A 144,179-nucleotide genomic window follows, 5' to 3' on the forward strand; every position below is an offset into this window, starting at 1 on the left:
TTCTCCCAACCCAACTCCTTTTCTCGACCTTTCTCAGCACCCCCTCCTATCACTTGGAGTTCCCGATTCCCCTCCTGTACCTGATTCCCCCCTCTTACCTGGTCCCCATTCCCGATATCCGATCCTTCACATCCCTGATACCCCTGCTAGCCCTTCTGCAAGCAGCACCTCCAGCTCCCTGCCGTCGCTGGCTAGCTACTTCCCACCTCCTTCACCTACAAATTCCAGTGGCAGCGAACCCGGTAAGAATTTTATAAAATATACAAGCAAATATAACAAATTCGTATTTCAGTCCGAGAAATTACAATATGAACCATATGGGAATTAAAAAAAAACTTATGCAAATACAAATCCTATATTTCAGAACGAGAAGAATGACCAGATCTATTTACACTCACTGGAGTTCGTTTCTTTTTATACCACATTTAGTATGATAATACAAATTTAGTTAGATACAAAACCACCAACTTCTCTTCCCCTTTTTTTGGAAGTAAGCATTATTAAAACAGTATACACCGAAAGTTTCCCTTTTTTATTATGTTCCTCTCCCTTTCCATACACTGACCGCCTCGATCTTTAACCGTTTAAGATGGTTTGTCCAACCTGTCCCGACTCCAATCAACGACGTAAATTAATACTGATGCCAAGTACATCATTTAGTTGATTATCGTGTGCCCAGCACATGTTGGCAACAGACAGCTTCAACAATTAATGAATAATTCCATAATAATTTTCTAAGTGCATTTTATAAAGATGAGCCGAAATTTATGCAAAAATGGATATACTGATCAGATACATCTGAATCGCCGAGATGTCAGCCGCTAGTCCCCACCCATTGCCTCAGAAAGCAAATTCATCCGTAGTCTAGGCAGGGATAACATGTACTGCTATTTGTGGCGAAGAGTCGTTATAGACAGGCTGGCCGCCATATCTCTATGGGAGGTCGTCACTCATTAAGACTGCATCCCGCTGATGCACCATCCAAAATTTAGTAAAAATTTCCCCACTACACAATCTCCTTAGCGGCTTATTGAAAAGCCGACTGGCGTAAATTGTTTTAATGAAGCAGTTCGTGCAAGGGGTATTTTTATCATATGTAACATTGATTGCAACCAACGGTCCGTATGTTTTGATCTTAATCTCTGCCAACGGCTGGACGGCCTTGACTTCCTCCCATAAATGAGGAGATACGAACCCTAAATGTAAAACAGCCGACGCCCCATCATGATTATAAACTTCGGCTAAGACCTCTGCAGACAGCCTAGGAGAGGAACATGACGCTAATGATATCTGCCACCGACGTCTACTCATAAACCGCCACCCGTCAGTAAAAAAATACCGCAGTGTCGAGTATACGACCATACCTACAACTGCCCATTCAATTATAGCCTCCCAATCTAACAAGGTTTCCGATGCCTTCCTAATCGCAGACAAGTCAATATCCAACTGTTCGTGAATTATGTCCAAATTCCCTGCCTCTACACTTTTAACCATTGTTAAAGCGGTCCCTGCCGCCGCCCATGCCTTATATCGTTTGCATAAAACCGCCGATACTATTATTGCCACAATTACTAACGAAATCAGAATATAACCACCGATTTTCAAAGAACTATGTGTCCCCCTAATTTCTGACCGTAAATAATCGGACCTACTTGTATACGCTATCTTGTCACGGCTTATAGCCTGCGCCAATTTTTTAAAATCAGCTTCCTTAGCGTTTTCAGCCCGTATCACATTATCCCATTCATGTCCTTCTATATTAAAATCAGGCAGTGTGATACGCGGAATTTTAGAATATAATACCTCTGTTTGCATATTATCAATATCATCCTCTTTACCCAAAAGTAATGCCGCCGGTATGTTAACGGGATATAATCGAGTTATTCTATCATGACCTTTTTCACAATTTTTTAAAGTTGGCGAAAGCGTAAAGTATTTCGAATTCAACCCACAATGACATTGCAAGGTGACAACACAAAAATCACAGACCGGAACCCTAATTGGTGGATCCAGTCCACATTGGGAAATCCAATCATCTCGCTTGTCGTGAATGGATATCAAATATTTATTGGTTGTCAACAGGACCGCCTGAGACAGAGGCGCCACGGAAGTATATGTCAGATCACACTGCCCAATTAGATCCTTAGGATTATCAAAGAAAAGTGCAGACGCGCATGATTTTTGTGTTCGCGTATAGATAATCCATCTGGTAATCCATCTGCACAATTCTGTATATAACGTCCTTGGCAAAGCGAATAAGTGGCTTCATCAATCAACACGTAAGTTTGCAAATTCTTACTAACGCCAAAGAAGCGGGGGAGGTTAATTATTTTTGTATACACCGTAGCGGTTGCATTAACCGGAAGGTGAAAAGATAATATATTATACAAACGAAAATGCGTATTTTTTGCTTGTATTGGGATCTGCATATGAACCACTATATATTCACGAGTCCTGACAGTAAACGTTCGCGCGTGCGAATAATAATAACTCGGGGTTTGATGTGCCAGCTCAAACATGGGGTAAAAATTCTTCAATGTAACGCGAATTTTTGATAAGATTTCCTGGAGACTTGTTACCGGAATTAACTCTACAGGTAGTCTATTTGATAGTAAAACGTTAGTGGAGCGCAACCACGCGGCCATGTGGCTGCTGATAGCCTCAATAACATCCCCATAATTAATGGAATACCGCACTACGTATGATAGTGCATGTACCCTTGCTTGTAAACGAGCCTGATTCATAGTATTATTTACAACGAATTCCGAAAGTTTTGACATATAATCTCTGTTTTGTCGTACTAGAGACTTGACTAACTTAAATCTAGAATCTGTTACGTTGGCAAAGCTAGTTAACCGTTCTTGTAACTGGACAATAGCTTTATGATCTAATTTTTGTAATGCATCAAACTTATTCATATGTCTTTCCACTATTTGTAACTGCTCAGTAGTGGCGACCCCAAAAATCAAACTGGCGACATCTCCGATGAATGATAGTGGTGTTCGTTTCATACGGCCTTCTCTTCTTGTACTCGGAATTTCAACAGGTAATAATGATTCAATCATACGCCTGGAACTGTTAAATTTTTGATCAGCTCGGATTTTACGCAAACGCATTAGGCGAAACATTTTCTCTATTTGTCGGCATTCGGCATTGGGCATTCCACACGTCATATTAGGAATTGTCATCGAAAACCGGGAAACATCTACTAAAGGAATCATAACACTATGTTCCCATTTTGTTGCTGCTACATTTATCTCGTCAACTGGCTGGAACACTACTCCAGCCCCCATCCGTAGCTCTGCATCCCATGCAGCCATTGGTCCTATCCACGACCAAATCATAACGATATGAACTATACTCCGAACCATGGTTCCTAAAACAACATTTTAAATCATAACTTCTTGATTTCCTAACAATTTCTTAAAACACAGCAACTTTATACTCATACTCATTTCTCCTATTATCCTTAATTAATTTCGCAACAACTGTACTATTTACATGAACTAATGTTTTAACCTTTCGATTATCATCCGTTCTCAATCTGTAATTAACTTCTCCTATTTTTTCAATAATTTCATATGGGCCCAGCCAAAATGAATGTAATTTCTTTGATGCCCCAGTAGGCAAATGTGGGTAATAAAGAAAAACCTTACTCCCCACTTCAAACTGAATATCTTTAGCATTTTTATCGTACTGCTGCTTCATTTTTATTTTGCTCAGTTCCCGATTCTTACGAACTATGTCATGTACTATATCCATCTTCTTAATTAAGTGTTGAAAATAGGCCACATGAGACCCATATTCATTTTTTGGAGCTGATATGGCTAGTTCCATGGGCAATTTAGGCATCCGCCCAAAAACAATTTCAAAAGGCGTGAATGACGTCGAATTGATATTATTTGAGGAATTCATTGCGAATACCGCAGATTGCAGATATAAGTCCCACTTTCCCGGGCTTTGTCCATCTAATAACTTAGCTATTGATTTGTTTAATTGTCTATGTTGTACTTCTAAAGCACCATTCGCCTGTGGATGATATGAGGACGTAGTTTTTGTTCTACCCCCCAAGAGGATGGCCGTTCGTTGAAAGACTTTTGAGATAAAGTTTGACCCATTGTCGGTAAGTATAGTAGAAAACATCCCATATCTCAAAATGATACCATCCACCAACCTTTCGGCGACCTCTTCTGCCGATGCCGTCTTAAGCGGAAATGCCTCCATATATGATGAAAAAGTTTCAATACATGTCAACACATATTTATGCCCCTTGTCAGACACCGGAAAGGGACCCACCATATCCATAGCAAATTTATGGAAAATTGGCTCCATCTTTTTTAACCACAACAGTGCTTTATGATCTGTGACCACCGTAAAAGGATTTCCATACAGGTATACTTTATAATACTTAATGGCTGAAATGAGTGCCAGACACTCCCGCTCACTAGCGGAATATGCTTGTTCTTGTTTTGTTAGTGCTCGTCCACCGTATGCAATTACGTGTTCTTGACCATCGTCTCCTTTCTGTACAAGACAATATCCCATCGCAAAATTTGATGCGTCGCAGTGAACCTTGAACTTGCGTTCCAGAGAAGGATATGCTAACACGGGTGCTGTTATAAGTGCCTGTTTCAAGTCATCAAACGCTTTCTGACAATCGTCAGACCATAGAAATGGTATACCCTTTCTCGTCAATAGTGTCAATGGTCGTGCCCGCCCCGAAAAGTTCTTAATGAATTTTCTATAGAAATTAGCAGCCCCTAGGAAAGACCGAACTTGAGTTTGATTTGTAGGCACAGGGCAGTTTCGAATCACATTTACTTTCTCGGGATTAGTTCTAATGCCATCCCCGTCTAAATAGAAACACAAAAACTTACAGTTTGGTCGAGCAATAAAACATTTGCTGGGTTTAAGTGTCAACCCCGCCACCCGTAATCTTTCAAAAAGTTGGCGTAAATGTTGTAAGTGATCCTCCCAACACGTAGAAAATACTAAAAGGTCATCTAAATAAACCAAAACAGAGTGTCCTTATGAATGTAAGAGGCGAGCCATAATGGATTGAAAAATACTAGGGGCCGATGCTATGCCCATGGGTAATCTAGTAAATTGGTAATGACCAGTAGGCGTTACGAACGCCGTTTTGTGACGAGACTCTTGTGAAATCGGGATCTGAAAATAACCACTTCTTAAATCTAGAGAAGAAAATATTTTTGGCCTAGCGGTGCCACACATAGTTAAGGTGTCAAAGATATGAGGTATTGGATGTAACGTTTGCAATTTTAATACCTTATTTAATCGCCTAAAATCAATACACAATCGATATGACCCATCTGGTTTTGGTACCAAAAGTGCGGGAGAACTATAATTTGAATTTGAATCTTCAATAACGCCTTGCTTTTTAAGTTCATCAATCTGCTTATCTAAAATATCCCTCAACGCTAATGGAACCCGATATGGTCGTGACCGAATAGGCACCTCATTTTCAGTCTCAATATTGCATTCAACCCCCTTTGCGGTTCCCAACTCCAATATCCCTTCTGCAAACCTATCTCTGTATTCTTCCAATAATGATTTTAAATCAGCTTTTTGCTGTACCGATATGTCTCCCGTTTCCACACTATCTAATATATCGTTTTGATTTTCAGGTTGAGGCGTGGAAATACCTTCACTATCAATTGTCATATATGACCCGTCTGCGATAGGAGCATCTAAATCGATGAGAGTAACATCTCCTAAAATGGCACCCTTTTTTAACCGTTTTGAATAATTTGATGGATTACAAACTTGCACAGGTAATACCCCACTTTTAATATTAGATATACTAGCCGCACCCATAATACCATATTTATCCCATAATCTAGCTGACTGTTGAACAAAACCTACACCGTCCTTTCTTCCCGTCCCCTTCATTTTTACTTTTATCTGCACCTGTGTACCAGGCGGAATTGTGACCGTATCGTTAGCTACTATACAAATTTGTAATTGTACCTTTGCCCCCTCGTGAAGAGGTATTGAGTGACCGGATGACAGATGTAGGAGCTTTCTCGGAGTGTCAATAACCACACCCTGACTGTTAATGAAATCCATGCCTAGAATACATGGGTGAGCCAATTTCCTTAATATCAGAAATTCTTGCTTAACAACCCTTGATTTCATTTTAAGATTTAATTTAACAATACCGAATATTTCTAATGTACCCCCATCAGCTACCGTAGCATATTTATAACCGTCATATTCTAACGGCGTTACTAATACCGTGGATCTTAATTTTAAAAAGTATTCATATGATATGACACTTCGAGTTGCTCCTGTATCAATCAAAACATCCATCCGTTCATCAAAAATAACACAATTTAAGGATAGCGGGTGCTCAGAGCATAATACTTTTGGTTTTTCTTTCAAAATTTTCTGCTTTGTCAAGTTTTGTTTGTGAGATTTCAATTTTGTCTGTGAGCGCCCACTATCCCCCGTTATCCCCGATCCTACCTCATACAATACTTTGGCATTCTCTGTTTGTATTGCTCTGGACAGCTGCCCTAAGCCATCCTTGCTACAGCCCTAATTAGTCCGCTGTTGTCGATTCGTATTCCGACGGCAATATCTGCTAATATGTCCAGGTAAACCACATTGATAACAAATGATGTTTCTATTTTCCGTTGCAAAGGTAGATTTCGCTGGCCCCCTGCAATTTGTAGCCATATGTCCAATTATGTTACACCTGTAACATCGACCTCTAAACGTAGGGTAGCGAAATCTATTGTTTGTAGCTCCATTTCGCGCGTACGTAATCGCTTCAAACGGTCGTTGAATTCGCGTAAGAGCCCGACTTTCCTGTGCCATCGTCTCCTCCTTTCGTTGTTTAATTTCTAGCTGATTTATTCTTGTTTTCAGTTCGTCCCACTCCGCGTTGGCTGTCTCGACTTGATGAACACCAGGGCCATCTATTTTCAACATCTGGACTACGTTACTAGCCATTTTGATGGCTTTGTCCAGATCCTCTGGCATTTGCGTCCAAACGATTTTGCGAATGTCCGCGGAGAGACCGTCAATAAACGTACTCAACGTCACATGCGCGGGTAATTCCAATTCATTCGCTCTCCGTTTAACATCGTCTGCGAAACTGTCTACTGTTTGGCCTGAAACCATGCGCATGTGTTTCAGCTGGTGAGTTTTTAGCATTTTTCGATCCGGGTTATTATATCGCTGATTAAACGCTTGTAATAAATTATTCCACACGCGTTTTTTATCTTTATCGACACCTAAATACCAAGAGCGAGCTTCTCCCCTCAAAAACAAGGGAAAGCTCCTCAGTATCTGACGGTCACTCCATGCCATGAGTTTTACGTATTGTAAAAATGCGTCCAACCATGGTTCCGGATCGTTTGTTCCGTCAAAATGTTCTGGTTTCAGCCCGCTTACGCCTTTCGGGACAATGATTATTTCATCGTCACTATCATTGTCGTCGTCTTGTCCTACAGCCGGATTGGCTGGTCCCACGGCCGGTTGCTGTCCCGCGTTTGCCATCCCCAACAGTTGTGCTTTTCGTTTAACGGGTTGGTTATAAAACATAAACCAGAGTTTTTATAAATCGATTCAAAGTTTTGTATAATGTCACTCACCACTAGCTTGGCTGCGAGACCGGAATTCTGCCGCTATTCTCCACCAGTGTTGTGGGGGTCCTCTTTCCCAGTGTCCGGGTGACGTGTGTTGACCACGTGCGTTGTTTGCGTTTCACCAGCGTAGTTCCTTGGGGTTCTTCTCATAAATTAACTACAACTAGCTTCTTCTATCGATCCAGATCTTTATTCTTATACTCTCTTCTTACAATCTTCCTAGCACGTCCCCTCTAGTTCTAACCACTAGCTCAACCGACCCAGCTCTACCGACCAAGCTTTCGACCCCACTGCATTAAAACCCTCCCTTTTTATACTTATTCTTCCTTCGCTCGTGACGTATATTTCCACACCGCTTGGCCTCATCGCCAGAGACGTCTTATTCTATTACTACAGTCCTACTGGCCATGTAAATCATTTCTACGTGTGTTATACGTCACGAGCGCTAAATTTATAACTCAACTTTCCAGAGCTCAAGGCTGCTGCTATAACAAGCTTTCCCACGTAGACACCCACGTCACTCTCACCTATCTTCTATGCTTCTCTCTTATGTGTGACGTAATTATTCACGTAGGTCGCCTGCTAACCGCAACTACTGCCTTGAACTCCGGCTTATTTCCCACTGTCTAAATAGGTAATTTATTACTCCAATAGCGCCAGAACGCCAGAACGCCAAAACGAAAAAAAACGTCCAATTTTCTCTAAAAGTTCGTTTTGGCGCGCCAAAACAAAGAAAATTCCGTTTTGGCGCCCCCGCCAAAACGAACTTTCATTTTGGCGCCCCCGCCAAAACGAACTTTCGTTTTGGCGCCCCCACCAAAACGACGAAAAACGTCGAAATTTCTCTAAAAGTTCGTTTTGGCGCGCCAAAACGGAGAAAATTCCGTTTTGGCGCCCCCACCAAAACGAACTTTCGTTTTGGCGACCCCGCCAAAACAACGAAAAACGTCCAACTTTCTCTGAAAGTTCGTTTTGGCGCGCCAAAACGGAGAAAATTCCGTTTTGGTGCCTCCACCAAAACGAACTTGCATTTTGGCGCCCCCGCCAAAACGAACTTTAAACCACGTAAAATAATTCTATATATACGTAAAATATTTTCATATATGCAAATTTATGCAAATTACACACAAGATCAACGCGCCAAATTGAAAAATTGGACGTTTTTCGTTGTTTTGGCGGGGCGCCAAAACGAAAGTTCGCTTTGGCGGGGGCGCCAAAATGAAAGTTCGTTTTGGCGGGGGCGCCAAAACGGAATTTTCTCCGTTTTGGCGCGCCAAAACGAACTTTTAGAGAAATTTCGTCGTTTTTCGTTGTTTTGGTGGGGGCGCCAAAACGGAATTTTCTCCGTTTTGGCACGCCAAAACGAACGTTTAGAGAAATTTCGACGTTTTTCGTTGTTTTGGCGGGGGCGCCAAAACGAAAGTTCGTTTTGGTGGGGGCGCCAAAATGAAAGTTCGTTTTGGCGGGGGCACCAAAACGGAATTTTCTTTGTTTTGGCGCGCCAAAACGAACTTTTAGAGAAAATTGGACGTTTTTTTCGTTTTGGCGTTCTGGCGTTCTGGCGCCCTCATTTACATACCAGGAATTTTACGCTATGTTCCTTATTAGCCACCATAGACATCTAGTGTTTACATGTACATTTTCTGTTACGGACCCGTCACGATACTTTGGCACGCCAAAACGAACGTTTAGAGAAATTTCGACGTTTTTCGTTGTTTTGGCGGGGGCGCCAAAACGAAAGTTCGTTTTGGTGGGGGCGCCAAAATGAAAGTTCGTTTTGGCGGGGGCACCAAAACGGAATTTTCTTTGTTTTGGCGCGCCAAAACGAACTTTTAGAGAAAATTGGACGTTTTTTTCGTTTTGGCGTTCTGGCGTTCTGGCGCCCTCATTTACATACCAGGAATTTTACGCTATGTTCCTTATTAGCCACCATAGACATCTAGTGTTTACATGTACATTTTCTGTTACGGACCCGTCACGATACTCGGCATCGCTTTGAACACCATCACAATTCTAGTGTTGAAGTATTTGAGCAATGAAGTTTATAATTTGATCAAAGTTGTAGCTATTTTTGATTTATCTTATAGTACAAGTGTATTCATCATGTACCCTCTTCGTATAATGCGCATTTATATACATTTAGGAGACGTTCTATTCCACCACGATGACTGGCATTACGGTTGGGAATTCAAACAAGTGGCTTATGGACCATTGTTCTTCAACAAACTCGGAACTGGTGCATCCTGCTGATTAGTTTAGAAAGAGGTGTCATTACACTATTCTGTTAAAATCACGATTATTCTGGACTCTGAATTATTCTGAATTTTCTAGTATTCTCTATTACTATATATGCATTTCTTTGTTATTTTCCGAACATGCTACCGGCATGGCAACCAATTGCTTGTGTTAAGGGCCATGCTGGGATGACGCTTATTCGTGTCGGACATCATTTAACCTACTATTGAGGAGTACTGTTGAAATGGCAGAAGTATTCAATTGCCTGGACAGGAGCAGATCCAATGTAATAGCACCGATGTGTTCACTGGCCATTTTCAATTTGATTTTGATACTCAGTTTGATAGTAAGCAAATCATCGAGCGGAAAAACATTGAATAGGAGTAGTTTAGAACTGAGAGTTTTACGAATGTCGTTTGCTTTAGTTTTTGTATACTTCACCTGATCATTGATCCTGATCATTGACTGAATCATTGATCTTTATTGAAAAACTGGCCTTTGGCAAGGATAGCCGCCTAATCGTTTTCCAACCTATTCCAAGTTTGGGTGGATCACAATCATTATATGTTTACCGTAAAATGGCTTACTGTAATTACCGGAACGGAACGAAACGGAACGGAACAGGGACCGTATACCAAATTCAAATGATAAAAATATTTTAGTACACGTATATCAAGTCGATGATACCGCTATTGTTATCACAATTATGTGTCGAATGACAAGTTTTTAATCAATGCGAGAGACAATTGACTATTGGCGATTTGAAACATTCAGTACTATGGTTCCGTTCTAATGTTGATAAGTATTTTCTTAGTAGTACTATGTACATGTATGACAAAAAAGAATAAGTCAGATGATAATGGAAGTGGATTTTAGTAGTGTTCTGTTCCGTTCCGCAAATTACAGTTACCCCCTAGTGAAACTGTATTTCCCGGAACGGAACGGAACGGAACGGAACGAAGAAAATTAAATCATGTCTCTAAGCATTTACTTAGTACATGTAGAACTGTGTTATAAATATTAAACTGTATTTCCCAGAACGGAACGGAATGAAGAAAATTAAATCATGTTCATAAGTATTTACTTTGTACGTGCGTAATAAATATGAATAGATTATCATATATATGTATGATTTTTTAACCATAATGAAGTCCGTTTAACAGTACTATGGTTCCGTTCTAAGGACAATGAAGTCATGTTGATAATTTTTTTTAGTAGTACTATGTATGACAAAAATGAATAAATCAGGTGATAATGAAGTGGATTTTAGTAGTGTTCCGCAAATTACAGTTACCCCCTCGTGAAACTGTATTTCCCGGAACGGGACGGAATGAAGAAAATTTAATCATGTTCATAAGTATTTACAGTAAGCCACAATACTGTATATGTACAGACCCAGGAGCACCGGGCCGTGTAGTCGGATAAAATAACTGGTGCCGCCCAGGAACGATAAGATATTGGAAGAAAGAATGGTCGAGGGGTACAGAGGCTCCAGGGTTAGACCCAGGTCTTCATACAGATACACAATTAGTTTTTGCGCCTCTACAATAGTAAAATGGAAACAATATTTCAATATTTTCCAGCAATTCCAGCTTGATTCGGTTTTGTCTTCAGTAAACATACAATATGGAATATATATGGGAGCTCAGCAATTAACGGCTCAGTAACCGTCAGTATCAATGGTCGAGTTTTAACGGACATTTTAAGCACACAAGCCCAAACCTATATAGCTGCATCATATCTGAAATTCTGGACACAAAGTACATATTGTGATTCATCATCGAATGTGCGGCTGAGACTCGAACTGGGGGCTCTCAAGTGCAAACCCAGACTGTCTACCACTAGACCATAAAGTTCTGGTGACTGCCCAGGTTTGTAAGTTTGTCTGGTCAGTGTAGCGACTGGTGACTGGTCACGTGTGGTGGCTGTTAGATAATTTCCAAGGTACCTACAGTTCTCAGTTGTAAATGATGATGTCTGATAAAATCCTGATGTTGAGGAATGCAGTAAACTCTGCATACATGTACATCATTTATTAATGGTATAAGAATAGCTTAAATTTCAAAGTATGTCAAATTTCTGCTGTGAAAATTAACAATTTTAAATTGCGAAATAACGAGGTGTTTTCGATGGTTCATGATACTGATATCGCTGCAGCCGCTAATTAGGTGTTGGTCGACACCAGACACAATCTACATGTATTTCTCACTCTGATTAGAGATTGGACCGTGCATCACCCGCTCCGAAAGATGGAAAAATTCAGTAAACGCCGCATCTGAGTCTCTTGAAAATATCTCACTGATATTAGCGTCGTGTTAATTGTAAGTTCGAATAATTCCGCGCAAATTACAGGATTATTTCACGGTTGGTAAAAACTGCTTGTTGTCGAAACTAAATCGTCGAAAAGAGACAAGTTTATAGAGAATCAGCCTCTGAAGACTGTGGACTCAACATTCAATTGACTCTTCACTTAGAGACAATTCAACCATTAGAACAGTCTTACACAGAGGTTCTGCTGATAAATGTTTGATAACATTTCTAGTATCAGTACCACAATGAGTGGTCCAGCAATGAAACTCACCTCGTGTCAACGGTTTCAAACTCATCCGGTTCAATTCAGATTAAAATTCAATGTTATAATGTATTTGGGATGTCATCTTCCTGCGTCAGTACTGGGTATAACATTTAACGCATTCACGCTGTTTGTTCTAAAACAATTTAAATCTGATGTTTATTTCCTCATCAAAATTCTCGCTGTAAACGATCTTTTGTTTATGATCACGACATTCATTCTGTATCCGCTGAGAACTGCGTACATTTACGCCGTTTTGGGAGATATTGTGTTTCGCGAGAACGAATGGAATTTTGGGTGGATTTTTATTTCAATATCTTTGCCGTTTTTCTATATATTTCAGATGACACGTAACTGGTGCACTGTACTGCTCAGTTTCGAGCGGTTAATCGTCGTATTGTTTCCAATTAAATCCCGTAAAATTCCCAAAAAGTTAATCTCGAAATATACGATGTTGTTTATTTCATTGCTCGGATTTTGTGGACATTTTGGTCAGTTTGTACCCAGACTACATCTTGGATTCCTGAACTGTCCAGACTATTGGCCATTCATCACGTGGCGTGTCAGGAAAATCCGTTACACCAGTATTAACATTGGATACTGGATCTACCGATTATCGGAGAGGTTTTTATTCCTGTACCTAACTGTTATGTTTCCAATGTGCTTTTTAGTTTTTATCAATTCAATTCTTATTTCGGTGACATTTTACCGTCGGGTTACTCGACGTTCAGAACTCGGTGTAACTGATGATTCGTCTAGAAGAGAAATGAGGGTTCTTAGGATGGTTTTATCAGTAGTTCTTGTGTTTATTGTTTGTGAAGGTTCCGGTTTTGTCGACCGTTTAAGAGATTTAGGTTACATTTCGTTTCATTTCCCCGTTGGTTTTAGACAAATCACTTTGGCATTTTCAATCATTGATTCTTCAGTAAATTTTATCGTATATTGCGTGACAAATGAAAAATTCAGAAAAACAGCTTTTAAAATATTGTGCATGTACAAGAGTATAGTACAGACCCAGGAGCATCCGGCCGTGTAGTCGGATAAAATAACTGGTGCCGCCCCGGAACGATCAGATATTGGAAGATAGAATGGTCGAGGGGTACAGGGGATCCAGGGTTAGACCCAGGTCTTCATACAGATACACAATTAGTTTTTGCTCCACTACAACCACTACAATAGTAAAATGGAAATAACAATATTTCAATATTTTCCAGTAATTCCAGCTTGATTCGGATTTGTCTTCAGAAAACATTCAGTATGGAATATTTACGGGAGCTCAGAATTTAACGGTTTCCAGCTCAGTAACCGTCATTATCAATGGTCGAGTTTTAACGGACATTTTAAGCACACAAGCCCAAACCTATATAGCTGCATCATATCTGAAATTCTGAACACAAATTACATATTGAATTGAATTGAATTGAATTGAATTGAATATTGTGATTCATCATCGAATGTGCGCATAAAGCGAGGTTTGCACTTAGCCCACTCACGTCCATGAAATCAATCTGAAGGAATGTCTACATGTTTATTCAAAATAGGAAATATTTCAACTAAATAAGACATAGAAATAGAAACATGTAAATATCAAGTCTTTTGGTACCAAAAAATAGACCCGATCCAGAACAACCCGCCGCACTCCACTTAAGCGCTTGACTCGAAAGAGCTGAAGAAAGCCCAAATTCCAACAGGTATCAAACCGAAATTTCAAGTTCACTGCAGTTATCAGTTCTAAAAATGATGATTGCTGATAATATCCTGCATTAAATTCTGAACTCAGCCAATTTAGTCTCTTCAAAACTCGGCCTTTTTCAAAAATATCAGAATTATTCCTAGATGATGGGCACTAACTAACCCTAACTGACACATAATCCTAGGTGTTCCGATACTCTATCCCTAAATGGTATTAACCCTAACACCTAGGTCCGCCATAACCCTAGGTCGGCTGAGACTCGAACCGGGGACTCTTAAGTGCAAACCCGGACTGTCTACCACTAGAACATAGAGTTCTGGTGACTGCCCAGGTTTGTAAGTTTGTCTGGTCAGTGTAGTGACTGGTGACTGGTCACGTGTGGTGGCTGTTAGATAATTTCCAAGGTAACTACAGTTCTCAGTTGTAAATGATGATGTCTGATAAAATCTTGATGTTGAGGAATGCAGTAAACTCTGCATACATGTACATCATTTATTAATGGTATAAAAATAGCTTAAATTTCAAAGTATGTCAAATTTCTGCTGTGAAAATTAACAATTCTAAATTGCGAAATACCGAGTTGTTATCGATGGTTCATGATATTGAAATCGCTGCAGCCGCTAATTAGGTGTTGGTCGACACCAGATAAAATCTACATGTATTTCTCACTCTGATTAGAGATTGGACCGCGCATCACCCGCTCCGATGGATGGAAAAATTCAGTAAGTGCCGCATCTGAGTCTCTTGAAAATATCTCACTGATATTAGCGTCGTGTTAAATTTAAGTTTGAATAATTCCGCGCAAATTACCGGATTATTTCACGGTTGGTTAAAACTGCTTATTGTAAAAACTAAATCGTCGAAAAGAGACAAGTTTATACGGAGAGAATCAGCCTCTGAAGACTGTGGAAGCTACATTCAATTTACTCTTCACTTAGAGACAATTCAACCATAAGGACAGTCTTACACAGAGGTACTGCTGATAAATGTTTGATAACATTTCTAGTATCAGTACCACAATGAGTGGTCCAGCAATGAAACTCACCTTGTGTCAACAGTTTCAAACTCGACCGGTTAAATTCATATTAAAATTCAATGTTATAATGTATTTGGGATGTTTTCTACCTGCGTCAGTACTGGGTATAACATTTAACGCATTCACGCTGTTTGTTCTAAAACAATTTAAATCTGATGTTTATTTCCTCATCAAAATTCTCGCTGTAAACGATCTTTTGTTTATGATCACGACATTCATTTTGTATCCGCTGAGAACTGCGTACATTTACGCCGTTTTGGGAGATATTGTGTTTCGCGAGCACGAATGGAATTTTTGGGTGGATTTTTATTTCAATATCTTTGCCGTTTTTCTATATATTTCAGATGACACGTAACTGGTGCACTGTACTGCTCAGTCTAGAGCGGTTAATCGTCGTATTGTTTCCTATCAAATCCCGTAAAATTCCCAAAAAGTTAATCTCGAAATATACGATGTTGTTTATTTCATTGCTTGGATTTTGTGGACATTTTGGTCAGTTTATACCCAGACTACATCTTGGATTCCTGAACTGTCCAGACTATTGGCCATTCATCACGTGGCGTGTCAGGAAAATCCGTTACACCAGTATTAACATTGGATACTGGATCTACCGATTATCGGAGAGGTTTTTATTCCTGTACCTAACTGTTATGTTTCCAATGTGCTTTTTAGTTTTTATCAATTCAATTCTTATTTCGGTGACATTTTACCGTCGGGTTACTCGACGTTCAGAACTCGGTGTAACTGATGATTCGTCTAGAAGAGAAATGAGGGTTCTTAGGATGGTTTTATCAGTAGTTCTTGTGTATATTGTTTGTGAAGGTTCCGGTTTTGTCGACCGTTTAAGAGATTTAGGTTACATTTCGTTTCATTTCTCCGTTGGTTTTAGACAAATCACTTTGGCATTTTCAATCATTGATTCTTCAGTAAATTTTATCGTATATTGCGTGACAAATGAAAAATTCAGAAAAACAGCTTTTAAAATATTGTGCATGTACAAGAGTATAGTACAGACCCAGGAGCATCCGGCCGTGTAGTCGGATAAAATAACTGGTGCCGCCCCGGAACGATCAGATATTGGAAGATAGAATGGTCGAGGGGTACAGGGGCTCCAGGGTTAGACCCAGGTCTTCATACAGATACACAATTAGTTTTTGCTCCACTACAACCACTACAATAGTAAAATGGAAATAACAATATTTCAATATTTTCCAGTAATTCCAGCTTGATTCGGATTTGTCTTCAGAAAACATTCAGTATGGAATATTTACGGGAGCTCAGAATTTAACGGTTTCCAGCTCAGTAACCGTCATTATCAATGGTCGAGTTTTAACGGACATTTTAAGCACACAAGCCCAAACCTATATAGCTGCATCATATCTGAAATTCTGAACACAAATTACATATTGAATTGAATTGAATTGAATATTGTGATTCATCATCGAATGTGCGCATAAAGCGAGGTTTGCACTTAGCCCACTCACGTCCATGAAATCAATCTGAAGGAATGTCTACATGTTTATTCAAAATAGGAAATATTTCAACTAAATAAGACATAGAAATAGAAACATGTAAATATCAAGTCTTTTGGTACCAAAAAATAGACCCGATCCAGAACAACCCGCCGCACTCCACTTAAGCGCTTGACTCGAAAGAGCTGAAGAAAGCCCAAATTCCAACAGGTATCAAACCGAAATTTCAAGTTCACTGCAGTTATCAGTTCTAAAAATGATGATTGCTGATAATATCCTGCATTAAATTCTGAACTCAGCCAATTTAGTCTCTTCAAAACTCGGCCTTTTTCAAAAATATCAGAATTATTCCTAGATGATGGGCACTAACTAACCCTAACTGACACATAATCCTAGGTGTTCCGATACTCTATCCCTAAATGGTATTAACCCTAACACCTAGGTCCGCCATAACCCTAGGTCGGCTGAGACTCGAACCGGGGACTCTTAAGTGCAAACCCGGACTGTCTACCACTAGAACATAGAGTTCTGGTGACTGCCCAGGTTTGTAAGTTTGTCTGGTCAGTGTAGTGACTGGTGACTGGTCACGTGTGGTGGCTGTTAGATAATTTCCAAGGTAACTACAGTTCTCAGTTGTAAATGATGATGTCTGATAAAATCTTGATGTTGAGGAATGCAGTAAACTCTGCATACATGTACATCATTTATTAATGGTATAAAAATAGCTTAAATTTCAAAGTATGTCAAATTTCTGCTGTGAAAATTAACAATTCTAAATTGCGAAATACCGAGTTGTTATCGATGGTTCATGATATTGAAATCGCTGCAGCCGCTAATTAGGTGTTGGTCGACACCAGATACAATCTACATGTATTTCTCACTCTGATTAGAGATTGGACCGCGCATCACCCGCTCCGATGGATGGAAAAATTCAGTAAGTGCCGCATCTGAGTCTCTTGAAAATATCTCACTGATATTAGCGTCGTGTTAAATTTAAGTTTGAATAATTCCGCGCAAATTACCGGATTATTTCACGGTTGGTTAAAACTGCTTATTGTAAAAACTAAATCGTCGAAAAGAGACAAGTTTATACGGAGAGAATCAGCCTCTGAAGACTGTGGAAGCTACATTCAATTTACTCTTCACTTAGAGACAATTCAACCATAAGGACAGTCTTACACAGAGGTACTGCTGATAAATGTTTGATAACATTTCTAGTATCAGTACCACAATGAGTGGTCCAGCAATGAAACTCACCTTGTGTCAACAGTTTCAAACTCGACCGGTTAAATTCATATTAAAATTCAATGTTATAATGTATTTGGGATGTTTTCTACCTGCGTCAGTACTGGGTATAACATTTAACGCATTCACGCTGTTTGTTCTAAAACAATTTAAATCTGATGTTTATTTCCTCATCAAAATTCTCGCTGTAAACGATCTTTTGTTTATGATCACGACATTCATTTTGTATCCGCTGAGAACTGCGTACATTTACGCCGTTTTGGGAGATATTGTGTTTCGCGAGCACGAATGGAATTTTGGGTGGATTTTTATTTCAATATCTTTGCAGTTTTTCTATATATTTCAGATGACACGTAACTGGTGCACTGTACTGCTCAGTCTAGAGCGGTTAATCGTCGTATTGTTTCCTATCAAATCCCGTAAAATTCCCAAAAAGTTAATCTCGAAATATACGATGTTGTTTATTTCATTGCTTGGATTTTGTGGACATTTTGGTCAGTTTATACCCAGACTACATCTTGGATTCCTGAACTGTCCAGACTATTGGCCATACATCACATGGCGTGCCAGGAAGATCCGTTACACCAGTATTGACATTGTATACTGGATCTACGTATTTTCGGAGAGGTTTTTATTCATGTACCTAACTGTTATGTTTCCAATGTGCTTTTTAGTTTTTATCAATTCAATCCTTATTTTGGTGACATTTTACCGTCGGGTTACTCGACGTTCAGATCTCGGTGTAACTGATGAATCGTCTAGAAGAGAAATGAGGGTTTTAAGGATGGTTTTATCAGTAGTCCTAGTGTTTATTGTTTGTGAGGGTTTCGGTTTTGTCGACCGTTTAAGAGATATAGGTCACATTTGGTTTGATTCCTCCGTTGCTTTTAGACAAATCGCTTTGGCATTTTCAATCATTGATTCTTCAGTAAATTTCGTCGTTTATTATGTGACAAATGACAAATTCAGGAAAACTGCTTTTAAAATATTGTGCATGTACAGGAGTATAGTACAGACCCAGGAACACCCAGCCGTGTAGTCGGATAAAATAACTGGTGCCGCTCCGGAACGATCAGATATTGGAAGAAAGAATGGTCGAGGGGTACAGGGGCTCCAGGGTAAGACCCAGGTCTTCATACAGATAAACAATTAGTTTTTGCTCCTCTACAATAGTAAAATGGAAACAACAATATTTCAATATTTTCCAGTAATTCCTGCTTGATTCGGATTTGTCTTCAGAAAACATTCAGTATGGAATATTTACGGGAGCTCAGAATTTAACTGTTTCCAGCTCAGTAACTGCCAGTATTAATGGTTGAGTTTTAACGGACATTTTAAGCACACAAGCCCAAACCTATGTACCTGCATCATATCTGAAATTCTGAACACAAAGTACATATTGTGATTCATCATCGAATGTGCGCATAAAGCAAGGTTTGCACTTAGCCCACTCACGTCCATGAAATCAATCTGAAGGAATGTCTAGATGTTTATTCAAAAAAGAAAATATTTCAACTAAATATGACATAGTCAAATAGAAACATATAAATATGTCTTTTGGTACCAAAAAATAGACCCGATCCAGAACAACCCGCCGCACTCCACTAAGCGCTAGACCCGAAAGAGCTGAAAAAAGCCCAAATTCCAACAGGTATCAAACCGAAATTTCAAGTTCACTGCAGTTATCAGTTCTAAAATTGATGATTGCTGATTATCCTGCAGTTAATTCTGAACTCAGCCAATTTAGACGGCCTTTTTCAAAAATATCAAAAATATCCCTGGATGATGGGCACAAACCAACCCTAGCTGACACATAATCCTAGGTGTTCCGATATATATCCCTAAATGGTCATAACCCTAACACCTAGGTCCGCCATAACCCTAACCCTAGCTCGGCTGAGACTCGAACCGGGGACTCTTAAGTGCAAACCCAGACTGTCTACCACTAGACCATAGAGTTCTGGTGACTGCCCAGGTTTGTAAGTTTGTCTGGTCAGTGTAGTGACTGGTGACTGGTCACGTGTGGTGGCTGTTAGATAATTTCCAAGGTCACTACAGTTCTAAGTTTTAAATGATGATGTCTGGTAAAATCCTGATGTTGAGGAATGCAGTAAACTCTGCATACATGTACATCATTTATTAATGGTATAAAAATAGCTTAAATTTCAAAGTATGTCAAATTTCTGCTGTGAAAATTAACAATTTTAAATTGCGAAATAACGAGGTGTTTTCGATGGTTCATGATACTGATATCGCTGCAGACGCTAATTAGGTTTTGGTCGACACCAGACACAATCTACATGTATTTCTCACTCTGATTGGAGATTGGACCGCGCATCATCCGCTCCGAAAGATGGAAAAATTCAGTAAGTGCCGCATCTGAGTCTCTTGAAAATATCTCACTGATATTAGCGTCGTGTTAATTTTAAGTTTGAATAATTCCGCGCAAATTACCGGATTATTTCACGGTTGGTTAAAACTGCTTATTGTAAAAACTAAATCGTCGAAAAGAGACAAGTTTATACGGAGAGAATCAGCCTCTGAAGACTGTGGAAGCTACATTCAATTTACTCTTCACTTAGAGACAATTCAACCATAAGAACAGTCTTACACAGAGGTACTGCTGATAAATGTTTGATAACATTTCTAGTATCAGTACCACAATGAGTGGTCCAGCAATGAAACTCACCTTGTGTCAACAGTTTCAAACTCGACCGGTTAAATTCATATTAAAATTCAATGTTATAATGTATTTGGGATGTTTTCTACCTGCGTCAGTGCTGGGTATAACATTTAACGCATTCACGCTGTTTGTTCTAAAACAATTTAAATCTGATGTTTATTTCCTCATCAAAATTCTCGCTGTAAACGATCTTTTGTTTATGATCACGACATTCATTTTGTATCCGCTGAGAACTGCGTACATTTACGCCGTTTTGGGAGATATTGTGTTTCGCGAGCACGAATGGAATTTTGGGTGGATTTTTATTTCAATATCTTTGCCGTTTTTCTATATATTTCAGATGACACGTAACTGGTGCACTGTACTGCTCAGTCTAGAGCGGTTAATCGTCGTATTGTTTCCTATCAAATCCCGTAAAATTCCCAAAAAGTTAATCTCGAAATATACGATGTTGTTTATTTCATTGCTTGGATTTTGTGGACATTTTGGTCAGTTTATACCCAGACTACATCTTGGATTCCTGAACTGTCCAGACTATTGGCCATACATCACATGGCGTGCCAGGAAGATCCGTTACACCAGTATTGACATTGTATACTGGATCTACGTATTTTCGGAGAGGTTTTTATTCATGTACCTAACTGTTATGTTTCCAATGTGCTTTTTAGTTTTTATCAATTCAATCCTTATTTTGGTGACATTTTACCGTCGGGTTACTCGACGTTCAGATCTCGGTGTAACTGATGAATCGTCTAGAAGAGAAATGAGGGTTTTAAGGATGGTTTTATCAGTAGTCCTAGTGTTTATTGTTTGTGAGGGTTTCGGTTTTGTCGACCGTTTAAGAGATATAGGTCACATTTGGTTTGATTCCTCCGTTGCTTTTAGACAAATCGCTTTGGCATTTTCAATCATTGATTCTTCAGTAAATTTCGTCGTTTATTGTGTGACAAATGACAAATTCAGGAAAACTGCTTTTAAAATATTGTGCATGTACAGGAGTATAGTACAGACCCAGGAACACCCAGCCGTGTAGTCGGATAAAATAACTGGTGCCGCTCCGGAACGATCAGATATTGGAAGAAAGAATGGTCGAGGGGTACAGGGGCTCCAGGGTAAGACCCAGGTCTTCATACAGATAAACAATTAGTTTTTGCTCCTCTACAATAGTAAAATGGAAACAACAATATTTCAATATTTTCCAGTAATTCCTGCTTGATTCGGATTTGTCTTCAGAAAACATTCAGTATGGAATATTTACGGGAGCTCAGAATTTAACTGTTTCCAGCTCAGTAACCGCCAGTATTAATGGTTGAGTTTTAACGGACATTTTAAGCACACAAGCCCAAACCTATGTACCTGCATCATATCTGAAATTCTGACCACAAAGTACATATTGTGATTCATCATCGAATGTGCGCATAAAGCAAGGTTTGCACTTAGCCCACTCACGTCCATGAAATCAATCTGAAGGAATGTCTAGATGTTTATTCAAAAAAGAAAATATTTCAACTAAATATGACATAGTCAAATAGAAACATGTAAATATGTCTTTTGGTACCAAAAAATAGACCCGATCCAGAACAACCCGCCGCACTTCACTAAGCGCTAGACCCGAAAGAGCTGAAAAAAGCCCAAATTCCAACAGGTATCAAACCGAAATTTCAAGTTCACTGCAGTTATCAGTTCTAAAATTGATGATTGCTGATTATCCTGCAGTTAATTCTGAACTCAGCCAATTTAGACGGCCTTTTTCAAAAATATCAAAAATATCCCTGGATGATGGGCACAAACCAACCCTAGTTGACACATAATCCTAGGTGTTCCGATACCCTATCCCTAAATGGTCATAACCCTAACACCTAGGTCCGCCATAACCCTAACCCTAGCTCGGCTGAGACTCGAACTGGGGTCTCTCAAGTGCAAACCCAGACTGTCTACCACTAGACCATAGAGTTCTGGTGACTGCCCAGGTTTGTAAGTTTGTCTGGTCAGTGTAGTGACTGGTGACTGGTCACGTGTGGTGGCTGTTAGATAATTTCCAAGGTCACTACAGTTCTAAGTTATAAATGATGATGTCTGGTAAAATCCTGATGTTGAGGAATGCAGTAAACTCTGCATACATGTACATCATTTATTAATGGTATAAAAATAGCTTAAATTTCAAAGTATGTCAAATTTCTGCTGTGAAAATTAACAATTTTAAATTGCGAAATAACGAGGTGTTTTCGATGGTTCATGATACTGATATCGCTGCAGACGCTAATTAGGTTTTGGTCGACACCAGACACAATCTACATGTATTTCTCACTCTGATTGGAGATTGGACTGCGCATCATCCGCTTCGAAAGATGGAAAATTCAGTAAATGCTACATCTGAGTCAGCTCTCTTGAAAATATCTTACTGATATAAGCGTCTTGTTCATTGTAAGTTCGAATAATTCTGCGCAAATTACATGATTATTTCACTGTTTGTAAAAACTGCTTATTGTCAAAACTAAATCGTCGAAAAGAGAAAATTCTATGTAGAATCAGCCTATAATGCAACGTGGACTCAACATTCAATTGACTCTTCACTGAGAGACAATTCAACCATTAGAACAATCTTACACAGAGGTACTGCTGATAAATGTTTGATAACATTTCTAGTATCAGTACCACAATGAGTGGTCCAGCAATGAAACTCACCTTGTGTCAACGGTTTCAAACTCGTCCGTTTAAATTCAAGTTAAAAATCAGTGTGTTAATTTATTTGGGATGTTTTCTACCTGCGTCAGTACTGGGTATAACATTTAACGCATTCACGCTGTTTGTTCTAAAACAATTTAAATCTGATGTTTATTTTCTCATCAAAATTCTCGCTGTAAACGATCTTTTGTTTATGATTACGACATTCATTCTGTATCCGCTGAGAACTGCGTACATTTACGCCGTTTTGGGAGATATTGTGTTTCGCAGTAATGACTGGTATTTCGGATGGATTTTTATTTCATTTTCTTTGCCGTTTTTCTATATATTTCAGATGACACGTAACTGGTGCACTGTACTTGTCAGTCTAGAGCGGTTAATCGTCGTATTGTTTCCTATAAAATCTCGTAAAATTCCCAAAAAGTTAATAGCAAAATATGCGATATCATTTATTTCATTGTTGGGTTTTTGTGGGCATTTTGTCCAGATCTTACCTAGATACCACCTTGAATTCCTGGGCTGTCCAGACTATTGGCCATACATTGTACGGCGCAGACAGAATAAACCGATCAAGTACAATAACATTGACATCGAATATTGGATCTACCAATTTTCGGAGGTGTTTTTATACATGTACCTAACTGTTATGATTCCAATGTGCTTTTTAGTTTTTATCAATTCAATTCTTATTTCGGCGACATTTTACAGTCGGGTTACTCGACGTTCAGAACTCGGTGTAACTGACGAATCGTCTAGAAGAGAAATGAGGGTTTTAAGGATGGTTTATCAGTAGTCCTAGTGTTTATTATTTGTGAAGGTTTCGGTTTTGTCGACCGTTTAAGAAATTTAGGTCACATTTGGTTTCGTTTCCCCGTTGGTTTTAGACAAATCACTTTGGCATTTTCAATCATTGATTCGTCAGTAAATTTTATCGTATATTGCGTGACAAATGGAAAATTCAGAAAAACAGCCTTTAAAATATTGTGCATGTACAAGAGTATAGTACAGACCCAGGAGCACCCGGCCGTGTAGTCGGATAAAATAACTGGTGCCGCCCCGGAACGATCAGATATTGGAAGAAAGAATGGTCGAGGGGTACAGAGGCTCCAGGGTTAGACCCAGGTCTTCATACAGATACACAATTGGTTTTTGCTCCTCTAATATAGTAAAATGGAAACAACAATATTTCAATATTTTCCAGCAATTCCAGCTTGATTCGGATTTGTCTTTAGAAAACATTCAGTATGGAATATTTACGGGAGCTCAGAATGGTTTCCAGCTCAGTAACCGTCAGTATCAATGGTCGAGTTTTAACGGACATTTTAATTTCACAAGCCCAAACCTATAGCTGCATCATATCTGAAATTCTGAACACAAAGTACATATTGTGATTCATCATCGAATGTGCGCATAAAGCAAGGTTTGCATTTAGCCCACTCACGTCCATGAAGTCAATCTGAAAGCATGTCTAGATGTTTATTAAAATAGATAGAAATTGATTCTTCAGCAAATTTCATCCTTAAATTTTGAGACAAATGACAAATTCAGAAAAACAGAGTTTAAAATATTGGGCTTACTGTAATTACCGGAACGGAACGGAACGAAATGGAACGGAACAGGGACCGTATTCTCTCTGGATTGTTCCCCCATCATGGCGACGAATGGATCAACGGACAATACATCAACAGACACAGCTCTATCAATGCATTTAAGGACAGACACACAAACACACGTATTTAGGAGGCGCTGTGGGAAAAAGACACGTACATAATACTCATACGTAGATGGATACTGTTTGAATTAATTAATTTCTCCACAAATTCAATTTCGCCGTTACGTTTCGTTAGTTTGTGCTGTTGTCCTGGCCTCAGTCCACAGGTGCCAGCACCCTCCACAAGTTTTCAAAATGGCTGCCGTTGAATTGACGGCAATTTACTCTCACTTTAGGGCCGATTTGCACATGGATTAAGATCGTCAGGTGAGGTGTTATAGGTATCAAACAAACTACTATCTGTTGTGCATTGGTTACAACAAAAATTAGACGGATATCTTAAGAGACAATGAAATGCCAAGCAAATTACTCGTGAGTCAAATTGACTCACGAAGGTTTCATTGAAGAATGACGTTCCCATTCCTGACTGTGGTTTGTGAAAATATCCGATCGTGAAACTAAACCACAGACAGGTTACTGACTAAGGCTCACAGTGAGTGAACAGTGGAATTCTGATTAATATCACATACAGTATTTGTCAATGCAGCTTAGTACTTGTGATACAGAATGGTTTCACCGACAGTGAAAGTAAGTTGCAGTAGTTTAAATCCTTTCAGTAAGACAGTGTGAAAAAGAATATAATAATAATAATAATAATAATAATAATGATAATAATAATAATGATGATAATAATAATAATGATGATGGTGATGGTTATGGTGATAGTAGTAATAGTAGTAATAGTAGTAATAGTAGTAATAGTAGTAATAGTAATAATAGTAGTAATAGTAGTAATAGTAGTAATAGTAGTAATAGTAGTAATAGTAGTAATAATGATAATAATAATAAAAAATTATAAAAATAATAATAATAATAATAATAATAATAAAGAATAATAATAATAATAGTAACTGTAGTAACAGTATAGTTGGTTTATAGTAACAGTATTCATGACAATAATAATAACAGTCATAATGAATTACATTACAAGAAAAAATAAATTCAATAAATTCATGGTTAGAGGCAACGGTTAATGATAAATTCTTTACAATGATTTTATAAACGGACTTAATTTCAATAACTATGAGCAGATAATTTTAAAACCTTGAGACAAGAGAAGCGATACTAGGCGCTTTACGAAGATGATCAGGAGTATTTTGCCATATAATAGGTACTTGAGCCAAGAAAGAATTATGAAAAAGTTTAGTGGTATGCTGTTGAACCCTTTGATACTTATTATGTATTGTATTTATGAAAGTCTGAGTTTATATGGAATAGATCAAAAATCGGTGTTGGTAATTTCCTATGAAAATGGTTGTATAGCCAATTTTAGGACTTTCAACTTAATCAGGTGATCAAATTTTAAGATTTTTTATTTATTGAAGATAGGTCCAGTTGCTGCATTAAAAGCTGTATTATCGATTAGTCGGATAGCTTTTTTGGATTTTGTAAATAGCATTTGATTGTTTTTCAGATAGAAGTGGTCCCCAGACACTGAGGGAATAATTGATATCGTTTCGAATATAAGAGTAGTATAAAATTAATTTGCTAGAGACTGGAAGTATTTTTTAACAGTTCTTAAAAGATATAGATTTTTGTTTAATTTATTTATTAGTTGTTTGATATAGAATTCCCAATTTCCATCCTCATCAATTTGAAGTCCTAAAAATGGTTTAATGCCCTGAAGAAGAATAACCGGAAGAAAATAGTTTTCAAATTAAAAAAATAACCATTTATAATATAGCTCATATCCAATGAAGAAAATTGCGTGTGACATTGTATCAAATTTCTCAAATTTCCGGACAAAAAGCAGTTTCAGTTGCAGTCACGGGAACTGGTTGATCATTTTTCGGAGTGACTGCCAATCTGTCATTGGCGACGACATAGTACACATGGTTAACTTGATACGACATAACCAACGCGCAGATATAAGACAACTGCCGCTAGTGATGAGAAATCCAAGTATGGATGTGATGGTTCCAGTCAAGTATAGAGATGCGCATCCGTAATTATACGTGTTTCTATTGTAGTGATCATTCATGTAGAGACCCATAAGATTCTGATACACGGAGAACAATGAGAAAATGAGAGCAAGTGTTGAAAATATTATGCCGCGGACAATGTGCAGTCGTCTCTGGCCGTTTCGACCCGAGATATAAGACACCGCAGTCAAAAAGAAAACTACACTGCAGATGAACAAAATCCCCTTGTCCACCATAACGGCTGAGCTCCTCCTTGCAACCCCCAACCAAAAGAAACCAGTAAAAAGCAATGTTATGGCTATCAACAGCAAAAGGAGGCATAGTACAACGATCCGTCTTGAATAGTTTGGAGCTGATTTCCGTAACTCAGTATTCGCAATGGTAGTTCCCTGGGCGATCGGCTTAGCCTGTGAACACGCATTCAGAATATGCTGTAGATTTTCCTTGTTTGCTGTTTCGCAGGAAGGCTGGGGCGCCATGGGGTTGAACGGAACTGCCTCGCCACTTTCTTCAGGCGTATGGTTATAGTCGATTGATTTAGGATCTTCGGCCATTTCAATTTCAATTTTGAGTCCATTATCACCATTGTCCATTTCTGCAAAGGAAATATGAACAAACAAACGCACGCGTAGTTAGAATCGAGATAAAAGGGTGTATGCGACAAATAAGGAAAATACAGTTAATATCCCTGTTTTCGGCTTAAATTTGAAGTAGGTGAAAACCTGTTTTCTTTGAATCGAAGCCACGGGAACCACTTAACCTCATTTTCAAGCCGGCTTAGAATTGGCGATGTCGGGTTATTATGTCATTGATTTGCACAAAACGGACACCGGTCTAATCAAATTTCCATCCTCGATGGCACGCGTTTCCAAAAACCCAGCAACATTTTGACATTGAATGTCGAAATCGACATACTGAAATACAGTATAATAAAACCTAGGCCTAAATTATATATATATAATATATTATATATATTATATATTATATTATATATATATAATTTAGGCCTAGGTTTATATGTAACGGACTTAACAATAGTAATATATCAGATAGAATAGTTTTTTTGGGAGTTTTTCTTTATTTTCTACTTGATTTAAATTCGATTGCCTGGCAGGTTTAGAATTTTTAATGCCGTGTTAACTCTCGGGTTCCGTAAATCACAGTATTTGACCCTATTGGGCCATTAGAAAGACGGGAAATTATCGAAGGCTTCGATTTCGACATTCAATGTCAAAATGAGTTAACTGACCTGTTCGTGGTACCGAACGCACGCATCCGCAGCCCCCAGAGCCATCCCGGGAGGCTACATTTGGGCCCCTATCTGCCAGTGACGGGTGTTCGAACATCGCTGAATCACTGAATCACTGAATCGCTGAATCGCTGAAACGCTGATTATTATATCAATTTCGCTGATTCATTGACATCCTCGCTTGCCAGGGGTCCAGTATCACTCCCGAACTCGCTTCCACCAGCCCCCTGGCCTCAAGAAGCGTGATTTCATTATTGGCGCTGTTGCGCATGACGTCATATATCGATTTGCGAAATACTTCCTTGTTCGGTAAAACGTTCGCTGATTGGTCCATTTAACGGGAAAACCAACAGATGTCTACTGTCGGTTTGTTACAAGCGCTGTGCTTGGTACGACCGGATTCTGGAAATATTCGGGATTCTGGAAATTTCTAAATACACTGAATTCATGTCACCCTAAGAAAGAGTATTATTTGATCGCTTCATTGATAAATTTTGTTACATTCGTTAAAAATTCAGTTGGACTACGGTAACGGACGTATTTTGCAGAGAGCGGTAATGGCTTTCGGCTAACGTCATCGGTACTTCGATGTAGTCTACAGCTTAAGTAGGGATTCGCCCTGGGCACCCGAGGTTCAGATATGCTAGAAACATATACAAAAAAAATCATGACGATTGAAACGTGAGGCAACGTTTAAATGAAATAGTTGACTGGCGTTTATTTGTCCTGCCGGGCCGCTTACCGCGAATTTAATTCAATGTTAGAGTGCTATTAATAACTTTGATTTTTCTCTAAAGGCGTTACCGTCGTCAAATATGCTGTCATTTATATGCTTTTTATCATTTATTATAGCCTACATTGTTTTTTTACAATTATTTGAAAAAAGCAATGAAATTAAAAAAGATTATAATTAACACAGAATTTAGCGTTTCAGCAATTCAGTGATTCTGTGATTCAAAGATTCAGCGAAGTTCGAACACCCGCCAGTAACCTGTCTGTGGTATGGAACCATTCTAAAAAACTGCGCAATGGGCCTGTCCCTCTCCAAGAAGTATTTTGAGACGCTGCGTATGGGCCGGCAACACGGTCAGAACGTCTTAACCAATGTTTTGAACAACTCAGTGTGAGAGAACTGTGTCATGCACTGTTATGATCCTAAGTCGGTCAGACCAGTATATTAAAACTATATGTATAGTACGGTACTTCACTGTTTAGATGGCGAACACATCTTTTTAAACCGAATTTTAGCCCGGGCTTAAAATGAATATTGTGACTCCCTCGGACCACCAATCTGTTTGAAACATGTAACTTGACGACGGGAACAACATGCATTTTAAGCATTATGCATTAATTTCCCTACAATAATCGCACAGCGCACCTAACACGTAATCAGCTCATGAATATTAATGAGCTGATTCAATGCAACCCGGAAGTCAGGCAAGCACTCGAGTGGCTGACTTCATTGTATTAAAATCGAATACAGAATAATGCCCGATTTAACAATCATAACGCTTTCTGAAGAAGATGTACCTGGAGCCGAATTAACTGGTGAATTTAGCCACTATGATATTTTACGTCTAAAGAGGTGGTTGGAATGTCGTGGCCTGAAAACAGGAGGGAAAAAAGCTGATCTCATTCAGCGGTAAGTATCTTCTTGTTTATGTTCTGTCTAAACACTGCTCTGTTTTTTCAAGCCTTGTTTGGCTGAGTTCGCACATGTGGCAGTTATATGTCTTTTTCTACTAGAGAATCATTTGAGAAATAATTAATTTGCCCGGGCGGGAGTGTCGATAATTTCTCACGACTCTCGTTCTCACGCTACCACTACGCTTTACAAGGTAATTTGGACCACATGTGCGACCCAGCAACACGCCGGACTGTATACAGAGCGAAATAAATATCAGTTGTAGTATAGAATTCTCAGAGTTCGGGTTGATTGTATTCGTCTCTCTCACCCACCGCTTCATCTCCGGGCCAATCGCAAAAACCGTAAAGTTTCCCAAGTCTCCGTTTCTACCTAACGCATGCGCATTAGTCAGTGCTGGAATTGCTCCAAGTCGAGAAATCGGCACATTGCGCATGCGGCACTACATGTGAGCTACATGTAACCTTTAATGACTAATAGTCGCTGTAGTTTCCATTAGGTTCGAATCCCGTAAAAATATTGATCTTATTTACGCTGGTTCATCTTATAAGCGGCGCTATCAGATTCGAAACCCGAAAATTACTGATCGTATTTCAAGCGTTACGACATGAACTTTGATGATTAAAGTGTCACTGGGTTATTGTTTGCCGAGTAAAAAAGTGATAGCATCCCGAATATGAAATAATGAACTTTGATAGCCCCGGGATTTACTTTTAAGTGCTATTAGGTTCGAATCCCGAATGTGTAGCAGAAAAATACATTCATCCTTTATGATATACCGATATATATCTTAGATTTTTAGCTTATGGCAAGACCACTTGAACATCTGTCATTCCCAAAAATACAAATGATCCTCTAAGAGGATCATGAAGAGTCTTAAGTGACCAAACAAACTGCGCCTTCCCGCTGCGCAAAAGTTCACGCAGGTTCATTCCGTTATAGTTCTATGTTTCAGCGTTCTGACATGACCCAGTTTAGGAAAAAATACACATGTAGCGACGCATGCGCACGCGACCAATTTCTGGACTTAGAGGATTTCCCCAACACTTCCTAATGCGCATGCGTTATAAACAGAGACTTGGGAAACTTTACGGTTTTTGCCGGACCCGTAATCTTCCACATGGTGCCGTGACCAGGATCAAGCAAAAAGACTGACACGACGCAATATTCACGACTCGCCGGAGACAATCCAAGAACACAGAAAATCAACAACAGTTTATACACATAGCGCCAATAAACATGCAACGAATATCGACGACGGCTGCCATTGACTCTCGTCGATAGAACCAATTCTACAAAAACAAGATACGACCGAACAAGATTTGACCACTTTGGAAGCTACCCTGGAAGAACTGCGATCATTACACGAAAAATATGACGAACTTTCCACCAAGATTCAATCAGCGATGAAAACAGCAGAGAAGAGAGAATAAAACTCATTAGTGTGAACAAATTCATAACAGCGTGTTTACCATCATCAAAAGCTGCAGAGCCTCAACTGAAATCTTCAGCTCAACTGCCGAAATCACAGATTCCGACCTTTGATGGATCTTACACCGAATGGACCGCCTTCTGGGAGATAATCACGGTAGACGTTTTATCGGGAAAGTACTCGGACATTACGAAATTTAATTACATAATGGGGCAACTACGCGGAAAAGCGCTTGAATCAGTGAGAGGCATTCACGCATCGGGGGCGAACTTATCAACGCTTACGCAGATTCTCATGGATAAGTTTGGCCAACAACGAAAAATCGTTAGGGCGCACGTAAACGAGATAATCGACGTATATCCACCCGTTTGGGAATTCGAATCACTAAACCAGTTTTACAATCAGGTTAACGCAAACCTTTGGTCAATAGACCATCTGGGAATCTATATCGAAAGCTGTTCATCATTCGTTATACCGTTGCTAGAACGTAAACTGCCCAAATCGTTACGAGAGAGGATGGGCACATGTGGTCAAACGGACAGATTCGAGATCCGGCTATTTATGGAAGCACTCACCAAACAGCTGGATAGTTTAGGTGAGTAAGTAGGTGAAAGTGTGGAATATAATGCAGTGAAATCCACTGGAATGTTCGTTAGTATACTGTGGGCTATGATTGTCACATCAAATGGTCCAGGTTTGAGTAAAATAAGCAAGACCGCCGGAGAGGTGAAGAACGACCAATATCTTTGGTGTCTAAGTAAACTCTGATTTATTTATCTACTCGCTACAGCATAACTTCATGCGGGGCTTACATAGGCGGGGTTACATGAACTGAGGGGAGTGCGTTACTGGTAACTGACATATAACAATTCCCGACATTCTCCCGGGCGACAGAAAATTACTAGATAGATGTAATTAAGAAAAATGTTACTACAACTAAATAATATCGATATTCGAATAAATGATGCATGTATATTGTTATAAATTTATGATAGTCAGATAAGGAACTACTGACAACTAAAAATGATGTGTATAATTGAAATTAATTCTAAAACTAAGATTATACAGTCTATTACATTGCGTTGTGTTAGTTGTTTAGGTCCGAGTGACCTAGCGTTGACCTGAGCGGTTATCAATTAATTAACTACTACATGTATCAGACAGCACGTTAGCCCATCTACTGATGTTATTTCTAGCCTCGGCAGCTGCCTTTCTCGTCGAATGACGTGTGACGGGTGCAGAATTTACGTTTGAGTCCGGTTTGCACGTGTTCGAGGGATCTGCGGCGCGCACTTCAAGAGGGTAGAGTTTGCTAATTGGTCGATTAGTCCTGCCATTCGAAATTTTGATCTTAGCGGTTCTAACTAAGCCGTCGTTCCCCGGAACGAGTTCCTCGACCAGTGCTAGTTTCCATTTCAGACGCGAATTATGATTGTCGTCGTGTACTAACACGACATCACCCTTTCTGATGGTATTTCCAGTTAATCCGCGATTTTTAAATTGGATGTGTCTTTCGCGTAGGGCTGTTACGTATTCCTCAGCCCAACGTTTCCACAGATGTTGTTTTAATGAACCGATTCGCACCGAACGTTTTTCGAATTCTGACGGCACATTTCCAAGCGTCGGGTCGGTCAGTTCATCGTAACTTACGAACAGATGCGGTAAACTCGTGAGAACGCGACCGTGAAGGAAATGTGACGGGGTTAAAGGTTCTGGGTCGTCCACATCAGATGAACAGTACGATATCGGGCGATTATTTACAGCTTGTTCAGTCTCTGATACGATCGTAATCAATTCCAGCAGGGATATTCGCGCACGCCCCAGAACTTTTTTGATCGCGGTTTTTGTTATTCCAACTAGCCTTTCGTAAAATCCACCAAACCAGGGGGCTCGACGAGTTATCATGACCCACTCTGATCGGTGTAGGCTGAAGTACTTTCGGGTTTCGATCGATTCGTATATCTTTTTGATAGCATTGTTACTCGCAATAAAGGTTGATTGGTTGTCCGATATTATTTTCTGCGGTAACGAACGTCTGGCAGCCATTCTCCTCAACGCGTGTAGGAATGTTGACGTAGTCATGTCCGTTACCACTTCCAGATGGATGGCACGCGTGTTGGCGCAAGTAAACAAGCATATATACGCGAGTGACTCCTCTCCGGATTTCGACCGAAGATGTAGTGCACCGGTGAAATCTAAACCACAGACGGTGAAGGGTGGAGCCTCTTTCAAACGCGAAGATTGTAACGGAGCGCAGTTTGGTAACGAGTACGGTTTACCGGTGATATATTTGCATATGACGCATTTTCTCAACAACTTCCGAGCCACTTGACGAACACGAGTAATCCAATACTTTTGTCGGACTACGGTTATAGTAGATTCTGTACCGAGGTGTTTGACCTTATTATGGGAATCCAGTACGATTAATTCACTATATCTACAATGAGGTAACAATATCGGAAACTTTGCATCGTATCCGATGGGCGCGTTGGAGACGGCCTCCAACACGAATGATATCATCTTCTAAAAACAAACGAAGTTTCGTTACGAGTGATGGCCTTTTCTTAGATTTATGTTCTAAACTAACTTTCACGTCATTGAAGTAACTCGATTGAACACCTTTGTTCCATAGATCTTCGCATTCTGCTATTTCGTTAGTAGTTATTTCATCCGATTCATGGTTTTCGCGTCTTAACTTTTTAATAAATCGTCGAACTAGCGCGGTTACGCGTAATAGCCTTGTTAACGAAGTGAAATCGTTCTGATCTATTACGTTACATATTCCGACTTCGTTGGTTTCGCAGATTTTTTCGTCAGGCTGTTTGTCCTCGTCCATTTCGGTTATGAGCAAAACTGCTCGATCGATCGTGTCGCAGGTGGGATAATTACCGTTGCTAAGCCAGCTAGGGCCATTCCACCAGAGCGTGCATCGCGTAATTTGTTCGCACGATATTCCTCTGCTTAACATATCAGCCGGATTGTCACTCGTCGGACAATATTTATAGCGACCGATAGTTGTCACCGATTTAATTTGACGCACGCGATTAGCTGCGAAGACGGGAAGCTTTTTCTCGGAGTTGATCCAGTGTAACACAATCTGGCTATCTGACCAGAGCACGCACTTTGTTATGACTATTTCAGTAATCAGACTGTTTCGAACGTAATCTGTTAATTTAGCACCAATCAACGCAGCCATTAATTCTAACTGCGGTATCGTATGTTTTTTAACAGGTGCCACACGCGATTTAGACATGACGAGTACCGTCTGATCTCCACGTTTTAGATAGACGCAAGCGCCGTATGCCAATTGGCTCGCATCGCAGAAAGTGTGCAATTCGTACTTAGCTTCCGATTTCGCTTCCGATTTCGAGTAGCGTCGATCAACGCGTATTTCGCTAATTTCACGCAATTCCGTTATCAACGAGATCCACGATTCGAATACGCGCTCGGGTAGGGTTTCGTCCCACTCATAACCTTCCGTCCACAACTGCTGTACGAACATCTTCGACTTAATATGGACAGGCGAGACGTATCCTAACGGGTCATAAAGGCTCGAGACAGCCTTAACGATTTCGCGTTTGGTAATCAAGTCAGGATTGGCGAACGCTTGTTTGTTTTTGAATGACAGCGTATCATTCACCGTATCCCATTGGAGTCCGAGCGTAGAAACAATAGTTTTCTCGTCCGATAAATTATCGGAATCTGCTTTGGCCTTTAGTAACGAAGAGTTAGAAGCATAAGACTGAAGTTTAAATCCGCCGTTTTTCATTATGCTATTGATATTCGTATAGTATTTCATGAGATCGCTCTCAGATTCACATCCACTAATCGCGTTGTCGACATATATATTTTTAACTAAGTCACGTGATACATGGTTATTATAATTATTTAGATGAAAACGAACAGTAGCATTTTATATAAAGGGTGAACTCACCACGCCGAACAATATAACCTTGAAGCGATAGGTTTTGAGTTCACTTTCTGGATTCTTAGGATCAGTCAACCATAGAAATTTCGTATACTCGCGATCATCATCGTGCAGACCAACTTGAAGAAACGCCTTTTCGATATCCGCCGACAATCCGAATTTATGCAACCTGAATCTGATCGGGATTGAACCGAGGTCATTCAGCAGCGTCGGACCGGTCTCCAAACAATCATTTAAACTAGGGTTTCCCGCGGTCGATAAAGACGCGTTATAGACGATACGGATAGGGGTTGTTGACGATTCCTTCTTGACCGCGCGATGCGGTAAATAATGACCTATGTTTCGGTCATCATCTGTGACTTCTTCGATGAAGTCTCGCGATAATTGATCCATGATAATGTTGTGGTAAACATTTCGAATTTGCGGCGATAGCCGACGAATCATCGATTGTGTTATGTTTCGAGTAACATAGTAATTAGTCGGAAGAGGGGCGTGTCCACTCTTCCACGGCAACTTCGCAGTATACCGTCCCGTGTCGGATGTCGTCAGGCTTGATTGACAGTAGTCGAGTAGATTGAATTCTTTTGAAGCCGCATCTGTTGCATCAGTTACGCCTATGGATTCGAGATCCCCGAATTTTTGGAGGTTGACTTCCTCCGAACGATGTGACGTAACATCCACGTTGTAAACTCGTGCGGAATTTATTGGATCGCAATCACTAAGCGGTCCAGAGAGAAGATACCCTAATTTCGAAGATACTGCCGTGGGTCCATTTCCGCGGATTGTGTGGTTACCGACCACTGACCAATAGAAATCGGCACCGATTAAAATGTCGATTTCGAAGTGTGATTCGGTAGAAAACGGATGCGCTAATTTCAAACATTTCAGATACGGTAAATCTTTGATAGATCTGCCGGTTTGGTTTCGCATTGTCGACGCAATTTGTGGAACAATTAACGCCGTTATCGGTATGTCGGTTTCATCAGAACATAGTGTTCGCAACAATCAGTGACCGCGCACTTGATTGTTTCGCGCCAAATGTGTTGATCGATATAGTTTCGGTTTCTTCACTGTTTATATATAATCTTTCGGCTGTTCTTTGAGTAATAAAACTCCGCTGAGCGCCCTCGTCGAACAAGATGTTTACGTTAGTCGTTACGCCTTCGCGACTTTTTGCGTTCGCGATAGCTGTTTTTAATAACACTGTTCCTTCGGCGGCGCCCAGATACTGATGTCAATCCCTGTCAGCTTTCTCATCGGTTGATTTTGCGACCACAGGTGTGGTTGATTTTGCATCTAAATGAACTGATGTGTGATGCTTTTTGCCGCAGTTTGTAACTCTGCATCTGTTTTTCGATAAGCATTTCGTCGATTTGTGACCGCTCGAGAGACAATTAAAGCATAAATTATCCCTAGCAACAATTTCTCTGCGTTTTGCAGCATCTGGAAACGTTTTACAGTCCACCGCAACGTGATTGATCTTTTTGCAGAACGCACATTTTCGATCGTTTTCCCGTAAAAAATTATGTCTGTTTTTCGCCGTTACTGCGAACGCTCCCACGGTCGGCGAATTGGCGGGAAAATCATCCTCTATCGTAAGGCTTTCGATACTAGCCTCGAAGGCCTCAATTTCTTTTAGGAGTGACTTTCTTAGATCAGTCAGGCTCCAAGCATTGTTGCCGTGGTCTCTGGTAATCTGTTGTTTAGTTCCGCTCGGTAGTTTTTCCATTATGATGGGTACTAACAGATCTCCGTACGATTCTTCGGATTTTCCGAGTGAATTTAATCCACGAATATAAGATTCCAGAGAGTCATAGAAATTCCGTAGTGAGTTGTCGCGATCACTCGGTGGTGAAAGCTCCCACAACGCTTTCATGTATGCGGCCACAATTTTGTGTGGTGTCCCGTACCGGTTTAACAAAAGTTCCAAAGCTTGATTATAATGTTCGTTTGTTAAACTCAGGTTTTCGATCGTTTTTGCAGCGTCGCCCTTTAGCTGTGCGGACAGATATTGGAAGTTTTGGATATTCGTTAAGTTCTCATCACTATCAACTGCCGAGAAAAACCCATCGAAGAACGTTTGCCATTTCAGAATATCGCCATCGAATGTTGGCAAAGATAACTTCGGCAACTGGATCGGTTTTTTTTCGCAGTTTTTTGTTGCTCGGATTTCATGCGCGTTGTCGGTTCGATTTGATTCTTTTTCCGTTCGAGGTATCCGATGAAGGTTGATAGTTCGATGTTTATTTCGTTCATATAATCATCGGTTTCACACACGAGGTCTTCGAGTTTCCCTAACTCTGCGTTCGCAATCAGTTCCGAATCATATCCTGCGATAACTTCCAATTTTGTACGTATTCTAGTTATGACGCCAGACAATTTGTCTAGGCTTTCGTCACTTTCCGAATGAAGTAACTCCCTCGCCTGATCAAAAAGTTTCGTCATCTGTCGAATTTGCGCATTTCGCATTATCTCTTCTTTCGACGGCATCTTGGCTGAGTTTCCGAATTTACTGCTTGTATATCCTGGTCACGGCACCAAAATGTGGGCTATGATTGCCACATTAAATGGTCCAGTTTTGAGTAAAATAAGCAAGACCGCCGGAGAGGTGAACAACGACCAATATGTTTGGTGTCTAAGTAAACTCTGATTTATTTATCTACTCGCTACAGCATAACTTCATGCGGGGCTTACATAGGCGGGGTTACATGAACTGAGGGGAGTGCGTTACTGGTGACTGACATATAACAATTCCCGACATTTACCGAAACCGAATTTGTGTGTATTCTGCGGTCAGAACCACCGATTCTATCAATGCCGTTTGAGTGCTAACGATCGTCACTCTGCAATCACACGCAAAAAATTATGTTTCAATTGTCACAGTACAACTAGCATCCCCGTACAACAGGCATCCCATAGCAGACTGCGCACGCGTCAATATGCACTGCGCATGCGCCAATAGCAGACAGCTTTTCGCCGTGCAAAAACCGTAAAGTTTCCCAAGTCTCTGTTTATAACGCATGCGCATTAGGAAGTGTTGGGGAAATCCTTTAAGTCCAGAAACTGGTCGCGTGCGCATGCGTCGCTACATGTGTATTTTTTCCTAAACTGGGTCATGTCAGAACGCTGAAACATAGAACTATAACGGAATGAACCTGCATCAACTTTTGCGCAGCGGGAAGGCGCAGTTTGTTTGGTCACTTAAGAGGATCATTTGTATTTTTTGGAATGACAGGTGTTCAAGTGGTCTTGCCATAAGCTGAAAATCTAAGATATATATCGGTATATTAAAAAGGATGAATGTATCTTTCTGCTACACATTCGGGATTCGAACCTAATAGCACTTAAAAGTGAATCATGGGTCTATCAAAGTTCATTGTTTCATATTCGGGATGCTGCAACTTTTTCCTTGGCAAACAATAACCCAGCGACACTTTAATCATCAGCAGATTTCGCGACTTAGAGCAATTCCAGCACTGACTAATGCGCATGCGTTAGGTAGATACGGAGACTTGGGAAACTTTACGGTTTTTCTGACAGCAGAGCCAGCATTTACCGTAATCAATCGCGCCGTGCTTTTTGTTTCCGATAATATACTTATCGATTTATTTAACTATCATCAATAAAAATGGATCCTGCTGAAGCAACGAACCTTTCTAATTACCTGTTGAATGGCCAATACCCAGCCGATTTTACAAAGGCGATGAAGTGTACTCTGAGAAAGAAAGCGAAGCATTTTACCATGCAAGGTAGGAAATGAAATATTTTCGTTTTTCAAAATAATATTTGAAAATTCATTAAAGTGTTTTAAAATTATTTTTGAGATAGATAAATACAGTTAGGAAAAAGATATCATAGACTATCAAGACTACATAATCGTAGTATCGGCATTTACCCCAATCTTTTCGTGTGATTGGCTTTACAATTTCATTCGCAATCAAAACATCAATTTCTTTCAATCCATCCGTTGTCTCCACCGAGACTTTTACCACCTCGTAGCTCTTTCTCGACACGTGGCCTCCGAAGCCACTGATGCACATTTCCCTTCGGCTTAAGGGTTTCAAATCTAACTGTCTCGCTAAGTCCCGTGTGACATAGCTGACTGAACTGCCTCTGTCTAAGAGTACATTCGCTTCCGATCTCATTTCGCCGTTCACCAACATCGCCTGTCCAGTCTCTATAACAAGACCGCTTTCGAACCTTACAACTCTTTCGCCATCACGTGTACTGAGTTCGCATATTTCAAATCTTTGTGATCGTCGGATCCGTGATCACCGAATGTTTCGACTTTCTCCACCGCGCAACCGGAAACCGCGTCCGATGTGTTTTTTTGCGATGTTATATCTCTATGTAGCGCGACATGATGCTTTCTGTTGCATATTCTGCAGCCCCTCGATCGGCAATTCGCACTCCCGTGACCGGGGAGCAAACACACGAAGCATAATTTCTTATTTCTTACTACCTCGTGACGTTGTTCGATATTCAACGGACAGCTGCTCGCCACGTGGCCGTTTTCGGCGCAAAAGTAGTTTAGCAAAGCTATATTCTGTCCTATTCTCGAAGAATGGTCGAACTCGGAAATCCGGAGCAGAACGAAAGAGTAACGAGTGAACTATCAGTTTGGAATACCAAAACTGGACTGACTTTATTTTTACACATAGCTATTTATATAACACAGATTCAGACAGGTTGAGACATGGAAAATGATACAAAAACAAAGGTGAGGAGTAGTGACATGACAGTGAGACAAACAACAATTAACACATTCTGACACAGACAAACAGCCTCAGAGGACAACGAGTAATAAGATGGAGACATAAAACAATTCGTGGATACTCTGGTTTCATCATCTTTTTTTCCATTGATTGATAAGCCTACCAGATTCACCACGAACACATCCACTGTTATTGATAATATCTTTACTAATGATTTAAATGTCAATCATACCTCCGGGATTATTTGTACTGATTTATCGGATCATTATCCTGTTTTTACAATGTGCAAGATTTTAAATTGTTCAAATAACAGACAAAATATGAAGCGTTCTTACTGTGCCAAAAATATATCCAAGTATCGTAGACTCCTATTAAGCACTGATTGGAATGATATTTATTCATGCTCAGAAGTTGATCAGTCCTACCATAATTTTTCAAATAAAATTAATCTTGCGTTTAATGAAGCTTCCCCCTTCTCCTGACCCAACTAAATGATAGACAACGCCTTGAGAAGCCGTGGATTACTCCAGCGATATTTAACTCCATTAAGCACAAAAACCGACTTTATAAGAAATCAATTCGTTCTACATCCGTGGATGTCAAGAATAGTTACAATTCTTATAAAAACATTCTTACTAAAATCTTAAGAAAAGCAGAATCTGATTATTATTCTCAAAAGTTTACCGATATAGGTACTGATATGAAACTTAAATGGAAACTTATTAACCAGATACTTCGTAAATCATCTTCTCCTATTTTACCTAGTGTTCTTAAACAAAATAACCAGGAATTCAAAGTCGACTATCGCATAGCGTGTGGGTTTAACGATTTCTTTTCTAAAATAGGCTCACAAATTTCTGAGACTATACCTGATTTCCCTGGTCACAACTTCACATATTACCTGAAAAATCGTACTAACGAAAATTTCTTTATGTTTCCTACTAATCCTTGTGAAATTGAATCTATAGTTAGAAATTTTTATCCGAAAAAAAAGTGCAGGGTTGGATGGTATTAGTACATCTTTACTTAAAGACACAATAGATCTAATAAATGCTCCTTTATCGCATATATTTAATTGTAGCTTCTATAATGGTATTGTTCCGTTTGACATGAAACAAGCCAAAGTTTACCCGTTATTTAAATCAGGAGATTCGGAAAATTTCAATGATTATCGTCCAATCTCTATTCTTCCGGTATTTTCAAAGATTTTAGAAAAGCTGGTCTTTAACAGATTATCCTCCTTTCTCAATAAACATAACGTTATTTCTTCAAATCAATTCGGTTTTCGATCAAATCATTCCACAGCACTTGCTCTTGCCAAAGTAACAGACACCCTAACATCATACCTTGATAAAAAATATTCAGCCATAGGCATTTTCTTAGACCTAAAGAAGGCATTCGACACGGTCAACCACACAATTCTGCTCGGTAAATTAGATCACTATGGTATTCGGGGTTTACCTCTCAAATGGTTCGAAAGTTACCCGTCTGATCGTGGTCAAATTGTTTGTTTTAATGGTATTAACTCGTCAAGAAGGGGTATAACTATCGGAGTTCCCCAAGGTTCTATTCTCGGTCCTCTTTTATATCTATCATTCTTAAATGATTGTGTCAATGCTTCAAAAATTCTTGACTTCACCCTTTTTGCAGATGACACAACATGCTTCGCTTATTCAAAAGATCATAAGAAGATATTCCAACTGATAAACAATGAACTCATCAAACTTCGAATGTGGTTTCAAGTTAATAAATTGTCTCTTAACCTTGAAAAATGTTATTTTATGATTTTCGGAAATTTCAAGGGTACCCCTTGTGCCATAAAAATTGGAAATGTCCCAATAAAGCAAGTTCATTCCACAAAATTTCTTGGTTTATATATTGATAGTAAACTGACGTAGTCTGACCACATATCATTTGTCTGTAAAAAGATCTCTCGTAGTATTGGTGTTTTGAATAGAGTTAAAAGACGATTGCCAGTTTTAGTGATGAAAACCTTATACTATAGTTTTGTTTACCCGTATCTCCAATACTGCAATTTTATCTGGGGCAATAACTACGAATCGAGAATCAGGCCAATAATCCTACTTCAAAAGCGTGCGATCAGGGTAATATCGAAGGTTACCTTCTTTGACCATACAGCCCCCATCTTCAAAAACTTAGGTATCCTTACTTTTCGAGCAATGACGAAATTTCAATTGTGCTTTTTCATATTTAAATATAAGAATTCACTACTGCCTAACTCGTTTTCAGATTATTTTTCATTAAATTCCGACTTTCACCATCATCATACTCGAAACCGTCATGCATTCAAAGTAGAACAATTTAGAACCAATCGAAAGAAATTTTCATTAAAAGTATCAGCCCCTTTAACTTGGAATAACTTACCTTACTCACTGAAGATCATTGGATCAGTATCCCCTCCAGTTTTTAAACGTGCTCTCTAACAGTATCTTCTCAATTAATGTTTCGATAACCTTGCCAGTCTCTGCCATCTGGCACTTAAATATTTTCAGTGTGAATGTAGTGTGAAAGAGAGTGTGATTGTGTGTACGGGGGTGGCATGAATATCATATAAACCTTAACAGGTTTCTTCATGTTTCCCTCCATCTTGAATTTTTGTATTTGTATTACTTTGTACGATTATTATAATTCAAAATGGAAAAATAAAATAATAATAATAATAAAGAAATACGAAATATAGATGAAATATGTATAAAAATTATCAGTGATATTAAGTGTTGTTAAAGTAGCAACCCAAATTAGCACCTGCGAACATTTCGGCGCTACAACTTGGTCTCGATTTAGCATGCGTCTGAGAATACGGTTTTCGATCTGTCGGTAGTGACTCAAAACTTTCGCCCAAATTTTCTAGCTGTTCCGTTAAACTTGCCAGACATTTTTCCACGTCAAATTTATCGCCTTGACCGCACGTTCCGATTTTCTGCGCTATCTCTTTTGGTACTTTACGTTCAATCAGCGGTACTATAAACGAAGCGCACTGGTCAATTTGCATACCGAGGTGTTGTAACGATCGGATGTCACCTTTGATCTGGTTTATAAAATGACGCAGAGACGAATGATTAAACGACGGTGTTTTTATGTCGACCAGATTGTTCACGTGAGCTCTTACGATTTTCCGAGGTTGCCCGTTACTTTCTATCAACGTGGCGATTAAGTTTTCTAAATTGTCCCCCGAGGCGTGTAGTCCCCGGACGGTTTCAATAGCTACAGCTTTTAATTGCCCGATGATGTAGTTGAATTTTGTGATATTCGGATAGTTCGATTTCAAAATATCCGTTTCGATTGTTTCCCAAAACGACGTCCATTCGGTGAAATTGCCATCGAATGTCGGCAAATTTAATCGCGGCAATTTAGCGGTCGGTAACTTCTGCTCATCGTGTTTTATAATCGGTGAACTTACGGGTTCCTGTTTCTGTCTAAATCTCTTAATCGTGAGCAGTTTCTTGCGTTGCTCACTGCGATTCTCGACGATCTCATGCAAATATGCGGCGAACTTATCTGGCTGATTCTCGCAAGCCTGCTCCAGCGCTTCGTTCGTCACATTACATTTTTCATACAGTTCTTTCAATTCCTCGAGCGATGCGTCAACGTGATTTCCGTCCTCTTCACTCACAGATTTCTTTTTGAGAACCTTTTCCGTTCTCCGATATTCCCTATCGAAAGCCGTTTGAAGCGCGCCAACTTTCGCCTTCAAATTCGCTATTACTGTGTCTGTCTCTGCCATCCTGGTCACGGCACCATGAAGTTAATTGTGGTAACTTATAAAACCAGCGTTGTGGGTCGCAATATGTTGACCAGGGACGGCTAAAGGCTGAGACAAGACCGGGAGCCTGAGAGAGTAACAAGTCCGAACACGTTGGTTTCTTGATGCTAACTGATGATATTTATTCTGTACTACACTAACACAAACTAAAAATAGGTTACAGTCACAGTTCTTGGCCACTCAGGGGTCAGTTATACTATGGCCAGCATCTGGCATGGATTAGCTATCTTACATGACGGCCCACCGAAATACTCTCAGAATTAACCATAAAATCCAAAATAAAACATGATATTAATGATATTTTGAATAAAAGACATTCGATTAACCATTACTTATGACTTTAAAGGAGGGGATGCATGTTATACTGTACCATCTGACAGTATTAGAGCTACCCCCCAAATAGATTGATATTAAAACAACCATTGCAATTAATAACTTCAAAATCTAAAATAAAACATGATATTGATAAGATTTTGAATAAGATACATTCTGATTAACCATTACTTATGACTTTAAAGGGGGATGCATGTTATACTGTACCAGCTGACAGTATTAGAGCTACCCCGAATGGATTGATATTAATACAACCAGGGCAATTAATAACTTCAAAATCCAAAATAAAACATGATATTAATGATATTTTGAATAAAATACATTCTGATTAACCATTTCTTATGACTTTAAAGGAGGGGATGCATGTTATACTGTTCCATCTGACAGTATTAGAGCTACCCCCTAATAGATTGATATTAAAACATCTGGGCAATTAATAACTTCAAAATCTAAAATAAAATATGATATTGATAACATTTTGAATAAGATACATTCTGATTAACCATTACTTATGACTTTAAAGGAGGGGATGCATGTTATACTGTACCATCTGACAGTATCAGAGCTACCCCCTAATAGATTGATATTAAAACATCTGGGCAATTAATAACTTCAAAATCTAAAATAAAACATGATATTGATAAGATTTTGAATAAGATACATTCTGATTAACCATTACTTATGACTTTAAAGGGGGATGCATGTTATACTGTACCATCTGACAGTATTAGAGCTACCCCCTAATAGATTGATATTAAAACAACCAGGGTATTTAATAACTTCAAAATCCAAAATAAAACATGATATTAATGATATTTTGAATAAGATACATTCTGATTAACCATTACTTATGACTTTAAAGGAGGGGATGCATGTTATACTGTTCCATCTGACAGTATTAGAGCTACCCCCTAATAGATTGATATTAAAACAACCATTGCAATTAATAACTTCAAAATCTAAAATAAAACATGATATTAATCATATTTTGAACAAGATACATTCTAATTAACCATTACTTATGACTTTAAAGGGGGATGCATGTTATACCGTACCAGCTGACAGTGTTAGAGCTATCCCCTGATAAAATGATATTAAGATACTGGAGGACAATTGTTATTCAAAATATAGCTGCATAGCAGCGATAACGGGTTTTCTGCACAGTCTTGAATCCTGTTCAACGGTGGATTTCGACAAAGCATTTGATATGGTTCAACATCAGCCATTACTAAACAGGCTATTAGAAAACGGTATCAATGATAGGTCGCTCAAATGGCTCAGCAGTTATCTCTGAACGAAAACTTGTAGCCGAAATCAACGGAATCTTGGAATAAGTCGGTCTAACTAGTGGAGTCACGCAAAGTAGTATCCTTAGTCGTCTTCTGTTTAATGTCCTGACATACGCAGTAATCCAAAATATACCAGACCGAGTAAATTTCCAAAACGACCTTTACACGCCGTTCGACCAAAAAAATTAATGTTCCGACAAGAAAATCTTGTTCGAATGAAAACAATTCTGTTTGATCGAACAATACGCTTTTTGCTTGAACCAAAACTTTTCTTCATTCTGACAAAAATGTGTTCGAATCAAAAGCTATGTTATTGTTGAAATGAAAAACTCTTTGGTTGAGCGAAAACAATTCTTTCGAACGAATGTTTGAATGAAAACAATTCTGTTCGATTGAACGAAATACTTAATACTTTTGGTTCGGAGAAAAAACTTTTTTACAATATACTTGTTCGAACGAAAAACTTTATGTTCTGACAAGAAAATTCTGTTCAAATTTAAACGATTCTGTTAGATCGAACGATTCTGTTAGATCGATCGAACCTTTTGTTTCAACAAAACAGTTTGTTCAACTTTGTTCTAACGATTTTTTCAAATTGGTTCAATCGAACAGAATATTATTGGTTCAAACGAAATAAATTTTATTCCGTAGAAAGAATTTACAAGCGAAAGGTCTTTTGAACGAGAAAAAAGATATTTCTGGGGCTCCGCAGTAACTCAAAGCCGGACGTAGGTTGGCCTTGTGACGCGATGCGATCCTCGCGTTGCATCGCAAGTTTCGGTGAGAATCGGTTGCGATACGATTGTCAGCGACTGTGTGCGACTAGTTTCTACCAGTCGCAAGAGCACGTAGGTCGGTTGTGACAGTCGTGTCGCGTCGCAGAAAATAGAACACGTGCGACTCCTTGTCACTGGCGTTGCTGACAGTCACAACCTGTCACAAGGGTGAGTCGTTGCGACACAATATTCACTGGCGGTCGCAGTGAATGGCGTCGCAGTGAGTCACAAGCCGTCGCAAAACTGACCTACGTCCGGCTTAAGTCATTAGCAATTAATGAAATACCTGTTTCATTTATGATGAAAAAACTCAAATGAAAAGTCTGGCTTATAAAGCTGTCTGCTCAGACGAAATTTTCAAAAAAAACTCTTCATTTTTGCCAATAAAATTGATAATTGTGATTGATCGTTGCAAGTCAGAACCAGTTAATCACCAATTAACATGCATTTTAATAAATCTGATTCCTCCTTTACAGTGAACTTAGCTTTAACCTAGTAGAGGCTACGAGCCTATGTAGGCCTATGTATATGCGTAGGCCTAACATCCGGACAGATTGGTCGTAGGCCTATTGAATAACAACCCTCCTAAATATCGTAAATTTTGTTTTGAAGTTAAATCCAATGAGTCCGTTAATAAACGCAACAATTATACTGTTTTTGTTTGAGACAGTAAAGGTCAGTTCCGGTAGGCCTAAGCCTTAAGGTCGCGTTAAACTCGATAAACACTTCAAGCGACACAGCGAACGATCTCCTTTCCCCCACAGCGAACGCTTACTCCGAATGTCAAGTGTGAGCCCAGCATACGGAAAGGAGTGTGTTATATACTTGTATTTAGTAAATACCTTGTGCATTTGACAATGATCGGTATGTACTGTAGGAAATATAGAGTATTGATGGTATTGATATAGAGGTTGAAGCCCGCGGCCGAATAAAGTAATATATTCTTTTATTTTGATACCTCGTCGACATAACAGCTTTTCTCCGCTATATCTCTTCGGCGTGTTTAGTTTAGGCCTACGATTCCCCGGTACACTAAAGATTTACCTTAGTAAATACACGGTTAATTCGGTAAAGAAATATAGGTATTGTTAAACTAACTCCTTGAAACCCGCAGCCAAATCACTGGTAGTGATAAATTAATTTGTACTCGATTTGATTCTCATGATGAGGAGAAACTCGCAGCTGATCCCCGGAACGACGATGTAGTAACACACGTCGATTCGTCGATGTTTACGGCTCGACAGTGCTTTTAAAATCTAAAGTAGTAAATTTCCAGTGTATCGGTAATATGATTTGATGAGGAAATGGGCTATTGTTAAAATCACTGTTTGAAGACCGCGACTGAATTTGAAGTCTGCGGCAATAAATTAGTTCATTTATACTTGAATTGATAATCGAAGTGACAGTCGGCCTGCGGGTTGATTTCGGGATGACGACTCGAAAAACATGTCGCCCCATTAATGGGGCTAAATTTTCGATGTTTACGTCCCGACAGCGCTTTTGTAACGATGATTCGTGAAAAAACACGCGGGCTATTTGTAGATCTCAGTGAGCTGAACGATATTATATGGATTGTATATGAAACAGCGGTAAGGTAACAAAGCCTATGTTCTTTTGGTTAAAATAGTGTGGAAGAAAATAATAATAATAATAATTATCACGCGGATATCAATAGGGTTTTCTGTGAAATAACAGAAAACCCTAATTAAAGTAGACTACTATTATACTGAACTTTTGCGATCGTGAAAAACTTTTAATTTTTGATTCGTGGCCCCTAATCACCGTAGATAGAATCATACGTATGCATAGCAACGTGCTTGAACAGGTGTCTCAGTCAGAATCTTTTTGTCCTCAGCAGTAAAAATTAATGGCCCTGAACGTGGCAGTACCCATCAATTAGGATAGGCATGATGTGTTCACGTACGTTGATACGAGGCGACGCAATACAACAGTTGTTTAACAGCGGTTTCCTTGCACCAGTAATTAGAAGGGTATTACTTGATAAATCAAACAGGTTTTTGGTATCTTAGAAGAAGATATATTCTGATTAAAGGCCGACTTCAAGTATAAAAGGCCCATCATCTGTCGGGTGTCACTAAACCTAAGACCCATTAACCTAAGACCCGACTCTAAATCATTATTTGTGTACTTTAGACTATTCAAAATGGTTCTAATATATAGATATTAGTTAAAATGATCCATCGATGGCCATTTAAATTTGGTTCATTTATCAGAGACGAGATATTTGGGGGTCTTAGGTTTATGGGTCTTAGGTTTAGTATATTATATATAGGTGTCACTAAACTTAAGACCCATAAACCTCAGACCCGACTCTAAATCATTATTTGTGTACTTTAGTCTATTCGAAATGGTTCTAATATATATAGATATTAGTTAAAATGATCCATCGATGGCCTATTTAAATTTGGTTCATTTATCAGAGACGAGATATTTGGGGGTCTTAGGTTTATTGGTCTTAGGTTTAGTATATTATATATAGGTGTCACTAAACCTAAGACCCATAAACATAAGACCTGGCTCTAATTCGTTATTTGTGTACTTTGGATGAGATATTATAGCGTTGACTCCTCTTTATTTTTTTTTTGATTATATGCGACGTACAGTAGGTACCTAATTAAATATTGGTTTACATGCGAGCTGTTTCTAAGGAAAAGTGAAAAATCTCATAATTTTACCAATAAAAATGCACAATTTACTAAGTTCGGCTCTCTCTTTGGTTTGCATTAATAACTTATGTTTCATAAGGTTGATATAAAATCTGCTGTCTAGATATAATTCCCTACTATCATTTGAATATGTACAGTTGAAAAGGTAGTGAAATTCGTCCCCAATCCTATTATTATACATATGACATGTGCTTTCGGCGCGCTCTGTATTATCCCATCTACGTTTTAATTGTGAGCTTATGATTTGTATTTCGAAATTTAGTTAAGTTAATACGATAGACCATATTGTTAATTGTTTTCTATTTCTAGGTTTTTTTATGAAGTCTGGGAAATGGTTGGCGTTGTCTAACCGAAGCACCGATGACAAAAAATGGAAACCGGTATATATTTACGGCTACTGATTACGTGTCAAAATGGGTAGAAGCATACCCGATAAAACAAAAGTCGGCAACTGAAGTTGCAAAGTGCATCCTACAGATGTACTATCGATTTGGTGCCCCAAAGAGAATACTGTCTGATCAAGGAAGGGAATTTAATAATCAAGTAGGTTTGACTCTTGATAAATCACAGAGAACTTATTATCATTGAAAATCATGTCATATTGTCTTCTTTTAAGTTCAGAATTCAGAGGAAGGTATGTAGGTACTGTCAAACTTTTTAACATTATGGTTGTGTTTTAATCATCTTCATATTTTATTCATTATTAATAAATTAGCTAAAATTCAAGTAAGCTATTTTAACTATAACTATAGTTATAACTATAAATATAACTATAATTATATAATTAACTATATAGCTTTAATCATATAACAATATAACAATATAAGTATAACTAGTACTATACAACTATAAGTGAAATGATCCTGATTCATCTTAGTTGAATGATGAGTTATTGAAGATGATGGGTACGAAACATTGCGTCACCGCTGCCTACCACCCACAAACCAATGGACTCGAGTCGGACAAATCAAACTCTAAAACAGTGCGTGAAAATACGGAAATATAACATCAGACAGGTCTATTTTAATGTATTATGTCATTCTTACATTATTGTATTTTAGGAGATAATTTAAAGCATTTAGTTAATTCTAAAAAAATGATTGGGACGATTACTTAAACAGCGCCACTTACTCCATTAATACGAAGCCACACAGCAGCACGAAAATGTCTCCGTTTTATGTTATGTATGGAAGAGTTGCCAGGAATGGAATTGAGGTACCAGAGGTTACTGAAGAATACTCGGTGAAATCAATTTTTTCAGTTCGAATTTTGTATAAAGATGCTGAATTTTGTTAAAATATGACTCATTTTCCTATATTTACCTTATATATCCAGGGAGTTGAAGAAAACGGAAATACTGAAGCCGGTATTTTATCCATTCATGAGAAAATTGAACAGACCGCTAGGCAAAATATTGAAAAGGCCCAAACTCGTCAAAAAATTAATTACGATAGGCGGCAAAATAAAGGAGCGAAGAGCCTCAAAGTTGGAGACAATGTCTACAGGTATTAGTTCCATACCATGCTTAAGTTTTATGTAAGTATTATTTCGTGTTGCATTGAATATATGGTATATATATATATTAGGTACAAAGCAGAAAATATTGGGAGGAAAGGTGGTTTCTTGGAATCTAACTTCCACGAGGAGACGTTGACTATTAAAGAGATTGTTGGCAAATCAGCGATATTATTGAAAGATGGTAGACCTCTGGGCAGAAAAGTGTCTTTGAAACACTTGATGCCCACCAGAGATTTAATCACTGAGTATATTCCCAGAAACCTTCTAAAGAACAGTTGAGTATCTCAATGAATTAAAGACATCATACTCGTGAAGACATGTACTGATAATGTAAAGTAATTAAAATCTTTTGTTTTAGAAGGTTTGAAGGCAAATGCTGGCACGGAAGTCGACAGTAACATCTCTGGTATGTACTAAACCAATAGTTCATAATGAATCAATTTTGGAAGTTTGTAAATAATAATTATGTTGAATGTCTTCGTCAATTATATTCTGTTCTAGATGGTTTAATTGATGACACTAAAGTCCAGGCTGGTGACGATATCGTTGACAACAACGCTGGTGTGTACAGAATAAAACAAAAGTTTAAGAATGAATTGATTAATTCTAAAGTTTGTAAATAATAATTATGTTGAATGTCTTCGTCAATTATATTCTGATCTAGAGCGTTTAATTGATGACACTGAAGTCCAGGCTGGTGACGATATCATGGACAACAACGCTAGTGTGTACAGAATAAAACAGAAGTTTAAGAATGAATCAATTAATTCTGAAAGTTTGTAAATAATAATTATGTTGAATGTCTTCGTCAATTATATTCTGTTCTAGATGGTTTAATTGATGACACTGAAGTCCAGGCTGGTGACGACATCGTGGACAACAACGCTGGTGTGTACATAGAATATCGTTGGTATAATAGACAAAATTCTAAATATTTTTCCCATCTTTTGATAAATTCCCTGTCTATTTACAGAAATAATAAATATAAGTGATACGGAGGAGATAGAAATGTGTGTACCGATCGCAAAAGAAGCAGCAGTACCTTCAGATGATACTCGTAAGAAAACAGTTTCTCACATTGTGCCCACAGTCAATGGCGATGATAATTATCATAAATGTATGATTTCTGTCTTTCAGTGGTTTATACGACTTGGGAATATGGTCCGAAGGACTACTACTTTGGAAAATTGTTTACCGTTAGAGGAGTACCGTTGTCGGATGCGACTATATTTTCATTGAAAAAAATGAACAGCCTAATGATGAAGTAAGTATAAAGCTCTTACAATTTTTTAATTTTTTTCCGGGTCGATTAAACGAATTCCTTTTTCAGGCTGTTTTTCAAGGGCTCAATCATTTAGCGTTAAAGTATTCGACGGAATCGAAAGTAAGTATGGAAAGTTTGAAGTGTACATTCGAATGTACCAATTAAACAAATTACCGCGGTACTGCTTATTGAAAATTTCTTGAATTCATCGAAATCAACTTTATGGTTTTAGACGATTGGAGTACAGAGTAGCCATATTTTGTCGCCAATGATATTTGGTGATAGACGCCGATTGCCGGGTGCATTGGTAAGTTTGTGTAACCATAAAATAGAATAAGCTGGAATTCTTTGGAAGTAACGTTAGAAGTATTATCCAAGGATTTATCTAATGTAATTTCATGTGAGAGTTTAAAAAAAATATTCTTATATTTCAGAGATCATTGGCAGAAAAAGAAGTATGGCTATGCCCATTGTTACATGGTGGTCACTGGACACTCATGGTACTTAATCAAATCACATAGAACTGAACATACAAGAACTTATAATTGCTTTAAAATTCATTATATCTGCAGATCATACATACAAATACGAAAGAGATCTTGTATCTCAATTCATTGGGTGAACTACAAGAGGAATTGATAACCGTTTTTAAAAACACAGTCGCCATCAAGAGTGTCAAATCAATGGGAAACTGGACCGTCAAACACTCAAAGCAGCTAGATTCATCATCATGTGGAGTCTTTGTTCTCAAGGTATATGAAAGGACTTTATATACAGGGATATTATTGATATTAACAAGTTTATTTATGGTATACCCTGTACCTAAATAACTTGCAGGAGACCGTGTTTGTTAATCAAATAGGCCTCACACTATAATTGATTATATTCTGCGATATTCTGTAGTTTGCAGAGAGTATTTTGGCAAATGAAACCCTTGAGTTTGACAACACTAGTTCTGCGATCGATCAGTACCGATTTGAGATAGCCATGTGGCTCATGGGATCCATAGGTAAGAAAGGTGAACAGTACGCAATAAAGATATACACATTCCTTTACCTGAAATTGAAGTTACAGTGTATTTTCATTCAGTAGCTACAGATCCTTCAAAGATGTGCTGTCTATGTTGTCATGCAAACTCAATTCATGTTACCGATTGGGTAAGTTTCCATTGACACTAATTGATATAATACAATTTTTCTTCTATTCGTGGTGTATGTTTAGAAATGTTCCCAGTTTATTTGATTTATCATTTTCAATCAGATTGGCTTTGATAGATGCTTTAGGTGGTTTCACCTAGCTTGCTACAACAGACAAATACCCCTGATAGGCAGCAACATTACAAGCAGTGTGATGTTTTTTTGCAAGTACTGCAAAGCTATTGACAGTAAGCAAAGATCAGTCTCGCGAATATCTTTTCTATCTATTATATTAATTCTTTAATGAATATATTTGCATTCATTTTTATTCAGGCGAACAAGAAAATCACGGAAATCCAATAGGAAATGGTGAGTTATAATGAATTGCTGTTGCATAACAATGTATCGAACTTTGAGGAAGACTGGGAAGACTCCAATCGGTTGGCTGGCATGATACATTTGGTCGACTTGGTTTACCCAGAATCATTCCATTTATAACATTATATTATTATAGGAGTTATTAAAGTCTTAAGATAATTAGATGAAAATCTTACGAAAAGAAAATCAATGACAATTTTTTCACAGTGTGCTTAGTTAAGACTAAGGAGAGATAATTAAGTTGGTTCTAGCTCCGAGGTATCTACTCACTACACATGTCGCGTGCACAATCCTAATTTTCGAAGTAAGAGTAAAAGACCAACGGAGAATGAGGATAAATTGAATAGAAATTTTTCTTCAGGTAACCTTCCTGATGTGTCCCTCGTCCAAAATGAAAATGAGCTTCATGATGCAGAGTTCGTTACTAGTAAGTTTAATATGTCAGGATACCGGGAATGTCCATAATTTATTGTAAGATGGATTACAGATGGAGACAAACATTCGCCAAGGAATCATTATGATAGGCCTACCGTAGTAGAAAGTTAGTACTATGAAATAGAGTCGTCCTAAAGTACCCTGTTTTTCTTTATTACAGATGATGAGTTACCAGACATAGTTCCACCAAAACGAAGAAAAACAAGTGATTTTGAGTTCGAGAATACCACTGCATGTAACAACAAAACTGCAGGTCTATTAATTCTGCATTTCTCAATTCTATTCAATCAGATTACTAATTTGATGTAGCGCATTTGTGACCACGAACATAATTATGTTCGTATATATATGAACGAATTAAGTAGGAGAGGTATGGTCTTGTATATACATATATGTGTACAATTTGTAGGTACGAAAATGCGAAAAGCTGTAAAAAAAAAGAAGAAAAAAGAAACAGGTATACTTTTCACAGATTTGAATTTAGTTATTATATCTGTATCGGTTATTTTTGACAATTACATTGACTTTTTCTAGGCGGAAAGATGGAGTTACCGAAAAAGGAAAGAACTAGTAAACAAGAAAAAGATATAGGTAATTTGAAAATAACGACATGAAAGCTGTAACACGTCTCATTTTAGCGCTTTAACATATCAATAATGTATTATTTTTCAGCGCCATTTTACATGAAGGAAAGATCGACGAGAGTAAAGCGATGCCAAGGCTGCCCTACGGATCTTAAATCGAGTCTGGTTGTGGCTTCCTATAGAAATTATCAATTCTTTGATAAAAGATCTGCCAGCAAGAGGGATTCCTGGAGAGTTGGTTATTTCCACCCTAACGCCACTTGTATTTTGAGAAAATACCCTGAATTTGATGGAAATATCTTTATGCCATCAGATCTTGTTATATCTGATGAAAACCAACGTACTAATGCTTCGTCATTTTAAAAAATGTATCTTCGTTAGAATCCAAAGATTATCATAGTTGATTTTCTTTTTTGCAGTTATGAATTCTGATAATTAATTGTGATATAATTTTGAGCTATACTATCGTCAGGTCAGGTACAGTCTGACAATAAGAAAATGTCCTTTATGTTTTGACATCATTTTATCTGTCATTCTATAATGCGATAGCTCTAATACTGTCAGCTGGTACAGTATAACATCCCTTTAAAGTCATGAGTAATGGTTAATCAGGATGTATTTTATTGAAAATATCATGTTTTATTTTGGATTTTGAAGTTATTAATTGCCCTGGTTGTTTTTAATATCAATCTATTAAGCCTAACGCACACGGCAAAAAACATTTGTTTCTCCGAAACAGAAAACACGTTTTCACAAAACGTTTTTCGTAAAACGTTTTGCCCGCAAACGATAATACGTTCAACGCACACGGGATGAAAAACGTTTTCGACTACACAAAACGTTTTTTTGCTCGCGAAAAAACGTTTTTCATTTCGGCGTTTTGTGTTTTGCCTCCCCGCACACGGCATAGCACAAAAAACATCGAAAACGTTTTTTTCAAGAGGAAAAAACGTTTTTTCGGTGCCGTGTGCGTTGGGCTTTAGGGGGTAGCTCTAACACTGTCAGCTGGTACGGAATAACATGCATCCCCTCCTATAAAGTCATTAAAAAATGGTTAATCAGAATGTATCTTATTCAAAATATCATGTTTTATTTTGGATTTTGAAGTTATTAAATGCCCTGGTTGTTTTAATATCAATCTATTAGGGGGTAGCTCTAATACTGTCAGCTGGTACAGTATAACATGCATCCCCCATGCATCCCCTTTAAAGTCATAAGTAATGGTTAATCAGAATGTATTTTATTCAAAATATCATGTTTTATTTTGGATTTTAGCCGTGCGAGTCGAAGATGTGGTCATAGTCCATGACAAAGATGAACCGCGCGTCAACTGTAAACTAGGCGTCGTTCAAAAGTTACACAAGCAAGACAAAGACAATGAATGAGGTGCGACAGACAGATAAATGACAGGCTAATTAATAATTCACAGGCAACGTAGCAACAAACTGTACACAAAGAAAATATGAAATATACACTATAATAAACTGATGCCTTGGACAATAGTGTCGGTGAACCAAGCAGCAACGCAAACAAACCGAACCATTTAACAATACACCCGAAATTTGCATGGAATGAACTAGATTAAAAGGTTACCTTTTATTAAATAACCCCCGTGTTAATTGCTCTGAGGGCCATAAAACCACAAGCGTTCACCCACAGAAGTTTTCGTTTAAGTATATTGACCCCGTCTATAGGATCATTTCGCACGTATATACGTAGCTAATTCGGCGGCGCTGGCTCCCTTGGTGTGGGGTTAATAAACACATCGAATTTCTATAAATCGCGATAAAACTAATGTAAATTATGGCGAACGCAATCGCAGGAAATATAGAACAGTCGATTCAACCTCAGAATTTTGGGCAATTGATGAACAAGGCGGATGGAACGGTGAGTGTTTATCCATCACAACATATGATATGGGCGGTTTGGGAGCATTTGATTAGGTTATTAATTCAAACTGGAATTAATTATGCTTAATACAAACAAAAAACGATGTTTACGTATATGCACGGAAATAGTTGAAGTTATAATGAAGTCCGCCGCGGGAAAACCGGACATTTGACTACTCGAACAAAAAAAAACGAAATATAATTTTTCTGTTTTCCTAATATATTTTCCCATCCTTAGCTCGGACTACGCTTGCCTCGGACCAGTTTTGCCGATACGAGTCTATTCGAGTTAGGCGAGGTTTACTGTATACACACATATGTAGTATATATGCACGTTCATATATTGAAATATTATGTAAATTTAAGATAGAGAAATATAGTCAACATTTAGTACTATAATATTTACGCTACAGTAGCCGTGACAAGCAGCTTGCGCGGTAATGCGGTATCATGTGTGACTCGATAAACTAATCTTTTCTCAAAATCATAGTAATACATGAATATATACGTACTAGAGCATCCTCCCCCGGCAGGGATTCGAACCTGATGGCATCGAGATTCACGGCACGAAACCCTGCCATAATCGACCGTGTGCACAGATACATGCGCAGTTCAGATGATGTGATTTTTAGCCAATCAGAAATCCCGTTTTATTTTAGCCCGGGTTTTCCCATTTATAGTTCTTCCTTGAAATTTGCCTCAACGATTATACAACGAGCAATCTGATTGGTGCCGCCAGTTTTCGTTCGGAAAGCTGTTCATGTACCTGCGCACCCGGTCTACTGATGCAGGGGTTCGTGCCGTGGCTGAGTGTAGCGATGCCATCAGGTTCGAGTCCCTGCAGAGGGAGGATGGTACTAGGAGTAATACCCGGTATAAATCACGGGTGATTCCTTTGGCCCAGAACTTCAAACTGTTCAATTTATTCACAATGGAATTAAGTCGGACCATTTAAAATCTATGTGTTCATGCCCGTGGGGACCCTATGAGCTTTGAACTGTACCCGTGGAGACCGGGAACTATCGGAGGTAAACAAAATATATCATTTTGCTACGCGGGATTCGGACTCCTGACCCTCCACGTGTAAGTCTTGCGTTCTACTAATTAAGAGGGCCATTGTGATTGCATATGGACAGTACTGTAGAATTGTATTGATGCAGTATAAGTCTATAATTAGAATTCCTGCTTACTGAATGGCTGAAATTTTGTCTGCCTCCGTTTGCCCCCCCCCCCTCCTATGAATATTTCACACCCGTTTATACCCGTTGCATTAGTTTATACACTAATTGACTAAATTGTTTTACCACGCAAAATTTCAAGGCCCAATTCTTCTCCACGGCGACACTATTTGGTACATAGTTTCGTATTAATATATAGATGTACGTGTGTGTGTGTGCTTGCGTGCGTGCGTGCATGCGTGCGTGCGTGTGTGAGTATAGCCTCGGACACTGGGCGATTCGCCCAGTGTGTCAGTGGCATATGTGTCTTTAGTATGTATGCGCTCACTTGGACATAAATAAGTCGTTTTGATCGGTCATCCCATTGGATTTATAGATCTTAAGTTATGAATGCAGACAATAGTTAACAATCAGAAAACAATAGGCCTACTATGTCTGTATGGACTTGCATATTGGATTGTTTTTCATGTTTAAACGTAGAAATATATAAATGTCACTGTCGCACTGTCATAATAATGACACACGTCATACATATTTTTCGATATTGCGCAATAGCATTTATTTGGAACGATGAAATTCATACTACTCAATTCACACACTTGATCATACTGCAATTTCGAAATGCCCCCATGTTGGATTGTATGTCTCTGGCTGTACCCTTGAGATAGTCATTTTCCACATATATCACTTGTACCAGGCATCAACCAGGGGGATTTGGGGATCTTCCCCCATGAAAATTTTGGAAATGGAAACGTTTTAGATGCATTTCAGATGCATTTTGATGCATTTTAGTGAATATTTAGTATAAAAGTGTCACTGAAAAAATATGAAACATTTTCAGAATAAGTTTTTATTAGGTCTACTAATCCAACAACATGTACTGGATTCTCCCCTTCGTTTATGGAGGCTGGCAAATTTTTTGATAACAGTGTCTATATCTACGTATATGTATAATCATAGTTATATGAAAGTGAGCAAGTGCGAGGGAAGAGAGACACGAAAGAAACGTCTAAGAAATTTTCTTTGACAAAAAATAGTGGAACTCGAGATTTTGTGAGGGGTGGGGGTGCGTTCGCAAAAAATGCACCCCCCCGGGTACGGGCTTGGTTCGCAGTCGATGTAAAACTAATTTCCTAGGGGATTGCATGTGGGGATGTCGGGTAGCTCCTTGGAGTGCAACAAACCAGTAGGTAGAAACATGAAGTAGCACTGATGAACATATTGCGGCTTGCGCTAAGCTGACCACAATTGATTAAAAGAAGAGTCAAGATGACACAGGCAGAATTATTTCATTGCGCATTTTGCATTATGAAATTGGAGAACCTAACCAAAAATAATAAAAAGGCATCAGTCATGGGTGTTTTTTAGGAGATATGACATGTTGTTTTAGCAGATGACCCGTAATTCTTGCAACTTGAATTACTCAGATGCAATTCAATAAACGTTTTCCCGATGAAAAAGGAAACCTAGGAAATGCGCTGTTAATGATATCTTGGTGAATAAGATCTGAGAGTAACCAGCTGATCTAAGTAACAACGTTGCTAGAGTTCGTATATGTGAATGAGTTCATGATGCAAAATTTGTAATCAATTAACCAATGTATCATATTGATTCTGTTTTCGATTGCTTGTGGTCAGCTTTGCGCAAATAGAAATTTTAGTCTCGCTTTGAGTCTGTGCCAAATTACTTATGCAGTAATGTCATTCTTTTATTGTAGCTATCCCGTAAAGAGCGACTGTACCTCAATGCTGTCGATTTCGGTATCAACGAAGTGGTGGCCGATTGCCTACAAGATGTCGACGTCGATCCGAATTGCGTGGACTATATGGGCCGAAATGCGCTTATTTTGGCTATTAGTAAGGAGAATTTGGTACTGATTGATATTTTGCTCGATAAGCTAAATTACTCCGCCATCGAAGACGCGCTACTTCACGCTATCAGCAAAGGGAAGGAAACGATCGTTAAACTGATTCTCAGTCATGAGTCTTACGCCGACAACGAAGCACAAAGCAGCCGATCTAGAGATTCAAACTCTGACCGAAGTCAGTTCTCGCCAGATATAACCCCGTTGATACTCGCTTGCCACGAAAACAACCACGAGATTATTCAACTGTTTATAATGCGAGGACAACGAGTTGAAAAACCGCATCAGATTGATTGTCAATGTTCACGCTGTTTAACTGGTGCCAGCGACGACCCTTTGAATTTTCACCTCTCGCGCCTCCACAAATATCAAGCCCTGTCGAGCCCGGCTTACATGGCCCTAACGAGTACTGATCCTGTTGCTACCTCCTTCGAACTACGCCAGGAGATGACCCGTGTGGCGAATTCGCATAAAGAGTTTAAAGTAAGTTTATGTAACAAGGCTAAGACCTCTGTTTTAGCTTCAAAATCGCGCTATTCGCATTGCAAATGGGGCACACTTCTATTCGCGAGACAGTGTCTCAAGTCACCCCAACTAAAATTTTCGGTGCAATTTCATATGGGGTTACTTGATACAGGCCCGTCTCTAATTACAGCATGCAGAAAGATGCCTGAATGTACAAGACCCAACCATAGTCGGCCTATTTTGTCTGCCTGACTCTTATTCTAGAGGGTTAAGAACTACTAAAATTCTAAAACTACTAAAATATGTTATCATGTCTCAAGTCTTCCCTCACCTTGGGGTGACATGAGACAGTTGTTTTTTAATACACAAATTTAGAAAATCATAAGACACATTTTTATCAGGCCTAGAACTGAAGAGTGACCAATTGTTGTTCAAATAATCATCATTTGGGGGGGATTGTAGGTAGGTCCTCGAGCTGCTTTTAAGAAAATCACAAAAAAAGTGTCTCAAGTCACCTCGATTTACGATATATCACTGCACTTACTCGGTAGGCTTTTAAAATTAAAATCAGAGTTATCCATCACTTTACCCTAAATTCTTTTAAATTCCCTCTACCCATCTTCCCTCGGCAGGGGTTCAATCGTGATGGCATCGTTAAACTCAGCCACGGCACGGACCCTGCCACACTAGACCGGCGGGTGCGCAGGTACATGCGCAGATTTACCGCGCGAAAAACCGCGCGGCACCAATCAGATTGCTCGTTGTATAATCGGCGAGGTAAATATCACGGAAGAACTATGAATGCGAAAACTTGGGCTAAAATAAAACGGCACTAATTGCTTACAATGACATCATCTAAGCTGCGCGTGTATCTTGGTTTCGTACCTTGGCATTCTCGATCCACAGCCCCACGAAGAAACGACCCATAAACCAAGATACGCTGTTGCCACCAGGATTCGAACCCGGAGACCTCGGCAGCTTAACAAACTCGGCCAATGCGCCTCTAATTTGAATTGACTTCTCTTCGTTTAACCCACTGAGTGCCCCGGTTGGTAGAGAAGAGGGGGAAACAATGTATCATTCTTAGCCTATATACTTAAATTGCTGCGTTGGCAATGAAATTTCACATATTGTTTTTAGCCGGACTACCTTTCGCTGATTGAGCAGTGCATGAATTTCGCGAATGACATGTTGGATTTATGCCGAACGTCGAAAGAAATCCAAGCGCTCATAGCTGACGATGTAACGCATCATCCGTTAGGTACATTACACAAAGCCATCAAGTACAAAGAGAAAAAGGTTAGCTTTCTGGCAATGAGAGGAACCGTGAATTAAAAGCTCACACAACATTTGAAAATAAAAGAAGAGAGATATTACACAGTCTTTGAAAGTGAAAAATTAGTTGTAATGTAACTGAAAGACTATCTACTATAAGAATAAACTTTTGTCGTAAATTCTACGACCGTGAGGTTGTTTTTCTCCCAACAAAAAATGTTTGAATCTATATTTTTCTTGGTAAACAGTTTGTTGCTCATCCGAATTGCCAAAACCACTTGGCGAGTATGTACCACGGTGAATGGGTGTTTATGCGGAAAATGCCGACCTGGAAGCGGAATTTTGAATTTCTATTCATGACTCCATTGTTACCGTTCCTCTGTATAATGTACACGCTATTGCCCAACACGAAGGTACGTGGTATTTTTTTTCATAATACTATAAGTAATGTGCATATTAAGCGTTCATTTCGGTGGCTGATTCGAGCCATTTCGTTTGATTCCTGACTAAGAAGAAGACCTTAAAGCGCCAATGAATATCCATTTCAAGTTTCAAGTTCGATGAATTGTTTTCAGTTTTGTATGAATTTGAGTTTTCTAAGTATGAGAGCCCAACCATTTCTAAACATTGTCGTCGAGGGTATGAGTGTACCTTTCATTAATTCTCCATTTAAAGCCGTTCAGGTACCTGAGTGTTCCAGTGGCGAGATTTCTCAATCATACGTTATGGTACATCGTTTTCCTGCTGTTACTGGCTATCGTTACATTTGGTCTGGACAAGCCAACGCCGGACCTGGTTCACGCCGAATCATGGGCTAGCACAGCCGATGCTATCTATCGCAACGACTTCAGGACCGCTGACTTGAATATAATGTCTCCTTGGCATTGGGTGATATTTGTATTTGTACTCGGTGAGTTTAACCGGTTGAATTGAAAAATTTGATAGTTTTCCGTAATGTTAAATGGGTTCATTTTAAGCATCAGAATATTCTCACCCGAAAAAAACCTTAGCACCCTCCTCGCATGGGAATCACAAAGTTGATTCTTGATATTAGTTATATCTTATTCTATCTTGAATTGACATTTTCAGTAGAGGTTCGCTTGCTTTTTGTGACAGCCCCACGGTACTGGGTGGTACTAGAAATTAGAATTAGGAAACTAATGGACCTCGGGGAATTAGGATGGGACTTCTTTCTTAAGCAACACCACCCTCACTTGCTGAAACGACGTCTAATGTTATCGAATTCATTATCGATGCTATTATAGATCTCGATCAAGAAACAACTGCGAAAATATTGAATACGTTAATGAAACCTTGTATTTGACAAATTATTCGGAAGCAAATCGACCTATCGTGGGAAATATATTTTAGAAATCACCATCGTTTGTGCTTGCTTCTCATTTCTATTGTGTTTCAGGTAATTTTCTAACGGAAATAACTCAATTCAATAAATGCGGATTTTCCGTGTACGTGAACAGCATGTACAACTGGTGCGACTCGATTTGTATCGCTTTGTACATCGCCGCGTTTACTTTGAGAATAATCGTCGACGTCAAAGTCACTTCGGTCTACGAAACATACAAAACCGACATCGAAACCCTCAGGAGTAACCTCTCCGAACGTCGATGGGTCGAATCGCCAGACGGCTTATCATATGTATTGAATTTCCATCATTGGTTGTACAGTCAGCCGGATGGATATTTCCTATTAGGCTGTAAGCATACCTTGAATTCATTCCGAATAAGTCAAACAATCAAAATTCATAATGAGATCAATAAATGGACTGGAAGTAAAAACTTATCATCATGAACCCACGCTGATTTATATATTTTATATCAGATCTAACCATGGATTGTATGATGATATTTATAGGCCGATCCTGGTGGGACGCTACAGACCCTCTCATACTGTCCGAGTGTCTATTCGCTATTGCAAACGTGCTCTCGTTCGTCAAGTTGACCTATATCATGCCGGCATTTGAATCTTTAGGACCGTTACAGATATCATTAACTCGGATGATGAGCGACGTTGGGAGATTCATTACGTTATTCGGAATGGTACAGATTTTATCACATTAGACGAACCTGACATAGGTCACGTGATTGAAGATATATATATATATATATATATATATATATATATATATATATATATATATATATATATATATATATATATATATATATATATATATATATATATATATATATATATATATATATATATATATATATATATATATATATATATATATATATATATATCGCTGCTTTTTTAAGGTATTTCTAGCATTTGTGATCGGGGTGACAAATCTTTATTCGTTGTACAATTGGTATTTGTCGGACTTCGACAGAAGCACTGGAAAGTTCGAAGTCAGTTCAATGACTGATAGTTTTGGAGAGTAGGTTTTCTTGCCAATTATTATGAAGCAATTCTTTTATTGTTAATAAAAGTTGAAATAACCCGGTGTTTGCTTTTTCAGTTTACCAGGAACGTTCATGACATTGTTTTGGGCATTATTCGGTATGTCTGACTCGTCTGTGCCTGCACTGAAAGCGAAAACAGCTGAACGAGCTGGTAGGTATCCGATCTATTCTATTTGAATTGATTTTCAATTCAGATACTGGCTTAATGATATTTTTGATAACCATATTTCACCAGAAGGGAAAACTACATACCCTATATACACGTACTTCTGTATTGATGTTGGGAAAGAAATTCAAATTCCTGCCGTGTCTAAATTATGATTTTGCTTTCAGACTTCTTCAAAGTGTACGAGAATCCAAACGCATTCGATATACCTGAAACGGTCGGTACAATTTTGTATGGACTTTACTGCGGTCTTATGAATATCATTCTTCTCAATATGCTTATAGCCATGATGTCCGATTCATACGATAAAACTCAGGTATGTATGTAAAAAGTAGCCATTTAAATTGCACGTAGTTTTTTTAAACATATCGATCAATTAGGCCTGGTTCCATAGTCTCGACTTAAAACGACACTGAGGATGACCTAGTATCTAGTAAAATAGTGGCCGACGTTTTGTGTCTATTACTGTTTGAATGACCCCGTCAGATTGTAGATTAGTTACTTTAACTAATTAGTTATTTTAACTTTCGTAGTAGGCCCCTTAAGGTCAACTCTATTTTAGAGATAGCTTAAGGCTGGCTTATGTCGACAAGCAACGCGACGCCTACCGACGCAACTGGGTTTATCGCCGATTAGCGGCAACTAGCTTATGTCGAACCGATAGAGCAGCAACTGGCGGCCTCTCGTAGGCCGCTATAGTTGCCGCTACTAGGCGATAAACCCAGTTGCATAGGTAGGTAGGCGTCGTGTTGCTTATCGACATAAGCAAGCTTTTAGGCATACTCGGCCTGTCTTTGTTATTCCTTAACGTTATTAGCGTACACGAAACAAAGAAAATGTGTTTGTTGTTTGACAGGAAGATTCTGACGTGGAATGGAAGTTCGCCCGGACACAGCTATGGCTGAACTACATCGAAGGCGTGGCGACTTTGCCCCCGCCGTTCAATTTGATTCCTTCTCGTAAATTCATCACTCGATTGTTCTGTGGTTGTAAATGTAAGAACTCAAGTTGTAACACGTGTTCGTGCTGCAATAGGAAAACACGGAGTCCACAGATGGACGTAAATGAAGGCAGCCAGGTAAACATTTTACTTCGGATTTAAATTTCTCATCCTTGAAGATTCTCAGACTTGCAGTTTATTAGCGATAAATATTCTTCAAAGTGAACTTGTTGTCTAGTTGTTGTGTCTTTGTTTTTAACCACTTTTTCGTTTCTTTTATACTAGAATTACCAAATATCATCGGATTTTACTGACCTTGACCCCGAGAACGTCGAAGCCTTGACACTCGAAGTGAGAAACATCGAAACCTCTCACAATAAGCTGAAGAAAGATCTTTTGCGCCGGTATTTGTTTAAGTTAGAAAGGGGACACGGTCAAAATGGATCTAGCAACGACGACAATGATGACAGTAAGTACCAGCATATTTAGTGACTTTTCAACCATTTCACTTGTTCGGCAGTGTGCGCATCGATATAACCTACGAGCAATTACCTGCTGAGATGATTGCTCGTAGATATAACAAACTCTAAAGTCGATCCCGAAATATTCTTCCAACTTTGTGTTTTTTGCCAGAATAATGAACTACGTGAACAATTGAAGTTATAAATGAAGAAAGTGCGTCAGTTTACCGATGGAAAATGAGAATAAAGGATGTTTTTATCATTATCATCTGAACTACTATCGTCTTGATATTAATCGCTGAAAACCAACTGCCAGATATATATCCTCACTGGGAGTTCTGCATCTGATAGGGGGCGTCTATTAGTTTCACAAATACCATAAGCTTCTAAATAATGCTTTTTCAGATTTACACGACGAAAACGTTTTCGATGAGGACGACGAATCGGAAATTAGAAGTTTTCCGACGAGTGCGATGATAGTCCGTACGACTTCGGATCGACATGACAGTTTAAACCGGGTCGTTTCCGATATTGATAAGATTAATTCGCAGCGTGATCGCGACATGGGTGTTATACATGAAGACTCTGCACCGAGTTCTTCAGGCCGATCGTCGCCAAACAGACCGGATCCTCCATCTGCAACGCTAATCGATAGAAAAACCGTCAACAGCTTGTTACCGAGACCACAGATGACATACGCATATTCGTCGGCCATCGATGACAGTCTTCGCGACGAAGATCGGAAAGACGATAGAAGTTTCACGAAACTGGAACCACTGCATCCACCGTTAGATAAGTTATCGATTGACAGTGCTCCACTGGCCGAAATGAATGGAATCCTAGGCTGTCGTGACGGAGACGAGAACACGGATAGGGCGGTACTACCAGCGGTCTCGGGGACGGTGAGTGATGCCTCGGATACTGACGAAATGCCGCCATTGTTACCTTCCGCAAGTCACAATGAAAATGCCGATAGGCAAAAAGCTTTGAAGTCACGACCTAGCGAGAGTAATAATAGCTTTAATACGTTGTTTAAATCGAGTTTACCCAGAAGTCCCCCAGTCGGCTTTTCGCGACGTAGAAGTAGCGCGTTTACATCGGGTCGTCGGGTTAGACTTCCGAACCGACCGAAAAAATCGACGGACATCAAAAGATTCATTTTACAGCATAATTTTGAAACGAAACACTGATGTAACATGTTTAATGAACTTTTTTAGATTGGGGTGGAAATTGTTGACGACGAATTACATATTTGTGTAAAAGATATTGTTCTCTAAATCAGAATGACACAATGTATCAAGTCTAAGGCTACATTTTAGCACCTGCTGGATTGAAAATTGTTACTTTTTATCAGAAAGGGGAAATAAAATTATACTTAGAGCTACTTAAAAACAAGCGGGGCTGAACGATCCCGCTTGGGTTTCTATAACCACGACGATTTTTACGTGGTGATTTTGCGCATTAGGTTTACGTATATTGACCATAATTCCCAAGAGACTTTTACTAAATAATGCACTTCTTATCTGACGATGTTAAAATATGTATCAGAAATATGTTTTTAAAAGTTTTAAAGAAAAACAAGTCGTTTTAATTCTTGTCAGAGCAAAACAATGACTTTTACGGACTTTCGTGTATCTAGGTATGAAGTACTCCTATTTTGTAGATATTTTTGCGTGATTTTCTCAATAAAGATAATGAAAAATGTGTTTGGCGACTAGATTTTCCCTAGTTCGATCTTAGTATTAAAGACGTAACTATTTGGAGACTCGGCCCTAGGCGTGTAAACAAGTAGAGCACAGCATATCGATCAAAATTGCCCGTTAGATATCATAATCAATTGTACGTATGTACATTAAATGTTTTTATTCTAAATCAATACAGAACAAAAAGGAACGGCGCTTAATTTAGGATAAATGTTAAATGAATGATTTAGAATCATAGAAAGCTTACGGGTTTCTCAGTCAATACTTCAATAGCCCATGTTGGTGATTCTCACTGCAAAAGTATCGCCAATAGAACGGGTTGTGCAAGCGTTAAAACACAGAAATCAAAGGGAAGCAGACAAGATAAGGCTCGTAATTCAGACGAATGAAAACGGCAACGACAATGCTACAAAAAATAGATACAGAACCTACGATTCAAAAAGCCGACATAAGTTGGGTTCGAGCCTTCACTTTTGATGAGGATCAGATCAATGACAACCCCGAAACGAAACGTCTACGTATACAAAACATGGTCATAACGGACAGGATTTAAACACACCAGTTTAGAATATTGTTTTTATTTACGATATGTTTAATGATTCTAAACGCTATCTGAATTAATGCAGGTATCATTATGCTGCCTGAACCGTAAAACCCCAGACGATCACCAATCATTGTGATTAGTGAATATCAGACTTCACATGTGTTCAGTTTCACCAGAAACTTGAAAATAAAACTACAAACACCACAGATTAAGCATTTTATCAGCACAATCTCAATCAAAGGCTAATCGTCGACACTTCACAAGTTGAGAATACACACACAGGAATTAGAAACGAAACTGACCGTCCAAATTTCACGCTGCGAACGGTGGATATCAGGGGTGATACATGCACTTCAGTTGACCCTCGTTATCATAACCTGCATTTGTTCCACTGCATGTATTTCGGTTGGCTAAACACTTCTTTTACCTACAGGAACACGGCAATTCCAATGTATCGGTGTGGGAACCGTATTCGAAACGCCATCGGAACAGTCCTTACAGGCAAGCGTGTATGAGCCGAGCCGGCGTCATTACAACGTCCAAACGTTACAGGATGGCACTTCAGCAAACGCAACTAGTGTCACTATTCTCACTACGTGGCGCTGCGGAGAGACGGAGACTCTATCTTATCGTTCCGACAACTTTTAGTGAATGTCGCAAAAACAAAAATTATGATTTTTACCCAAAGTGTCCGCAACGCCGATTACCACTATCAGTTTAGTTTTAGAAACGAACCTGAGGAGATAACAGATGAATACCCTTACCTTGGTGTCATCTTTCAAAAGAATGGCAACTTTTATATAAAGCCAGAAAAGAGCTCTTTAACAAGGCAAGGCGCTCTATGTTCGCCTTGATTCATAAATGTCGAAAACTAAAATCTACCGATTGATTTACAATTGAAATTATTTGATGCGACAGTTCTTCCCATCATGTTATACGGAGCCGAAGTGTGGGGGTTCGAAGACCTGAAATTACTGGAATCGCTACATCTTTATTTCCTTTAACACGTATTATGTGTTAAGGAAACAACGCCATCAGCAACAATATATGGTGAGCTTGGCCGCTATCCGATCGAAATCGCAGTGAAATCCCGCATTGTAAGCTATTGGACTAGACTCGTTAACGACTATAACAACACCAAGCTCAGCACAATACTCCTTCACCCTAAGCTCCAAAATCAATTCAATTCGAAGTGGATTATAATCGTTGAGAATATTTTTAATCAGTGCGGACTTGGATATGTGTGGCTTGGCCAGCAACCAGTCAATACAGAAGTGACGAAGTCAAGGGTCCACGCGTTATTGTGTGACCAGTATAAACAAAGGTGACGAATTCCATTGTATTTTTGTGTGTAAAAAGAATAAACGTAACAGACAAGAATAACTACCGGATATTGGAAACGCCCTAATGTACTCAAATATAGTGAACTTTTGAATACCAATAACTTGACTACCAGACTAGCTAATTTTCTCTCAAATGTGATATATAATTAAAGATTTAATCTCGTCTGCACATTGAACAGTGATAATTTATATACATCAATTGAGATTTATTGGTTATTACCGCCTTATACTATCGTTTTTAGTCATGGAGACGAATAAGGTTATCTTATCTTACCATTTTGTTAGTCAGTTTGGCATTGGTTTTCCTCGCTGTTGGACTGTGCGTCCTGTTTGGCCTGCTGTGTGCGGGCTGGAGGGCTGTGTGCCCCAGATTCTACTGTGTGTGGATTAGAGGCTGTGTGCCTCGCATGACTATGCGTCCTGTTTGGCCTGCTGTGTGCGGGCTGGAGGGCTGTGTGCCCCAGATTCTACTGTGTGTGGATTAGAGGCTGTGTGCCTCGCAGGACTGTGTGTCCTGTTTGTTTGCCTGCTGTGTGCGGGCTGGAGGGCTGTGTGCCCCGGAGACTACTGTGTGTGGACTAGAGGCTGTGTGCCTCGCAGAACTTTGTGTCCTGTTTGAGAAAAGAATATAAGAGTCGTTACGTTTAAAAAAAGAAATAAATAAATAAAGGGAATTATGAATTATGAATTTTAGGGCAGAGAAAACTCGAAACTTCAGGATTGTTGGTTCCCACTATTGTGAGATATCGGTCAGGGAGTTCGTCTATTATTTCGCTTTTCTGATCTGTTTCGGCGATTTTAATTAGCGCATTTTCGGTTCGGTGGAAAGTCTAGTCGCAATCAACGCATGATTTAGTTTGCTCCGTTCGTGCGGGACGCGTGACAAATACCCCCACAAAATAATGCGAGCCTTTTGACTACATGCACCCAGATTTTAGCATGTTTCTTTGTTTGTCTTTATGGCTGGACACGAGCAGACTGGCTACCGCGGTACCCTACCTTGGGACGGTGTATTCTATAAGATGTCTCCATTCAAAATCACCGGTAAGCTTTAATTTCTTATGCAGGTGGCGCAGATTGGACAGGCAACCAGTCTAAAGACGAATCCTTTCTCCGGATTTTAGTGTAATACGCCATAACCGTGGATTACAGATTACGAAACTAGGTTTTGAGGTATTTGAAATATCGGCAAGCTCTTACTCTGAGTCCCGTTAATTAATCAGTGCATATTTAGAAAATTAATCTAGCCTGTTGCGGATATATTCTCTCAAAATACGACTGGAGACGCTTTGAAATGCTCATTATTGCTCGATAATATCAATACTGGACAACGGTGAAGTACGTGCTAGATTTGAGCAAAGATGATATTTCACTTTTGTCAATTCAAATTAAAATTAAACGTTCTTTATTTATTGAAATTTGGAATGGAATTATGTACTGAGGATGAAATCTAAATCACGAACGCCTCGTCAGCTGTTCTTTCATTTTTCAAGTTAGTTTTTTGGATTTTGGGGTAGATTATTTTTAACCTCTTCGCTACCACACAATTCAATTCAAAATTTATTGCGTCCTTATAATTTACAGAGATTACATGAGACAGACATGGCAATAAAATAAAACTCAAAAAGATACTGACAATTAACAAGAGAGAAAGAGTAAAAAACAAACAAACACATTTGAACAATAGAAACAAACAGGCGCTTACACTGTTATTCAATAACAACATACAAGGTATAATACAGGGAGACCCAGAAATTAAGATAATACATATAGGCATGTTGGAAGAATGATGGATATTACATGAAGATTATGAGATGAAAGATATTATATAAGATTAAGTTATAAACATGTAATCTGACACTTTATCAAGTAGTGAGTAATATATAAGGTTGAAGGCAGACCCAAATACGTGTATATATATATATATATATATATATATATATATATATATATATATATATATAAGGATGGGTTGAGATGGGTTTTTCTTTGGAGGCAAAGCTCGTTGACCAGTTGAGAGGATATGTCACCTATTTCACTGTCATTGTTGTTATATTCAATTAGGAAGAGGAATTTGTCATTGTCGGAGAGTTCAGAGAAAGGGGGAGCGATATCAGTTATTCGTTCAAAAACAGGTAGGCCTATATGGGTGGAACAGAGTGTTGGGCAATGGACGAGAAAGTGTTCTTCATTCTCTATATTGATGAGCTGAGGCACAGGGGACAGGTTCTACATTTAGGAGCTATAGGAGGGCGAGAGTGTCGGCCTTTTTCTATTTGAAGGGATTGGCTAGAGACTCTGAGTTTAGATAGTTCTTTTCTATTTTGGAATTTTTGATGAAGATAATTTTCAGGATAAAAGCCTTTCTTAAACAGTTTGTATGTGCGTAATTTAGGTGTTTTAGTGGAATCATTAATGAGATTGAGCCACTGGGAACTATATAGGGATTGAAGTGAATTTTTTATAGATTTGGATCACAGGTAATGTAACGCGCCCTCACCAGAGCATTTTCCCATATTTTGACATATTTTCGTGTTTTTATTTAGATCTCAGAAAATACTAATAATCACTCCTACAAACCATTTATATTTGTAAAGCTAAGGTCCTCAGCTATCAGATGGTATTGTTTAGAATCAAATCGTTTAAATCAGAAATTGATCACCAATAATTATTGATCGATTTTTTGATCGATTTGTGGAACGATCAATGGATTTTGATCGAATAACTTGTAATGATTCATTTCCAGCACGTTTTTTGTATTGTTATCATGTAGTAATTGACTGTCTGATTACTTATCAGTTTCTCCCTTATAATTGACCACCAAATATCGAACAAAAAAACTCATGCACGTGCCTTCTTGTTTCGCGCGCAAAGTGGTGCATGTTGTCACTCAAGCATAAATTTACTTTGATTCAGTTCAGTATTTGAGGCACTGATTCGCCATCTTTGAGTAAATAGTGTAACTAAACTGAAGCAGACGATCATTTAGTACGTCTATACACCAGCAGCGTAGTGACTCACCACACCAGCAATTGTAGTAAATGAATATATTTGTGACGTAAATATACGTCGCGCATGGTGAGAGAAGGACATTATTTGCGACGTATATATATATATATATATATATATATATATTTATATACTTTTTATCATTTCAGAATGCCAGCGAAGTTGAAAGTACGAGTTTTGGCAGCCCGTGATCTTCCGATTATGGACAGAGCGAGTGAGCTTACAGATGCATTTGCTGAGGTATAATTAGATGTGGCCATTGTTAGGCAGGTTCCCTCATCCAACATTCATGAATTTGGCAATGGGTATACATAGTTTGAGAAGGGATCTTTAACATATCATACAGGGCCATGCGTTGATGTGTAAAAGGTTTTTTGAAAATGTCCATTGATCTTAACACATGGGTTGATATTCGATAATTGTAAGCGCTGTCGTGGGACATAATAACACGCATAGCATAATGATTCTGCCCCACTGGGGAGTTGAATTTTAAACGAATCCACAATTGGTTGGCTGTATTTTTTATCGGTACATGTACCTATTCATATTTTGTATCCGCAATCAATTGCCAAGCTGTAGCTCATTTTGTATTCTATGATTATGATGGCATCGCCCAAAAAGCATGAAATTTTCATGAAAATGAATAGGCTTGTTATATTTTTGTTAATTAGGTTCATAGTGGCCCTCTAAGCTGGTAGGCGACTGTTGCAGCCGCGAACACATTAGCTAAATTCTCCCAAAAAGTCAAAAACATTCATGTTCATCATTTTTACAGGTGAGATTCAGCAATACAGTTTTTAAAACGGATGTATTTCGCAAGTCATTGAATCCAAACTGGAATTCTGAGTGGTTCAAGTTTGAGGTAATAGGAAAATCCTTCAGAGCGGTATCAATGAGTTTGATCAATATAATTTCGGCTTGAATCAATTATGGAGTTAATCCTTTTTGTGAAACTGGATCCAGCACTGCGGGACTGGGTCATTAAACTCGTTCTCTTTACGTTAATTCATAGGTCGATGATCAAGAACTACAAGATGAGCCATTACAAATCCGAGTGTTAGACCACGACACGTACAGCGCGCACGACGCTATCGGTAAAATCTATATCGATTTAAACCCATTGTTAGCGAAAGAGACGACTTCTGTGATTAGTGGCTGGTTTCCACTGTACGACACCATGCACGGTAAACAATGATTTTATAGAGAAAAGTAGCCGCAGACGCGCGATCGTGACTTAACCCTTCCAGTGCTGACTAATTAATACCCTACAGTGCTGAGGATAATTTGAAAATTTTGAAAAATTCCACCGTAGTGTGTTGAATAACGGGAATACCACTGTAAGTGCATCGGCACTGTGGTTCAGTGTATCGTTAGTTATTAATTTCACTATGTTTGACAGGTGCTGCCATCTTTCAAAAGAGATAAAAACAAATTACATTTACACACTGCAGTGCGGTGTAGATGCACTGAAAGGGTTAAGTTTAAAATGGTCTTACGCAAGACTTGTCTTTGAGTTTTAGATGTTTACTGAACCTAGTTGTCCTCAGACTGATCTTAAATCTAAGCCTTGACTATGCAACTACTATGCCCAGGCTCGAAACATAGTTACTCCTACTGTGGGCTTTAGTCTTGACTTTTGTTAGATTGGTTATAGGGAGGGACAAGTAAGGCTGCGGGTGGCTTAGTTGAGTGGTCACTGAACCCATCTGTCTTTCATGTTTTTATCTCCCTTGGTGGTGAATCAGGAAAATAGCAATAGTAGAGTGTTTGCCACTGGGCCTATTGTCTCAGATAAGATTATCATCGACAAAATATTTCAAATCTTTCCTTCCTCATATTCACCTGATGCCTCATTGCTTCCTAGTGCTCTGGAATTCACTTGCCTCGGAGGAAAAGGTATCTGTCCCGTGAGACCCGAGGCAAGTGTAGTCTATAAGCTGTAGTCATTAGTAATACCTTAAGGAACTAGCATCAAGACGGTTTAACAATAAAAGATTTGCTTGTTACTTTTTTTAGGAATTCGAGGAGAATTGAATGTTATCGTCAAAGTAGATCTATTCACTGATTTTAACAAGTTTCGACAATCCTCGTGTGGAGTTCAAATATATTGCAGTAAGTGGCGTTATTTTATGGCAGAAATTGATTCTGGTAGAAAATAAGGTTTCACTTAAGAGAGCATTAATCACTACCATATTATATGTAATCTCTGGTAATAGAGTATAATATTTCCATTAAGAATTATCTCCTAATTTGAATGTACACATTTTTTTTAAACTGTTCAGCGCCAGGAGTTCCGCAAGGTCACGTCATCCACAACATGTTGGGTTTTATTGAGGAGTTGGTCGTCAATGATGATCCGGAGTATCAGTGGATTGATAAGATTCGAACTCCGCGAGCGTCCAATGAAGCTCGACAACGCTTGTTCTCTCAACTCTCGGGAGCTTTACAGCGACGTATCGGACTTAAAGTTCTCGAACTCGGAGGGAATGCTGTAATCGGGTAAGTGTATGCCGTTTAAGTACTGCCCTATGATATGTCCTCCAGTTGCTACTACATTTTACTCGTTTTGTTATTAAAAGTTATTTGTATTTGTATTTGGAGATATTTATGAAATGTATGAGGCGCAACGTTTCAGTTTCTCACTAGAGAGCATCATCTCACATTGTACGCGTATAGTTAGCTATTGATTATTTATATTCTCTATTCATCATTTCCGATTCTAGTAATCTCAAGGCTCATATACTCGGCCATTATCCTGAGTTAACCAAAGAGTGTTGAGGTCTTGAGATTTCCAATTGAGTACTGGGTATTCGCTGTTTGGTATCTGGGTCTGCAGCTTCATTCGTGCTTGAACATCATTGATAGCTCGTTGCTTATGTGAATTCTTCAGGTACAGACAGTGTTTTGATTTGGAAGGTGAATCCGGTATTGTTGTGCGTGGAATCGGAACTGCTGTGCACATGACGAAATCGACACAATTATTGAGTCCTCACAGTTCATCGCCGGTCATGAGTAGAGAGTAAGTATACTGTGATTAATGTTCGAGTAGATTTACCGTAATGAGATCGGATTCAGCCAGTTGTCTATCTGTTTATCACCTGGACCTTGTTGTTATCTCTCCTCCTGGCTTCTCTAAATTCGATCTCCAATACTGTGAACTTACATAGAAATTCTCCTTCAGTAAAAATGATGCTCTAATAGATTCTTTATGTGATAATCTTTCCCCCATTTTCTATTTGTTCTATGAAAGTGAGTATCCTTTTTGAAAGAACTGATGGCAGTAGGTTTATACATTGAGGGTCTTGTGCAGTTGATTATTAGGCCACACCAAAAGAAAACCCTGTTCCTCAGGCCCAACCGACCCGATATTTCGTCGTTTCAAATAATCATTTTCGGAATAAAATTTAATTGCCTACTGACCCTTTTTGTGGTCGGTTTCGCATAGTGAAAGACACTTTGTTCAAATGATGTCATGTCAAATTTTTAACATTCATTTTTCTCTGTAACAACATAATGTCTACGCTTTTCGCAGTATACAACTTGTTTGTACCATTGAATGTTAGATCAAGTTTATTTCCGTCATTGGATGTAAAAAATTGACAGAATTCCTTGAATAATTATGGCTAGACTATGGGATGACGGCATGGCACTGCTATGTCGAGTGCGCTGACTTGATTATGGAAAACCCACGCTCTGATTGGTTGTTTTGGGAATGCCAGCACTTTTGATGTAATTATGGGAAACCACGCTATGTTTGGTTGTTACTAGTAAAAGTGCTGAACTGATCAGTTTGACAAGTTTAGTCGCTTATATACGGTAATCGCTCTCTAGAAGGCAGTTTTTTTAGGCCAGCCTTAGGCTGAGCCTATTACTATACAAATGGAGCGAATTTAAATGACATGGTTTCCAGAGCAAAGGCTCTTTTACTGTGCAACTGAGCATATATTCATAAAAATCATTCATTAAAGCATTATCCATTCTCCAAACTCTACGTAGCTAAATTTTGAAAGAGGGCCACGTCAAATTTAATCTGATCGCAAAAATATTGGTTATGAAAAGCCAATCAGAAAGCAAAGACTCCTCTATGATTGGCTTAGCCGCAGAAATCAGCAGGTGTTCATGTGAACCCGCGGTATCGTCTACCGTTTTACTTCCGGGTTTTATTTTAAGATCTTAAATTGTATTTCAAGATCAATTTCTGTGAAAGCTTTAGTTGATTTGGTTTTTGGGAGGAATATTTTTATTAGCGCTACAGAAAATATCATTGACCATTGTACAAAGTCCGGGAAAAATAGCTTTTTCTTAAAGCGGATAGATGACCTTGATATGCTAATTAGCCATGTGCTCAAACTACAAATTCAATCAAATTTTATTCCGCAAAAAAAATCAAATCCAATTCAATTTTACTTTATTAAACAAATAGAACATCCACTTCAATTTTGTTGTATTGAGCAAATTTCAGAAAATTCAATTCTATTCCGCATTAAAATCAATAAGACCAAGGGAAAAGATTTATCTGAGGTATTTGTTCCAGATCCAGTCGCTGTCTGTGCTACTTTTGTATTCTACGATTGTATTGTGTAAATTATTAGGTATTGACTCTGAGCTGGGAGTGTATTTTGACAAATTTAACCCACAGAATGCATCATCATTTGCCATTTTATGAAAAGCTGACAGGCTGGCCATAGTGCCCCTTGGGGCTCTTGTTTTATCCTGACATGGATTTCATTTAACTTTGCCGATTAGTTTGTCTGATGTGTAAGAGGCTACAGAAGGGATTTTTCAGTGGGGAGGCTTTTTTCTGAAAAAATTTTTGAAAATTCAATCGCCGGATATGCATTTTTGGGCCATTTCATGGTCTCATTCACAGAAGCATGAAAAGTCGTGAGCCAACCACCTTGTACAAAGAACGACGAGCTGCTACGCGGTAGAGCGTGCTTTTGAAAAAAGTTTTGTAATTTTTGTAATTTAGTAAATTTTTGTTAAGCAAAACAGTGTTAATTTCTGGTGACCTGAAAATACTTAGCAGCAAACTATAAGTAATAGGTGGAGGTCTGAATATTTTAGTGGTAAAATCCATGATTTGAAACGATCTACTTACATACGCCAAATTTTTATTACGGTACCGGTATGTTACATAGCTTCCGCGGCCATACATCGGAAAAAGTTGTCAAGACTCAATATTTAGCCACCATCTGATTTGTGATTTGAATTTTATACATGTATTTTCAAATACATTTTTTCCAAATATAAAATAGTTTCCCTGCCTACCTGTACCCTACGAAATTTTGGACGTGGACCGTAAACAAATGTTTATTTTTGGCTTTGATTTGACTACAAAATAATTCCTTCAGTAAGAAAAAATGAAATAATAGAAATTTGAATTCACAAATTAAAAAGATTTTTCATAAGCCAAGCAGGCCCCAGTTTTCAAGGTAAACCAGACTTTGCCCATGGGCAATTTATTTTCTTTTTAACCCTTACGTTACCGGATTCTTATTCAAAATCGAGTCCTCAGGAACCGTATTAATTTCTAGGAATTTTGGTGAAAATAGGTCCAATTTTCAAACAACTAGATTTTTACTGAATAAAGATATCCCCTTACTTTTAATGAAAAAGTTGTACAGTTTTGTCTCTAGTTTCTATTCCTACCATTTTTAGCTAGGTTCTGGACACTTGGGTTACGTAAAAGATATTTTGAATGATAAAATTTTTGGAATACTGCTGTGTTCACTTTCAGGCGAGTCGATTTCATCAGCACTGTCTTAAGATTTGCACCCCCATTCAGCATCTAAATCACTTGCACTCGAGTCTGAATCCATAAAGATTCCTCTAATATTATCTGCGCTCAATTTATGAGACAAGATGATCCTTTTATACTCTTCATAATATCGAAATAGTCAATCAAAACCAGTTTCCATTCGTACAAAATCTACTTCCGGGTTGTAATCGTTGTGATTGCTATATATTCTTGAGAAGCAATTTCAGATACCTTTCTTGGTCGCAATTGGTTCAGGAATTCATGCTGCTTCAGTTGCGAGGCGCTATATCTAACACCATAGCTGATTTTTCATGAAGGAACATCAAAATTTCGCAATGTCCGTATCTCGCCAAACGGCGAGACCGGTTCCTGAATGGCCGCTTCCGTGGCGAGACTGGTAATGTAAGGGTTAATCAAATCGTGATGTCGCACTGAGATCAACATTGTAAAAATATTTTATTACATTGGATTTAACAATTTGATTCTGGAAATAGTTTTCAATAGCCTTTTATCATTGCGGTTTATCTACTAGCTGTTAACCATATTCCTGACTAAAAATTGGTCCCGTAAAAAGTATTTACGGCGACCAACCCCATTTTCAAAAGTTTGCCAAAAAAATTTTTTCTATAAAAAGAAAAGAAAATTCCCTACCTGCCCACCCATTTTGGTGATTGCCCCGCCCGAGAAACAGGATTTTGTTTTTGGTGTGGCCTTATTTGAATCTTTTCTTAACCTCTTCACTATGGGCAGATAATGTAGCGCAAGATAATTTTATATAGTAAGTCTCTTGAAATGTTTCAGTTTTCCGTTGCCTGAAGATGTCGAAGCTCCTAATTCGCCGACAATGTTGACTCCTCTGACGGCGCCGGTTGTAACTAGTCATTCACCCATTCCTGGTAAGATGCCGGCTATGCCCGTCCTAGTACGGCGTTCTTCAGATTCTGATCTAAGCACTCCGCCTAAAGGTACGACATTTTTCTATACGATGCATGCTGAACAAACCTCCCTTTTATCTTTCCATGATTGCCACAGCTCTCTTCTGAATTCTACAAAAATATCTTGAATCTAACAATTGTTTTGATATTTTTTCATTTGATAGTAAGAAAAGAAATATTCTGTAATTTTTCCAAGCAATTTCGCATTTATTTTTCATCTTCAAAATTTATTTTTTTGAAAAGCAAGTCATTTTATGAGATATATATAGACGATGAAAATAAATATTGTTATATTATTGTGTTTTTATCTTCGCGGAGAGAATTTGAGCATGTTAATTTGTTCAATGATTTGGTATATGTAGTTTTTTATGCTTTGTATCACGATTGGTTGTATACCTGTGTATATCTGATCTGTATTGATTATGTTATCACAGAGAAGTTTGCGTTAGTCATGTCAAATACGTATGGGACCATTCATTTATTACACACTATGGAGGCAGGCCTATTCAACGCAATATTCGAAAGTATATCCAAGTACTGTTCCCTGTAGCGGTCATGACTTTGGTCTGAAACGTGGTCATAAATATTAAGTCTAGAATTGTAAGATTGGCTATCAACATGAGTGGCCGGGTCTTTGAATGGTCCAAACCTGTACAGCGCCCAATTGCACATGACCTATATCCATAGGTGGTCATAAGTCGTTGAAATAGGTACATATTGAACCAAAATGAGCTTAGACTAGACTATGCAAGTGAACCATGCTGTGATTTTATCCCAGCTTTTGTTTTGGTGGAATAGCAGTCGGAAAGGCTGTGCCTTGTGTTTCGTCGAATGAAAATAAGTCAATACATGTACTGTACTGTTATTTCGTTGTGTTTTGCCCAGTGTCGTAGTTTGTCTTGGTATTATGATGGGCAGGGTGGCCAGTTACTGGCCAGATTGACCTCATTGTAATTGCATACAGTACCACGGTACAGTATAATTAATTCGCTCATTACTTTTTTTCACATTGTACACCGTAAATTTCAAATTTTATGCCTATGTAATGAATGGATGTTCCAAAATGTATCGAAATACGCTAGTCTTGATTCATTCGTATTGCGCACCTCCGGATGTTCCTGTCCTCCTTCCGAGGAATTGGTTTTCATTTCAGCAGTTTTTCATTATTCAATTGTTTAGCAATTCGTTCATACGTGAACACTAGAAAAGTGCGTCAGAAGTTCGTCTCGTATCAAATGAATTTTTTATTGGTTTAGGTTTGCGAACTGTGCGTTCATTTTCTATTGATGAAGGTACAACCTTTGTTTGTGGTAGTATGTATATACCTTATTTACGATTTCTTGAGTGTCTCTTGTGTTTTTTTTTCTGACGCATTAAGTACATGTTTTAAATGAGCATGCCGATACATTTTACCTTCATCATATACTTATTACCCTTGCATGTTTTCATCCTTCACTCCTTCACGAGAAACACTATTACGTAATTATTATCATAGGGCTAGGTTGAATTCGATTTAAGTAGGCCTAGATTAGATATATTTTTTGCTTAGGTGTTGGTATCGGAATTTGTATCGAGTATTCAGTTGAGCGCATTTTTTTAAACCCATTTTCGAAACTATCATTAGAATTAATTTGAAAAGTCAATATTCTCTCAGTTTTTTCTTCATGATTGATGGGCTCAAAATTGAATATAGTGTCGCTTAACATAATGAATTATCTGTGATGCCATTTTAGTCATTCTGCAGTTCACTGACATTAGGTTATGCTCCGTAGCAGATCTAGAATCCTGAATGAGAGACTCCTGATACACTGAAAAACGTGAATCCAATATTCACGGAAGCTCCCTCAGAGCTCAAAGCTCCCTTATGTTCCTCCCGGATCTTAGAAAGCTTATCCTGAATTTTGGCAAGGGCATTCGAGGTTTTTATATATCGGGTAAAATCGGAATTCTTGATTCATTTTTCTGGGGAGGAAAATCTGGGAATTCTGAATCTTCTCGAATGTTAGGGGAATTTTTGTGTTTTGTTCTTGCTAATGACCAGTGAGGCACTTAAGTAGAAACATCCACCCTGATGAGCAATATGATTTAATCAGGGAATTTTTGGAAAAGAGTCGGCAAAAATCAGGAAAATTTGGATTCCCAGTTTGATCTTTGTAAGGGCTAATGAGTGCACTTTTCAGAGATATTCATTAGGAAACATGAGCTACATATCAGTAGAAACTAATGCACTGCTGGTGCTGACCTCAAAGAGAAGAAAATGTTAGACAAATTCGAAACTAATTCTCACCGCGGTATCGTATTTTGCGCATCATTAATTTAACTGCATGTATGAATACACAAATACAGGCCAACGCACTGCTGTATTTTATTTTTCGTTTTATAAGTTCATGAATTTGTGCACTTTCCCTGGTTACGTAAGGCTATAATTATAATGTTCTGTTTTGACCCGCTCTGACGGGCTGATTACGCCTTTTGAAATTCTTGGTTAAACTAGATTTTGATGAACCATATGAAGTGCGAAGTGCTGTCTAATGCTTTACTGAAATTATGATTCTGACGGAATCTTTGATGAAATACTCACTTTCTGTGCTCATTTTCTTGAAAAAAATCTGCTGATACGCCGCGAAATATCTATGGTGTCACGAGCGTATTTGAATGAAATCTGCTTTTAATTTTAATCATGGTTCCCACAGAACAGGGAAATTGGGAAAAACTTGGGAATTTTGAAATAATAATTCCCAGTTTGGGAATTTGAACAATTTTCCTCAAACCAGGGAAATACTTGGGAAATTCATTACGTTTCACATATTGCATTTGCCAAGGGCAACTTTCTTCAGCAATTTCCCTTGAAAATCACCTTTATCAACCAGTCACCGCTAAAATGTTGACTGTTGAATGACGATATGTGTTCATTTCCATTTGGGAAAATTGAAAAATCACCCATGAAATACTTGGGAAAAACTTGGGAACTTTTTTATTCATATAACTGCGGGAACCATGTTTAATCTCTGTTTCTTAGATTGTAAAATTGAAATGATGTTTTGGTTTAAGCAGGTAGTCAAGCCGGAAGTAGTGGCAGTGGTAGTGGTGGAGGTAAACCATCGCAGCCTCGACCTCCGTTTCCTCAACAAAGTATCGAAATGTTGGTACGTTTTTCAAGTAGAATAATCGGTTCATCATGAAATCTCCACTTAACAGCTATCCCACCAGATGGCATGACTAACAGTTGGTTTAACTTGTACGCTATCGACTATGAGTATACTCGTACTTTACGAGTTATGTTGTAGCTGATCCTGTTTGTTATTTTGCTTTCTGCCACACGGGATTGGTTCACAATGTGAACAATGTGCTTCATTCTCGATGCTCATTGGTACATTTTGCACGTACGCTCACTGTAACAGTGCCAAGTGCGGCAGCAATCGTCTTAAGCGATTGTCAGAACTAGTCCATCTCAATTCATTTAAAACGATTTCTTTCAGGAATTTCCATTTTTTACGATCAAGTCATTTCCGCAGGGATTTATTGGGCACTACGGCGGTGTTGTGTCGGCTCGATCAGTCAAACTCCTCGACAGGATCCACAATCCAGGTAATTCATCCAGGTTTATTCAATATGTTCTTATGTATGAGATAGTAAGTAAAGTAATACAGTAAAACCTCTCTTTTGCCGGGCAAAATCTTATTTTGGTGTCAGGCTAAAATAATCAATTTCTTATACTTTTATTATTAGGTCCATTGGGCCATCCCAAATTATTTGACAATTATTTTGGGATGGCCTTAGTGCCATCCTTACATAATCATAAAAAAGAATTAACGGTACTCAGTAATAAACCTTGAAAGGTTTATGATGATAATGAACTGTTTGATGATAAACACAAGCAAAGTAAAAACCTATCGATAAACCACTTTTGACTGTCCATGCGTAGTGGCATGAGGGTGTAAGATGATGTTTTTTTTTTCCACACAGATGAACCAGAAACAAGGGATGCTTGGTGGTTAGAGCTACGTACAGAAATTCGATCTCATGCTCGAGCGATGGGATGTCATGCTGTTGTCGGCTATTCTGAATCCACCAGTATATGGTAAGTAAAAAACAAATGATATTGTTTCAAATTTTGGGTTAAAATTTTTTTCTAGGAAAAGACAGCTAGAGAATATTTAACATTTCGACCATAATTTTGGTATATTTTTTGTGTAAATCTTTTTTTGCTAAAAAACATTCGAAATATCCACGGATTAAAGCCTGTATTCAGAAACTCGTGGAGTGAATTTAGATAATCATGAACCTAAAAAGCATGATTTTTTTGTAGTAAGTTGACTTACTAATGAAATCCATTTAAAACGTTGATACTCTGGATAATATTAGAGCACTTACTTGTAAGCTTTCGCATACAACTCTATCCATAATCATACTGATATGACTGACATCACACACTGACGTCACTAACGGCATACAGTTGTATGCGAAAGCCTGAATCTACATCAAAGGTTTAAGTTGACTTACATGTATATTATATTCTATTTCATGTTATAGTGATGAAGTGATTGTTTTGTCAGCGATGGGTACAGCGGCCATTGTGAATCTTCGACTCGTAGAAACAGTGCCGCCTCCTCCTCCGGTCACCGAGAGGTCTGTACTCAGTACTTCTTTAGATCGTCAGCATTTTGACAAGGAGAAAAAGCTTCATATTGACGTGCATTTGGCTAGTCAATTTACTGCCTGCCATCTTCACAGCATGTGAGTGGTAATAAAAGAGCATGATTTGCCAACATAAACATCATTTTCCTGGCTCCAATTTTCACATAATTGTCATTGTCGAAATTTGATCCTATTTTGACTGAAATCTGACTTACAAAATGTTTTACTGGGCCTAGACCGCAGCTAGTCTACTACCATCCTCCCTCGGCAGGGATTCGATCCTGATGACATCGCTACACTTGGACACAACACCAAACCCTGTGAAACTAGATCGGGTGCGCAGATTTACCGCATGAAAACATGCGGTACCAATCAGATTGTCAAGGCAAAGGCAAATTTCACAGAAGAACTATAAATGGACAAATGCAGGCTAAAATAAAACAGGATATCTGGTACCGTGGCAATCTCGATGCCATCAGGTTCGAATCCCTACTGGGAATTTAACCTTCATCTCTGAATTTACTCCTGGGTACCGTAACTAACTCTCGGTTGAATTCTTAACCCAGGGTCTAGTTTGATTAATTTAAAAATCAATATAAGAATTGACGAGGTAGAACTTTGCAATGTGTCACAAATGATGGTTAAAGTCTAAAGTCCAACAATGATATTTGTTAGCTGTCTATAAAATCAGGAATCTTCCATATTTCAAATTCGTTATTGATGCTGTATTAGAATTCAGGGTTATGTTGGCATTTCATTGTATGTTGTTGTTGTCCTCCAATTGCTTGTTTCTTTTTCATTGTTTTCACTGGAACAGATAATAAAGATTCTATCCTCTGTTTTTCATACTGCTCCTGATTCCTTGAAAATATCCCCTCTAAATTGATTAGATATTTTAAAGCACCTCAAATCAAATCTCTTAATCAGAGAAATAACTTAAATCACTGTGAAATTCCTTAAAATTTTTAAAGTGGCCAATATGATGACTCACTTCATAGGCCTATTGCTTCTGACTATATCAGCGAGATGCCCATACTAGTAGACCTTTTAGAGGGGGACCAGTGTATGATACCACGCTAAAGCTTCTTTGAAGAAATAAAATCTAGTATCAAAAGACTAGTAAAAATAAAATTTAACCCATCAAAATCTATGCTCTAATAAAAACGTATTCACATGTTATTAACTGTAATATACTTTACCACCGTCACTGTCTATAGTTTTAAAAAGTATTTTATCTTGAATTTCTAAAAGGCATTGATCTACATTTGTCCGAAAAAAACAGAAATCCCCCTGGCTACGGCCCTGTATTTTCGCTCTTGCCATGTAAACCATACCTAGAAATTCTAGAACAACAGTATAGTAGTATGAACAACGGATGATGAATTCCAGACAGAGTGTTTCTTTGGATACTATACGTGTGTGATGTGCTCTTCATTATATGTTAATCTTTTCATTCACATGTACTCATAATATTTGTCTTAAGCCACTTGGAATTTTGCGAGCACGTGAGCATCGAGAATACAGACAACTCGATATCGTATCAACTCAGTGAAATATTTTCAGTCCCCATGCTTATGAGACTTTATTGCTGTATAAAAGAAATTGTTTTGAAATTATCAATGTTGTTTTGTGTATTTTTAGCAATGAAGATGGCGCAGTAACGAATAATTGTGGACTGTGTCACATTCCATATACCGAGTCAACCGCTCCATTTCCCATTAATCTATCAGCTTGTCACATCTGTCGGTAAGCGAGCCTCACTTAATATGGTGATTTGTAATCGGTTGATGGAATTGAAAATCGATGGAATATTCCTATTTCAATGATTTCAATTTCTCCGTAAAGAATGATATTTCGTTATCATCGAGAAATGATAATACAAGTATTGAAAAAAACAACACAAAATGGCTCCAGTCATGTAAAAAACCTAGCTCAGTGTCACGATAAAGTTTAACTCAAATTTTGGTTAAGTTCAGTGTTGTCAGACTTCCAGAAATTTCCGGAATTCCGGAAATTGAAACTTTCAACAAAAAAGTTCCCGCAAATTTTCGGCCATTCTACTACATCTAATAAACGATTTTTAAGAAAGATGTTTTTGTTTTTATTCATGAGCGATAGTTAAGTCAGCATAAGCCTCCCGTGATGCTGAACAAAATCGCTCCGTGAACGCTCATAGCCGTTGCTATGATGTCATCACCTATTCATAAGCATAAAAAAACAATGTAGGTGGCATCACATTATGGGCTCTGAAAGCCGTTTTTTGCATTATGGTACGGGGAACGATCTTGAATTTTGTTTCTGGAAATATATTTGCCAGGTGCTGGCAACACTGTAATTTGCAATCTGTAAATTCATATTTTCGATGATGACAAAAATTTCAAACTTCACCGTTTTAAGCATAAAATCTTCATAAAACTGTACCCTGGCAGGAAAGGGTTAATTCTGACTCCTCATGCTCTGAATTATTGATTTCTCGTCTCGTCATCTGCGCGAAAATAAACAATTTCTACTCGAACAAATTTCAACCTTTTCATTCGCAGAAAGCAAAAAGTACCCGACGTGCTGTTCACGACGGTTGATCCACCTGCTGAGCTGCCCATCATCGGTAAGGGCGCGTTGATACAGGCTCGAATCTGTCGACAAAAACGTGACGAAAAATCAGAAGCTAATGCCAAAGAGATCAGTGACGTGAGTAGAATTAAAAAAATATAGTTTAATATACATGTAGTTTAAAGCCCCCAAAATAAGCAAATCACGGAGATATAAATAACACAATTTTTGCTATCCTTTATCAGATTTTGAAAATTCTAGCATTCTTACAATAGTTTATTATATCCACCAGACGCAGGGGGTATTATATGATATATGAAGTTAAACATGTAATGCCATCCAAGATATAGCAATTTTCATACAAAGTGGATGTTGATGTCGGACCTATGAGGTTATTTTATTGTCAACCAATTATGTGGTTGATCATGTGCAATGTCGGGGATAATAAGGTGCAATATTCAATATATTGTTGTCCATATGGTAATTTATTTTTGCATGTATTTTCAGTGTTTACCGTTTATGGAGTACGATCTTCACAGTCAGTTACTGTCGAAATTGAAAATTAAAGGAATGAATGCTTTGTTTGGTCTGCGAGTTCAAGTCACTATTGGAGAAGAACTCATCATTGTTTTAGCGGTAAGATTCCGTCAGCAGCTGGTGTTCGAGTGCCTTTAAGAATACAAAGCTATAAGCAGTTTTAACTCATAAACCTACAAACCAAAAGTCTCTATAATGCACAAAATATTACTTAGATTTTCAAAATTCTTTTGAGTAGGACCGTTCACCCGTCTCAGGCAGATGACGTGGATAGTGAACGTGTTGACAGTATTCCAGGTTTTGTTTTATTTTCATTTCAGACTGCTACTGGTGCGCTTATAGCTGGTCTTCCTACTCCGGCATTACCAAAAGTTTCTGGAAAGGTAGGCAAGCAGTATTTTTTTGATTTATGTATTCAGATTTTGGGTGCACCCCATGATGATCCCGATGTTTCCCAGAAAATGATAGTTAGTTATCGTTCTCATCTATTTTCTGAATGATAAGACAATTAATTACGTATAATTTTCTGTGATCAAGATGTATAATAGGATGTCTATTTCGTATGTAGAAAATTAGGTAAATATCACCTTGCATCAATGCAAAGAATTGAATTTATGATGGTCAGTAATGATGTAGGAAAATAGACGCCTCATGAATAGTACAAAGTTTTATCTGATTGATTATCTGGTTAATTATTGAAAAATGGATGAGTAACCAACTGACCACCATTTTATGGGACTCCCTGGATCTAGTTCCACAGTTGTGAATCAATATTTGATTCTAGAGTTAAAACATCAGAAATGAATTAATTTTAACTCTCTAGAGTCAAACTCTACTCCGAACTGTGGAACTGGGCCTTGTATTCTGCTTGCAGTTATGATCATTTTGAGTTTTTTTTTGCATTTCATTCTAAAGTTTTTTATTTTCTTTGATATTTTAAGTTTATATCGTTTTTAAGGTGTTCGCAAAATTCGCGTGAACAGTTTCTTCTCTCTTCCAGGTGTTCTTTTGATTTATATTTTTCGCGCTCTGCAATATTGTTTTCAGGTGTTTCGTAGACATAGAAAAAAGAAATTTCAGTATCGTCCTTGTGTATCAAAGGTACAATGTAGTGCTAATAGATGGCGTACTGCTCTTTTCTATATTATACCTGTATAACGAATCAACATTTCATGTTTTTCATTCTGTCACTCCGTTAATCATTATGCATATGATCGAATTATCGATGTTCTTGTACATGTATACATGAATGTAAAATAGCAATATGGTATTTACTGGTAACCTTTCGTTGCTAACAGTTTTTCCACGCTTAAGTGCTGGAGAAAATTTGAACATTCCATGACACTTGTATACGAGATCAGCAGACATTGCGTCTATTCGGGAGTGTGGTGTATGATGGATGTACATTTATTGCTAAATTGTGTCTACCCCATAGTATGCAGTGTTCAATGTACCACTATATTGCATATACCCTGTAGTGCAGTGTATGATATACGTATGGCTATATTTTATGTCTACACGCTGTGCAGTGTATGGCGATGTTTATTTAGTTACCAACATTTCACTATGCCAGGTGCTAGTTTCTTTCAATAGGGTTTTTAACTAATAATCAATTCATGGATACACCACAAAAACATGGATACACTGCATTATGGGGTACATGACCTTCTGCGTTGTTGCCTACTTGTACTAATTAAGTGGAGGAGATGGAGGAAAGTCAGATCGCAAGCTGACCATCAACATACCTTAAAATGTGCTCTATGCTCTGTATTCATCAGGACTTGATTCCATATTAATTGGATAAGTTTGATATTAGAGTTATAATCACTTTAGTCGAATTTTGTATAACTGACTTTGAAACAGGCTGGGGATCTATTTATTTACATGTATGGATTGGACGAAACAGATTAAAAATAAATGATGACAAATCTATTTACAGCGGTATTTTTGTTCTACATGTTATTACGTATCTCTTTAATTAGGGTGAAATATCGTCGAAAGATAAAAGACTCGTCGATCTACAGAAAAAACTTGTCGATTGCGTAAATCGAAACAAAGAAATATACGAGTTGAATTCCACAGTACACGTAAGTTTAGAGTTATTATTATAACAGGTTGCTATAGCTATATAAATTGGCAATGAAAATTCTACTAGGTAATAAAACAATGGTAGTAAGTCAGAGAAAACTGTAAGCCAATAAAAAACTGTTATGCTACGACAAATGAAACCCCAGCTACTACAAGATATCTTTAACTAAGACCCCTAAAACTACAAGATATTTTTTGCTAAAAGTTTGTCACATTGTAGAATTGTAATTTTTTACCATGGAGACAATCGTGAAAATACATTCTGTTTCATTCTTTTCTTGTAAGACTCCGAAAATTCCATATTATGCCGCAGCGCCACTTTCTTCGTTGATTTTTTCGCCGTGATTGTCTCGCATCTGTCGTTGTCACCTACTGGTGTTGTTGCTTTTTTAGTGCAGGCAGATGTTGCTTCATCCCTTATTATTTTGATCTCTGGTTGTTCTTTCTTAGTTTGTTCTCTTCGGGTATTATGGTTTGACAAATTCTTGTCTTCGTTTTTAGCCACATCCGATATTGGGTTGGTTATTGTTTCTACTGATTTCAACGGAGCTGTGTTGTAAGGCGAATTTTCTGCCATTTTTTCTTCGATTTCTTTCTCTTTTATTTTTCTCGGATGGACCACTTTCAAATCATTATCATCATTTTGGTTCATCTTTCTCCCAATTGTCGGTGTAGTTTGTGGACCTGTATTTGAATTTATTACCGATGCTTCCATCCACTGCTCCTCATTTGATTTTTCATCGCCCTTAATTCTTATTTCTTCCCTTTCATCTTTAGCTGGTTCAAATTCTTCTTCCTTTTGTTCGAGTGTCTTCACTAAGACCTCTCTTTGTCGTTGTTTTTCTTCATGTTGTTTGATCAGCTTTATGATCGGCTCTGATCTTGTGTAAAACTTTGCCGACTTGTTGACCTACAGATCAAAGAAAATATCCGATAATATTCCGGTATTAAGACATACATTAGGAAAAACTATTGTGGTGTAAAAGGCCTTAGCTCTAATTGTCCATGGACCTCTATGTTAAACTACGTTCAATAAGAATACTCACTCGGTCTAATACAGTCAGGTCAGCTTGTTTCAATAATAGTTTTATCACTTCTGTGTGATGATTTTTACAGGCATAGTGAAGTGCAGTTGAACCACTGGCCTGAAATGATCATAGATTCTCTTTGAAATTTCTGACGTCAGGTGGTTCCAGGACCCCCTGACAACTGGCGTGATATCCATGGTTGCTGGATGACTGAATTCGCTTCATCTTATTCGCAACTATCTTTCTGATTTATGCTAGAATTATGATCCCCTGTTCATCGATCTCTCGATAAGTTCAAGTTCAAGTTGATTTATTTCATAGAAAAGAGTATGTAAATGCATTTCTGCATCTACACTCAGCTGGACTTGTATGAATAATGTTGTCTTTGTGAACAAATATTTCGACAAATTTTGTTTATTTTTCTTACTGGGCCAAAAGTTGAGAAATTGAGAAGATGAGACAACTTCTCAATTTCTCGTCAAAAGTTGTGCACGTGAACCTAGCATGATATTTGGAGAAAATGATTTTCTTTACCTGAGATCTTATGTTCACATCACATCCAGCATTAAGAAGTAGTTTCACAATATCAGTGTGGCCAGCAGTAGCTGCCAGAATTAGTGCAGTTTGACCATGCTGTAATAATGAAGATTTATAAGAGGTGATTCCTAAGGCAAGAAATGGGCAGGTGCATTCCTAGATATAGAAGATGTCTGGGAGCAAAGCCATATTTATCCTCCCAAAAATAGTTATACAGCTATATCCAAGATGGCTAGATTCATATAAATATTTCTGGGACTTTCCTTTATCAATCATGAGTTAACACGGAAATAATTATGTTTTCCATTAATTTGTTTAACTTGTTTATATGAAACTCTTGCTAAGGTTTTAAAGCTTTTCGTGAGCTACAACTTAACGATTATTTTTATCAAATCTTTTCACTAAAGTTCTTAGTCAATTCGAGTTCATGCAGTTGAATATCAATTCAATCGTTGTAAACTCACTTGATTCTGGATATCTACTGTGGCTCCTGCTTTGATCAAATATTTTACTATGGTTGTCTGGCCCTGGTGACAGGAATTTTGCAATGCCGTTTGTCCGTACTGGAAATATGTAGTAAAATACAGTCATGTTCATGTACTGGTATGTGACAGTAATCAAACCCTTCCGACATTACAGATGAGAGAATCCTCGATTGCTTTCGTCTACGAGCAATCACTGCAGAGTCCTCATTTAAATTGATATGACCTATTTTTGATTAAGTTATACCCTACCTCCTTACCTGCGAAAGTATTTTTCATTTCTTTCTAAAAACTTACTCGACTTTGAAAATCAACATTTTGTCCCTGTTGGATATGCTTATTGACCACATCACCTTCTCCTTTAGCTGCAGCTGCCGCAAGTGTCAACATTTCTCTTCCTTTTCTCAATTAAATATATTGAAAAATTGAATGTATTCTTCAACGAGGTATATATTCAACGATTCGAGGTATATACCTTTGGATTTAAGCCCTTTTTTATTCTAAAAAATAAATGACCTAGTCTCAACCACTTCGCGTATTAATCACTTCAACACCTTAGGGAAATAATCTGAATTGCATTAGTTGTTTTCTGCCTTAAGACCACTTTCAGTTATATGAGATCCAAACCACTTTAGTTAACTAGATTACGTTACAGCAGTTTACCGAAGTACTTGCAAATTTTCATAAATCGCATACCGTATTCAAATACGCTTTCATAGAACCAGTTTATTATTTCATTTTCTAGTGTGAAACATCGTGATCAATGTTAAAAGTATTACATATTCGCAATCAAAAAATGTTGATCATAGGTTTCATGGTCAATCCGGATACTATCTCTGCTTTATAGTGTGTTTTCAGCCCAAAATAATCCAGAACTTAGCATAATAACTAAGCCTAATTATTTGTCTAACATCTATATTTCAGGAATGTGCAATTGCTACAGATTCTGCTCAGCTAACAGATGAAAGCGAAGAGGAATTGTCTGATTTAGATTTATCGGCAGGCAATAAAGAGACTTTTTTACTTGAGGTATGTTGCGACTATACTAATACCCAAATTATTGTATCTGTATTCATTTAGACTGGATCATACTTGTGAGTTCATTTCTAATACATGCGTATACATGTTATGTTTTAACATCGGTACATTTTAAATTTTTAAATTAGTTGCAATGAACTTGTGGCAGATTTATGTTAGATACATATATATCAATGTATGAATGCAGAATCAGGCGGGCAAGTTGTAGTATAGCAAATGATCTGCTATCCGGTACTAGATTGAACTTGGGGTTATAGCAGTCATGCAACCAAGTGGTTTTAAAACCTTAGCGAATGGAGTCAATTGAAATTATTCATGCAATTTATATTCAAACAGGTCGATGATGCTGATGAAGATATAGGACAATTATTGCTGGAGAACCATCTTCCAGATGGATTTGAAGTTTGTAATACTCAAAGAATGCCAGGAATAGCAAATGACGTTTGCAACCTGCAGGTATTATTATGTTTCTGTTTTCAGATTAACTAAATACTGAATAAGCATGAAATATGGCCACGGTTTTGGTATCATGATAACAATTGTTCTTGTGGATAAGTATAATATGTGGATTTACGAAAACCAAGGGTCACAATCTCATTCAGTATTGAGTACTGATAGTGATATTGTATTGCCCCTGTTTCAATTGAAAAAATCAAGTCAGGAACTGGACTGGTTTATTTAGTAACTAGAATATGGTTTAGTCAGTAACCAGACTGATTCAGTCGGTAACTAGAATGTGGGTTAGTCAGTTATTTTACTGATTTAGTCAGTAATTTGAATCTGGTGTCAACAACCTGGCTATAGTTTAGCGTAAGAAAGCAGTTCATTCATTGACGTATGCTAAATATCTATTCATTAATCTTTCAGTTGTTCACTCGTGTTTGGAGAGGTCATCTCGTGAATAAGATGAGTAAAGAATTCGCAACCATCGTCGATGATTTTGTTAATGTATGCAGATTTATTTTCCAATACAAAAATATCCAGCCTTATCAGGGAAATCATCTCTTTTTTTTTGGTTTTTTCATGCAGAGTATTTTCTTCAAGTTGCGTAAAATGCAGCCGTGCGTGTTGTGCAACTTGGATTTCAACGTCAAAGTACCGGATAAGAACGAAATTCAGTTGTCAGTGACCGGTATCTGCGTCGGTCTCGGCGAAATGAACAACGTCGCCAGTACCAGTTCGAGTTTGAACAAATCGTCAGATTTGAAAACATCCGGTAAATAATACATTATTCTGAGTAAAAGTATGGGGAACTGACTGAGGCAGGGGCAAATCTAGGGGGGTTTTGGGAGCGTTGAATCCTGTCTTCCCATCAAGGTTGCCCGTTGTGTCATTAAACCCTATAAATTTGACACTCATCCTCTCTGAAATTGCATATTTTCGGATTGGTTTATAAGACCGAGAGGAATCCTCAGGGCTGCTTTATCTGAGAAATGCCTCTACTTTTTGTTTCGAACCTGGCCGCCTTCAACATTTTCCCTGATCTGCCCCTGCCGAGTGTGTGGTACATTTCTCTTTGCTACTGCGCTTCTTTAACCTTCATTCATTGTTATCAATTTCTTTAATGTCAAATCTTTTTGCATTCATGGTTTTTCGGTACAATTTTTTCTTCCATCTTTTTCTGTAATGTGTTTTTGTATATTTGATATTCTTTTTTATCAGCCAGTCTCCCTTCTAACCTTAACACAACCCATTGTATACCACTTATTTACGGTAAGTTAAACGTTCCCAGCTTGGATTTTGTGTGTGCTGTGATGAGTCTGTGTATAAGTGGCATGCTTTGCTCGTAAGGTAATATGAGTACGCTCATGATATAGGCCACATGCATAACCAGCAAAATGACCGACGAGATTAAATGATGTAGACCTATTAATGATATTCTACTAGATATAGTTGATCGCGTGTGAATTTTTGAATGTGACATTTGAAGTTAGCCACCATCTTGCACTCTCCGCTTGAATTTGTTTGGCTTTTCACCTCTATACATAGTTCATAAACCATGCAGCAACTATCTTGAAGAAACTGCGATCAAATAGCAAGTATCTGCTGCCAATATCTAGGTATCCTGTACACTTTCCAGGTCTACTACCGCTGCCAATGACTGTTATCTTATCTCTTGTATTGATCTGATCTCTCAATGATCTAGCATTCTAGCTGTAGGAGTGCACAGTTCCTGTAAACAAACTTGGTTGTCAATTTAGAACAAAGGCTGGCAATGTTAACTACGTATATGAACTATTTGAGGGTTGATGAAAAAGAAGAAGGGGGCTTTGTGGGTACACAGAACATGTGAAATCGAAATTCTGTGTACGTACACGAAATATGCTACTATTTCATGATCCCTCAAATCCTGCCATATAATAGCTATTGGAGTAGAACAATATCTTGCCTAGTTTCTTTAAGATATTTTTTCGATGTGTGCCTACACAGACATGCTACCTCATAATCAACCTTCAAATCCTGCCACAAATGTAACTACAAAAATAACTTAAACATTGTGAAGAATACTCGTTTAATTGGTCAGTACCTGGTAATTCAAACTCTTTAACATTAACTCGTCATCAAAAGCTAACTGCTAGTTGCTCATATGTTATTGTCATATTTTTTTGGGGTAGATTTTTTGGTAACATGATATATTTATGGCAGCCACATTTTCAGAAGCGTTCCGTAATATTTCTTTCTTTCAACAGTTTCACCGCACATGAATGATCATGACGATTCAATGATGATGTTTCATATGGAGGGAGTAACCGAATCATCGACGTCGTCGCTGCAAAGCTACGTGAGTCGTTCATCAGCGTCGTTAGACCGTACTCCGTCGTCTGCTGTACGAACAACGCTTGATACATCCACTGCTCAAGGCTGTCAGCAACAACGAAGTAAGGCTCTACGTTCAGTCCCGATCTGTAGCCCTATACGCTGCATAGTGTGTGTCATTCCTGCAGATTTCTATGAAACTCAGTGGTACCAACGATAACAGTAATGTGGCTTATATAGGGCTTAATCTAGTCAGGCTGCGCAGAGTGCAGATTTTCTTTTATTAGTTGGTATACCTGCCCCAAGTTATATCTCTATATTGTATATTGTGTATTCATCTCTCCCTAGAGAGATGGAACGTTGGTATTATCGCCCCTAGTCTATAGCCATGTTCACACTGGTGCTTATGAAGTACCGTACTTCGCTGGTGCCGAATTCACCAAAATACGACGCTTATACAGCCAGTTAAGTTCACACGTAGAATCGGCAATACAGCACTTAGTAAGCCCAGTATAGTAGTCACCCGGTGTGCCGATAGAGGGGAGTGTAATTAGTGCTCAGTGTATTGTACTACGAAGATGTTAATACGCAGCTAGCTAAGCGCCGAATCTGCATTCACACTACAGAAAATATGCGGCCAGCTCAGTTCCGTACTTAATACTCAATTCCGCGCTTAACAAGCTGTGTATTTCAGTACGGAACTGAATAAGCCGCGAATAATTTCCAAGTGTGAACACTTAGTACCGTACCGAAATCCTAGTGTGAACGCAGCTTATATCAGTCATCTCTCCCTGGTGAGAAGTAACATCCGAGTTTCTGTACTCAGCATTCAGGAGTTATCTATGAGGCCAATTACCCATTCATTTGCTCAGTGGTGGTGGATAGCCACTCAATTATACGGGTACTGCTCTATGATCTTGATAATGGCTTATTTTTGGTGTCTGGTCACTAAACATGAATTTTTTTTGGCTGTATACACGCTGTATACTTCCTGCTACACTCGTTCAATGAATTATTATATCCGTTTCAAATGATTTTTTGACATTTTGTTTTCATTTTTGTTTCTATTCGGTTTTTTCATTGCATTTGTAGTTTTGGTTCCACGGAGTAAGTATATAGTAAGGTGTTTGTAACGCAAGGCGAGCGTGAGTGAGAGAGAATGAGTCACATGTAGAGCGCACTAAAACTAGTTTAGGCTCCTTTCACAATCTTTTTATTTTCCTCAATGTATAAGATAAGACAATGATATCGCGCGGAATACCTTATCAACATTGTCACACGTTAAATATTTCGCTGAATAATTGCTTTACAAAGAAATGAAAATTGACTAACGATCATATTTCAGTAAAAGTTTAAGATAGATAGTACATAGAAGGTTAACTAGATTTATTTAGAGTACAAATGTTCGCTACTAGTGCATAGTAGCTTTATCAGGTCATAAATGCACTAGTAGCAAATACTTTTACTCTAAATGAATCTAGTCAACCTTTGAAGTACTGTCTTTAACGTTTTACTGATTCAGTACCGCGTTAAAACATCTCTTCTGATCATATTTTAGAAAATAATTACTAGATTACGTTATGCTTAAGTCCGCTCGAGCAGCGTCATAATCTGAATAATCAGACGATCTTTCGGCTTTTCCCTAGTAGAGAACAACAGATGTAACTTAGGACTAAAGACGAGATATCATTAGCGTATGATAATCTACTATAAGAATTGATGATTGAGTTTGTTGACTTTTTCAAAAGCGATGAACATGTAACTATTTTTTGTTGTTCGCTATTGTTCTGTTATCATATTTTGTGTGAAAATAATATCCCTTTGAGATCACTCTGAGAATTGGAAATTCATTGATTAACATTACCACTCGATGATTAGCATTACTACACTAGGCGTGTATCACTTACACATCCTGCAGACAGTAGATACACTGTGATATGCACTGTTTAATGTGGTTGCGAGATGAAATTTACATTTTTTTTTCGCAAATCATCGGCTGCATGATGAAACAACCTCTTTTAGCTAAAAGAGTTCAGTGTGCCATTTGAATGCGTGCTAACTGAACTAGAGAATACAATAGTCTTGAAGCCACCACACTGTTTCGATGCATCATCGTGTTTCAATTGAATAATTTTGTGGTCTTATATTATGATAAGTGTCTCTAAGCACGGTACTCTAGCAATTTATCAACATATACAGAGTTATTGCATTTATTCAACAGCAAACTTAGACTTTTTATTATTGATTTGCAATTTTCAACCTAGATGAAACATAAACCTGATGAGTGAATCCTCCAATTAACTAACATTCCCCTTCGACGAACGCATCCAACGAAGCTTTCTTTTTTTATTCTTATTCACCTTCCTGAATGAACACATCTTTCTAAGCTGTCATTGACAAAATATGGTGAGGTATGCGCGAGTCGGAAGTTTTGGGACAATAAGATTTTCTACTTCTGACTACTGTATGAATAAATCGGATTTGCAAGTGTTCAACGTCTTATAAATGGGCTCAATGTTAGTTCATACAATGAATTGATTCGTCTTATATATAACATCTACATGTGTCTCCAACTATTAGTGTGTTTGGTTGAACAACAGAAATTTCATAGGGCATTTAAACCGACTACCGGGTAATAGCTAGTGAGCTTCTGAATTTCGGGAAAGTATTTAGAAATTAGGAAAAAAATTGGACCAAACATTCTCTGACGTGAGCATTTATCCGACTTAGGCATGGTTTACTGTATCACCTTTTGACGCAATTCAAAGTCTGCCCTTTTTTGTAACCACTTCCAATTGTTTAGATATAAAAAAACATGTGCGGATTCTATGTTCATTATCGATCTTAAAAAAACTTGCCTATTGAAACCGTTACCTATTTTGTTCTTTCAAATGAGTTGAGTATAAAACTTGCGGTTGCATGATTACTTACACTGTCTAACAACGCGCGCATGGAATTAACGGATTTTTACAATCTGCTCGTATGAAGAAAACATCTGAATTGACTTGCATATTTTTTCAGTTTATTCACCCAAGACTTTATTCGTAATCTCTTGCATTTTATCATTAAATAGAATATTTTAAAACTGAATTAGAATCCTCCCCTGCTTCTGGGAAGTTTTACCGATAATTTGTTTTATTCTTTTTTCAGCACCAAAAGTTGGTCGAGAGAGAAAGCATAGTTTTCATGTATGTATATTTTCGTAGAAGTATGAAAATATCAGCGAGCTTCTTTTCAAAAACTTTGACATTTTGATCCTTAAAGAATGATCCTGATAGTAACTCTGTATTAGCTCTTGGTGGCATAAATTGTAACCACTGAACATACACAACTGATTTTTTTGTCATTAGGAGGGAAATAGGGGATGGGGGAGAGTATTTTGACAAATATAACCCATGGCACAGGCATCATTTATGAAAAGCGTAGGTCGGCTCTTGTTTTCTTATAGAACCAAATTCATGCGCAGGTCATCATTCACGTTTTGCTAAAAAAGAAAAAAGGAAATCGTCTGTGAATGTCTCATGTCATTGTCTGGATTTCTATTTTCAGTTGAAACCGAATCACAAACACGGCGTAGAATTAACGCCTCTATCGTACGTACCCGGCGGTCGTATCGAGACCTATTTCGGTAACATCAACTTGTTTTTTATCCGAGAAAGTACGTCTATTCGAGAGGTAAAGTCTAGCGATTCTGCGATCGATATTGTGAGTACATGATGACATTTTTATTACATGATCGGCTGCTTGTATTCCTCTCCACAGCTGCCTCTATTCCCTGTTCTCCTGCTCTAGTTAGTTGGTTTAAGACTTAGTGTTTATTTTCAGCCTTCGTTGATAGATTAACGTAACCTACGTATATAGTCCGTCCAAGTCAGATATAAGATAAAATGATGCGTCTATTGATATGGAGGATTTGGTGCAGTTATTTGGGTTGTCACATTCCTTTGAAAATCCTTAAATTGCAAGCTTGATCCCTTATTTGGACTTATTTTTTGCTGGGATTCCTTAAAATCTCTTGAAATCGTAAATTGAAATGAATTCCTGCTAGCATTGCTCTGGAGGACTTGACAGCCTGGGTTATTATACGGGTAACAGTTGAACCTTCTTAAGACATACTGGGATATAGTTATCTATATGATATCACTAACAGAATTTTTTGCAAATCTGAAAATATAACTCATCTTATACTGGAAGTAACAGACAAAATTCACTGGCCCTTGAAGTAGTTCATTTTAGGATTCATTGTACTTACTTGTGTTGCTTTATTTTTACTTCTATCTGACTTTGCCCCTATGTTCCTATGCTCTGTTTCCATGGTTTCTTATCACAGTAGACATTGCTTAAGCGTAGTTCCATGATCCCCCAATTTCGCTGGAATACAACTAAATGTTGATGCTAGATTTCGTCTTCAACTCAATTAAAATCTAACTATTTCTCAAATTTTAATGTAATTCTAAAAGAGTTCATCAGGCTCATAGCGTGAGGAATGTATGGGTGGGTTTGTTTTTAACTTGGTTGGAACTAACCGGGGTCTGAGGCCCTCTATCATGAAAATTTTGAAAATTTGATGCCCCGATATACCCTCCGAACAATTTTATTTGATATGAATCAAAGTTCTAAGTATGGGAAATTTTAGTATACATGTACGTATTATGTTATGATAGTTGTAAGTGCAATGTTTCTATTTGATGTCATTTTGAAATAGAAATGAGCAGAACATTTTTTTGCCTCAAACCCCCACGCTACAGGCCTGTTCATAACATGATGTGGTATGACATAAAAACTTTACTTTTGGATTGGAAGACTCGATATATTGAGATCTAAGAACTAAATTGTAATTGAAAATGAACTAATTTTCATCAAGTATGTGTTATATTCTGGGGTACCATCTAACGGGATAACTGGGTTTCTGGTACCTGATCTGCGCTAAACTGAGCGATTGGATGTTGTCAGGAATAATTTCTTATTGTATCTAATGACATTTTCGGTTTTATTTCAGACCGGGGGTTTAAACGGGTTCATTCATAGTTTTATATCTGAAGTGTTAGCGATTGTACGAGCGCACGTGGTCGCTCTCGGTGGAAATGCATTGGTAGCGTATAAGATGAGTGAATGTGTATTGCTCGATACACCGCACAAAAACCAGGTACATTTTAAATTGAAGTTTTGGCTTCATTTCTACTATGAATTTATCATTAGTTTCTCGATAAATAATGCTTATTAGTTTGCATTATTCGACTCAAATGCTGTGAGCAATTTTTGAAACAGATTTGACTTGTATTGCTTTGCTTTACATTGTTTGAATCTTAGTTTCCCAAAACTAACCTTATTTGACGTTCATTTATCTTCATGCAACAGCATCACGTCTTATCCCACTGAGCTACTGAGACTGTATATCTGGTTTCTGAACGCAGTGCTAACTGTAACACATGGTAGCCACAAGTTTACCCGTTGCTGGGTTAGAGTTCACTGAAATCTGAGTTTTTTTTTTAAAGAAATAATAGATTCAATGATGGAGCAAAAGATCCTAAATGCTGAACCATGAACTACTTTAACTCTGCCACACACTTAGTGAAACGGCATATTTTTTATATCTCCTCTAGTTGATTCTACCCTTATGTAAACACCACATTATTGACTACATCTGATATTTCCTTCAGGATACGTTACGTGGGGCACATTTTAGAAGTTACCTTAGTTTGGGAACTATACCGCTAAACATTTTTTGGAGTACCCCGTACGTACGGTGGCGCCCCCATGAGCCACGTGACTCAATTTCTTCCTTAGCGCCGCCATTTTTGGGTGGTTCTTTCAATTTGGGAGCTGCCGTTTTCGATATTATTTGTGTTCGTGATGATTCAGTTCTGTTGGCTAGCTGGACCGTAATAGCACTTCGTTTCTTCGGTGAGTCCGTTACAATTCATTTTACCGAACAGAATTGCAATAAATTTGATCGTTAATACTCGCGGTCGGGGCAACTGCGACCACGTGCACAAGTGTTTCTTTCCCACGGTCGATTGATTTGTGCGGTGACTTCTCGCTAATAGCAAGCGAGCAGTCCGAGCCCGCTGACAATTCGTTTTCCTAAATAATTAAGAAATTAATTATTAAATTAAATTGTCCGGGTTGTTTAAAAAATTTTTTTTTGTTCTTTCAGAATTGTAGTACTTAATTTTAATTAAACCTCGGCCTGAACCGGTTCCTAATTTTGTTCCAGTTCCGTCCGTAAGAAAGCCAGTCCCGACCCGGCTGGAACCAACTACCGGGTCTCGGACGGGTCCAAATGAGTCATCATCGAGACGACTGTACATGCTTCGGCCCCGGCTAACCGCTCATATCCAAGTCCGGGGTCCGTTGCTGTACCAAAGAAAAGCCTAGACTCATCTGGTACAGGGATTTCGATCAGACTCAAATCTCCCGGACCAGGGACTGGGTCAACTCACTCAGCCGATCCAGGACTACCGCCCTCCAAAGGAAGGCCGGAGTCTCGTTTTTCTCCACGAGCTCGCTCGCCCATGCGTCGCTCCCTGGGAGGAGGCGCAGGAAATGGTCACCGTCGCCCTCAGGCTCGACCTCATCCAGTAGGAAGAAGTAAGACCGTCACCGGCGTAGACGGGCACGTTCCCGGTCCAGCTCCTCATCGAGGTCTCGATCCTCGAGTAGGAGTCGAGTGCGTTCTCCACGCTATTACCGTAGCCGTCGAAGGAGGTTCCTTTCGCCGGAGCCGGCTGCTTCCACGTCCGGTTTCGTTTCGGCTGAGGATTTGAAGGCATTTCATGCAGAAATGCGTAGTATGTTGGAGTCGGTAAAGGGTCCTCTAGGCTCGACCGGAGCCGGAGCGCCAACCGCCTTCATCTGACTCGGAAAACTCCCGTCTCAAGGATGTTCCCCTCACGGTCCCCGACCCTAAGGATGTTGATGAATATTCCTTAGAGGCAGGCCACGGCACGCGTTCAGGCTCTAAGAAGCCATCGCCTCGGGTCCCGCCCGGAGGGTCCACTTCCCACCCTCTGTTGGCGTTTGACCGACCGCCCAGTCCTGCGGCCTCGATCAACACGACTTTTGACAGTTCGACACCAGCAGATAGCCCTTTCCATCTCTTATTCAAGAGGTTTTCCGCAAGCATGGCGCCACTGTGCCTAAGCCTCATAAGTCTACGGATCAGGCTGAGTGTATGGCCTCGTATGCTGCCTCCGGATGAGACTCTCATGCTCTCCGCGAGTCCTCCGCGGTGACGGCCGAGTGGACACGGATCGATAGGCACTTGTGGGGTCAGGATCGGCCAACTGGTTTTGCCTACCCCCACCGGAATCGGGTCTCAAGCAGGGAAAGCTCCTTTCTCTTGCTGAGCCACCGATCCCCGGTTTTAGAACATCCTATTATCATACACCCGGGTCAACTGAACGTTTGCATGGTTCGGTGGAGGCGGACGTTAGATCGATTTTTTCCTCACCGTCGGTCGCGCCCGACCTTAACATTCAAATGCCTACGGCAGGGGTGACCTCTTCCTTGTCATTCCTGGAAAATATTACGCGTATCGGGAGTTTCCAAGATATGGCCTTGTTGTCTCTGATAGGTAAGCTCCAGACATGAGCCCCAAGAGAGGTCAGGAGGTGCACATCACCCCTGTAATCGAAGAGTTGTTACAGAAGGGCGCACTCCAGCCGGTACAAAACGAATCCTCTCCAGGCTGGAGCTCGCGACTGTTTACCGTGCCCAAGGCCTCCGGAGGCCTACGCATGGTAATAGACTTGTCCCTTCTCAACAGACATCTCAGGGTGCCAAAGTTTCGCATGACCACGCCGATGCAAGTAGTTCAGGCGTTCCGTCCCGGTCAATGGGCAGCGTCGATCGATCTGAAGGACGCATACTTCCAGGTACCGATACATCCCAAATCGCGTCGCTACCTCCGGGTCAAGTGGAAGGGTCGTCAGTATCAGTTCTCGGCACTTCCTTTCGGTCTAAGCTCGGCACCCTGGGTGTTCACCAAGCTGGTCAAACCAGTCCAACGATATCTTCAAAAGAAAGGTGTGAAGATTTTCGTATATCTGGACGACTGGTTAATTGTGGGCAACTATCGGGACGAATGTCAGGCATCCATCGACTTAGTTCTGGACCTGGTGCGGGAATTGGGCTTCAGGATAAATCTCGAGAAGTCCCAATTACACCCGTCACAAATATTCACCTACCTGGGCATGGAGTTTGACCTTCGCAAGGGCCAGGTGTTTCCCACTCAGGCCAGGGTAGACAAACTGCGGGAAGCTGTATCCGGCCTGTCGAGCACACCTCGGTCAGCGCGGTTCTGGTCCCGAGTCCTCTGTCAAATGAGCTCCATGTCCCTGGTGATTCCGCTGGGTCGCCTTCACAGCCGGCCATTTCAACGTTTTTGGAAGGCCTGCTGGCTACGATCGACAGGAGATTGGGAGGCTCTGCTGCCGTTTCCTCCTCCGGATCTGGATCCAGAGCTAAGTTGGTGATCGTCCCTTCGCAATCTAGAGGAAGGGTACTTCTCTGGCACCACTCCAAGCCCCCCTCCGGCTGTTTACCGACGCGAGTCATGCAGGTTGGGGTGCTCATTTGGAGAATTATCAGAAGGCCAGGAGATGCTCTCATCAGGAGGGGCTTCTCCATATCAATCAGTTAGAGCTCTTAGCGGTGCGCAAAGCCCTGGGTTTCTTTCACAGGAGGTTGACAGGCAGACACGTGTGGTTAGCCACCGACAACCAGACGGTCAGGGCCTATCTTCAGAACCAAGGAGGCACCAGATCAGTTACGCTTACCGCTCTCATGGTGGAGATTCTTATCTGATGTCAAGCTCGAGGAATTCACCTTTCCGTGGTTCACCTGGCGGGCAAGAGGAACGTCGTTGCCGATGCCCTTTCCCGTCAGGATGCGGCCATTTCTACCGAATGGTCACTTCACAGGGAAGTGGCAGTTCGAGTGGGGTCCCTGGTAGGCGTTCCGTTAATAGATCTGTTCGCCACCAGGTTCAACAAGAGGTTCCCGCTGTTTGTGTCATGTCCGATTCAAGTCTTATCAGCAGTCCTCGAAAAGATACAGCTGGCGTCCTCTTGTCTGATTGTTCTGATCGCGCCTTTCTGGCCAGCTCAGGCGTGGTTCAGTCGTCTTCTCAACCTTCTGTGCGACAATCCCAGGTGCTTGCCGCAATTTCCATCCCTCCTGTCGCAGAGGGGTTTCCGGAGGCACCCGGCACTAAAGATGCTCAACCTTCACACCTGGCCGTTGTCGAGTGACGCTTGGCGAGTGCAGGCTTTTCAGTCAGGGCTTCCTCGTTCATCGCTAAATCCAAACGCCCTAGTACAGGCGGGATTTATAACTCCAAGTGGAAGATCTATGGCGATTGGTGTAGTCAACGGTGGTTTGATCCATGCACTCCCCCTGTAGCCGCCCTTGCTGAATTCGTCCTCTTTCTTTTTGAGGTCAAAGGACAGCAGGTGGTAACCATTAAGGGTTACCGGTCCGCTATCGGCCATACTTTCAGGGCCGCTGGTATTCCGGACCTGACTACTGATCCCCGTATTTCCCAGCTCATTGCCGGTTTCACAGTAGCCCGGCCGAAAGTGCCTCGGGAAATCCCTCCATGGGACTTGGGGGTGGTCTTGAGATTTCTCATGGCTAGTCCGTATGAACCCCTCTCCGAAGTGAGTCTGTCCAAGCTCACTAAGAAAACAGTTTTTCTTATGTTTTTGGCTATGTCCGCTAGGAGGTCCGAAATTCATGCATTAACGACTCGACCTGGTCATATCGTTTTCGGTCCTGGTCATCGTTTTGTTGTTCTCCGCCCTTACCTCAATTTTATCGCTAAGAATCAAAGACCAGGTGCGGTTGGTAGAGAGTGGAGGGTGGAGGCTCTAACGCATAGGGTTCAATCCGACCTTCCAGATCGGGCGCTTTGTCTGGTTCGGGCATTATTTTATTTGCGTCGAACAGCCTCACTTCGGGGAGAGAGGGATCGGTTGTTTATTATGCTGAATGAGCAGTCCTCGAAGGATGTCTCGAAGGATACTATTGGTTGGTGGGTTTCAGAACTCATTCGTGAGGCCTCATCTTCGGTAGATGCCGAGTCTACTTGTGTTGTCAGTCATCAGGTGCGCGCGATGGCGACTTCGTGGGCAGCTTTTTCGGGCGCATCCATTGAGGAGGTTTGTCGAGGTGCATTCTGGAATAGTCAGAATACTTTTGCTTCCTTTTATTTGAAGGATGTGTCGGGACAGTTGGGTTCTCTTTCGTCGGTGGGCCCAGCGGTCATTGCTCAGGGCGTTCAGGTTTTTCCCTCGGGGTCTGCTCACTCCAGTTCTCATCCTGTAGATATATCGGATCCGTTTGATCCAAGTCAAAATGATTATTGATTGTTTTGCATTATTTTGGCTGTTTTCGTTTGTTCCGCAGCTAAGACCCAGGGGGTTTTTGCTGCCGGAATATCCTGGGGAGTGTGTTTGCCGTTCCGATTTAACGGGATTCATTTTCTCTCATAACCTGTACATATGTGAGCTTAAGCTAGGATATATCTGTACATGTATATGTTTTCTGTTGCTCCGGGCGTGAGTATAGTCTGGAATCTTTGTGCTGGGAGCAGTTATATTTAACTTCGCAGGACCTTGTTGCCGAGAGCGATGGGCTAGTTCGGTAATTTGGTTTTGGCGCAGTTTTCAGGGTGAGTAATTTCCTTCTTTGAACACGCTTTATTTGTGGTTTTAGTTTACACACATTTTTTGGGAGCCTTACCCGCCGCTTGGTGCTTGGCTAATCCTTCTAAAATGTGCCCCACATAACGTATCCTGAAGGAAATATCATAATTTTCCAGAGTAAAATTTGTATTTCTGAGGGATACTTATGTGGGGCTCAGGATATTCCCGCCCGTCTTCCCCGCTCGGCTCTTTGCGCTGAGTTTCGGAAGAAATTGAGTCCGGTCCACCGTATGGTACAGGGTACTCCAAAAAATGTTTAGCGGTATAGTTCCCAAACTAAGGTAACTTCTAAAATCCATGTAAGGATCCCTCAGAAATACAAATTTTACTCTGGAAAATTATGATTTTACAGTGAATTCTAACCTAGGTTTCTCTAAAATCAGCTGCTCACTGATTATATTCAACCTGCTACAGGTATCGCTAGTAACCTTATCACTAGCAGGTACTATATTTTGATGTCGTATGACTCGTAGTCTCATCTGTATGTTTAATAATGTGTATGATGTTATGTTCACAGGGTCAGTGTCTCGTAAACGTGTTCGGCGATGTCGCTCATGTCGTTTACGATTTTGAACTGCAGCCGATATCCGCCGACAGTATGTCGTCTTCGTCGAAACCAAACATGTCTCCGTTACCGCTCAACACGAAAAAACTGTCCGCCTCGCCGAAATTTCCGCCGCATCACGGTGCGCACGTCGGAGCCGTCAGTCCTCGTGATTTATCCAGACAAATCGTCGTCAAGTTATGATGAATTTTAGTTCAAGAGTTTTTGTGATTAGAATAATGTGCATTAAATGTCACTAAGGACGGGACTACTGCTATATTGGTTCCCTGAATGATTTACTGCGGTGGAACCTCGTTATAACAAAACCCGGTAGTAATGGAATTCTCGTCTCGGCCAAAATCCTGATTGATTTTTTTATGTGGTCGTGTGGTTTTTATGAACTGTTGCGTCAAAAACTTTTCGACGCAACAAAAATTTAGCAAAAATAAATTTAGAGCAAAAATAGATATTGCAAAAGATATCTTGATTCTTTTCCCTGCATATGCACGTAATACAGGTCACTGCATACAGGTAGCTACTGCACTCAAAATACCATCAGTGTAGACCGAGAAGTGGCCTCATTTGAAAAAAGAATCGTCAAATGTGGATGCGTTAGTCATTAAATTTGTACAGTGCAATGGCTACTGGTGGAAAGAAGATGTGTCGACAACAAAAATACAGATCATCAATGATATGGATAAGCGTTTTAGGGCTTCATTCGTCTGAATCTAGGCTGACGAAGCCCTTAAAATGTGCGATGTAATCGAACCTATGAAATGAAAAATGCGAGTATGCTATTTACATGTTAATAAATAAAAATCAGATATGATGAGAGATATTTGTAGGTTCCTTTGTATGATGTAATAAAATTTGTTTAAAAGTTTCTTCTAATGTGCGTAGTATTATATGGGTCTACTGTACTGCATATTACAGTCAGGATGAAGAAAAAAAATTGTTATAACAATGTTATAAAGACTGGTTTTTTCATTGAATTTGTGTTAGCTTTTGTATTTGTTTTTGCATAAATATTCATGATACCAAAAAATCCGACTTGCGGTAAGCAGATCAGGGGCGTATCTAGGAAAATTGGAAGTTGAGCCCAAAAAATAAAACGCATTTCTTGGATAATCTAGATCCACCCCTTCAGAGTTGACTGTATTTAGAACAGCAATTTTAATTTGTTAAAACCTATTAACATAGCATGTATTTACTGTTTGGTTGGTTTTAAAATAAGTTGTAAAAATGAAAATTGATATGCTCCCTAGGGTAAAGTTTACCAAAACATTGACGTATGTTTAAACATAATTGAGATTTGATGTTGAAAGATATTGTTAAGCATCATTACCCATTTAGAACATGTTGATAGTGTTTAATTGATCAAAATGTTAATTAGTCTGACTGTGATAATGAATAATTACATGTAGATAATTTTTACTGGCCTTGTTTTAAAGGTTGTATATGTGAATGTATTTTCTAGATGTCTCATTAGTATTTAATGCGTGCACGTGTGATATATATATATATAGTACTGACGTTAACGAGCCGAGCTCTTTACTTCGACCCATACATTTTTAAGTGCATTTTGATGGAGAAAAATTATCATAGCTCAAGGCAGAGTTTTTGCTGTATCAGTAAATGATTACATTTGTCACAGAATTGAACTTGTAAATGGCACGATAAACCCAATAAGCCATGCAATCTGATATAGGCAGAATTTTATATTGAAACGTATTTCTACTTCAGACTTATTCAGGATTAATCCGGCTTCATCCACCCCCTCAATCCAGTTTTACCACCCCCTTAGATCTATTGTCTGTACCCAGCCCCCACCTGCACTCTACCTGCAGACTGTGGCTGCCCTTACAAAAACTGTCCGTCAGCGATCTGGTCTCCTGTCCGAATTGAAGGAGCCAGTTTAATAAGACTGATGTTAACTTTTTTACCTGTGGGTAAATGGGGTTTAAGTTAATTAAGTCTTTGCTTACAATCAGGCCAAGTTAATATTTTCAATTGAAGATGAATTGCATTTTTACATGACCAGACATAAGCATTATATTTCACTATACATGGAACGATCAGATCGTCCAGACTTCATCCATCAAGTGGTGATACAATGTATCTTAGAGTGGTGGGTACTAGCAACAGATTGATACCTTGCAGTTTATGATTATGAAGACCGAATTAGACTGGAAAATTTAACCAGATATATGTTGTTTAAAAAGTAAGGATCAAATACAAGGATTGGCTATATATGCGCCGGGATATACATGTATAAAATTCCACTGAAAATGTAATTCAGTTTTGTTCGACATAGCTTATTTCACCTAATCCAGAAGAAAAATAAATCCAGTTACACAGGCATAAGTTGTACTTATTTAAAGCTGATTCTATACTCATCTTCTAGTGATGATTTGTTGAATTTTAATTCGTAACTGTGGAATTGGGTCCCGGGTACCATGTTTTAATGTAGAAAATCTAAACACATTTATTATAGATATTGATTCCTTATTTATTTACGTGTTTATTTTTCGTAGTAAAATGACGATAACGTCAATCAATCGATGTGTAAAAATCAGAGCAAACTCTGTGTTCAAAATTTTGGTGTGATTTTAGAGTCTGTCCAGGTGCTGAGATGTTGAAAATAAAATGTATTCTGTAGATTTCTGCTGAAAAATTGTGTTCTTTCTTCGATTGTTTTTAATTAGCTTTAACAACAACATCGTTGTCAGCTGTTATCTTCATGACATACTATATTGGACTACTCTTCAGTCGCTAAGAGGTCTTTGTTTATGTTTTGAAAAGCTATAAATCTGTAGTTTGAATACCAGACGTTGATACGTCTTCCCTGACAACTTGTTTGGGAAACGACGGCTAGGTACTAGGCTACAGTTTGACATTAATATCTTTCGAATGATCGGATATAACGAAGTTTTTTTATTTTCTTGCGCCATCAACACCGGGTGACAAACATTGGCAATTGCAAATGTGTTAAGTTTCAAAACATTCATTTTTTCTGCCAATTGTAGCACAAAAACACTATGAGAAAACCAATGAGAAATGAGAAAACCATGCTGCAATAGCACACAGTTACACGCGATTACGCCTGATATAAAGATCAGCACAGGGGAGCTGTTGAGAATCAAGGAATTTATTTTATATGACCTGTTCAGCTGCCTACTGGTGCGTGGTCAATCCAGTGGTGCCTTCGATAAGCTCTCAATGTAAATTCATTCAACGTAAGAGAGACACAATTGCGATTTTTCAGAATTGTTGATATCATTAACGCCACCGACTGTCCGCGGTGTGTAAAACCATAGGCGATCATTCAACTCACGCTTCTCATACTGTGCAGACATAATGGTGACTCTGATTCTCCTCGCATTTCTTGCCATGCTACGCTACTATTGGCTCTTTCCTTTGGAAGAACGACGTCTTTATGTTTTATGTGTTGCTGTCCGTCTCTGTGCTGTTCTGTGTTCATTACTTCGTTCTATTTTTCAGCTTCTAATCCGTTCTATTTTTCAGCGTCTAATCCGTTATCTTTTTCAGGGCCGATTTATCTCGCGAATTTCAGTATTTTATGGAACAAAACTAATGTCCGAAAGCGTCAGCTCCTCCGCCGGTCACGTGTCGAGAACGTTAGGGACGAGTCGGCCAGGAAATCATGGTTCTACGTGCCCTCGCACAGGGAATGCAAACCGATCGACAATGCCTCACGTCATTATCTGCCTACAGGGTGCACTGGACGTATCGGCCCCACTCCGCGCGGTTCCGCCACCGTGCGGGATTTACGCAAAGCAGCAAACACAAACATGGCCACTCTCTCAATTTTCAATGATAGAAATCGTGTGTGCATTTCAATTATTTCGGCTGTTAGGGTTTTAAGGCACAATATAAGTTGATGATGTGATATGGCGATGTTAATTAATGATAATTCCGCAGTGAAGCTAGTCACGAACGGTGCCGATTGAATGTACAGCTGCCAAAAACACTGAAATGTGCGTAGTTGCGTAACTATTTGCAGTGAATTGCAGACGAAACATGAAGCTTTAACAGCCGTTTAAAAAAAATTATACCAATCGCAATTGTAAAATAAAAATGAGATAGAACCTAAGTTAAAATTCTGGCCATTTCTAAAATGTTATTACTAATTTTTAGTCAGTGCCGAACGTGATAGTTTTCCAACAGTAATGAGGGGTGGTAGGTAGTCATGCAATTCAAGTCATCATTTATTACACGTTTCTTCCGTGTTGTTGAAAATCTCGCGAGTCCTGGACCAAACCCCATTGAACAATGTGATCTGTATGCTGGCCACAAATGCACACAGATCACACTACACTACCCATTACAAACTCCAGTACCCACAGCTTTCATATATCCATCCAAATATTTAGAGTGTCTTTCTTCCTGGGTGACGTCAATGAATGTCAAATGACTGGATGGTATGAGTAATCTTTTTTGATTATACTACGGTATATTGGATTATTCAAGCTAACACCCCTCCAACAAGCCCCTATGGACAGAACACTCTGGAGGACCCTCAACGGACTGCTTGCATTTGTTAAATTGACCGCCATGTTGATATCGGGACTGCGGTTCAATATAAATTGGGAACTGAGATAGCTGAAACGAAATTTGTAAGGTGATTCTGGCCATCCGAAGTAGACAATTCCGTAAATTTCACGGAAGAACTATAAATGGGAAAACCCGGGCTAGAGAAGCGGGATATCCGATATTTCTAGCCTAATTATATACATTCATTGAAAGATCAAACTCTTTTCTCAATCCCGTAACTGTAAATATTATTATGTTCTTTTCTATGGAATAGATTTACTTGAACTTGATAATAACATCATGTAATGCGCATGTAGCTGCGCACTCGGTCTATATGTGATAGGGTTTCGTACCGTTTCGTACCGTGGCGAGTCTCGATGCCATCAGGTTCGAATACCCGCCGGGGGATAATGGGAACGACGTGACTACCCGGGCCGACCCGGTACTTTAACTCAAGTTACTACAAACCGTCACTCGATATACATCAAGACACAGATCATCATCGTGCTGGGTGATTCGATGTGTGCCCGCGTGTGAAATCTTAATATTCCACTTTATCGCCCAGTTGTTTGTTTCGAACTTTCCAGACTCTGAGCTACTTGCCGGAAACCGCTCGTTAACAAACAGCCTTTCAGTGAAACCACTAGCACTCGTTTTGTACGTGAGAAGCACGGATCTTTGTGGGATTTAACTCAACCATCTGCCTAAGGCCCACGGCACTATTATGGCTCTAACCAATTAACACCACTTATTGCATTATCAATAGAAGCTTCAAATTGTACGTATTAGTTGTTCATTGCTTGGTGAGTCGTACCAGTAGCTAATCCATTATCCATATATAAAAAGGATTTGCTGGTTTAAAGACGAACAGTAAAAGAGGTTGGATTTTTTTTAGGGTCCGTTTGTATGTATACGAGTATTTCCTTCACACAGAAACGTGTTCTCGTGCGTGACGGTCGATCGTATTACGGTTAAATGTAATGAGCTGATTCGAAGTACTTCTTTCTTGCGTAGAAACTTTCTTTCAATTTGCAATGAAGCATTTTCAAAAAGCCGTTCACTCCAGAAATATGAGTTACAGATGGTCGGTATTATTGGTTACTGTTATTACTGTCGTGTTTGGCCAAAATAGGTACGACACCCACAATCTGGAATACACAGCCCCTGCGTACTGGAATCAGTACTCATCTAGAGGAATCAAATACGAAGGTATTTCTTTCTTATGTCGCTTGGAAAATTATAAGAACAAAATCTTTCAAACTGTTTTCATGTATACAATGAATTATATGTTGTTTGAATGACAACAATTCTTGGTAAGTTGATACGGAAGCGACGGGGCCATATTTATTGTTATATTTGAAAAATTGAATTCGAAGTATAATTATAAAAAAACAGAATAAGAAAACACATTTTCGGGGTTTATTATGAAAAAGTAAGCAACTCGTAAAGAACTTGTAAAAATTATCTTTTAACAAATACATATGTTGATTGTTCTCGGGTGGTTTAAGAATGTGAATGATAAGCCTCTCGGGGCCTATCAACAAACTTGAAACAAGAAGAATGAAAGAAAAATTTTTAAAAAGGAGTGTATATATTCGCTAAACTTCTTATTTAGGCTAGAAGGATCGATACCTTGTTTTTTCATTTCTGCTGAGTTTATAAAGGTTGACTCGGCCGGCCAGCTATAAACCCTGTACAACTCATTTTTTCAATTATGATCAAATTAACAATAGCAGACCTTCGAAATGAACTGATATGACTTATATTACAGTTTACAAATTAGGAAAAGGTGACATTTTTTGCTTAGCCAATCATTCGTTTTGAATTGCAGGATGGACGTCTGGATTTTTTCACCCGAATCCAAACGGATATTTCAAATCGAACTACTATTCGTCGTTGGTTGATTATACTTATTCCTCATATTGTAATTGCCGTTGCAACAAGATGGGAACCGTTACAGAATGTAAAAGTCCAACGATGTGGGTACCAGTGTTTTGCATGGGAAGTTAATTTAAATTCATAGGATAGGACAGGATTGTCCGATCTCGAGAACAAAGTGTCCTCTTAATAAAACAAATGTATCATGTCCTTTCAGCTCGATAAGGGCAACGCCAGTTACCAATATGACGAACGTGACTTTCAGTCGTTCGCTTAAAAGTCTGTACGTATCTAATCCTGTTTATATTCTATATGCTAAAAACTATGATAGCAAGAATGAATTTCAAAATCTGTTACTTAAGTGATATCCGAGGAATATGCCGCCCGGTAAGGTTAGGAAGGTAATGCTCATTAGAGATTTGATACTTTTGTGTTTCAGAAGGGTGCATAAAATACCGACGTTGACAAACATAACGGAGGACACGTTTAACCTAACGAATCTACTTACAGATGTGTAAGTAGTGAATCTTAATTTATCATCAAAGAATTAGGGCCGATATTGTCGATCTATGAATGAATTCATTTTGCATTTCAAAAAAGAAATGAAAAGATCTGTGTAGTATTTTACGGGTAATACGTATTGTATATCCGGTTAGAAAGTCCCAGAATTAAATGATTTACACGTTCAACGCATTTCATAGTTTAACTTTCTTGTGTTATCGGTGGAATTCATAATCTATTTACTAACAACATAAAAAATTATGACATCAGAAACTATATTATCTGATGTTGTATTTTGCTATCATTGTTTCCTTTTAACTCTGAAAAACGTGTTGAAATTCGATGTCGACTTATTCACCTTTCGTACAGGATTAAAGCATGTTTGGTATCTTTATTTTTCAGTGTTATCTCCGGCACAGGTATCACGACAATTCCCAATTTCTCAAATACGTCAGCTAAAATAATGTAAGTTTACCTGTGCTAGGTAAATTCAAGTATGTAAATCATCTCAATATCATTATAATTTTCCTTATGCGTAATGTTAATGTTCGGTTGAATGAATATTCCGGTGTTTCATTTTTTTTCATCGAAAGAGTTCTTGAAAACAATAAAATTCGTTTGACGTCAGATCATGAAATCTATCCGTGGCCGAAAACTCTCGAAGAACTGTAAGTTTCTTTCAATGCCTTCACATCAGAATAATTACCTATGCATCATCGCAGTCGTTTAATTGTAGGTAATAGGATTCCCATAGTCTCAAACGTCATAAACTTTTGCAAGCGCTGACCGTCACTTTTTTTTCTTATGATTGATATCATTGCTTGAAGATGGTTTGCCCTATCTTTTTATAGATCTTTGATTGGTAACGAACTATTTTGGTTACCACGCGATTTCCTTTCAAATACGAATATCCAAAGACTGTAAGTACCCCATCGTAAAGCTTTAGATACATTCATTCTCGCGTTCCACGTTCAATCAACCCTCCATAGGCTTGGCACTGAAATGAGCTTTCATCGGAGTATGTGACCGAATACGATATTCCCTCGTACCTGCATGTGCTGATGTATTCATTTATGTGAAATGTATCAAAGTTGAAAACTTGACAGTAGACTGATTATGTTATTCGTCAGTTCGTAGATTAAATGAAAGCCACGATATTTGACGGATTCGTTGTCGGACAGTTTCGGGATTTTTCTAAACCCCGTGTCCAGAGAATAAATGATTGTTTCTTTGAAGATTGGATTTATGAAATTGGGAGAATATAAATAGATACATGAATGGAAGTTTTTTCCTAAGTTCCTAACATTATTCTAATTTCCTATTCAGCGGTCTTGCGAGAAATAAGATATTGGCTTTTCCAGTCATCAGAAACGCGCCTAAGCTTTGGTTTTTGTGAGTAGATATCCACGTCATCGTTATGCACATTACCGGTCTCAATTAGGCATTTTTGATAGCTTGGTTTACCGGGAACACCGCCGACATTTATCATTAGATAAAAACTAAAGTAATTATTTTCTATTTACGTATTCCCATCCGTGGTAACGAATTCGTAGAAAAAGAAATGAGCAAAGAATAATTTCATTTTATTCATCTTTAGAAGGAATTTTTTTAAAATTTTTGTACCCTCCTTCAAAATGGTGTTTCATTAGGTATACCCCACAAACCAAGCTATTACAAAAGGCACTACGTATTTCCAGCTCAAAAAGACGGTTGAAACGAGATATAATACCATGAAAACACTCAAATAGAATATGCATACGTATGGTAGATAACATACAAAAAGGGAAGAGCACATCGGGCAATTCGAGTGGAAACCCATTGGTCCAAAGATATATCATACGCGGTAACCTTTTCCTGAGAATTTTGTAATATAGTTTTCTTTCCTACAGAAATATTGAAGATAATCAAATATCCCATATTTCACGGCATCATATTGAGCATCTGATGGATGACAAGAGTCGATTGATGCATTTGTGAGTAGATACGTGGATCATGCGCAATACAAATTATGCAGCGATATTACCCGATTTCGTTTTTCAATAGCTGCGTTTACTCTTTTATTATATATTCCTTGAAGGAATCTGAGTAAAAATGCAATAGAATACATCCAACCCGGAATATTGAAACATATGAAATACCTGAAAATACTGTAAGTATTGACTAAAGTTTGGAGAAGAATATATTGCAGTTTCTTAGATACAAGTGCCCAGGAAGTAATCCGTATTTCCAAATAATCAGTAAATAATTTGCTTAATTGTCAACTACGTGCGTATTTGATTCTATCTTTTGTTAGTTCATTTGTACATATTTAACTAACGAATCGTGTCTTTTGTTAAGGACTAATACGATTCATTTTTTCCTAATTCAAATAGTGAACTTCAATACAACAAAATGTCCACACTACCCGAGGGAGTTATCGAAGGCTTACCAGAAGTTTTCCATTTGTAAGTACACACGATGCTTGGATTTAAACACAATAGAAATTCAATTAACAAAACATGAACAGTTTTTTTTGTGACAACCAGATTAAAGTAATATTCAGTAATCCGCTGCCGTAGGCGAGGCGCCGATCTTTATTTCTCAATATATCTATATTTTCAGAGATTTAAACGGAAATAAATTGAAAATATTAAAGCGACATGCTCTCACGAATTGCCCTAAGCTTTATCGACTGTTTTTGGGACGACAGGATCCACCAATGAAAGCTATTCATATCGACGCATTCTATAACATAGGCGAATTAACAGATTTGTGAGTCGTCTGTTTATCCTTTTCTGGGTTTGTTTGCACACGTTTTGTATCCTTGGGAAAGGTTCAATGACCAACTGCATCCATTGCCGATTCAGTCATTACAACGTGTCATAGGCCCTCTCTGGCCTCTGCCAAGAAACGCCGAAACTGCGAATTATGCTCTTACCGTTCTTCGAGGATTAAAAAACCCGTTTGTATGCGTAGGCCTACATCAATTGTACGATAGTTGGTATTGTAAGCGTCCTGAGGACATAAGAGATTTTCCGAATTTCCTCCACAGTATATGCGTGTACAATTATCCATTTTCCACCACACCACATTTTTGCGACTTTCAAATAAAAAAAAACACTAAGATTATTTCTGGATATAGCACTGGTGTCAATTTACATTTAAGCGTGATTCTAAACTTTGGATTCTTTTTTTTAGAATTTTATCACAGAACGCACTTGTGTCGTTCCCTCACGTTGTGCTATCGCGACAGAACTATACCAATTTGAAGTTTATGTAAGTGTCTCCAATCATGCAAAGATAGATTAACCACAAAATCACTATGTACAGCTTGGTATCTTTCTCAATGGTACATGTTTTCTTGAATTTAGATTACTGAAATTCGTGTTCTTGATGGCTCCCCTGATTTTTTAAATGAAGCATCAATTCGAATCAGGATATTCATGCATTGCATTATTTACAGCCATCTTGATGACAATAAGATCTCCGATTATACGAGTTATGGACCCGAATCATTCACGGGCTCGATGGGAATGGCCTATATTTTCAGTCGGGCGAAATGGGAAATGTGGAAAACTACTCCAAATATCGAAGACATGTAAGTTTCTTGGTAATCACTTAATCATCTTTCAAATAACTCTTTGAAATGGTTCCCTAAGAATTCCCTTTCAAGAACCATCTGATGATGTTAAGGAGTTTTATAGGGGCTCTTAAAGAACCCCACAGAGATAGGTTCTTTAAACTTCGAGGAACCTTTCCCTCAGAGCTAAGCCTAAGAAACCTCGATGGTTCTACGGTAGAACCCAGTGACCGAATCGATAGTCGAAACCGGCCAAGCCCATACGCCGTTTTCTGGAATATCAAACGAGAAACAAGAACCATGGTTTCGGGAATAACATGTTTGTTGCCGTGTTTTCGTGTGTCCGTGTTATTCCCTGTGTCGTTTGCGAATGGCTCGAACGCACAAAACGGGGAAACGCCGGTAACATGTTTCTGTCTTCTGTTTCCTTGTTTCCATGTGTCACGTGCGGTAGGTTTTATTAGCCAGTGGCCTTAGATGTCTTGGCATCAAGTTGTACAACGAGCCGTAAACGTTTCTCATGAGAAAAACTTGGATTGCAGTTATTATCCTTGATTTGATTTTAGATGGCTGACAAGAAACGCGATTGACGCCGTTAAGCCGTCCGACTTTTGTGCGCTAAAACAACTGAAGATGTTAGACTTGAGATTCAACAACCTGAATACCCAAGAACGTCTGCCAAATGATGCGTTTCAGTGTCTCACGACTTTGAAAATTCTGTACGTGCTCCAGTTCAAACATGATTATAGGCTAATATATAATAGAACATTACTTACATGCGTGACACAATATGAACTAATAATGATTATTAAAAGTGGACAGCTCCGATGAATAGGAAATAATAGTGGTGATGGCCTTTAGGAAATACAGGTTTTTACCTTAGAAGACAACCCCCTTAAGAGCCAGTTCCACTCAAAGAATGTCTCATCTAGGCCCGGTTCCAGAGTTCGTGATTAAGATTTGACCCCACAGTTAAAACCTTGAATATGCAAAATGCAAAAAATTCTGTAAACTCGACCGCCGATCACACAACTATACTTCGATTTCCGATTTCAATATCAAACCCCCTGTTTCGCTTCCGGCAGGTGTGGTGGGTCTGTAAGGGACACTCAATTGAAAAATCAAATGAAATTAATAACCAAATAGATAACAGGGACAATCCCTATTTTAAGATAAAAAAACCATGAATATGAATATGAATATGAATATACGGTCACACGTCGACAGAACTGGACCCAGAACGGCTATTGTAATAGATAGAAATCATTATTTCGATGGTTTAAATTCAAATATTGGCTAGAGAATAAGCAACCTTTGAACCTTCCCTCTTGACGTTAGTGGATCTCAAGGTATTGCGAATGTCGTTTTTCAGGCGGTTGGCGGGAAATGAACTTCTGGATGTCTTTCCCGGGTTGAAAAACGCATCAAACCTTCGAGCGATTGAAATTCTACATTTGGATGATAACCGACTGACCTTCATCGAGAGGGGATCATTCACCGAACACGTGAATTTGAGAGAAATGTAATTTTTATCAAACTATTTTCACTAAATGATTGTTATTCCAAATTGAAAAATTGTTCTTTATAAATTCTTGTTGATCAGCTACCACTGTTTGACCATCAGCTTTTATACAACAACACTAGCCTACTTGCTTTATGACTTTATCTCTACAAATATCAGCGACCAATAATTTCTTTACGAAAAGGAATTGTAAATGCAAAAGAATTAAATCTCTTCTTGGCTATTCTCCTTTATAACTAAATTACTTTATATTTCTTAGTGCATTAAATGGAAACGATATCGTTGTGATGGAAGACCAGTCATTTCCAAATTCCACTGTAAATCTGTAAGTTTCCCCCTTTCATTCCAACGTATCAAACCCAGTGAATTTGGTTATCTCAGACCCTTCCTTTAGAGTCCAGTGTGGGCCTTCTAACTTCAAAACTCTTGTCCAACGTTTTATTTCACCATATGTTCCAATTTCTTTTACATCTCATTGTAAATAGCTCCGTAAACGATATATGTATAAAGGCTCTGAAGAGATCACATCTAAACAGTTTCTAGCTAACCTGGTTTCGATGAGGCCACGAAGGCCATGTCTCACTACATAAACGACTGGAGTACGTGACAGTGAAAGAATGTGCACTCAGTGTTTATGCAGCTCCTTGTTACACTATCTCATCAGCTACTGTATACCGATGAACTACGACTATATTCGTAGTTTCTAGATGAAAATTAAAGTTTCATGTGTATATTTCAGGTTTGCTAACAATAACCGATTCCGTTTTACGCAGCCAGACGTGTTCCGATATCTCAACTCATTGGCAGTTCTTTTCCTTCATCAAAATGACATCGAATACGTTCCCGATCAAGCATTCGAGAAATGTTCATTCTCGCGACTGTACGTAAACTGCTTTCATTTCTCAAAACCATTGACCTAGACAAATTGCTGGTAACCCGAAAGACCTCACAAGAAAGGCTGGATCCAAGAACATGTCTATCGCACTTTTGAGCTCAAACGGCCACTTTTACTAAGTAGCCACTTAAGAACAATAAGCAATTAACAATACCGGCTACTTTTCCAGTAGTATACATTTCAAAACAGTCACTCTGAAATAGTCTACCTTTCAATTCAGTTGGTTTTCTATAGTAACTGTTTGAAAGAGTCTACTACTGAAATGTGACCGTTTAAAAACACCTGGTTCTGATAATCCACGCTAGCAGTTAAGGTGACTTAATCACCGAATTATACACAGCGACTTTGTGATAGTAACTCCAGTAATAGGGGTAATGGGCTTTCATACCAAAGGTCGAAAGGTCGAGCCCGAGAAATTTTCCAAAATGTTAAAATAACAACAATTTCTACTTGAATTAGTCGCGTACACTCCTAATTCAAGTAGAAATTATTATTATTTTAACATTTGGAAAATTTATCAACCTCAACCTTTCGACCTTTGATATGAAAGCCCATTACCCCTATTACTCTTAAATGTTATTCATATATATATGAATAACATTTAAATCATTGAACTTCTAAAATCAATTTTAATAAAAAATATAGTATTAAAATGGAAGCAAATAAGTACTACTGCCCAACATGTAATATCGATATAGATAAATCCCAAAAAGCAAGACACAATAAAACTAGAACACATTTAGAGAATAAATTGAAATTAGAATATGAAGATGATATATTAGAAAATAAATTAGAAGAATTAAAGGATGAAAAAGAAACATACAAATGTGATACATGTAATCAATCATTCAGTGATAAAAGATATTATAAAGAACATTTAAAATCTATAAGTCATATTAGAAATAAGAATAATGATATTTTAGGTGAAGATTATTTTGATAATGATAACGATAAGAAACAGAAGACAATTAAAAGAATAAAAAATAAATTAAACAATAAAAGACCATATATGGAAGATGTAAGAAATTATATTAATTCATTAGATAATAAAAAAGATATAGAGATAACCGAAGCATTTAAAAGTGATATTGGTCCAGCAGCTATCGAGTTTAAATTTCATAAAGGTAAAACATTAGAAGAAAATAAAAAACATTTAGAAAATATGAAAGAAATAATAAAAATAATTACAAACGTAGAATATCCTAAAATAAGTATATCTTCTAAAGTAAAGTTTATAAAATCTGAAGATAAACCAATATATAATATAAATTCTCATTCACAACATATTATATCTAAACAACATATAGATGATAAATTAGATAAATGTTATAATGAAATAAAAACTAAAATAGAAGAGAAATATTTTGAAGGATCTGGTTTAATATTTGATGAGATAATATTTATAACTTTACATGTTTATAACACAAAATATAATAAGTTAACTAAATCAAAACCAATTGATGAAAATAATTTATCATATTATAAAGAACCCGATATTGAAGCATCAAGTTATATTAAACTACCATTTAAAACTAATGCTGTAATAAATATACAAAATGAAGATGATAAATGTTTTCTATGGGCTATAATAAGTTGTTTACATCCAACAGAAGATATTACACATAGTTTTAGATTAACTCATTATAAACCATTTGAAAATAATTATAAGATAGATAAGTATCCTGTTAGAATTAAAAATATTCCAAAAATAGAAAGAGATAATAATATAAAGATAAATGTATTTGATTTAATTAAATTACCAAATACAAAAGGAAATAATATTAAACATTATACATTAGAACCTTTATACCTATCAAAAGATTATGATTCAAATGATGTTATAGATATACTATATTATGAAAATCATTACATGTGGATTAAACAAATCGATTTATTTTTCAAATCAGAAAATGATCACCATAAAATATATCTATGTAGAAAATGTTTACATAGATTCAGTAATGAAAGTACATTATTAAATCATAAACAACTATGTGATAATCATGATTATTGTAAATTAGTTTTACCAAATGAAAAGGATAAAATATTAGAATTCAAAAAATATGATTACAAAAATAAAGTACCATTTGTAATATATGGAGATTTTGAATCATTAAATAAAGAATTAACAGATAAAGATAGAAAAGATATATATTATAAAAGAAAGAAATTAAATTCTAATGAAAGTGATTATTCAGAAGACCCACCAAAAACAAATACAATTAAAAAGATTCATCAATCAGCTGCAGCTTTCGGGTTATATATTAAATCTAATTATCCAGAACTAATCGAAAGTGAATATTATAATTATAGAAATGAAAATGTTATCAATCATTTTTGTGACTTATTAATTGAATATGAAATAAGATTTAGTAAATTATTGAATACAAATATAGAAATTATTATGACAGAAGAAGATAAAGAAGAATTTGAGTTTGCAGATAAATGTTATTATTGTGAAAAGATATTTAATTATAAAGATAAAAAAGTAAGAGATCATGATCATTTGAATGGAAAGTTTAGAGGCGCTGCACATGAGAATTGTAACTTACAAGCTAAGAAAATTAACTTTGTACCAGTTATATTTCATAATCTATCAGGATATGATGCACATTTATTTATCAAACAGCTATGTTATAAAATAGAAGAAATCAATAATGAAATAGAAATATTAAATTCAAATAGATCAAAAGATAAAATACCAACTTATAAATTTAGAATGTTAGCTAAAACATCTGAGAATTATATATCATTCCAATTTGGTTGTTTAAGATTTATAGATTCATATAGATTTTTAAATAGTTCATTAGATAACTTATCAAAATCATTAGTTAATGATGAATTAAAGATATTAAAAGAATATTACCCAAATAATGATGATTTTCAATTAATGAGATATAAAGGCGCAATTCCATATTCTTTCTATAAAAATCATAATGATTTTAACATAACTGAATTATTAAAAGAACAATTCTATGACGAATTAAAAAAATGAATATGTTAAAGATGAAGTTTATAATAGAACATTGAATATTTGGAATCATTTTGAAATTAAAAATCATGGACAATTAGTAGATTTATATTTAAAATCAGATGTATTATTATTAACCGATATATTCGAAAGGTTTAGAGATGTAAACCTAAAATATTTTAACATTGATCCTTGTCATTGTTATTCATCACCAGGATTAACATGGGATTGTGGATTAAAATTTACAGATATAAAAATGGATTTGTTAACAAATATAGATCAATTACTATTATTTGAAAAATCTATAAGAGGAGGTGTTTCAGGTGTATTGGGTGATAGATATTTCAATGTAAATGATAATCCTGGATATAAATTATTATACATAGATGCAAATAATCTTTATGGTTGGGCAATGATGGAACCACAACCTTATGGGATGTTTGAAATAACTGAAGTTTTACAAATTGATAAATTTGATTGGAAGAAAAGAATCCTAGATATTGCAGATGATTCAGATACTGGTTACTTCTTTGTTGTAGATTTAGAATACCCTGAAAATATTAAATTCAAATCTAGAAATCTAGCATATTGTCCCGAACATAAAACTGTTAAACATGAAGAATTATCAAATTATCAAAAAAGAATTAAACCCGATAATCATATTCATACTGAAAAGTTAATGGTGACTCAAGAAGATAAATATAATTATGTAGTACATTATAGAATGTTGAAGTTTTATTTGAATCAAGGAATGATTCTAAAAAAAGTACATAGATATATTTCATTCAGTCAATCTAAATGGTTAGAAAAATATATAGATTTTAATACTACACAGAGAACTAAATCTAAAACTGATTTTGAAAAAGATTTCTTCAAACTAATGAATAATGCATTCTATGGTAAGACTTGTGAAAATATTAGAAATAGAAATGATATTGAGTTAGTTAGTAATGGTAAAAGAATTAGACATTTACAATCGTATCCGAAATTCATAGGTAATAGAATATTCGATGAAAATTTAGCAGCAGTTAAATTAAAAAGAACTTCTATGAAGTTCAATAAACCTATTTATGTTGGAGCATCGGTTTTAGAAATTTCAAAATTACTAATGTATAAATTTTACTATAACATATTACAACCCCATTTTGGAGAAAAACACATAGAAATTCTATACTTTGATACCGACAGTTACATATTAAAGATAAAAACTGATAACATAACAGATGATTTAAAAACATTAAAACACCATTTTGATTTTAGTAATTATCCTAAAAATCATGAATTGTTTAGCAATGATAATAAAAAAGTTCCTGGGAAGTTTAAGGATGAATTAGGTGGTGAAGAAATGATAGAGTTCATTGGTATTAGATCTAAAATGTATTCATATAAAACCAAAACTCATGAAGCTAAAAAGTTAAAAGGAATAACCAAAAGCGTTGTTGAAAAGAATATTCATTTCAAAGATTACATCAATTGTATATTTAATGAAGAAGTTAGAAAACATAAAATGAAATGTTTAAGATCTGAAGATCATGAAATGTATATTGAAGAGATAGAGAAGATAAGTTTGAATCCATTTGATGATAAAAGATATATTTTAGATGATGGAATCCACACAGTCGCCTATGGTTGCAATTTAGATGAATATATAAAATTCAAAAGAGAAGAAACAAAAGAAAATGAGATTATGAAAAGGATTCTAACGTGTTAATAAATTTCAATAAAAATTTGTATAATAAATGGAGAGTAAACAAGTACACAGTGAATTCTTAGATAGAATTAAAGATACTTCAAGCGTTAAATCTGTAGATTATAAATTCAAAAAGTTAACAGAATTAACAATTCACAAGAAATATTTAATTACTAACATTGAAACAATTACTAATAAATATGGAGATAAATTAGTAATTCATTTAGAATATGAAGGATTAAAAGGAAATATATATAAATTCAGAACTTATTTACCAGATAGATTTCATAGATTATCAAGTGAAGATCTAGAAGAATTATGTTCTGGAGATTTCTATTTCGTATATAAAGGTAAGAATGAAAAAGGGCACCACGATATTGATTTCGAATAAGAAAATATGTAAAATAAATGGCGGAATTAAAAGAATACAGAATATTTGTAGATTCTAGAAAACTTACAAATTATAAATCTCATAATTTACTAATACAATTAGATAGAGAATTCAAGAATTGTGTTGATTTAAAATTAGTAAATATAAGTTTATGTAATTCTTTTTACAATATATCGAATAAAACTATTGAACATAATACTTTTTTAATTCATATTAGAAATATAAATAAATGGTTTCATCTATTTCTAAGACCAGGATTATATAATTTAGAAACATTATCTCAAGAAATTAATCGTAGAGCACGGTTGAAAATTAGAAAAGATGATAAATTTTTAATAAGATTTATAAAAAGTGATAGCTCAAATAGAATTAAAATAAAGGTATTTGATGAAAGTCAACATGCATTTATGGTAAAAAAACCTATAGCTAAATTGCTAGGAATTGAACCAGATGTTGTTACAGTAAACGTAGAAGGTATTTCAAATATAATACCTTTTACACATTTTTATATTTATTGCAATTTAATTGACCCAACAAAAACATTTGAAGCAACTAACGATACAACATGTAATTCTAGTATATTAAATATTTTACCATTAAAAAATGTTAAAGAATTTGGAACGCAAATAAATTATAATTTAACAGAATGTGATTTCAAACCATGCATTCCTCGTTTTAATAATTTTAGATTAGAAATTAGAAATCATAATGGATACTTAATTGATTTGAATAACTTTCCTGTAATTTATGAATTAGTTATAAGATGTAAAGAGTAATTTTTTTCACTATATAAATGAATATAACTGTTGGACCGAGTATATGTTTTGGGTTTGATTTTAAACATGGTAAAGAAATGAGAATTAAACTAAATGATGTAATTACTGATATAAAAAGTAAATCATTTAACAATGCATCAATGATTGATTAAGAAAAGTATAATATAGAAAAAGTAATTGATTTAATTAAATCACCTTTAGAATATTATGAATTAAATGAAGATGGAATTATTGAAGATATTAAAAACATATTATCCAAAATATATGATAATCATAAAACTAGTAATAAAATAAATGTTGAATTAATCATAAATAAGTTAACTAAATATTTTGAAGATAGTAATTTTTTTGATAAATAAATGAGTGATAATAAGTGGATAATAACTGGATTATATAATGGCGCATTACTATCAGTTGGAACTGTTGGTTATTCAATGGTATTAAAAAAAGTATTCAAAATGGGAAGTGTTGATGTTGATAGATTTGATATAAATGATATTTTAAAGTTAACATTAGCAGTTACTTTATCTAATTTAACTATTGATTATTTGGAAAAACAAAAATATATTCCTCCCATATAAATGCATAATTTTTTTGCTAAATAAATGGCTTCTGCAATTATAACTATTATAGGATCAGCAATTGTTAACGCTTTAGCATTTACTGGTGGTGGTTATTTATTTAAACATATTGATAAAAATAGTTCATTAGGAGAACAAAGAAGACATAACTTAGCGTTAGAGAAATATAATAAAGCTGCAGAAGAATATAGAGAAAAGAGACAAAACTATATGGATTATATTAACAAAGAATTATATGATCAGAAGATTTCACATAGAGATTTTCAATCAGTTGATGATGCAATGAGTTTATATAACGCTGTAACCAATAAAGAAAAATTACATCTATACAAACCTAAATTATCAGATTATTATACCCCAAGTAAAGAACAACAGAAATATGAAATAATATGGATTTTAGGTGGAACTGTTATTGTTATATTTGTTGCTTATAAGTTTACTAATTAGTAATTTTTTTGTTAAATAAATGGAAGATAAAGTTGATAATATTGATATTATTCCTCATGATATAAATAAAACTAAATTAAAAACATATTTAGAAAAACAAATATTAGAATTTGAAAGTGACTTAAAAGTTAAAAAGAAAAAATATTTAAAAAGTAAAATTATATATTATTTGATTATAAGTGGTTCGGTTACAATTAGTTCTGTAATAACATTTCTAGCAATATTCAGCCCATTAACACCTTTAGCTATATCAATTGGTGTGTTAGGATTAAGTTCAAGTGTTTTAACTGGTATAAGTTCAAAATTAAATATAAAAAGTAATAAAGAAAAAATTAAAACTAATATAAAAGAAATTAATAAATTAAAAAATACACTAGATTATATAATAAGTTTAAATGGTCATATAACAGTTGAAGAACAAGATAAATTATTAAAAGAATTAATAAATTATTAATTTTTTAATTATATAAATGGTAGATAGTTTTCCAAAAGCTTTCCAATATAATAAATCAATTAAATATAATATTCCAGCAATAGATTTTAATAAAGATATTACATATAGAAATGAAGTTTTAGATTCATTAATTGATTTATATATTTATGTTACTGAAACTAATAATTTTAATGCAAAGATGGAAAATATATTTCATGTATATTTAATTAATTTTAAAAAATTGAAAGATGAAAAACAATGGTTATTAAAATCTAATATGAAGTATTGGCAGAATCAATTAAATTTTGCTGTTTATTGTGCAACAACAGGATGTGGAATTAGTTGGAATGATCATTTGAATAATTCTAAATATAAACTAATTCAAAGTTTATTTAGATTTCATACATACTTTCAAATCAGAATAATATTAAATGAATTAGAGTGTGCTTTACCAGGATCTAGGTATTTCAAAGAATTAGATAATAATATTAATTTATCAAAGTTTTATAAAATTTGCAATGAATTTAATATAGATATAAATAATTCTGATTTTAGAATAAAAATTGGAACAATAAGATCACTTCCATGCCCTAGAAAGATTGCAGAATATTGTGCACTTCCCATACCATCTAATAGCTTTTATAATATCTATAATAAAAAATTAGGTTATGGTAAAATAGAAACAAAGGATTTAGAAACATTAAATTTCAATAAATTACCAAAATTTTATGATAATTTAAAACAAGAAAACAATAATGGTTGGGTTTATTTTATTTTAGAAAATAGTGAAGGTTTTACTAAATCAGGTATAGAAAGAATAAATCAATCTATTAGAACTTATTTGATTTGTATTCTAGGATCACAAGTTGAAACAAGATCACCAATAATTGGAAATTTGAATACATCATTCGATACACAAAAACAATTTAAAGTTTTATTTGAAGATTCAATTCATAATGATAAAAATAGATCGATTCCAGAAAACATTATAAGATATCAAAATTATTTAGATAAATCTCATGTAAGACTAAATTATTGTATAGGCCCTAATCTATTAATTATTTCTAATGATTTAGTATTGAAGATGGGAAATATAATTGGTTATAATAATCTAATTAAAACTGCAACAATAAATAATTCATTTGGGTTAAATGATATAAATAAAAAGATTATTACTGCTCCAAAATTAATGGAAGGTGAAAAAAATAAAAAACATATTCAATCAACAGAAACTAAAACTAAGAATATTAAATTAAATAATGATTCTAAAATAAAAGATTACAATACATCAGAAGATATAAAAACTGATAAAATTTAACATGATATAATTAAACTAAATGATGATAATAAATCCCATGAAAATACTAAATTAGCTATAACTTGTATAGGAATTGTAATCGGAGGAATATTATATTTTAAATTTTAATTTTTTTATTATGTAAATGGATGTAGAAGGTGGAGAAGATTATGAAATGGGAGAAATGGGAAATAATAATGAAGGATATATTGATGATGATTATAATGATGCAGGTGCTAATATTGATAATGATGATGAATCATCATATAATACTAATTTAGGTGAAGATGATGATTATGATGATGATTATGATGATGATCCCGAATTACGTGAAAAATTAAATAAATATTTAGAAGCTCCTGAAAGGGGTAGAATTTCAACTAGAAGAGAAAGAAAAGAATTTATGGAACTATTAGAAAAACAACAAGAAAAATATCCTGATAAACCTATGGAATTATATAAAATGAAATCTAGAGTAACAGATACAATTGTTAACGAACTATTACCAAAAGTTGTAATAGATGAAATTGATACTGAAGGTGTTGTAGAACAAATTTTTAAAGATGACCCATATTTCACAAATAATTTAGAATTTAAAAATGATGCAAGGTATTATAATCTTGAATTAAATAGGAATACTGTATCAATTCAATTATCTAGAATGGGTCAAGAAAATATTTTTGAACCTGGAATGCGAGCAACATCTACAATTGAAGGTTCAAAAGGTGGTAGAGAATTTCTCAGAATTATATGGAATGCACTCGATAGAATAAATGAAAAAGAACCAATTCCTAATATTGATATAAACAAATATTCACCATTTAAAAATCCAAATCCAAATCCTACTGATTTTGATCCAGAAATGGAAGAGAATAGAAATCGATTAGATAGATTAAGATCTTCAACACCCGAAACATCGAGAAGAGACACTCAACAAATTGATAATGATTCAAGTAAATTACAATTAGAAAATTAAATTGATAGATTAAGAGATTCAGAAGAAGAAATGAATAGTACTGGAATAAATCGACTGCAATATTTACTAGAAAAAGGATTATTTGATTTAACTGATGATGAATTAGAAGCATTTCCTGAACAAACACGTAGAGAAATTAAAGGTACGCAAGAATCAGCTGATAAAATTGCGCATGATAAAAGTATAAGAGATTTTAAAATTAGAACTTTAGAAAAAGAATTAACTGATAAAAATAAAGAAATAGAACAATTAAAATTAGATAGAGATAATAAAGTTATTGAAGAAATTGAATTTAAAAAAAGAAATGCATATTTAGAAAAAGAAAAAGATGATTTAGAATATAACATAGAATTACAAAAAGAAGAAATTAAATCATTATTAAAATCATATGATTATAATATTAATAGATTTTTAAAAGTTATTTTTAAAGATTTGTTGATAAAACCAAATTCTGAAATATCATTAAAAGACAGAATAAAGTTATTATTTAAGTTAGAAGGAATAACAATTCTTTCAATTCTAACAGCTGTAACTATGTTATTTACAACATGTTATTTACAACAATTGGTTTAGCAATATCAAATGCTTTGAAATCTACTCCTACTCCAAATAAACCGGATAAACCCCCGAATGATAATAATTCTATACAAGATAAAGTTAAAGATGGTTTAAAGAAATTAGCAAAATATTTATGGGAACTATCAAAGAAATCTGCTGCAGCACTACCAGGAGTTATTGCTTCAATTGTTGGTTTTATATTGAAATCTGCAGGAAACATTATTAACTTTGCTGCTGAACATATTATTTTATTTTTAATTACGGTTGTAAGTGCTATTATTTTTGGTTTAGTAAATATGATATCAAAAAATATCAAGTAAACCATGATATCAAAAAATAAATAATTAATTTTTTTTGTTAAATAAATGAGTGGGAGTTATATAAGTCCTTCGAAGATTTCTAGAATATCTAACGCTATTAAAGCAGAAAGATCACATCATATAATTACTCATAACCCTTCAAATATTAATCCCGATGAAACTTTATACGTTAGAATTCCGAGATTAACACAAAATACTTTTTATGTTCCAAACAGTATTTATTTATCAGCTGATATAAAAGTAATCGGTAATAATAATAATTATGTTGTTGATAATGTTGGAAGATATTTGATTAAAAAGTTAACAATAAAGATTGGTCCAGAAACAGTTTTCTCATTAGATGATTATAATTTATTTATGCATTATAAAGATTTATGGTTAACTAAAGAAAATAGAAATAATATGATATTTCAGGGTATTCAATCAGAAAACCAAAATAAATTAAGATCAGAAGCTAATAGCGCAATATTAACTAATGATGTAGATAAATTGATAAAAAGTATATATGGAAGCAAATATAAAATTCCATTAGACTTTGAATTGATAAATAATAATGCACCTTTATATAAATACGCAATTCAAGAAGATATTATATTTGAGATAACATTTGCTCCTGTTAATGAAATTGTATTATCTAGCGTTAATAAAGATATGAGTAATAAATTATCGAATATATGTTTAGAATATGATACAGTAACTGATGAAAATATTTCAAGTATAATTCAAACTCAATACAATCAAGGATTTTCATTATTATATGATTATATTGATAAATTTAAAACTGTAACTATTAATGCAAATGATGAAATAATTAATGAGAATATTAACTTCCCTAGAAGATCTATTAAAGGTATATTAATATTTTTTACCATTGGAACGTATACTAATGGTGCAATAAATGTTGACAATTATTATAATCCTGAAATAACAAAAGTAGAAATAACTATCGAAGGAATAGCGAATAAAATATTTTGTCAAGGAATGAGAATGATTGATCAATGGGTAGAAATTAAAAAACATTTTATGAATGAAAAAATAAAATCATTTGAAAATTGTAACATTAATCAAATTGATTATTATACCGGTAATAAATATGCATTATGGTTAGATTTTAGAACAACTGAAGATAATTCATTACATGGTTCTGGGAAAAAACTACAAAATACAAAAGATGGAATACAATTATTCATAACAAAGAAAAAGGGAATCAAAAATTTTAAAATGCACATTTATATTATATCTGACGCGCAATTAAATATTGTAAATTCTCAATTAGATAGTGTTATGTATTAAAATTTTAACTTTAATAAAAATATATATAATAAATGGAAGGTGGAATATATGAAATACAATCTCCAAGTGAAATGATATCAGATATATATTATATATTACCTTATGATGAATACAGTAAGTATTTTGGAGATTACTTTAATCAATTCAAATATAGAATAAGTAAAATAGATAAGAATATTGAAACAAAAATAGAAGATAATATTGAACCTAAAATAGAAGATAAGAATGATATTGAATATAAAATAGAAGATGATATTGAATCTAAAATAGAAGATAATGTTATACCTTCTACATCGAATGATGATAAGATTGAAACAAAAATAGAATATAATATTGAACCTAAAATAGAAAAATCAAATGTTCAACCAAAAGATAACATCAGATGTATGTATTGTGAAGAAGATTTTGATAATTACAATGATTATTTATTACACATCAAAAAAGATGAACATATTTTACAATTAGTAAAAACATATGCCAATATATATAAAGATAAATGCAAAGAGGATCAGAATTATTGTGCCTTCTGTAATGAATGTATAACAAAGGCTAATTGGGCAAAACATTATAAATTAAAAACAAAAGGTGGAAATGATTCAGCCCATGCAATACAAGTATTTAAATCTTGGTGTGAAAAATGTAAAGAATATGTAATATATGATAAACAATTGAATCATAAATACTCAATTAAACATATTGGTACAGATAATGTAATAGAAAATCCAACAGTTATAAATCCAAAATTTAATAATAAGAATATATTAGATTATCGGTGGTATAGAAAAACATTTATAGATTATTTCTTGAGTAATGATATAGTTACCATATTGAAAAAGTTAGATAACTTTAAACCAAATGTAACTTATGCAATGAACTTATTTGAACTTAAATATGATGATTTTAGAGAATTTTTAAATAAACATCCATCTAAAACTGAAATCGAAAATTATATTCCAAAAATATTTTCAAGAGAAACATTTAGGAAATATAAACTCGAGAATTATTTAGGAATTATACCAAAGAAAATGCAAAGGGATATATATTTAGAATACAATAAGCTTAAAGAAAAATATGAAAATGAAAATTAAAAAGATTATAGAATTCACTGTATATTGATGGATGAATGGATGAGTTGGATGAGTTGGAAGAATTGGATGAGTGGAAGAGTGGATGAGTATAATAATATATATATTTTACTTTTTAACACATAAATTGGAAGAATAGTATGAGTATAAATATAATATTTTTATTCTTTATTAAATTTAACACAATATATATATATATTATTAAAATAATATTTAAATATAGTATAAAATTGATAAAATAACTTCAAATCAAACTCTTACTGTTTTAAAAATAAAAAACATATGTAAATTATATATTATTACACTCATCCATTCATCCACTCATCCAATTCATCCAATTCATCCAATTCATCCACTCATCCATTAGTATACAGTGAATTCTATAATATTTTGAATTAGGATTTTATTTTATAAATTTATATTCATATGGAAATTGTAATCTCATAAGTAATTTGGAACCTTTATTATTCTTTAATTTATTCATATATTCATCATGTAATTCAGTAGGTATAATTTGATTTTCTTCCAATGATTGTTGCATAGATTTTTTATCTTTGTTATAAAATAAAACTAGAAATCTTATATTCTCTCTAAAGTCTTTCACAATTGAATTATATTTCTGATTTAAAACCCAAGTTGTTATCCCAAAATGTCTCCCAGAGAAAGCTAAATAACATAACTCACTTTCTCTAACTTTTGAATCATGTAAATTTGCGCAATCATCGATAATAAATAATGTATTAGATCCTTTATAAATATCTAATGCAATTTTTATACAATTATCTAAATTATCTTTCACTGTTTTAGAATTTAATATAATAAACTTTTTATCTTTAAAAACTATATCTCTATTGTACGTTTCATTCATTTCATAAGTTGGGCAGAATAATATTATATTATCAAAATGATTCTGATAAATAGTTTCTAATAAATCTAATATGAAGTGTGTTTTACCACAATTTGTAACTCCAGTTATTAACATATTATGTGGTTCAAATATAAATAAATCTTTATTCATTTATTCTTTTAATTTTACTAGATAAAATCCATTCATTAAATTTATCATCGTATCCTTTATATTTCACCAAAGAATACTTTTTTCCTTTAAGAGTTTTAGTTTTCAATACCTTTTCTATTTTGTATTCTATTTCATCTGGATTTGGTACTAATGCTAATTCTTGTTCATAAAAATAACCTAATATTTCTTCATCTTTTAAATCAAACAATTTATAAACAAATGGTTTAGTTAATATTATCTTTTTAATTTTAAATATTTCTTCAGTAAAATTAGGGGTATAACCTTTATAAAATGTTTTTCGATATTTAGAAATTCTAACATGTTGTCCTATTTTAAATTTAGGTTCTCCGAAATCATGTGTAACAAACGCACCATATAAATTATTCCAAACTCTTCTGAATTTTCTTCTTGTCTAGCTTGTATAGGTTTCATATTTATAGAACTATGTTTAGAATTATTATAACCTTTAACTAAATCATCTAACACATCGATATATTTATATGTTTCATTAGCGGTGAAATATTTCCACATTCTAGTTTTCAATGTTTTATTAAATCTTTCTATAACAGATGCTTTTTTATCTGAATGTGTTGAAAAATATTCTACATCGTTATCAGTTAATAGTTTTTTAAAATGTTTGTTATAAAATTCTTTACCTTCATCAAATTGTATTTTATCTGGGATAGCTTCTTTAAATATTAATTTGAAAGAATTTGTAACTTCTATACCGGTTTTATTTTTAATCGGGATACTCCATGCGTATCTACTGAATATATCTATAACATTTAGTATCCAAAAATATCCTTTGTTATATTCTTCTAAGTTTTTCATATCAATTAAATCAGCTTGCCATTGTTGGTCAATATATGAAACCATTACTTTTCTTGTTAAATATTTTTTATCCATTTTCTTGTGGATTTGATATGTTGGTTGATTTTGTAACCATGATTTTAATTCACTATATTTTATATCACCGTGTGGGTGCCGTACGGCACCATTGCTATTATCAGATTTAATTTTATCCCATAATTCCGAAACACTTGAATATGAAACTTCACTTTCTGGGTTATAATATAAATCTCTTAAATATTGTTCTTTTTTCATTCTATTTTAATCCATTAATAATAATTTAGATTTAGTTTCAATGACTTTATGATTTGACTTATTTTCTGGTATAATATGTTTCCGATTGTCATCGGAATCATCTTTATCATCAGATTTGAATTTTGATTTATATATTACACCGGATAATATAATAACTGTTACTAATCCAATTGTAATATATAATTTATAATTACTTCCAGCATTAGAAGAATTAGATGGATTATTATTTGAATCAATACCACCGTGTGGGTGCTGTACGGCACCATCAGATAAAGTCTGTGATTCATTTATATCAGTTAATTTCTTTTTCTTAGCTTTTTTTAATTCTGATGATCTTTTACCTAATTCTCTTGCCCATTTAATTTGTTTCTCGGATCTAGCCTTTTTCTTAACTCCATCACTCATTTATTTTAGTTAATTTTTGTTCTGATTCATTTTCTGTTTCGACGTTTTGTTGTAGTATATCTGTTTCGTTCTTACCTGATTTATATTCCATAGGTTTGATGTTCGAAAATGTTATGACACCAGTAGAAATCAACGTCATAACCGATCCTAATTGGAATGAAGCATATCCAACCCATTTTTGTAATTCAGTCATAACTAAATAGTCATTTTTCAAATCATTATATAATTTATTTTCATCATCAATTGGTATTAACTGGTTACATAACTTAGAATAACATTTGACAATACCATCACTTATAGAGTCGTTTATTCTAGCTAATCTTGCCTCTTCATAAATCTTAAAATATTTTATTACTTTATCGGGTTTCATAGAGTCTAGTTCTTGAAAAGTTATTATTTTTCCTAAGAAGTCCTTAGATTTCCCGCCAGCAATTAATAATTCAAGATGATGCTTACAATATAAATAGTATTCATAATCTATATTGTTATTAACTTGAATAGAATTAGAAACAACTGTATCTTTATTATCACTAATGCCTAAATCATCTAATGTTTTTTCAATATCAATACTATTCTTATTAGATTTCTTTGACATTTATATTAGAGAAAAAAAGCAAAAAAAATATTATAAGTATTCTTCAAATGATACTAGCTAGTTAAAGCTAAAGAATTCTAGTATTGACTACTGATACTAGCTAATTGAATTTAAAGAATTTCTATTCGGATCTATTCAAAATATAAAGTATTCTCTTTTTGAAAAGAAAATATTAAAAATATAATAGAATTCACTAGCTAGTTGAAGTTATTGTTTTTTTTATTATATTTTATTTAAATTCTATTTGATATCTCACTACTATTGTCTATCTATTAGGAGCAGTAACTATAACTGTCCAGATAAGTCATTTCGGATCCTTGATATCAAATTCCTCAACGTATTGTTCATTATTTGGATTATTATTCCATTGATCAATAAATTTCTTTGCCTTTGTTAACTGTTCTAAATATAACTGTAAATCTAGTTTATTAGATTTGGTTTGATTTTCTTTCTTTTCTAAAGGCCTTAAATTTTTCCAACCCCAAATAAGTTTTTTATTGTATTCATCATTCATGTTAAATTTAGATATTGGTAACGCGTGATCAATATGGTAATAATCCCCATAATTATCTATATTCATTTTATCATCGAATTGAAATATAATCCATGATTTGAGAAATTCATCTGAACAACCCAATAGATTAGATAGTGTTTCTGAATGTGTTTCTTTGTTGAATAATTGTGTTAATCTAGTCCTTAAGCATTGTTTCAATCTAAAATTAAGATCTGTTTGATATCTTTCTCTCATATATTCTGCCATATAATAATTATAATGTTCTATATTATCTTCTCGATATTGTTTAGTATATAGTTTAGTACAAGTTTTACAACAATATTGAAAACCATCTTTGCTAATCTTACGCTTACTAAATTCTGTTAATGATTTATCTAATTCACATTTAGAACACTTCTTGTAGTATATGTTTATAACACCAGTGTTATTTGTAATATTGATAGTTTGTGGTTGTTCTGGTTCCATTTATTATACGTATTTTTTTACTAAATTGGTTAATATTTTATAATATCTCAGCGCCATAGTAACAGCTGTAACAGCTGTGAATTTATAGATTTATTCCATAGCTCTGTACATTGAATGTATATAGGCTCAAATAGAATCATTTTCTAGTATAAACATCGGATCCTCAACGTATTGTTCATTATTTGGATCATTATTCCATAATTCAATAAATTTTTTTCCCTTTGTTAACTGTTCTGAATATAACTGTAAATATTCTAATTTCAATTTATTCTCTAAATGTGTTCTAGTTTTATTGTGTCTTGCTTTTTGGGATTTATCTATATCGATATTACATGTTGGGCAGTAGTACTTATTTGCTTCCATTTTAATACTATATTTTTTATTAAAATTGATTTTAGAAGTTCAATGATTTAAATGTTATTCATATATACATGAATAACATTTAAGAGTAATAGGGGTAATGGGCTTTCATATCAAAGGTCGAAAGGTTGAGGTTGATAAATTTTCCAAATGTTAAAATAATAATAATTTCTACTTGAATTAGGAGTGTACGCGACTAATTCAAGTAGAAATTGTTGTTATTTTAACATTTTGGAAAATTTCTCGGGCTCGACCTTTCGACCTTTGGTATGAAAGCCCATTACCCCTATTACTAACTCCTACCATAACAACTCTCAAAACATATCATTTCTAAAAGTCAACTATTTAAAAGTTATTGCACGGAAGCCCCTAGGTGACATACATGTGATATTTTTCACAATTTCTACTTATGTTGAATTTCGACATAATCAGTCAAAATTCGACTTAAGTCGAATTTTGAGTTAATTATGTCGAAATTAAACTTATTTTTATGTTGAATTTCGAGATCATAAGTCTACATGAAAATAACACAAACTTCATCATAATTAATTCGAAATTCAACATGAAAAGAAAACTCGAAATTCGACTTAATAAGTCGAATTTCGAGTAGTAATAGGGAAAGTGACTTTTCATACCAGAGATCGAGAGGTCGAGCTCATTTTCACACACTCGCCCTCTCAACCTCTGATATGAAAAGACACTTACCCTATTACTTATAATAATATCTTTCCAGTGTTAAAAATATAAAATATATTGGTTGAAATGTATAAAAATGGTTATTAAAGAAGGGGGTTTCAAACATTTGAGTGTTGTGTGGTTTGTCTTTAGTAGTTTTAGTACTTTTAGTACATAAAGAATATATCTTTATATTATATTGTTTATTCATTATTGAAACAGTAATATATAAAATCTATCAGATGAATAAATATTATAATTATATTTATTGCAATAGTAATATATATAAATCTGTGAGATAAATGAATATTATATAAGGCCAATTTTCTATTAGTCTTAAATAAATATAAGTATAAATATATATGAATATTATTTTTTTAATTTTTTATTTTCTATAACTACTTTATATTCTTTATGTACTAAAACGACTAAGGAGATAAAGACATAGAAATGTAATATATTCATATATGAACATTATATAAATGAGTATTATATTAATGAAATCAATTTCAATACAAATATGTATAATAAATGGAGAGTAAACAAATACACAGTGAATTCCTAGGTTGAATTAAAGATACTACAAATCTGTAGATAATAAATTCAAAAAGTTAACAGAATTAACATTCCATAAGAAATATTTAATTACAAATATTGAAACAATTACTAAAGATATGGTAATAGATTAGTTATTCACTCAGAATATGAAGGATTAAAAGGAAATAAATATAAATTCAGAACATATTTACCAGATAGATTTCATAGATTATCTAGTGAAGATATTGACGAATTATATTCAGGTGATTTCTATTTTATATACAAAGGTAAGAATAAAAAAGGATGTCATGATATAGATTTCGAATAAAAAAATATGTAAAATAAATGCAAGATAAATTGAAAGAATATAGAATATATGTTGATTCTAGAAAACTTACAAATTATAAATCACATAATTTACTAGTACAATTAGATAGAGAATTCAAAAAAAATTCAAAAATTGTGTTGATTTAAAATCAGTAAATATAAGGTTGTGTAATTCTTTTTATAATATATCGGATAAAACTATTGATCATAGAAGTTTTGCAATTTATATTAGACATAACAATAAATGGTTTTATCTATTTCTTAAACCAAGATTATATAATTTTGAATCATTAACGCAAGAAATTAATAGAAGAGCTCGGTTTAAAATGGGTCGTTCTGATGAATTAGAATTAGAATTGGAATTAGATTTATTAAAATTGATAGTTCTAATAAAATAAGAATAAAGTTAGCTGCAGAAGAATAAAGTGAAAAGAGACAAAATTATATGGATTATATTGATAAAGAACTATATAATCAGAAAATTTCACATAGAGATTTTCAATCAGTCGATGATGCTATGAGTTTATATAACGCAGTAAAAAAAAGAACGATTACATCTATATAAACCTACAATATCAGATTATTATACCCCAAGTAATGAACAGAAGAAATATGAAATAATTTGGATTTTAGGTGGAACTGTTATTGTTATATTTGTAGCATATAAATTTACAAATTAGTAATTTTTTGCTAAATAAATGGATGATAAAGTTGATAATTATGATTATTCCTCATGATATCAATAAAACTAAATTAAAATTATATTTGGAAAAACAAATTTTGAAAATGATTTAAAAGTTAAAAAGAAACAAGAAAATTAAAATTATTTGACGCCTGCGAAAAAATGTAGAATTTCTGGGCTAAGCTAATGTGGAATTGCAAATTTGAAATCGAAGTTTTTAGAAATTTGGGGAATTATGAGATTTGGCGATTGGGTAGATGATACAGGTCTTCGACTCTAGTAGTGGTTTAATTTTTTTTATTGAAAATTCTCAATAATTGGATCGTGTGGCCTAGCCAGCCGGCCCGGTCCCCGGGCCCAGGCCACGGGTTTGGCTGTCACTCGATATCCTAGAGTCTTGAGTCTGGGTTGAAGTAGATATTGTCATATTAAATACATGTTTGTGTTATTCTGTATGAACTGCCCGTGTGTCATGTATGTTGTATTTTCTTATCTTAAAATTTATATTTATTGAATTTGGGAATTTTATCCCGGAATTTCAATGGAATAAGGATCAATAAAGAATTGAATTGAATTGTCACCTAATAAACATGCCATCAGAGGATGCGGAGCCGTATATGACAGCTATGCTATTATAAATTGCTAATCTCACGAAACCTGCATACCCCTAATATCGAACATATTTTCTAAAACATTCATTATATGTTTACTTATGGTTACACATTTTCATATCGACCGCTTGTAGCCGCCGATGAAATTCATGCCGGCCCTACACAGATCGTAGATAGCTTCGTCATTCCACCAGCATCCCCATGTCAGGGTCTGACCATTCAACCGAATAATCTGAATTACATATCATTTCTATTTATGCCTGCCGCTTCTGATATAATCATACATCCTTTACTATTACAATACGTCTTCTCATGATATTCAATGCAATATAACATTTCGACGTTCAAATATAGGTCATTATATAATCACAGGAAGCCATTCTACATCTATGTCAATTATATTTTGTCAAGTAGCTCGGTTGTGTACACATAGACCTGTGACGTTTTGCACATCGATTTACGGTTGTCGTTTGTAAAATGACGCTGAATGGTTAACATAGTTTAGGTTTCATAATGGTAACGTTTTATTAGGGGTCAAAAAATATTTAGAATGTAATATTTTATATTATTTTATTATAAGTGGTTCGGTTACAATTAGTTCGGTGATAACATTTTTAGCAATATTTTCACCATTAACACCTTTAGCTATATCAATTGGTGTGTTAGGATTAAGTTCAAGTGTATTGACTGGCGTAAGCTCAAAGTTGAATATAAAAAGTAATAAAGAAAAAATAAAATCTAATATAAAAGAAATTGATAAATTAAAAAATACATAAGATTATATTATTAGCTTAAATGGTAATATAACAATTGAAGAACAAGATAAATTATTAATTTTTTTATTATATTAATGGTAGATGGTTTTCCAAAAGCTTTTCAATATAATATATCAATTGAATATAATATTCCAGCAATAGATTTTGATAAAAATATTACATATAGAAATGAAGTTTTAAATTCATTAATTAATTTAGATATTTATGTTACTGAAACTAATAATTTTAATGGTAAGATGGAAAATATATTTCATGTATACTTAAATAATTTCAAAAAAATTGAAAGATGAAAAACAATGGTTATTAGGACGTTCGTAAAGGCTGGCTTATGTCGACAAGCAACGCGACGCCTACCGACTCCTACCGACGCAACTGCGAGCAACCGCAATCGCAGCCTAGCTTATGTCGACTGCGATCCGATTCGCAGCAACTGAGGCCGACTAGCGGGATATGAAATCCTCCCAGTTGCTTCCCTGCTTATGTCGGTTGCGATTACTAGCAACTGCAACGGTTCAAATGGTCACGTGATAAGCATTTTGAGAATAAATTTGAATTATTAGGAAATATATTTCTATTAGAAAAGCTATTTCTTTAAATCTTTGATCTTTCTGATTCTGTCATGAATACAACGTGCTAGCGACATCGATAAAGATGGCCGCTTACATCATAATTCTACCAATTTCGTTTCTAGATCTTTGGTCCGGTCCTCTGCCTACTGTCTGTCACACCTACTCTCCGTGCGACGTTTTGGTCCGTAATTTCGTTAATAATCGGTTTATCTACCTTTATTATGCATCAATTTGTTCAGTGAGGAATTTGCATTCAGAAATAAACAACAATTTGTTTTTGTTTTCATTTATGAGCGATAGTTTACTCAGCATACGATCGCGTAATGCTGAAAAATTCGCTCCGCGGATGCTCGGAAACGTTGCAGCGACGTCATCACCTGCTCATTAGCATATCAAAATACAGTAGATGGCGCCACGTGACGGGCCATAAAAGCCGTTTTTCAGCATTACGCGAGCGTATGCTAGGTAAACTATCGCTGATAGAAGAAAACACAAACAAATTTCTGCTAGTTCACGATTTATTTCTGAATGCAAATTCCTTACTGAACAAATTGATGCATAATATTTACAGATCAACCGATTATTAACGAAATTACGGACCAAAACGTCGCACGAAGAGCATGTGTGACAGACAGTAGTCTGAATACCAGTCGTTGTTACGGTTCTTCCGTACAACGTCTGACGCTAAAGTATCATATAGAGGTTAACTCCTGTTAATTGCAATGCAACAACTGATTTTTGTGTCAAATCAAACCTGTGTATAAAATAAATAAATTAGTTACCGCGTTGACTTTGAAAACGTGTTTTATAATAAAATTTTTGATGATTCAAATCGCGAACTGGAGAATTTATTGATATGATTTGAATTGAATTGATTGCCACTATCGGGATTTCCAATACGGACTAAATTAATAAAATGTGAAAATTCAATATGTCTCTCTAAAATTACTCTAAATGTTATTTTTCGTTGATAAAACGCATAAATCTTGGTCAATTTTAACCTTAATAATTTGAAACAAGAATAATATCTGCATTGGCACCAAGTTTAAGTTCGAATCCGTAATTTACACTCCCATCATGCACCACGAAAAGCCGCCATATTTGTTATGTTGCTTCACTTCAACTGTTTTTTGAGGCGACTAGTCAAAAGTTTTGAGCTACTACGATCGTCAAAAGCTACTTAGGATTACAAATTTATGCAAAAACAATAGTTAACTTCCATCTGATTACAGAACAGTCATTTTGAGGTAAGTTGATGGTGTTTTAAAGGGTGAAATAGACGCTCAAAGCCTCTTCCCTCAAAACGAGGGAATTAACCTTATATGAGCACTTTCGCCCTAGACGTTGTTTCAGGAACAACTGCTAGACTAGTCCTCTGCCGTGCTGAAGGTTTGGTTTACGTTTTGAACTACTTGAATTTGAAAGTTTATGACTAATTACGAATGACGCTAACTAGCGGTGATAATTTGTACTATGTATATACGGTCTCTCATTGGCTGGAACCCCTGCGCTCAGTTCCGTCGCGTCGCAGATGAGCTTATGTCGGCTGCGATCGAAAGCAACTGCCCGCCTACCGTAGGCCGGAGTAGAACATGGGCAACTAGCCGGATACGGCTTGCGACGAGTCGGTAGGCGTCGCGTTGCCGTCGCAAGCCGGCTTATGTCGAACCCATTGAGGAGCAACTGGCGGCCTCTCGTAGGCCGCTAGTTGCCGCTAATCGGCGATAAACCCAGTTGCGTCGGTAGGCGTCGCGTTGCTTGTCGACATAAGCCAGCCTTTAGACGAACGTCCTTATGTGATCGGTTTGCCGGTTGATGACGCACTTCCGATTTGGTTGACATACGTTTAAGGTCGTTTTAAAGCCAGATAGTTAGAGATTTCCTCAAATTCCGCATCAGAAATGGTGTCTTCAAGTTGGGATTGAATTTGGTTAAAAATAGTTGGTTAGTTTTTGCTGTGCCCTCTTGAAAAAATGCTCTTCACGCCGTTTATGTGACATCACACATCACGTGTTGCTTATGACGTAGAGGGTATAGTGATCGACGGAAGTGCCATTTTTAAAATCGTTGTATCGTGGATGTTAACTTTAGAGGACCGTACGAAGTCTCTTTAAAGGTGAGTGTCAACATATATGGTGACTTAACTTAATTCCTTGTGAGTGCACAGAAGCCCTGTGAGAATCTAGAGACGTTCGCAGCATTTAAAATTGCGCAATGGTCCACTCGACACGCAAACACACGCTGTCAGTTTGACCTACGTGACTAAATACAGCCGCCATGAATCAGAAGCAATCCACTTCAAATTTTATGAAGTGGATATCATAATTATTATTTATCCGATATACACCAAAAAACCTTTAAGAGAAAGGTATTTGGCGTCGGATTCTGTACCGAAAATCCCGGATTGTTACACTCCATAGTTTTTTTAGTAGGATTCTTTTAACATTTTGCCTATAAGCCATTTGATTGACACGTGGGGCGGGGCTTGCGATCTGCCGATGACATCAGATGTAAACAATAATATAACCACGTGCATCGCGCACATGTGTAAACAAACCTGGCAACAAATTAGATTTTTTGGCGCCAAAACTTTTTTGATTTTTTCTTTTGTCCAATGATTTTTCAACTGGAGCCAACTGATGCCATTAGATTGTACAATCAAGTATTCACGTTTTATAGACTCTCTCTGAAATAATTCTTGTCCAGGGGACATGTATAGAAATATCTATTGTCGTTGTTTTTGTTTTTTTTTAATTTTAGGATATAAACAGCCTAGAAGAAACATCATCTGGCAGACGCACATTTGACTACAGATCATATCCTGTTATAAAATGTGTTTAATAAATATTTTACTCAAGTTTTCTTGCTATTAATACTTCCTGACTACTTTTATTTTATGGTTATCTAAGTGCAAGGCAAACATTGGTGGGGTTCCTCTGGCCCTCCGAATATATAGGACCGAAAGGGGTATTTCATGCCATTTGAATTTATTTTTGCTTAGAAAATCTATTCAAGTACTTTTTGGCGGGCACATTCAAATTCTGAAGGGTAGGACTAGTCCAACCCCTAAACCCACTTGCATTCAGTCTCATGAAAACTAACTTAAAACGTTAAAACCTTCACCGGCCTCCTACTCAATTTTTTGAATATGTAAAACTTATGGCAGACGTTATGGTTGGTTCCTCGATTTTTGAATCCCAAAGAATAATTTTTGAATTACGCAGTAGGATGACACTTGAATAGTCAGTATTCAAATTTTCCAATCAATGTGGGAGGTGTCTGGGTCTTCATGCGTTTCACAAACGAACGTCCTCTTTGAAAGTTTCTTTCTAGTTAAAATCTAATATGAAATATTGGCAGAACCAATTAAATTTGCAGTTTATTGTGCAACAACAGGTTGTGGTTTAGATGGAATGATCATATAAATAATCATTTAAATTTCATACTTACTTTCAATTAAGGTTAATAATAGATAAATTACAGTGTGCTTTACCAGGATCTAGATATTTTAAAGAATTAGATAATAATATTAATTTATCAAAGTTTAATAAAGTTTGTAATGAATTTAATATAAATATAAATAATTCAGAATTTCGAACGAAAATTGGAACAATAAGATCACTTCCTTGTCCTGAAAATATTGTAAAATATTGCACACTTCCCATACCATCTAATAGTTTTTACAATATATATAATAATAAATTAGGTAATGGTAAAATAAAAAATATGGATTTAAAAACATTAAATCTTAATAAATTACCGAAATTTTATGATGATTTAAAACAAGAAAACAATAATGGTTGGGTTTATGTTATTTTAGAAAATAGTGAAGGATTTTCCATCGTAACATTAAAATTATTAGTTTCAGTAAGTAACATAAGTATCTAAATTGATAAATGAATTCAAAACTTCATTTCTATATGTAATATTTTTATCAAAATCTATTGCTGGAATATTATATTTAATTGATTTATTATATTGAAAAGCTTTTGGAAAACCATCTACCATTGATATAATAAAACAATTGAGAATCTATCTTCTTCTTCAATTGTGATATTACCATTTAAACTAATCATATAATCTAATGTATTTTTTAATTTATTAATTTCTTTTATATTAGATTTTATTTTTTCTTTATTACTTTTTATATTCGATTTTGAGCTTACGCCAGTCAATAACACTTAATCCTGACACACCAATTGATATAGCTAAAGGTGTTAATGGTGAAAATATTGCTAAAAATGTTATCACCGAACTAATTGTAACCGAACCACTTATAGTAAAATAATATGTAATATTAGATTTTAAATATTTTTTCTTTTTAACCCTTTAATCATTTTCAAATTCTAATATTTGTTTTTCCAAATACAATTTTAATTTAGTATTATTGATATCATGAGGAATAATATCATTATTATCAACTTTATCACCCATTTATTTAGCAAATTATTAGAACTATCAATTTTAATAAATCTAATTCCAAATTCATCAGAACCACCCATTTTCAACCGAGCTCTTCTATTAATTTCTTGCGTTAATGATTCTAAATTATATAATCCTGGTTTAAGAAATAGATGAAACCATTTATTTTTATTATCAATATAAATTGCAAAACCTCTATGATCAATTTAGACACAACACTTAAGTGTTTGAAACCCCCTTTTTTATTAATTATTTTTATACATTTCAACCGTTATATTTTATATTTCTAACACTGGAAATATATTATTATAAGTAATAGGGTAAGTGTCTTTTCATATCAGAGGTTGAGAAGGCGAGTGAGTGAAAATGAGCTCGACCTCTCGACCTCTGGTATGAAAAGACACTTACCCTATTACTTCGAGTTAATAAGTCGAATTTCTAATAA

The 144,179-nt window shown here is 36.4% G+C and overlaps 3 protein-coding genes across 6 annotated transcripts; 2 read left to right on the top strand and 1 right to left on the bottom strand.

The window, feature by feature from the left end:
• Positions 1–32,393: 32,393 nt before the first annotated feature.
• On the bottom strand, positions 32,394–37,057 carry LOC141912982 (uncharacterized). The gene is made up of 4 exons (XM_074804420.1): positions 36,521–37,057; positions 35,188–36,168; positions 33,841–34,965; positions 32,394–33,776 (listed from the first exon to the last, which is right to left on the bottom strand). The coding sequence occupies exons 1-4, from the start codon at positions 37,055–37,057 to the stop codon at positions 32,394–32,396; spliced, it is 4,026 nt and encodes a 1,341-aa protein (XP_074660521.1).
• An 18,826-nt stretch (positions 37,058–55,883) lies between these two features.
• Positions 55,884–65,934, top strand: LOC141912984 (short transient receptor potential channel 7-like). The gene is made up of 13 exons (XM_074804422.1): positions 55,884–55,967; positions 58,865–59,494; positions 60,617–60,775; positions 61,000–61,164; positions 61,427–61,661; positions 62,169–62,465; positions 62,624–62,808; positions 63,031–63,152; positions 63,234–63,328; positions 63,511–63,659; positions 64,200–64,421; positions 64,569–64,752; positions 65,150–65,934. The coding sequence occupies exons 1-13, from the start codon at positions 55,884–55,886 to the stop codon at positions 65,932–65,934; spliced, it is 3,312 nt and encodes a 1,103-aa protein (XP_074660523.1).
• A 3,609-nt stretch (positions 65,935–69,543) lies between these two features.
• On the top strand, positions 69,544–107,576 carry LOC141913396 (C2 domain-containing protein 5-like). 4 transcript variants are annotated; one of them, XM_074804913.1, is made up of 27 exons: positions 69,544–69,672; positions 71,493–71,583; positions 72,119–72,205; positions 72,356–72,527; positions 73,360–73,455; positions 73,626–73,842; positions 74,234–74,362; positions 77,906–78,069; positions 81,094–81,185; positions 81,519–81,627; positions 82,006–82,120; positions 82,573–82,776; positions 84,319–84,423; positions 85,218–85,365; positions 85,735–85,863; positions 86,085–86,147; positions 87,747–87,851; positions 90,824–90,928; positions 91,274–91,393; positions 91,805–91,885; positions 91,967–92,153; positions 93,628–93,816; positions 94,787–94,801; positions 96,845–96,882; positions 97,244–97,399; positions 98,694–98,840; positions 104,921–107,576. In XM_074804913.1, the coding sequence occupies exons 2-27, from the start codon at positions 71,494–71,496 to the stop codon at positions 105,149–105,151; spliced, it is 3,294 nt and encodes a 1,097-aa protein (XP_074661014.1). In that variant the 5' UTR covers positions 69,544–69,672; position 71,493; the 3' UTR covers positions 105,152–107,576. The 4 variants fall into 4 exon arrangements, with proteins under 4 accessions (XP_074661014.1, XP_074661017.1, XP_074661018.1 ...); XM_074804916.1 differs by having other exon boundaries at positions 97,244–97,369; XM_074804917.1 differs by having other exon boundaries at positions 82,573–82,668.
• The last annotated feature ends 36,603 nt before the right edge of the window (positions 107,577–144,179 follow it).

The sequence above is a fragment of the Tubulanus polymorphus genome, chromosome 11 (genome assembly GCF_964204645.1).
Source record: "Tubulanus polymorphus chromosome 11, tnTubPoly1.2, whole genome shotgun sequence".
Taxonomy (NCBI): domain Eukaryota; kingdom Metazoa; phylum Nemertea; class Palaeonemertea; order Tubulaniformes; family Tubulanidae; genus Tubulanus; species Tubulanus polymorphus.

Excerpts from the sequence above, each read along its gene's own strand:
- LOC141912982 (XM_074804420.1), bottom strand. The coding sequence starts at position 37,057 with ATGAAAGCGTTGTGGGAGCTTTCACCACCGAGTGATCGCGACAACTCA. Across the intron at positions 36,169-36,520 it reads TATCGAAAAACAGATGCAGA|TCTGATGAAACCGACATACC; the intron begins GTTACAAACTGC and ends CGAACACTATGT. Across the intron at positions 34,966-35,187 it reads AGGTTATATTGTTCGGCGTG|GCCAAAGCAGATTCCGATAA; the intron begins GTGAGTTCACCC and ends TCGTTACTAAAG.
- LOC141913396 (XM_074804913.1), top strand. The coding sequence starts at position 71,494 with ATGCCAGCGAAGTTGAAAGTACGAGTTTTGGCAGCCCGTGATCTTCCG. Across the intron at positions 72,206-72,355 it reads CTGAGTGGTTCAAGTTTGAG|GTCGATGATCAAGAACTACA; the intron begins GTAATAGGAAAA and ends GTTAATTCATAG. Across the intron at positions 85,366-85,734 it reads ATGCCAAAGAGATCAGTGAC|TGTTTACCGTTTATGGAGTA; the intron begins GTGAGTAGAATT and ends ATGTATTTTCAG.
- LOC141912984 (XM_074804422.1), top strand. The coding sequence starts at position 55,884 with ATGGCGAACGCAATCGCAGGAAATATAGAACAGTCGATTCAACCTCAG. Across the intron at positions 60,776-60,999 it reads TCAAGTACAAAGAGAAAAAG|TTTGTTGCTCATCCGAATTG; the intron begins GTTAGCTTTCTG and ends CTTGGTAAACAG. Across the intron at positions 63,660-64,199 it reads ATTCATACGATAAAACTCAG|GAAGATTCTGACGTGGAATG; the intron begins GTATGTATGTAA and ends GTTGTTTGACAG.